Source organism: Heteronotia binoei, chromosome 15 (assembly GCF_032191835.1).
Source record: "Heteronotia binoei isolate CCM8104 ecotype False Entrance Well chromosome 15, APGP_CSIRO_Hbin_v1, whole genome shotgun sequence".
In the NCBI taxonomy this organism is placed as follows: domain Eukaryota; kingdom Metazoa; phylum Chordata; class Lepidosauria; order Squamata; family Gekkonidae; genus Heteronotia; species Heteronotia binoei.
Window position 1 is genome coordinate 15353545 of NC_083237.1, and position 144179 is coordinate 15497723.

General features: G+C 44.0%; 4 protein-coding genes across 4 annotated transcripts in view; all 4 read right to left on the reverse strand.

The window, feature by feature from the left end:
• Positions 1–5647: 5647 nt before the first annotated feature.
• LOC132583141 (vomeronasal type-2 receptor 26-like) lies at positions 5648–23089 on the reverse strand. The gene is made up of 7 exons (XM_060254814.1): positions 23004–23089; positions 19223–19514; positions 17251–17369; positions 16509–16560; positions 10188–10415; positions 8258–8384; positions 5648–6549 (listed from the first exon to the last, which is right to left on the reverse strand). Exons 1-7 carry the CDS (start codon positions 23087–23089, stop codon positions 5648–5650), a joined length of 1806 nt encoding a protein of 601 aa, XP_060110797.1.
• A 19036-nt stretch (positions 23090–42125) lies between these two features.
• On the reverse strand, positions 42126–64768 carry LOC132583142 (vomeronasal type-2 receptor 26-like). Its single transcript, XM_060254815.1, has 6 exons — positions 64665–64768; positions 57667–57958; positions 55503–56363; positions 50733–50960; positions 44955–45081; positions 42126–43030 (listed from the first exon to the last, which is right to left on the reverse strand). Exons 1-6 carry the CDS (start codon positions 64766–64768, stop codon positions 42126–42128), a joined length of 2517 nt encoding a protein of 838 aa, XP_060110798.1.
• Positions 64769–92759: 27991 nt separating this feature from the next.
• LOC132583143 (vomeronasal type-2 receptor 26-like) lies at positions 92760–111899 on the reverse strand. The gene is made up of 6 exons (XM_060254816.1): positions 111871–111899; positions 110473–110617; positions 106608–107468; positions 106221–106315; positions 100167–100270; positions 92760–93664 (listed from the first exon to the last, which is right to left on the reverse strand). Exons 1-6 carry the CDS (start codon positions 111897–111899, stop codon positions 92760–92762), a joined length of 2139 nt encoding a protein of 712 aa, XP_060110799.1.
• Positions 111900–129124: 17225 nt separating this feature from the next.
• Positions 129125–144179, reverse strand: part of LOC132583144 (vomeronasal type-2 receptor 26-like) — an 18661-nt gene continuing 3606 nt past the window's right edge. Inside the window, exons 4-6 of the mRNA XM_060254817.1 lie at positions 139633–139860; positions 131382–131508; positions 129125–130029 (exon numbers count right to left, since the gene is read on the reverse strand). Coding sequence (XP_060110800.1) covers positions 129125–130029; positions 131382–131508; positions 139633–139860 — 1260 coding nt within the window. The remainder of the gene's footprint in view (positions 130030–131381; positions 131509–139632; positions 139861–144179) is intronic.

Below are 144179 nucleotides of genomic sequence, written 5' to 3' on the forward strand. Positions count from 1 at the left end.
AACGTTGACTGCGGGGTGACATGATAGAGTTTTACAAGATAATGCATGGAATGGAGAAAGTAGAGAAAGAAGTACTTTTCTCCCTTTCTCACAATACAAGAACTCTTGGGCATTCGATGAAATTGCTGAGCAGACAGGTTAAAACAGATAAAAGGCAGTACTTCTTCACCCAAAGGGTGATTAACATGTGGAATTCACTGCCACAGGAGGTGGTGGCTGCCACAAGTATAGCCACCTTCAAGAGGGGTTTAGATAAAAATATGGAGCAGAGGTCCATCAGTGGCTATTAGCCACAGTGTGAGTGTATATATAAAAATTTTTGCCACTGTGTGACACAGAGTGTTGGACTGGATGGGCCGTTGGCCTGATCCAACATGGCTTCTCTTATGTTCTTATGAGAATCCAGTTGGCTATTATTGTCTGTTGTAGATTCTGGAACTCCCTTCCCCAAGCCTTTGGCTTTATGTAAGATTTTGTTATTATATTTCTACATTGTCACGAAATGGCTTGGCCAAACTCTTTATGAAAAGGCAGCAAACAAAAACTCAAGGGTAACTAAAACTAGAAATCATGGGCAGAGATTTTGAAGAATATTTTGAATACTGGCATTGCTAAATTTTCATGTAAATAAATATTTTTAAAAGGCATATATCATGAAGTTTTAGATAATTTAGAAGATATGTTTTTCTTCACTTGCCCATGAATAGATTAAAAACACTGTTTTATAACATTGACAACACTTTCGTTAGAGTCCTTTCATATTCTTAATACTCAGCCTACCTGAGGAATGTTGTAGATGGATAGCACAGTTGCTATGTAGAGAGAAGTTTTTGCATCAGCTCCTCCAACGACTGCTATCAGATTGTTCTGGAAGTCACATTTGTAGTTGGGAATAAATCTGTTCTTTGCAGAGAGAAGCTGTATTGTAGCACGATAGGTCTCTCGTTCATTCATGAAACTGTCACGGATATGGAAGCCCAAAGTGACATTGGGCAAGAGATGGAGGTTTTCATTGATTTCCTTCACAGCAAATGCCATGGCCAAGACATGTTGGTAATGACTAGTCCGTACACTGTGACAAGAAACATGAAGTAGCTGAGCACCATTTGTATACTGTCATTGTACTTCAAGCTTTATTACTCATAACTGATTTGAAATATTAATAATGGTATCAGTACATTGATATTGATAATGGTACCAGTACATTGAATTTATTTGATCCACAGTTAGATTCCAGCCCATTTAGATTTCCACACCTCTCTAATTCCAGATATTATTTCTGAGCATTTTAGATGATTCTTTCATTTATTAATATCCCACTAGTTAGCCAGTGCTTTGATGTTATTAGACTTTAATGTTCACAGAAACTGGATGAAAAATGTTTAAAAAGTGTGGTTTTATGACTACCACACTTGAAGTGCTAACTGGAAATACCAAGGATTTCTATTCAATTCAACCCAGATTAATCCACTGTACACAACGTGCTAAAATTCCATGAGCATCTCTTCTGCTAAGCAATAAGTTTTTATTACAAAACTGCTTCTTCCATAGCTGAAAACTATTCAGTTCGTGTTTTTTATTATGGTGTCAGAGAAGATAATAGAATCTGTCATTTCCAAGGAACCATGGAATGGAATGAGGGGTTGCAAATTAATATAAAGGTTATAAATTAATCTTTACATTCCTAGAATTCAATGCCATCTGAAGAGCATGTCAGTTATTAACATGATAGGCACACGTGCACAGATATTAACAGATAAGCACAAGAAATGTCCTTACAAAGGTGTATCATATGCCAAAGAACTGGGTAGCTTTTTAAAATCCAGGTCATCTGATGTAGTAGACATAAGAGAGCTAATTCCCCCAATGATGAGATCTCCTTCTTGAAAGTGTTTATGAAGACTTGAGAGGGGTTCACTGACTATGCATTTAGCATCATGAACCCTGCACATGGATGGGTAGAGCAGCACCAAAATGGACACCACAGCTGATACCATTTTGCCATCAGTTCATTGCAATCCTGATTTCAGTGTTTTCACGTGACTGTTGAAGTCATTCCAGTTTGAAACCATCTGACTTGCACAATCACTAGAATAACATTTAATATTGTATAGCTATCGTAATTCTACCTGTCTCTAGCCTTACCATCGATTGTGAATGACAACAGCTGTATTTCTAGTATCATCCAGGGATGATGTTTTTGTCTAAGGATGACTTGAAATTCCTTTGGGATTCTGACAAGCAGTGGTCACAAGAAACTTGCTAATTACAGAGGAGATGATCACACAAGTTTTCAGCATAACAGTTGAAAAAAAATCTTTGGCAAAATTTTTCTTCTCTCTTAAGTGGGGCAGCTAGGCAAAGGTGGTCTTGCTGCCTGAGGGGGGGGAGCGAACACTGGAGTGTGGGAATTATACTGTCTGTACATACTTGGGATAGAAGTAGTTATCACTTCTCGGCCTTTTGGCCGGGTAAGCATTCTCTGTCTAACCCTCCTTGGTGCCTCATGCTCCGCTTCCTATACCTATTCAGTCGCTAATTTTGAAGGCAGTACAGTACAAAACAAATCCCTGTTTTCCTGTTCCTGCCATGGTGGTTAAAAATACACAGTACCAATAGCTTAATATGTATAAATGCATGCAGAACATGTCAGGGGTTTTATATTGATCCCCTTGGTAGAAAAAATGTGAAGGCCAGAATAAAAGATGAGCCAACATGAGAAGATTGACTCAATGAAGGCAGCCATACCTTCAGCTTGCAACACTTTGGGGAGGAATTTATTCATGGGGTCAGCATAAATTGAAAACAACTTTATGGTGTGTAACACACACATTGATATTAGTGAACCTGACAGTGGCTTTAGATGAGGATTCCTGCCAAATCCAGTTTCTTTACAGAGTAGCTGAAAACTACAGCTGGTCTCTCCAGTAAAAAGGTAAAGGTAGTCTCCTGTGCAAGCAGCAGTAATTTCCGACTCTGGGGTGATGTTGCTTTCACAATGTTTTCACAGCAGACTTGTACGGGGTGGTTTGCCATTGCCTCCCCAAGTCATCTACAGTTTCCCCTCACGAAGCTGGATCCCCATTTAACGGCCTTAGAAGGATGGAAGGCTGAGTTAACCTGGAGCTGGCTACCTGAACCCAGCTTCCTCCAGGATTGAACTCAGGTTATCAGCAGACTTTAGGGCTGCAGTACTGCAGCTTTAACACACTGCACCATGGGCTCTGTTATTATGTCATTTTTTTGGATGACAAGAAGTCATATATGGATACTTGTCAAACGAGACAGAAATCTGAGCAACGTGTGCATGGCTTCACATATGTTCAAAATTCATCCCCCTATGTCATATATATGTTAAGTCTCAGTTTATATTGGCAAACTATTGGGGGGTGGGGGGGAGAGAGAAATCCCTGGCAAATATGGTTCCTATTATCCTATATTTGCTACTACAGTGAAATGTGCAGCCTCAAGCCAAGACCCCATTGGGATTCCCATCTTATTTTGGACTTAGGTGTTTCAAGAAGCACTCCCTCCCCTTTAAAGTCTAAGTAGAGCTACAACCTAAAGAGTCTAATAAAGGTACCTGGGTTTACCCATGAAAATTCAGGAAAGAGCTTGGGCGTATCGACATTACAAACTGATTAAATGCAATCTCCCCCAGTTCAGGGTTCTCAATAATAAGATTTAATTTCATTCTCAGTAATGAAAGACTTCTCAGCATTGGAATATCCTGGTACAGGGGTGGAATTCTAGCAGGAGCTCCTTTGTGTATTAGGCCACAACCCCTGATGTAGCCAATCCTCCAAGGGTTTACAAGGCTCTTTTTTTGTAAGCTCTTGGAGGATTGGCTACATCAGGGGTGTGTGGCCTAATATGCAAAGGAGCTCATGCTAGAATTCCATCCCTGTCCTGGTATATCCTAGAGGTGACTGCCCAGCCCAAGGAAGTTGCTTTTTCACTAACCAAAACTTCATTCACCTTTTCTTCTCTTTTTCTGCTCAATCAAGAAGGGCACTAAAGTCATTGATTAAGGCTCCATCCTTTTTCAGGTGCAATCATGACTCACCCAAACTGTTGTGTCAATGCAGATTTGGCTCCCCTCAACTTAATCAAAATATATTAATCATGTTGCCACACTTGGGCTTTTTGTGCACATGCAGATTTGGCTCACAATAGCTTCATCAAGGTATTTTCCCCAGTTCTTTCCCACCCATGTTTGACAGCAGCTAACTTTAAACCAGCCCATGAGATTGAAACTTCACATCTTGGGCCAATCAGGCTCCTGGGGAAGTGGGTTGCCATGTTCAGCTGTGTGACTCTTCCCCCTAAAAAGACCATCCCAGATTAGTGAAAAGAGGGCCAGCTTTTCCCACCACCTGAATACACCTGCAACTCTGTTGCAGACTCCCTCTTCAATTATTTTTGTTTCAACACAAAACACATAGCTATGTGAAATGTGTCCTGTGTCATAATTGGGATGGAGTGGTAGGTCTCTTCACGGTTGAGCAGGAATTCTCTGGACTTCTTTTAAGTTTCAAGCAGCAATCTTCTGGGTTCATCTCACAGTGCCTGGGAGATACTCCCCTCTTTTTTTCAACCTGCTTGTGTATAGATTTAAAAAATAAGTTTAAGACAGGCCTTATGTTGGAAAGCAGCTTGAGACATCAATGAATGGGAGAAGCTATCCAAATAACCGTATAAACAGGGCTTTTTTTTTTTTTAGCAGGAACACACAGGAAAGCAGTTTCAACTGTCTTGGCATCATGGGATGTGGCCTAGTTTCTGTTGTGCTTTTTCTGCAAAAAAAGTCCTGTGTGAAACAATGATGATGTCAGGGTTGTGGTATTACATGCAAATGAGTTCCTGCTGGCTTTCTCTACAAAAAAAGACCCTGCATGTAAGGTTGGTATGATTGAGAGGTTGTGATTGACCCAAAGTCTGCCAGGATCCTTTTGTGACATGGGTGGTAGTGATGGGGTGAGGCCTAGATCTTCATAATCCCAGAATGACATTCCAAACATTATGCTACAACAGACCTCATAGAACAGTGAAGTTGTTTGAGTCCTATTGTTTCTTCACAGAGGAAATAATTTCCTGCCCCTTGTTTGTGCTGTCTGCACTGTCCTGTCCTGTTGGGATCAAAGTTTTCATTTTTTTGCAAATTGCAGAGAAATTCTGCAAATATTTTGTGTCAGGATGGACGTTCCTCTTTAATTTTTTGCACTGTAAATCCCACCAGCATTCTGAAGCTGATTGCTACTTGTGTAATCCCGAAATTTTGTTTCTGATGGGTAATACATGCCACAGACAACCTCAGATTCCATTCTGGTGGTGGTGGGAGGGTTTGCAGGTAGCCTGAGGAAAGATATTCCAACTCAATTTCTGGCTATCATCCTGAAATGTGTGGCCAGTCTAGCTTTCTTTTTGAATGAGCTATGTCTCCCACAGAAAGCCTTATCTTCAAATGGAATGGTGAGGAGGAATCTGACTATTATATAGGTTGGAACATAAATTTTCCCGTTCTTTTGGTCACTAATCCACCTCAGGTGAAGCTCTAGACATTATTCAACAACTGATGATCAAGTTTAAGGTTGCTAGCTTTATATTACACCTTCCAAAGCAGTTGTAACTATAGTAATTAACATTATTATTCTTTTCTTCTTCTCAGATGTTCTCTGTTGTTCAACTCAGGCCGCAGCAAAATAATGTAACATTTGGGGGCAAAGATGCAACCCAGAAGGCCAGCGCTTGAGGCTAAGATGGAGAAGATCTCCATAGCTACCATGGATTTCCCCTTGATGCTCAAGTAGGTGGGAACAAAAGATATCCAAACGCTACAAAAGACCAACAGACTGAACGTGATAAATTTGGCTTCGTTAAAACTGTCAGGTAACTTCCTGGCAAAAAAAGCTACCACAAAGCTCACAATGGCCAGGAAGCCCATGTAGCCCAGAACACAGTAAAACATGGTGACAGACCCTACATTGCATTCCAGGACAATTGCTTCAGCCTCTGAGTGCATGTCAACATCTGGAAATGGTGGAGAAATGGCCAGCCACGCAAAACAAAGGACTGCTTGGAAAAAGGAACAGAAAGTCATAATAGAATTTCCCATTCTTTTCCCCACCCAGTTCTTCAGACTGCTTCCTGGTTGGATGCTTAGGAAAGCCAGAACCACCATGGCAGTTTTTGCCAGCACGCAAGAAATGGCAACTGAGAAGGCCATGGCAAAAATGACTTGTTGGAGGAGACAGGACACCAGTTGTGGTTGACCAATAAAAAGCAAAGCACAAAGGAAGCAAAGGAGGAGGCAGATCAGAAGGCAATAGGTGAGGTTCCTATTATTGGCTTTGGCAATGGGGGTGCTGTGGTGCTTTATAAAGATTCCTAGCACCAAAAGAGTGATGAAAGAAAAGGAAAAGACAAAAGTCACCAAAGTGATCCCCAGTGGCTCTTCATAAGACAAAAAAGCTACATCTTTGGGAATGCATTGGTTTTGTCCCACATTTGGATAATGATCTTGTCTGCATTGGGTACAGTCATCCAAATCTGTAAAACAGAGACAGAAGGAGGGACAGTTTCAGTGTTCTCTAAATCCCTTATCTATTTCCATATCTCATACTTCAAGAGGATATTTTGGTGTGTATCACAGCATCTGTATTTCACTCCACAACTTATTCTAATATATATGACCTGTGAGGGCTAGGTTGAAGAAGTTGGGCACATACAAGAAGATTTATTTGTTTTACTCTCCTATTGAAATACTTCACTACTGTAGCAAAAAGATGTATTCAGTTGTGGGATTTTCTTTATTTAAAATGTGCCCATCTGTCAGAATGTCAAATATCACGTAGCAGGTCCAGTAGAGAGATGATTAAACTGTGAAAGAACAACTGGCCAAAGGCCATGCAGTAATATAGACGTGTACTGGTCTACCAGCATCCTACTGCACCAAACTTATAATAGTGGGTAAGGACCTGTTTAATAAAAGCTATCAATACTTCTGATGCTGGCAATTTCCCCCTAGAACTCAGTTTCTGAGGGGAGAACGTTCTGCTCATGGTGCTTCAGTGGCATCTACACCACCTTGTGACTTCCTCTGGAAATGCTGTGTCACTTAGTACGTAGAGCACTGTAGTAAGGTTTGCAAGACCCATTCTGCCATGGAAGCTCACTAGCTGACCTTAAGCTCTCTCTCTCCCAGTCTAACCAAGACACAGGTTTGTAGTGAAATAAAGGAGGGGAGAATGATGTTAATCAGCAATCTTACTTCCATTGGGAAGATCAGTGGAGTATATATAGTTCTGTCCATAATACCAATATTGTCTATGCATACTTATATTAAGTCACAACACACATGCATGATTTCCCTGGGTTCTAAGATCCTTGCCTGACTGCTTTGGTCATTATCCATGGTAAAAGACATCCATTCCTCTCTTCAGTCTCTTTGAAGTTACCATTAATATCCATGTTTGAAGTTACTACTCTGAACTCTCTTAGCCATCTTTCCTCCTTACTAGAAGCTATCTTGCACTAGAACTCTGTCTCAGTGGCAGCCAAGACAATGTGGTAGTGAACCAAGGGGAGAAACTCCACAGTGAGAGCGTAAGATATGAGATCATTTCTTAAACTTTCAACTCCTAGAATTATAGAGGGCAGACAGCTGTTCCTGTTGGTGATAGGGAATGGGGTTGGAGGATAGGAGAGGTTGGTGTTTTGTAAGTGTTATCACTTCAGTTGATGCACTGATGTAACCGGCAGGACAGAGGGAGAATCAGTCAAATGCTCAGTCAAAGCCATATTTTGAAAAGTATATGGGACATTACAAAACACAGATTTTTGTGTGTGTGTGTGTGTGTGTTATCACCAGCAATTCATACACCATCAGTGTATATTGCCAATTAGGATTTGTCCCCCTTAGCTATGTTACGATATCTCAAAGCACAGGAAATAAAATCATCCTTTTAATTAATTTTGCAGTTTCTTATTAATTTATATATTTTGATTTTAACTTTGCTTTCTCTCCAATGGGTACCCAAAGCAATTTACATTAAGTTGCTCATTTCCATTTTATTCCCATGCAAAGCAGTGGTGGTTTGGAATGTGTGACTAGTCCAACAGACTGCCATGGGAGAATGAGGATTTGAACCTGGATCATACAAATCCTACTACAAAACTCAACCTGCCACATCAATGAGATCCTTTCTACTCTTGAAAAAGTACAACTTTGCTCTGGATTGGACTACAAATGCCTTACTTTTCTGATTAGAAATCTTCCCTTCTGGACATTGTTTGCAGTCATAGCAGCAAAATTGCTCCCCTTCAATCATTTGCTTCCTAGAACCTGGATGGCAACTTTCACTGCAGACAGAAAGGGGCTGTGTCTAATGTATAAATGAAGCAGGGAAAAAAACTTACAGAAAATATTGAATCAAAAATAACATTTTGTTTGTTCCTCCAAGTTATTAATGGTGAATCCCCCAGGACGTTTGCTTCTCCTCTGAAGCGTTTTTGTGTGCGTTTGCTTCATGTGCTTGCTTCGTTCACCAACAAATTCCTTATGTTCAATCATTTCTGCTGGGTTGTTATACATAATGGAATTCATCCCTACTTGCCAGCAGCCTTGCTGTGAGGCCGGGGATGTATTTGCCACCTGGAGGCAGAGAGAAATACCTTCCTAGCCCATTCGGGCGTGCTTCTGTGGGGTTGGGGTTTGCTGCAACCTTAGCAGCACCTTCCACGCCCCCTTTCGATCTTCGCCTGACAATCGGCCTTCTTTCCCACCCTGATTGTTATGTAGGCATTTGCTGGTTGTCTTCTGGGTTGAGGGGCTGGGTAGGAATTTTTTGCTCCCCAGCTGATTGGCAGGACTGTTGGGGTGTTTTTTTCACCTACCCTACATAGCATGTCAGAGGACTGAGGATTTGGCTACAGCGAGGTGCTATTAAATAGATTGGTCACTTTAGTTTGGGCAGGTTTTTCTGTGTTTGAGATTCATATGCGGCTAGGGGAGAACCAAAAAACATCCCCTCTTGTGGGTTAGGAGACTGGCAGGATCATCCTTGAGATTGGACGACCCATGGTGGGAGACTGCAGACCGTGCTTTGGGGCTTACCTGGAGGGTTCCTTCCATCGAGACGTGCATCTGGTGGATGGCCCTACCTTCTGTGCTTGCCTGTTTGCTGTGCTGGCCTGGCAGGAGCTGTGGTATACAGCTCCAGCCTGGGGGCTGGGTTGCTCACCCATGGAATGGCAGGGGAGGTGTCTGTTGAGACCCCTGGCCCTGACCTTGCTGCAGTTCAGGTTAGACCTTGCCGTTTTATTATAAAAGATTTAAATAAAGTGGCCCATATTTATTCCAATAACTTATGTCTGACTCTTTTTCCCCGCTCTGGGGGCAAAATGATGGAGTACATCCTCCACCCTTGAAATGGTCCCAACTTGGGTGAGCAGGGTTGACAGCTTTTGGTTTTAAAATTCCTAGAGAACTGAAGGGTTGGTGCCTAGGGAGGATGAAGTGCGGGAGAGAACATGGGTTACACGATGCTATAGATCTACCCTCAGAAGCTTCCATGTTCTCCAGGGGAACTGATCCCTGCAAACTGGAGATTGGTTGAAATCTCAGGAGAACCCTATTTAAAGAGTTGACATGTCTGACTGCTGTTCTGTTTTGTTTTGTTTTTAAGTTCACATGGGAAAGTCTGAGAGACATTGCAGTCATTCTTCTGTTCCATTCACAACTTGTTTGCTTAATATGACAGGTACTCATGTTGAAAGAAAGAAAGAAAGAAAGAAAGAAAGAAAGAAAGAAAGAAAGAAAGAAAGAAAGAAAGAAAGAAAGAAAGAAAGAAGGAAAGAAGGAAGGAAAGAAGGAAGGAAGGAAAGAAGGAAGGAAAGAAGGAAAGAAAGAAAGAAAGAAAGAAAGAAAGAAAGAAAGAAAGAAAGAAAGAAAGAAAGAAAGAAAGAAAGAAAGAAAGAAAGAAAGAAAGAAAGAAAGAAAGAAAGAAAGAAGGAAGGAAAGAAAGAAACAAGGAAAGAAAGAAAGAAGGAAAGAAGGAAAAAAAGAAACAAGGAAAGAAAGAAAGAAACAAGGAAAGAAACCAATAAAACTTTTGGGTTGTCTGAAGCTAGCTTCCCCCCCCCCCCATCTCACTCTAATGTTTTAAATGATAGCTTTCTCAAATTACCTTGTTAAACCAGCTGTTCCAGGTGATCCTCTCTTCATTAATGGTAAGCATTTGGTCTGCAGGAGCTTCTAGATGAACCTCTCCAATTTTCACTTTAAAAAAGGATCGATTTGGGAAAGCAAGCCAGTTCATAATATCAAACCCTGTTGTGACTTCTCCACTGGTATCAAATGAAATTGTCACCCCAGCACTGTTATTAAATGAGATGCTTCTCAGAAAGCCATGAAGCTAGATTGAAAAAGGAAACACAAATGAGGATCAGCTGTTCATTGACAAGCATTGTGCATGCTAGTGTTTTGTTTATTTATTTATTTGATTTATATCCCACACTCCCTGCCAAAGGCAGGCTCAGGGCGGCTCACATATTAAAGGTCACACAGTCACATTAGTGTGACCAAATAAATCAAAATAACAATAAAATCATAAAACATAAAAATAATTTCCATAACATCTACGTGTGCCAGTATCATGGTTTCAGACAGCAATCAAGTTCTAATGGTGGTTAACCATTCTAAGAGGTCCTAGGATCACCATGGCGTGATGAGGTAAACCATTAGTAATGTTTTTATGGCCCAATCCCGTTGCTGCAGGTGTTGTTATCATGAAAATGCATGGCGGAAGAGTGCCGTTTTGCAGGCCCTGTGGAACTGTGGAAGCTCTTGCAGGGCCCTGACCTCCTCCGGCAACTCATTCCACCAGCTAGGGGCAGCAATGGAAAAGACCCTGCCTCTCATTGATTTGAGCCTCAATTCTCTGAGTAACTGCTTAACTTCTTTTAGTAACTACTTAATAATACAACATATTTTTAAAAGACTATTAAATGTCTTGTGTCCGTGCCTGACATTTTTATGATTTTCCATTTTATTTTTTTATACATGATGTTATTATTAGAGTTATTAAACACATCCAGATTTTCTCCTTTTTTGTATGTCTCACTTTCAAGAGGAAATGGCTTTCCCAGATGTAGCTTTTTGTTGCCACCACAATGGGAGGACATTGGCAAGAATTCTACCCACAACATTGTTTTACCCCCTTTAGAGCAAAGATTTTTTTTTATCTGGGGGGAGCTCAGAAATTAGATGAGAAGCAGGGTGATATGCAAACCCCATATTCAATACCATGAGATAATAATCCCAAATAATAATGCTAGAGAAATGCCTTACATCTCAGGATTTACATCAAAGTTGGGTCTCCACGAACTTAGAGGCTAAAAAGCAAAAGGTAAACAACAGGACAACTGGATGGGCAGGACTCATCTCCTAGAACCAGAAAGAGCAGATCTTTCTTATGGGTCAGGAAAAGAAAGATGACCCCAAGGGGTGGACAGTGCAAAAATTACAAAACCTATGCACAATGAGGAAAAAGCTCTGTCCCCATTCTCAACTCTCTTAGCCACTTTTGCTCTTTACTAGAAGCTAATTCACACTAGAACTTTGTCTCAATGGCAGCCAAGACCATGTGTTAGTGAACCAAAGGGAGAAACTCCACAGTGGGAAACTAAGATACTGGAACATTTATATGGCCAGCCCTAGACTGCCTGCCACCCTAACGTCTTCTGCTCCCCCCCCACAGATAACATTACTGTCACATGGGGGAGGTACTCAATTCAGCATCCCCAGAAGGCCAGTGCCCCTGGCAATCACCTAGTTTGCCTAGTGGCAGGGATGGCCCTGATCATTTCTTAAACTTGCAACTCCAAGAGTTGTGGAGGGCAGACAGTTGTTCCTGTTGGTGATAAAGGACAAAGATGGAGGACAGGAGAGGTTGTGGTTTTGTAAGTGTTATCATTTCAGTCATGAGAGGGTTAAGCTAACGGTACTGTATATTAATCTTAGCTAGGTGGTTTACAACCAATCAGATGTTGAATCTACAATGCAAACTAGCCAAGATGCTGAAGAAGTATCTTTTGCTCATATGGCCAGGTGTCTACCTGACAGTACTGCAACCAACAGGAAGGGCTACAAGCGACTCCATGATCAAAAGTGAAGGCAGGAGAAGCTTGGCCAGAGAAGACAGCTGTGAGACAGTCACAAAGAAACAGTAAGTTTTTCTTTTGTTCAAATGTTCAACCTATGAGCGAACATTTTACCTGCAAAGAAAAGTCTGAAACTTTTGCACCCATTGTCAAGCACACCATTATTTATATCAGCATCAAGAAGAATGCATGTTGAACACTTGGACAAGCATTCCTTAATGGAGACTTATCTGTAAAGATCTACATGGAACAACCAAATGGTTTTCAAGAAAAAGGGGTTTCAGATTTGCATTAGAGCATGGACAAAATGCCAAATAGAATTGCACTAATCTTGATCATTTGCACTCTCCTGCCTTAACAAAGTATTATATATGTGTTCAAAGTATCATCAGCATCAAAAAGGTGAAAGAATTCTGATCAGAATTAAATAAAAGGCACAGCCAAAACTTAAAGGTCAAAAGCCAGGCGCGAGTTTCCAGCAGCAACAGTCCAGTTTCCATGCAAATTGCAGCATAAGGAACACAGTTGGGTAGTCCCAGAATTTTCCTCAAAAAAAAAAAAAGGATTGTAGGCCTTCAGTGGTGTGATCAAAGGCACTGATCCGTATAGGGGCACCATATAAAAGTTGGGGGCTAGATTTCGCATTAAAAGCTCTTAGGGCCAAAGGGACATATCGGTTCCCTTTCAAATAAAAGAAACGGGCAATAGCCAAGGCACTAGTTCTTGCCACTGTTAGAGCACACTTGTGATGGGTTGCCCAGCTCCCATTATAGGAAAAATTAATCCCCAGATATTTGGTAGTTTTGACCTGTTCAATAGGGTTTCCCTGGACTGACCATAATAATTGCTTCCAAGATTTAGAGAAAACTAAAATCTTTATTTTCCCATAATTCAGGGTTAACTTGTTGTTATTGAGATAGGTCATAACTTGGTATAATAGACGCCTCAATCCAATTTGGGAACATGACAATAAGAAGGCATCATCCGCATATAAAAGGATGGGAACGTGACAGTAAGCAATTTTAGTAGCATGCCCATCGATTGCATATAAAACAGGGGCTAGATCATTTAAAAAAAGATTAAAAAGTGCTGGGGCAAGGATACAGCCTTACAAATTGGAATTTCCGAAGTTAGATTTCCCTGGAGGTTGTACTTAACTTGACAGCTGGTGTGTGTATACAGTTTTTTAATCAAGGTAAGCAATCTGGGATCCATGTTCATCCTGGCCAATTTAACCCAGAGCAACTCTCTAGGAACTGAGTCAAACGCCACCTTGAGGTCTAAAAAGGCAGCGAAGAGCTTGTTGCTGGATTTCCCACTGTATTTGAAAACTAGGTGTGATAAAACAACACAGTGGTCAAGGGTGGATTTACCACCATTCTGGGTGGAACTTCAATAGCTCTGGAATGACTGCGTCAGGGCCGGGGGCCTTTTTGGACTTAAGTTGCGAAATCAGGGTAATGATTGATGCGGGCATCTTTAGAAATCCTGACAGACCTAAAAAAACAAGGGAGGGAAACATTGGGGTCTAAGTTCAGGAGAGCCAAGAGGTCCCGGTCATCTTTACCAATTCTAGCATTAAAATCTCCAAGTAAAATAATATATGTCGTGGGAAAGAGGTGCTCAAGTTGTTCGAGATATGTGGTCATACGATCCCAAAGGGAGCATAGCGAAGCTTTGTCAGGAGAGGGGGGAAGGTAGACATTAACAACAATAAACACAAAGCTATGACAGCTAAAACGAAAAGCATGGGCAAGGGGGTTGCAAGCAGGTAGTTCCAGCACTTTAAATTTAGATTGCTGAGAGACTAGTAAACACAAGCCTGCTTGGAGATGACCACGTGAATTACTTTTAAACCCAGGTAAGGAGTATGCTAGAAAACCCTCGAGGCAAATCAAAGAGTCTGTCCAAGTTTCCTGGAGAAAGATGATCTCAAATTGTTTGAGGTAGGAACAAAAATCAGAGTCCCATTTCTTGCTTCCCCAGCCAGCTATATTCCAGGATAACAGTTTCACTGGTGAGGGCTGGGGCATTGTTAGACATCAGTCAGTTTCAATCAGCTGATCAAGCGAGTTATTCAAATCAAAGTTGATACAGCCATTGTTGAAACTGGAACCAGGAAGTGCTTCAGGAGGAGGGTGCATAAGATTGACCACACTGGGCTGCATGGGGCTGGCCATCCCAGAGTCCAGGAGAGGGTGAATCTCTGCTTCCACCTCGATCAGGCACTTAGAAGGTCCGGCTGAACTTTGGGTGGACATGGGACATGTAGGCATAGTAGTAGAGTCTTGCAGGAGGGGAGGAGTCAGACACTTCTCCTTCTTATTTTGGTAGGACAATACTGAGAGGCAATAGGCAAGCTTCTCTATCTGAGTACAGTGTCTAGATCTGACATTTCTGCAGCTTTTGGAAACCTGTGCAGAAAAGCTGGTTTATCAAATCACTATAATTGGAATGCTGTAACGAGGCTGGCTACATAACTCATAAGAAAAGCTGCCTGAAACTAAAGCTCTCAGCTTGTGACATCCCAAGACTTGTTGGATAAATGGACTCTAAATGGAGTGAAGACAAAACTGACTACAAGTCAATCAGTGGCTGCATGTGTTTCTATGGAGATAGCCTGATGAGCTGGACTAGTCAAAAGCAAACACAATTTGCCAGGTCAACTACTGAGGCTCTCTTTCTCTTTTTTTCTTTAAAGACGTATAATTACAATATAGAGAGAGATTTCCTTAAGTTTTTCCCATAATCTGAGGAACGGCTGAAATGTGTTTTGAGTATTATTCTATGTTATGTATAAAATAAAGTCATGCCATGTTTCCAAAAATCTGAAGTTTTGGCTCTATCTTTAATTTTTCTAATTTGGTTTGTTAATTTTCCAGTCAAAGCTATCTACTATAACTCAGTATTAAAGAAAAACAACACACACACTCTGTGTAGAAAATAATTCTCAATGTAATCCACAAAATGCTAGTTCTTGTAAACAATTCAGTGGTACAGATAGATAACCATCCTATGCACGACACAGCTAATGTCCCAAAAAAACCATAATATAATTACTGTAGTCCCACGGATGAATAAAGAACCAGTCAACTTTCAATTCAGAAGTGTCCTTCTTCAAGGGGCCGTCTTCAAGGGACTCATAGGTTCAGTAGAGCTGAAGTGCCATAACATTGGAAACATTGGATCGGCTAGAAGTGTGCTGACATGTATTAAAGAAATTAATTATGGCTCTTCAGCTCTACTGAACCTATGAGTATTAAAAAACGATCCCTTGAAGAAGGATACTTCCAAAATGAAATTGGGCCAGTTCTTTATTCATTTGTTAAACTACAGTAATGATATTATATAGTTTTTTGGACAGTAGCTGTGTCATGCATAGGATGGTTATCTATCTGTACCACTGGTTTGTTTACAAGCACTAGCATTTTATGGATTACACTGAGCATTATTTTCTACACAGAGTGTGTATGTTGTTTTTCTTCAGTTTCTTTCACCTCCACGATCTCAATCTCCACTGACATTACTCAGTATTAAGACTGAAATGCTAATAATTCTATGGATTTCCAACATTCAGCTATTGTCCTACAGGTTGCCATTAACATAAACACTATCAACCCTTTAGATGTCACATTTCCCTCCTTGCCGCAGCCCTTCTCCAACATGATTCAAGAACCATTCAGATTAAGTGTTCTCAAGGAGAACAGGATAAAGGTTTAAATTATAACACAGGAGATTTGCATTCCAGAATTGCATTTTGCACAGGCTGCAGTCTGTAACAGATTGTGATTAAAATTTGCATTTAATACAGACTGAAGTTTGCACTAGATTGTACTGGCAATTAAAAAGAGATAACTTAAACATTGGGCTTGACTTGGACTTACCTGGTGTGAATGGTTCTTGAGAGAGATTTACTTAAATTTACCTGGTGGGGGGCGATTCTTAAAAAAGACTGACTGAAACGGAAGGACAACTGGCTATCTGTAGGCTTGTGATGCAAAGGAATTACTACTAGAGTCTTTTTGCAAAGGGTTGTAGGACAAAAAGAAAAAGGACAACATTCCAAGAGAACATAAGTCCTGCTGCATATCAATATTTATTACTCATGGTGGTTAGAACCGAACAGTATTTATATGTGTCTGTAAGGATTTCTTAGACTTGCATATGTATGTTTATAATAAATGGTGGAGCAAATGGTGGAGAAAAAGGCTGTAGCTTGAAAAATTGTGACATTCTAAGGTGGAAGGGAGAGGGAAAATAAGTCATGAAAATGAATCAAGAAATCCTAAGCAGTTCAAACTATATCTGTTTCTGTTGTCAGAGACATGATTTTCTAAGATAGTTACCTGCCATAACGGTTGATGGAAGAGGTTATATTTCTTCCTCTTCAGCATTCTTCTGTGTCCATAAGGAGATGAATACAGGTCATGTAAAGCATGTGCTACAGCATAGACAGCATTATAGATACTGTAGCTAGTACCGGTCATACTCATTTCAAAAGCATCGCCTGGAAGTCTCTCCATTTTCTCCTCCCCAGTGCAGTTTTTATGAAAATTAAGTTGCCTCAGTGAATCACAGAATTCACAGAGAAATGCCTGTTCCCAAAAGTCTCTGATGAAGCCATCTCCTTTAGTCCTAAGAGGTTTCCTGCTCTGAAGAAACTGACGGAATCCTGGTAGTTCATTTGTGTGAACCGTGAAGGACATTGCACCATGAAAGATAGTGTTGTCCCAATTTCTTTGATAATAGTAAGATGTAAAATCCATCTGAATGGCCATAATGTAAACTTTCCCTTTAGGTTCTGCTGTTGTGTATTCTTGCTCTGAAAATTTTACTGCCCATCTAAAAAATGAGATTGAACCAGTGTCTCCAAAAAAAACAACTGCATTAGCCTTACTCTCCATTAAAACATCAATTTTTTTCCATGCTTCTTTCATCATGTCAAAATAATAACTTATCATAGAGACCTGGTGGATTTTTGCTATGAAGGCCAAGCAGATGCCATTCTGAGAAAAAAAAGGAAGTAGGGCTTGCTGAAATCTTTCTCCACGTTCATCATCTGCAACAATGAGCCCAATCCATGTCCACCTGAAATGCAGAATTAACTGCAGGATCCCCTTGTACTGCTGGGCTTCATTTGGGACCATTCGATAAATGGAAAGTCCTGAGAAGGTTTCATTCATTAATGATGTGGAACTGTAGGCGAGCTAAAGGAAGCCAAAATTGGGAAGGAAATGAAAAGAGTGAGAGTGAAAAGTTTTCAAAATGCTAATTGGTGTAAGTGCATTTATCATTTTCAAAAAATGCATACTTTTCAGTTGCATCATTGGTTAAAAAAATAGACTATGTTTCCCTTTTTTATTTATGGAGAAGAAATTAAAATGGTGTCAGTTGCTGGGAATCTGAAAGGCATGAAGAACTAAATGCATACATCTGATAACATGAGGTCAATTATTCACGAAAGCATATGCTGTAATAAAGGTTATTCTGTAGCTAAAATTTATTCTGCTATTCTAAACTAAACTAAACTTAAATAAGTAAACTAAACTAAACTTAATAACTAAACCTTATTCTGCTATTCAGTTTGTCAATTCATTCTATGTTCAGGGCATTATTGTGCATGGCAGACTGTTCAATTACATGAGTATACCTAATGTAATCTTCCAAAGAGTCCTTTCAAATATAGAATATACTACCATATTGGGTTCATCATCATGCATTTGAGAATCAAATATTGATATTGAATCTAAAATAATTCCATTGGATAGTAATAGCTGTTGCATGGGGAAGCATGTACAAACAGTGCTCTTGATCAGCATGTTGCCACATGTGCCCATTCCTGGAGAAGGTATACATGACCAGAGTCAGAAAGGCTTGACAACATCCATACCGGACATCCTATGAGCTCTGACCTGGATAGCCCAGGCTAGCCTGATCTCATCAGATCTCAGAAACTTAGCTGAGTCAACCTTGGCTTGTATTTGGAAGGATGACCTCCAAGGAATACTGCGGTTTTGTGCAGAGGAAGTCACTTCTGTAACATCTCTTGTCTTAAAAACAAGCCTAGCTTACCACCTGGTGATGCATCATGCTAGAAAAGCAAGAACTTCTGGCTGCCAGACACACTTAGGAACTCCTGGCTATACTACACACAATGCCAGAAGAAGAAGAAGATGATGATGATGATGAAAGGCATCATGCCATACATGGCTGCATTTGTTCAGAACGTTAACTGGTGTTCACTATGGTGAACAGGAGTTACATTGAATCCAGTAGCACCTTCAAGATTAAGAAGATTTTCAGGGTATACTCTTTCAAGTGTAAAAGCTCCCTTCATCAACAAAAGAACAGATTAAGCTGCCTTGTATCAGCTATGAGATCTTCCAAATTATTTACAGCCTAATTTTAATCATGTAAGACCCCAAACTAATTTGATGAAAGTTAAGGACATATCCCTCCAGGACCCTCTCAAATGATAATCCGGTTGGCTATTATTGTCTGTTGTAGATTCTGGAACTCCCTCCCCATGCTTTTGGCTATATGTAATATTATGTTACTATATTTCTACATTGTCACGGAATGCCTTGGCCAAACTCTCTATGGAAAGGCAGCAAACAAATACTCAAGAGTAACTAAAACTATAAATCATGGGCAGAGACATTAAAGAATATTTTGAATGCTGGCATCGCTATATTCTCATGTAAATAAATAACTTTAAAAGGCATATATCATGAAGTTATAGATATTAGGGTTTGTAGAATCTTTCGGGCTCAAGTGCCGTGTTCTACTGGGAAAGTTTTTCTTCCAGGATGTTCTCCGCAGCTGAAAACGAAACGTCTGGAAGTAAAACTTTCTCCAGTAGAACACGGCACTTGAGCCCGAAAGATCCTACAAACCCTAATGATGTTACCAGCCGTGAAAACCTGAAATCTTTGATGTTATAGATAGTTTAGAAGATATGTTTTTCTTCACTTGGCCATGAATAGATTAAATAACACTGTTTTATAACACTGACAACACTTTCGTTAGAGTCCTTTCATATTCTGAATACTCAGCCTACCTGAGGAATGTGGTAGATGGATAGCACAGTTGCTATGTAGAGAGAAGTTTTTGCATCAGCTCCTCCAACGACTGCTATCAGATTGTTCTGGAAGTCACACTTGTAGTTGGGAATAAATCTGTTCTTTGCAGAGAGAAGCTGTATTGTAGCACGATAGGTCTCTCGTTCATTCATGAAACTGTCACGGATATGGAAGCCCAAAGTGACATTGGGCAAGAGATGGAGGTTTTCATTGATTTCCTTCACAGCAAATGCCATGGCCAAGACATGTTGGTAATGACTAGTCCGTACACTGTGACAAGAAACATGAAGTAACTGAGCAACATTTTTATACTGTCATTGAGCCTCAAGCTTTATTACTCATAACTGATTTGAAATATTAATAATGGTATCAGTGCATTGATATTGATAATGGTACCAGTACATTGAATTTATTTGATCCACAGTTAGATTCCAGCCCATTTAGATTTCCACTCCTCTCTAATTCCAGATATTATTTCTGAGCATTTTAGATCATCCTTTCATTTATTAATATCCCACTAGATAGCCAGTGCTTTGATGTTATTAGACTTCAATGTTCACAGAAACTGGAGGAAAAATGTTTAAAATGTGTGGTTTTATGACTACCACACTTGAAGTGCTAACTGGAAATACCAAGGATTTCTATTCAATTCAATCCAGATTCATCACTGTACACAACATGGTAAGATTCCATGAGCATCTCTTCTGCTAAACAATAAGTTTTTATTACAAAACTGCTTGTTCCATAGCTGACAACTATTCAGTTTGTGTTTTTCATTATGGGGTCAGAGAAGATAATAAAATCTGTCATTTCCAAGGAACCATGAAATGGAAATGAGGGGTTGCAAATTAATAGAAAAGTTAGAAATTAATCTTTACATTCCTAGAATTCAATGACATCTGAAGAGCATGTCAGTTATTAACATGATAGGCACACATGCACAGATATTAACAGATAAGCACAAGAGGAAATGTCCTTACAAAGGTGTATCATATGCCAAAGAACTGGGTAGCTTTTTAAAGTCCAGGTCATCTGATGTAGTAGACGTAAGAGAGCTAATTCCCCCAATGATGAGATCTCCTTCTTGAAAGTGTTTATGAAGACTTGAGAGGGGTTCACTGACTATGCATTTAGCATCTTGAACCCTGCACATGGATGGGTAGAACAGCACCAAAACGGACACCACAGCTGATACCATTTTGCCATCAGTTGATTGCAACCCTGATTTCAGTGTTTTCACATGACTGTTGAAATCATTCCAGTTTGAAACCATCTGACTTGCACAATCGCTAGAATAAAATTTAACATAGTATAGCTATCGTAACTCTACCTGTCTCTAGGCTTACCACAACTCTGAATGCCAACAGTGTATTTCTAGTATAATACAGGAATGATGTTATTTTCTAATGACTGCTGAAATGCCTTTGGGACTCTGACAAGGAGTAGTCACAAGAAAGTTGATTCATTACAGAGAAGATAGCCACACCTTAAACAACTTGTTAATACAACAGTTGGGAAAAACATCTAGGAAAAGCTAGGCCCACGTGGACTTGCTGCCGGAGCAAGAAAAAACACTTGCTTGGTGGGAATTGTTTTGTCCATACATACTTGGGATAGAAGTATTTATTACTTCTTGGCCTTTTGGTTGGGAAAGCATTCATTCAGTCAGTTTATTGTTGCAGTCAATGACCAGAATATGTACAGTCATTGACCAGAACATGTAAGAATAACCTTAAATGTACCTTATAAAAAGTCCCACAAAGAGTCTACATATTAAGATTTGATGATTTGAGTGTTATAACAGTAAAAAAAGAATACAAAAGATTATTATTATTTAACCCTTTAAACCTTTTAAAAAGTCACTTTAAAACTTGTTAGCAAGGGTTGTTTGCCCCCCCAGTTGGAAGAAACGAGACAACACGGTATGATGGGTAATAAAACAGGGCAACTTTATTGAACAAAAACAGCATGGGGCAAACTAAACTCCCGGACAGGTGAAGGAAAACACACCAGACCCTTCCCCATCTGGATAGGGTGAGCCACCCAGTCCCCAGCAGCAGCCAGTTTAAACCGGCTGCCTCCAAGCCGGCAAAGGCTGGGTATACCCCCCCAGTGGCAATGCCGCCCACCCAGGAACAGCCCGTCAAAGGAGGGAACCCTGTAGCGGGCAACACAGCAGAGAGCCGTGCAGCCCAGCTGCTGTCCCATCCCGCTACTTCCCTTGAAACGGGAAAGCCAAGGGTGGTCACCAGATACCTAAAACCTAATTAAACTCCAGCTAAATAAAGTTACCAAAAACCAAAACCCAGCCTCAAGGCAAACACATCCCAGCCATAGCCAATCAATTGAGATGAAAAAATTCCTACCTGGCCTCGTAAAACATGGCAACCGGAGAAGCCTGTACTATTGCAGGGTGGGAGAGTGGGCCGAAAGCCACAAATGAAGTGCGTGGCTGCAGGCATAGCTGGGCTTATAAAGCCCAGACCACGCCCACGCACATCCCCAGATGACTGGGCCCATTTGCCTCGGCTCCATCCGGGGAAGCAAATGCGGCCCCCGCCCTATGCCGCCGAAACGTCGGCGTGGGTGGGAAGGGGCCGGATTGCCCCCCCAGTCAGAAGAAATGAGACAACACGGTATGATGGGTGATAAAACAGGGCAACTTTATTGAACAAAAACAGCATGGGGCAAACTAAACTCCCGGACAGGCGAAGAAAAACACACCAGACCCTTCCCCATCCGGATAGGGCGAGCCACCCAGCCCCCAGCAGCAGCCAGTTTAAATCGGCTGCCGCCAGGCCGGCAAAGGCCAGGTATACCCCCCCCAGTGGCAATGCCACCCACCCAGGAATGGCCCGCCAAAGGAGGGAACCCTGTAGCGGGCAACACAGCAGAGAGCCGTGCAGCCCAGCTGCTGTCCCATCCCGCTACTTCCCTTGAAACGGGAAAGCCAAGGGTGGTCACCAGATACCTAAAACCTAATTAAACTCCAGCTAAATAAAGTTACCAAAAACCAAAACCCAGCCTCAAGGCAAACACATCCCAGCCATAGCCAATCAATTGAGATGAAAAAATTCCTACCTGGCCTCGTAAAACATGGCAACTGGAGAAGCCTGTACTATTGCAGGGTGGGAGAGTGGGCCGAAAGCCACAAATGAAGTGCGTGGCTGCAGGCATAGCTGGGCTTATAAAGCCCAGACCACGCCCACGCACATCCCCAGATGACTGGGCCCATTTGCCTCGGCTCCATCCGGGGAGGCAAATGCGGCCCCCGCCCTATGCCGCCGAAACGTCGGCGTGGGTGGGAAGGGGCCGGATTGCTCCCCCAGTCAGAAGAAATGAGACAACACGGTATGATGGGTAATAAAACAGGGCAACTTTATTGAACAAAAACAGCATGGGGCAAACTAAACTCCCGGACAGGCGAAGAAAAACACACCAGACCCTTCCCCATCCGGATAGGGTGAGCCACCCAGCCCCCAGCAGTAGCCAGTTTAAATCGGCTGCCGCCAGGCCGGCAAAGGCCAGGTATACCCCCCCCAGTGGCAATGCCGCCCACCCAAGAATGGCCCGCCAAAGGAGGGAACCCTGTAGCGGGCAACACAGCAGAGAGCCGTGCAGCCCAACTGCCATCCCATCCCACTACTTCCCTTGAAACGGGAAAGCCGAGGGTGGTCACCAGATACCTAAAACCTAATTAAACTCCAGCCACCACAATGCCAAGCCTCAGCTTAGGCACTTGGGCCCACTAAAGCCAACCGAAGCCCCAGCTGTAGTTCAAACAAGAAAGCCCTGTTGCCAACGACGGACAGGTGGACACCATACCGCCGATACAGGTTTGCCATATCCGACCTTATGGCAGGGTGAGGCAAATATACACCAAGGCCACCACCGAGCGCCTTCTTAATCGCTCTGTTGGCCTTGCGTCGAGCCCTCTCGATCCCCGCGGGATCCCAAGCCGCTCTCCAAACCCAGCGAGGAAGGATGGCGGACCACAATATGAGCACCCCGGGCCACCTGCTCCATATCACCCTGAGGTCTTCGATCACCTGCAGTGAAGGGGCCCTCCCCATCAACAGGCCAAGATCGTTACCACCAAGGTGAATAACCAAAATTTGAGGCAGAGGACCATTCCTCCTTTGAAAAAGGAGTGGCAGGAGCCCGTCCCAGCAAAGTCCTCGACGCCCCTGCCACTCCACGACTGCTCACTCACTAAGGCCCAACTGCGATCCAATTGGTGAGTGCCGAGCCTGGTGGGCAGCCCAAAAAACCATGCTGTGGCCGGCGATCAGAATCCTCTGTCTTTCACACTGCCCCACAGCACCTAAAATAAAAGAAAAGAGTAACCAACACTGATTCTATCTCTCTCTCTTGGCTTGACTTCGCGAATGAAGATTTAAGAAGGGTGCAGTAGTTCACATCTGCTGCAGGCTCGCTGGTGTCTGATAAGACCAATGCAGGACAGGCAGATCCAGCCACAGTGGCTGCAGGGAAAAGTCTGATTTGGGGTTGGTGCTGTAGCAGTGCGATTCTTCCTCAATCTCCTTTTGTCCTCAAGACCAGCTATGCGTACGTTATCAAAGGAAGAGATAGCCTGGTGGATGGTGTGCCTCCATGCTTTGCGATCTGAGGCTAGGTCAGACCACTGGTGATGGTTGATGCGACAGGTACCAAGGGATTTCTTCAAGGAGTCCTTGTACCTCTTCTTTGGTGCCCCTCTATTTCGATGGCCGGTGGAAAGTTCGCCATACAGAGCAATCTTGGGAATGCGGTGGTTTTCCATCCTAGAAATATGCCCTGCCCAGCGCAGCTGTGTCTTCAACAGCAGTGCATCGATGCTTGTAACCTCCGCCCGCTTGAGGACTTCAGTGTTGGTCACAAAGTCACTCCAGTGGATGTTAAGGATGGTGCGAAGGCAGCGCTGATGAAAGTGCTCAAGGAGTCGCAGGTGATGACGGTATAAAACCCACGATTCGGAGCCGTAGATGAGGGTTGTCATCACAACCGCTTTGTAAACATTGATCTTTGTGCCTTTTTTCAGATGCATGTTGCTCCACACTCTTTTGTGCAGTCGGCCAATTGCCAGCCTGTTGTCAATCTCCTTGTCGATCTTGGCATCTGAGGAGATGATGCACCCCAGGTAGCTGAACTGCTGCACTGTCTTCAGAACTGATTCACCCACAGTGATGCAGGGAGGGTGATAATCTTCCTAGGGTGCAGGCTGGTGGAGAACTTCTGTCTTCTTCAGACTAACTTCTAGGCCGAATAGCTTGGCAGCCTCTGCAAAGCAGGACGTCATATGCTGCAGAGCTGATACCGAGTGGGAGACGAGTGCATCATCATCAGCAAATAGTAGCTCTCGGATAAGTTTTTCCATTGTCTTGGAGTGAGTCTTTAGTCACCTCAGGTTGAACAGGCTGCCATCGGTGCGATAGCGCATGTAGACACCATCGTCATCATCTAGATCTACTGCAGCTCTTTGAAGCATCATGCTAAAGAAGATCGTAAAGAGAGTTGGCGCAAGAACGCAGCCTTGCTTTACACCTGTGCCTATTGGGAAGGGCTCCGAGAGGTCGTTGCAGTGTCTGACTTGGCCTCGCTGGTCTTCATGTAGCTGGATGATCATGCTGAGGAACCTTGGGGGACATCCTAAACGTTCCAAGATTTGCCACAGGTTTTTCCTGCTAACGGTATCGAAAGCTTTGGTAAGGTCGACAAAAGTCACATATAGACCCTTGTTCTGTTCCCTGCATTTCTCTTGGAGCTGCCTGAGAACAAATACCATGTCGGTGGTGCTCCTGTTAGCTCTGAAGCCGCACTAGCTCTCGGGGAGGAGTTCTTCTGCAATGGTGGGCACCAGTCTGTTCAGGAGTATTCTGGCAAGGATTTTGCCTGCGATGGAGAGCATGGTTATCCCCTGGTAGTTGGAGCAGTCTGACTTTTCCCCTTTGTTCTTGTGTAGAGTGATGATGATTGCATCGCGAAAGTCCTGTGGTAGTTTGCCTTGTTCCCAGCAGGTGACAAGTACTTTGTGAAGTGTGCTATGTAGTACTGTGCCCCCATGCTTCCAGATCTCTGGTGGGATTCCATCAACTCCCGCTGCCTTGCCACTTTTCAGTTGCTTGATGGCTTTAACAGTCTCTTCTAGGGTGGGGATCTCATCAAACTCTGTTTTCACTGGTTGCAGTGGGGTGAGGTGGATTGCTGAATCTTGTACTACGCGGTTGGCACTGAAGAGAACCTGAAAATACTCCGACCACCGGTTCAGTGTGGATGCCTTGTCTGTGAGGAGCACTTGGCCGTCTGCACTATGCAAGGGACTCTGAGCCTGATATGATGGACCATATACTGCCTTCAGGGCTTCGTAGAACCCTCTTAAATCACCAGTGTCTGCACACAGCTGGGTTCTCTCTGCAAGCTTGATCCACCACTCATTCTGAATGTCTCGAAGCTTGCGCTGGAGGTTGCTACATGCAGCGCAAAAGATTGCTTTTTTGACCCTGAGTGCTCCGAAAAAAGCCGTCATAGCGGCCGCCTGAAACAATAAAGTTTCAGACTTTTAAAAACAAACTGTAGTCCACACAGCCTGTAATCCCTTTAAAACGGAGGGAGAAAAGGGTTGGCGGGTATCGGGCTGCGGACCCTGCTTCCAAGCCCAACCTTCCAGCATCTTACGGAGTCTAAAATCGTCCGAAGCATCAGAAAAAACCCGTATTTTACTGGTGAATGCTAGGGCTGCCAACTTAGCCCTAATAGACTTAACTACAAGCCCCTTACCTTTCAATTGCACACAGAACTGCATAAGGTGGGACGCCGGAACCGGCCACAGATCGGCCAACCCTACCTGTTCCCTAAACGCATGGAACTGCTCGACCGATCAATTATATGCCTTCCTGGTAGAAGGTGCCAGAGCTAACATCATTGCCCGTTCAGCCTCAACTCTCCAAGCCGCCACATCTCTGGGGGCATCCAAGCCGGCAGGAGGTCGGCTTCCGGTGCAAGCTGTCGAATTCGCTCCATCTGTCGGTGAGACAGAGCATCCGCAACTCCGTTGCACACACCAGGCACATGCTTAGCTAGGAATACAACATTCAAACGTAAACACCATAACGTAAATGCCCTAACCAAGCGCATAACTGGAACAGACTTGGATGTCAAGGTATTGATCACCTGAACTACAGCCATATTGTCGCACCAAAAATGTATGACACAATTGACTAACCTCTCACCCCATAAATAAACTGCCACAACAATTGGGAAGAACTCTAAAAAGGTCAAATTGCGACACAGGTCGCTGGCCAGCCATTCAGAGGGCCAAACCTCAGCACACCAGTGCCCACGAAAATAGACCCCAAAACCAATGGAGCCCACGGCGTCCGATGTAATTTGAAGATCAGCCTCAATCCTCATATCGTCACGCCAAAATGACACCCCGTTGAAATCCGACAAAAACCACTCCCAGACCTCAAAATCTTGTCGCATTCCTTGACTTATCCTTACCCGATGATGGGGCATCCATAATGACCCCATAGCATCACACAGACGCTGCAAAAATGCCGTCCCAGGGGCCACCACTTTGCAGGCAAAGTTAAGGTGGCCCACAATCTGCTGCAATTTGAGAAGTGAAATCTTACGCTTTCCTTTCACAGATGCCAGCTTTTGCCGCAAAGTAATCATTTTTTCCACCGGCAGCCGCGAAGTCTGCTGCTCGGTGTCTAATTCTATGCCCAAGAATGTCAAAATAAAAGCCGGGCCCTTGGTCTTTTCATGGGCAAGTGGGACACCCAGGTCCCCAGCCAACCGCAAAAAGGTATGAAGCAGCCGGGCACCGTGTCCCGACCCCCTGAGGCCAATGAACAAAAAATCATCCAGGTAATGAACCGTTTTAGCGGACCCCACCTGTTTGCGCAGGGCCCATTCCAGAAAAGTGCTAAAATGTTCAAAAGCTGAACAAGAAATGGAGCACCCCATCGGCAGGGCCCTATTCATATAGAACTTCCTGTCAAACATAAAACCCAGGAGCTCAAAGTCTTCGGGATGCACCGGCAACAGGTGAAATGCAGACTTAATGTGGCATTTTGCCATTTCCGCGCCAATTCCATAACTCCGGACCACTTTGACCGCCTGGTCAAAGGAGGTATACCGGACTGTACACAAGACGTCGGGAATGGCATCGTTCACCGACCCCCCTTTTGGGTAGGACAGGCGGTGAATCAACCGAAACTCCCCTGGTGCCTTTTTGGGTACTACCCCCAAAGGAGATACGCGCAAATTGGGGACTGGGGGTGAATCAAAAGGGCCTAAGACCTGGCCCTCTTTACACTCCTTGCTGATCTTATCCCTGACCACATGCTCCATCCCCCGAATAGACTGCAAATTCTTCGCCATACAGGGACCTCTGGGTCCCTGAAATGGGATACGAAAACCAAAAAGAAAACCCTCCAACAAATAATCCCTATCCCAAATCCTAAGGTAAGTGACCAGAAGGTTCCTAAGAACCCTCACCCTGATGGGGCTGGTACCCTTTGTTAGCAGCTTGGGTATTCCCGCCCCCCCCCCGAGTGCTTACCCCCAGTTCGGGGCTTAGACTTGTTGCATGCCGACAATGCATGCGAACCTCTGCACAATGGACACTCATGCTTGTATTTGCATGTTTTCCTGTTGCACACGCCCTGGGGGTGAAGCGGGGGTTGAACCTACTGCCCCGCTGATGCGCAGGGACCAGACGTGCTCACCTGTTTACTCATGAGGTGACCACTATCGGACCTGTCTCCTGAATTGGGCTTAGCTGGGGACATAAACTGTAACCACAACTGCTGGTTAATCTGACCCCAGGGAATAGAAGGAGTCAATGCGGCCCTCATTCGGAATTCCTCGTCGTACTGCAGCCACGCTGTGCCAGAGAAGTCCGTATATGCCTTGTAGATGATATCGCAATACTGGAATAGCGGAGCCGCCCGTAAAGGATGTGCCCGCACTATTACACCAGCGTAAATAAAAAATCCTGGTAACCAGTTAGCCCAATTCCGTTCAACCTTTCTGTGCTTAAGTTTTTCCTTATCCTTTTCCTCTAATTTGTCCTTATCCTTCTTTTCAAGTTCCCTATAAAGAAGACTAAAGACATCAATGTATTCCCCACGCAGAATCTTTTCCCTCGTGGCCACCATTAAGTGGTCACCCAAAGGCATGGCAGTGTCGCCAAAAGGACGACATTGAAAAGGAACTGACCCAAAGGGTGCTGGAGACATGCCCAAACCACCCCACTGAGCAACAGGCCATCCCGAGGCCCATTGGCCACCCAAATGATGGCCCCATGGCAAAGACCCACCAGCAGACTGAAGAGTCGACACCCCCTGGGATGAGGAAAGGGTAGCGGCAGTTGCCGACACCTGAGGAGAGCCCCAGGGCAGGATCCACCCCTGGCCCACAGGACCCAATCCAGTAGCCACCTCTGTCCAGCCAAAAGGTCCCCCGAACCCCCCCTGGCCCAACACAGCCTGAGAAACAGCCAATCCAGATGGATAAAGAGGGCCCGGACCACCCCAAGGCCAGCCAGTAGTGCCACACCTCAACTGCTTACCTTCAGAATCGTCAATGCCAACCACAACCACGATAGGCGCCTCTCCGCCTCCATGACCCGAACGAACCATCTCCTCCGCGGGGTTACCCTCATCCTCCGAGTCAGGGGTGGTGCCTGGAGGTTCCTGGCTAGGCTCACCAGAAGGACCCGGCAGTGCAGCCAGATCCTGCAAAGTAGAAAGGCGCGCCAGGACCTCCTGCTCGAAGGCCCTGATGGAAGTGCGCATAGCCTTCTGTCCCCGTACAAGGCCAGACGCCCTGGGGACCAACCCCTGCTGGCGTTCCAGAGCCGCCAGCCTATCAACAATAGCCTGCCTAGTGAAGGCTTCCTCTTCCTCCCCCGGGCGTTCAGGAGGGCTGGGCCTTTTGGGTGTAGCCTTAAGAGGTTGCTTACCCTTAGACTTGCCCTGTCCCTTCTTGGGTGCCATGGCGAGGTCCCCCTAAAAAACACACCCTCCTTAAAGAACTGCCTGATGGCCAAAGCAGCTGCACTCTGACCACAGCTAAACCCCCAGACCAACCAGCTGGGAGAAAACCACTACAAGATAGGAGGGGTGAGGAGGGGGTGGGACACACATGCCTAGGCTAGGGGGTAGCAAAAAGCCACCCTAAGACCAGTCACCCCCTCCGCTGCCAAGTAGCCCCAAAGCAAACCCCTACAATGGCCCAGAGCCGCTTGGAGCGCCGCCGGCCGTGCCCACCGGCCAGGAGCAAAAGGCGTGACACCGGGACAACCTCAGCAGCAGCTCCCGCCAAGTCGCCGATGCTGAAAGCAATGTCCCCCCGCCCGCGAAGCGAAGCCACATCACCAGCTGCTCCCCGACGACCTCCGCAGCCGATCAGCCAAAGGAGCCGCCGCTTGAAAGCCGCGCCACACAGGCCTGGGACAGGAGCGACGCAACGTGCTCCTCCCAGCACCGAAAGCCACAAACGAAGACTGGGCACGTTTGCCTCAGCTCCATCCGGGGAGGCAAACGCGGCCCCCGCCCTATGCCGCCGAAACGTCGGCGCGGGTGGGAAGGGGCCGGATTTTGTAGAAAAATAGGTGGTGGAGCTCATCCAGGGATTGTTATGCAGCTACACATACTATTCAATGGACAAGGAGGTGGAACTCTCAGAAGGAGGAGGGGGTGGAACTCTCAGAAAGGTTCATGAGCTGTGCTCCTGTGAGCTCCCACTGAATCTGAGGCTGAATACATATCTTCTTCAAATGCATGAAATAAACCTAAGTAGATCTTCTGTCTGATGAAAGACTTTGGTGTGGATGAAATCTCTGAACCAAAGCTAGAGCTGTCCCAGGATCTCTCATTTGCACAACAGAACTATAGAGCTAAGCTTCTCCATTGGCTGCAGGTCCTCCTCTTCTGGGGAAGAAGGAGGGGGAAGTGGGAAAAAGTGAGGAGAGGCTGCTTTTCTTGATTGCCTCAATAGCAGGGGAGAAATACAAAAAAACACCTTTAAGACCAGCAGTTTTATTGCCTTAATCAACAAACTGCTTGTATTTCAGCTCACAATACCTAATCCCCTCGTCTGATGAAGTGTGCTTAAGAGAGCACACGAAAGCTTAAGTTCTGAATAAAAATTGGTTTGTCTTAAAGGTGCCACTTGACTCCTGCTTTGTTCTACTGCTTCAGACCAAAATGGTTGCCCACTTAGTTTTATTCAAAGTAAAAGCTTTTTGCCTTGCTACTCTGCATGTGTGTGTGTGTTTGTGTGTTTATTTATTAACCCCATTTTGCCAGGGCTGTCCTGGGTGCAACTGTGTTTCTTCCCCCTTTTCACTGTATTCATGTCTTCATGACCCAATCTTTCTCAGTAGGAAAGCAATGTGAACTATTTAGACAAGGAGTAATGGCAAAAGATGAGATGGCTGGACAGCGATACTGATGCAACAAACAATTTGAGCAGACTTTGGAGGATGGTTGAAGACAGGAGGGCCTGATGTGACTTTGTCCATGGAGTCCCAAAGAGTTGGACTTGACTGTGCGACTGAACAACAACAAAATGGCAAACTATTTTGATGAGGAATAACAACAAGAATTAGGCTACCAATGTATGTCCAACACATATCCTTGCAGACTGGGAAGAAGAAGAAGATATTGGATTTATATCCCGCCCTCCACTCTGAAGAGTCTCAGAGTGGCTCTCAATCTCCTTTACCTTCCTCCCCCACAACTAACACCCTGTGAGGTGGGTGGGGCTGGAGAGGGCTCTCACAACAGCTGCCCTTTCAAGGACAACCTCTGCCAGAGCTATGGCTGACCCAAGGCCATGCTAGCAGGTGCAAGTGGAGGAGTGGGGAATCAAACCTGGTTCTCCCAGATAAGAGTCCGCACACTTAACCACTACACCAAACTTGCTCTTAACCACTACACCAAGCTTGGGGATTCTGAACCTAGATTTCCCAGATAGTAGGCTGATACTGACCAATATACATTACTGTCTCTCTATTCTTGCACTGCCTCATAGGAGTTGCAGTTGTTTTTCTGGGGAAGAATATAGTTTTATAGACAAACACATTACCCTCAGTCTGCGTCATGGTGTGTTTGCATTATCTTGACGACCACACATAGTAACTTATGTACAAAAGCTTGCAATGCACAGTTATTTTATCTTTTTCCCTGGGTGCTTGGGTACAGAGCATTGGCCATGAGATTTCTTTAATGATGTCAATAAATCAAAAGTAGGTTTGCGACTAGGTTGTTAAATTTTAAAGGATTTCCTAATATGACTTGTCCTATTTGTTTGGACTGTACTGGTCATTGACTGTAATAATAAAGTATGTATGTATGTGGTTTGCAACTTTCAGATACACACCTGATCAGCATACTCGGGATTGCTACAGCACAGACTTCAGATTTTGATGCAATAATTCAGAGCAAGAAGTGTTAGTTATCAAAGATTGTTAATATTGTAAGTGTGCTAATGCTTTAAGCACATTTTATTTTAATGTTTTTTTAAAAAAATCTTTTGTTGTGTTTGTGCTCTATAAAGTTTATATCTCCGTTTCCGGTCATTACATTTTATGACACACATGTCCCGCCCTGACAAGGTCTCATTTATGTTGGATCTGCCCCTCATAACAAATGAGTTTAGCAGCTGTGAGGCAGACTGTTATTGATTTTTTCCCCATCTAATCCTTTCTTAATTCTTTTAGTACACTTCTAATTGGAAGCTAAACAAAAATTTGCTGTGGCTGCTTTATTTCCTCTGTGCTCTAATGCACTCTGCTAAGTATCCTACAACAACAGAAGGAGACTGGATAACCATTTGTCAGGGATGTTTTAGGCTATCATGCATTGTGCAGTGAGTTGGACTGAATGGTCTGCAAGTCCTTGCTTACAATTCTAAAATTATACATATATACATACATACATACATATACCATACCTTACCATAGACCTTTATTGGCATTAATACAAGAATACAGTATACTTTAAAACCAACAGTGACACTATAGAATATAATAAAACCTTAAAAAACCAGCAAAAGTTAAATGACATAAAATAGCAGTAGGCTATGCATGAGTAAAAGCCTCTCTGATTTGGATCGCAACCTGTAAAAAACAAGCAACGTGAGTAGTGACAAAGTTGTGTTTCCTGTGGAGTAAAAAATGAACCTTGGCATTGTCAGAAAGGTCTTGATGGTCAGAAAGCAGTGCATCTCGATATCTTTCACATGGACTGCTATAAAAAGTCAGTGCAAAAGAACAAGAGGGACCGTTTCAATGACTCCTTGACTACAAGGCCAGGATGTGCTGGTAATTCTTAGTCACAACGCTAGAATGAAACATACATTTGAGATGAAAAATACATGATCTTCCAGTCTGCCACATTAATACCATTAATGACACATCATACGCATGTTACGTTTTATGGTAGAAGAGCCCCGTGGCAAAGAGTGTTAAAGCTGCAGTACTGCAGTCCTAAGCTCTTCTCACGACCTGAATTCGATCCCCAGGAGATGCTGGGTTTTCAGGTAGCTGTCTCGAGGTTGACTCAGACTTCCATCCTTCTGAGGTCAGTAAAATGAGTACCGAGCTTGCTGGGGCGAAATTGTAGATGACTTTGGAAGGCAATGGCAAACCACCCCGTAAAAAGTCTGCAGTGAAAACATTGTGAAAGCAACATCACCCCAGAGTTGGAAACGACTGGTGCTTGCACAGGGGAACTTTCCTTTCTTATGTTTTATGGTCAGAATGTTTCCTGCTGAAAGCCTGGATAAGAGTGCTGATCCTTCTACATAAAGGCTAGGCTGGTGTGCCCTCTGAGTCAGATGGATCCAAATTGGATTCTCAGTTCCTCAGCGGACTTCAAGATACCAAAGGTGATTAGGCTGAGTGGCCGATAGAATCCCAGAATACTGTTCTGGAAGCTGCTGTTGACAGGATCACTCTTGACTGACCTCTGTCTTTGAGATCCCCAAGTCCCTAATGCACCAGAGAGGTAGGACACCAGCAGCCAGTGGGCAGATGCCTAGAATGCTGATGGCAGAATCTGGGAGAATAGTTGCATTATCAGGCCTATGTCATGACAGTGATAGAAAAGATCCCAGGTTGATATCGAAGCTATGGAAGCTCCTAAATGCGTTGCTGTGGTTGCTGTGCTATTCAAAGTAACATGGAATGAGGAAAACCACAAGAAACCCCTAACACTCAATTTCTTACATGAAATCCTTAAGCAGTTCCTGAGAAGGTTGTTCATTGAAAGCCTTTGGACTGGAAATGAAGAAAGTCTGAGAAGCAATGCCTCCCAAGATGAGATCTCCTGGCTTATAATACTTGTGAACAGTAGCTGGAGGATCCTGGACCCTACATTTATTTACCTGAGCCCTGCATAGTGGCACAAATTGCAACAAGACCGTAATGGCTGCCATGCTAAGTGTCAGCATTGTCTCAGTCCGCAGGTTCCTTGCAGATTCCCTCGTATGCAGCACCGTTGTGATAGTCTTTGTTATGATAATGACCTTTCATGAATGGACAATGCCCTGACTAACAGTTTGATTCCTATAGAAATTGACATATTGGAAATGACTGCTATATTTATAACCATCCACCACATTGTTTGCTAGTGGCCAGCAGAGCTCCGCATGGCATTTTGGAAGCAGAAGTTTTAATTACAGTTCTTTTGCTAATTGCAGGGCAGATGGAATGATGGTGTCTGTTCTCTGAGGCATTTTTAAAGGATGTGCAATTTTCTTGGCTGAGTATTGGATTGGATCTAGCCATCTTTTCTGCAGGTGGAAAAGAAAGGAAGGGGTTCCTTTTGACTACCCCAATCTATGCTCAAGGTTATGGGGTATGCATGGACAAAAACATTGTTGGACACGGGCTGTAACAGTGAGGGTTACTGGGCCAGGCTGAGTGAGAATCTGGTTGGATCCAATCCTGTATCTCTCTATTAATTTAGTAGAAATAACCCTTAGCAAAAAATCATGTATTGCACTGTTGCTCTATTGCAATATATTGCAGTCTGTTGCTGCCTTTTCTGCATTCCACAGGTCAAGCACTTGTAATTAATTATGGGAAGACAATCCTCAGAGAAGGATTACTTGGGTGAATGTACCCTTAGATTGTATTGATGGAAAGACTGGGTTTGTGAAATTTAGGTTATTTATAGTCTGCCTTTTTTTGCTGAAGCTCAAGGTAGATTACATAGTGTAAATCAAGTACAGGATGAGACACTTGATGAAGAGTGCTGTAAGGTTTGGACAACAGAAATCTGCAAACAAACAACAAGCTAAAACAGAGCTGAAACAAACCTGAGACAAAGTATACGTATTTACCCTTGACCCTTAAATGGTGTAGAAACTACCTGTCTTGAGCATAAATGCAATGATAGGAATAGAGCTGCATAGGCAAAAGTCCCTATCCCTTTACAATGCAACTTTCTGAACCAATTCATTCACTACATTCCCATTTGCCTGTGCAAGAAAGCCCTTTGAATTATTCCGTTTTGCATAGTTTGCAGAAAACAAGGACAGTGGAAGCCTCCCTATGACTTAGGAATTGTGTTGTAAGTTAATCATGGAGAACCATGTGTGTCAATCTGGATGCCTCGGGGAAGGTTGGCATGGAAGTATGATAGACAGACAGATGATGAAAAATGATAGGCAGATGATATAGGTGATAGAAGAAAGAAAGAAAGAAAGAAAGAAAGAAAGAAAGAAAGAAAGAAAGAAAGAAAGAAAGAAAGAAAGAAAGAAAGAAAGAAAGAAAGAAAGAAAGAAAGAAAGAAAGAAAGAAAGAAAGAAAGAAAACAGAGAAAAAAGAGATCAGAGGATGATGACAGCTGATAGATAGACGATAGATGATAGATGATAGATGACAGATAGATGGTAGAGATTAGATAGATGATGATGAAGATGATGATGACGATGTTGACGATGACGGACAGATAATAGATCGATAGATAGATGATAGATAGATAGATGGATGGATAGATAGATAGATAGATAGATAGATAGATAGATAGATAGATAGATAGATAGATAGATAGATAGATAGATAGATAGATAGATAGACAGACAGACCCTCAAGTTCTAATATTTTGGGCGGAGAAAAAAATATTCTCTGTCAACTCTCTCTACTATAATTTTATAAACTTCCATCACGTCCACCTCCTTAGTTGTCTCTTTTCTAATCTGAAAATTCCCAGCCTCTTCAACCTTTCCTGATAGGGAAGGTGCTCCAACCCCCTAATCATCTTGGTTGCCATCCTGTGTACTTTTTCCAGCCCTGCAATGTCCTTTTTGAGATACAGTGACCAAAATCATGTGCCTGCAGCCTGCTGCGCAGCGGCTGGGCTGCAGAGGCACCAGTTTGCCTTCCCAGACGGGGAGAGACAGAGGGCGCCCATTTAGGCGCGCAGGCTGGAGGGCGAGGTCTGGCTGATTGGCTTGGGCGTCGTTCATTATCTGGATGACTACCTCTTTGTGGGTCCTTTAGGATCGGGGCGTTGTGCTCAGCTGCTGTATGGCTTTGTTGAGCTGGCTGAGAAGCTGGGGGTTCCACTAGCACCTGAGAAGACTGAGGGACCAACCCAGAGGTTGACCTTTTTGGGGATTGAGATCGACACGGTTGCGCAGTTGTCGAGGGTGCCCCTTCAGAAAATAGTGGAGCTAACGGCTAGGATATCTACCTTTCTTCTTAAGAAGAAAGTTACGTTGTTGGAACTGCAGCAGCTAGTTGGGCACCTTAACTTTGCTTGCAAGGTGGTTGCTCCTGGTAAGGCTTTTCTTAGAAGGTTGTGCGATGCTATGGCAGGCTTACGCTTGCCTCAGCATAGAACTAGGGTCACATGCAGCATGAGGGATGATTTGGAGGTTTGACAGCCAGACCTGCGCTCCTCTCAGTCTGCATTGGGCAAGGCTTCAGCCCCTCCCACCCACCCTGTATGTTATGTAGGCTTTTGCTGGTTGCCTCTTTGAGGAGCCGGGTAGGAATTTTTTTGCACCCTGGCCGATTGGCGCTTCCCAGGTTGTGTTTTTCGCCTACCCTACATAGCATTGCAGTGGATTGTGGATTTGGCTATTGGGAGGTGCTGTTAAATAGGCGGTCACTTTAGTGGCAGGTTTTTGGGGTTTAGGGCACTATGCGGCCAGGGGAGGACTGTGAGGCATCCCCCTTTTGGGGATTTTGGGGTCTGGCATGATCAACCCTGGGGTTTGAAGACCTGGGTGGAGATTGCAGAGTGCCGGGAGACTCGGCTAGAAGGTGCTTTCTGGCGAGACGTGCGTCTGGGTTTGGGCCCTCTGGTATGGGCCTCCCTGCTGGGCCTGCCCAGAGGGAGCTGAGGCACTCAGCTCTGGTGGGGGGCTGGGTCTCTCGCCCGTTATGGCAGGGGAGCGGTTGCGGTGACCCCTAGCCCTGAACAGGCCGCTGGTGGGGTACCCTTGCTGCTTGTGAGGTTAATTGATAAAGTGGCCCAATTTTATTCCAATCACTTGGTGTCTGTCTCGTTATTTCGTCCTTGGGGGGCAAATGTATACAAGTATTCCAAATTATCTAGCTTTATACAGAGCCACTACAGTATCTGCCATTTTATTTTCTTTCCTAATAATCCCAAATATAGAGTTTGCCCTTTTCACTGCTACAGCACACTGGTTTGACGGTTGCATTGAGCTATCCACTAAAACCCAAAAATCTTTTCTGCTCTCTGTCTCAGCAACTTCAGACTCCATTGGCCTATACTTGATGTTGGATTTTTTTTTTGCCCCAGTGTGCATCACCTTACTGAACTATGAAAGAAAACAACAACTGAACTATTCGAAGTCATTTGTAGATCACTTGTAAAAACAAGCAAGCAAACAAACAAAACAAAAAAGGAGTTTTGAGTACATTTGGAGTCAGCAGACAACAACAACAACAACATATTTTAGGACTGCTGCAATGGAAGTTGCTATGTCTTGCATCCAAGTCTGCATGTACAACATAGCGAACGCTACAGAGGCGACCAGTGGAGACCCACTGGTTCCCGGATGTAGCTCGCTAACACGTTCCGCCATTCAAGATCTGTGACGGGAAGCTTAACTGGCCAGGATTGGACCTGGCCAGACGGAGGGTTGTTCCGGGGCATGTATATAATCGGGATCTGGCCCACATTTCGTCCTCTTGTGATGTACTCGCCAATAAAGTATGTTGCCTTCAACACGTCTCATCACTCAGTACATTACAGAAGTGGTTTGGAGTTAGAAAGTGATCAAGGGCCTTCCCTCAGGAGGCAGCAAAACCTGCATTCCTTCACCCACTTTTATGTACTTAAGTGCCATCAAGTCACAACCAAACTTATGGTGACCCAAGCAAGGGGCCTTCAAGGCAAGTGAGAAGCATACTTGGTTTGCCATTGTCTTCCTCTGCAGAACTCTTTGCTGGTCTTCCATCAAAGTACGTTTCCTGCTTAGCTTTCAAGATCTGATAAAATCCAGTTGAATCATGCTACCTTCCCTCCCACCTTTCACTCTCATCCTTATTAAGCTGGGATAACATCTGTATTGTAACCACTGCCGAGAACGTTGCTGTTAACTTGTATGAGGGGGGAAAACAAGAGTGGAAAGGAAAGGGGCATGACAGCTATGGTGATGGAATTTTAACTGTACATGCTGTCAGCTACAAAGGGAGCCACTTTATCACCATACCTCTGTAGAGAACTTCTGTGCCTCCCCCCCACACACACACACACACTTTCCAGTGCCTACAGCCCAATGTGGATTTGTAGGCATTCTCTAATTGGTAGTCTTACTGCCGCTTAAAACATGCATATCACCAATCAACCCCAACAATATACCAGAGAGCGTTAAAATCACTTATTGATGGAACTTGTACTCTTCTTGAGAGAGATAAAAGTATACTGTGCTTGAATAAATTTATTTTTATTCATTATTTATTCCTATGTTGGTAAAACTGTCTGGTTGCCCATACCCCAAGAACCCAGGCAGCCCTGGTGCCTCTGCTAGCGAGCAAGGCTCCCCAGGAAACTGAAGACGGCTTGCAATGACACCACCACAGCCACTGCAGGGACATGATGTAGGAACTAAAAGGATGGGAAACCCACCAAGGTCTCACAGCTGAAAGATCCAAGGGAGCTCTCCCCAAACCCTTCCACAGAGACCTCAGAACCTTGTCTGACTTGCTCCACTACCACGTGGGACCCTTTGAGGGCAAGTTGCACAGCTCCTGTCCACCCCAGAACTCATGCTGGACCAGAATGGTCAGGGATGGCAGCAGCTACCAGTCCTAGCCAGCCAGTCACCCCACCCCCAATTGGTCAGCTCTCCCATGCTGAGCTTGTATAGGCTCTCCCCACCCACATGGTTTCATCCAAGTGAATAGGAGGTGAGCAATTGTTGGCAGCTGCATAATGGCCACCACCAATTTTTAATTTATCATTTATTTTACAGAAGGTATACCCTGCCTTTCTGCCCTTTGAAGGGCCAAAAAGGTGCCTAACGAATTAAGATGTACATAACAATATCTCATCTTAAAATTACAACAACAACATTAAAACAATGAAAACTGAGCTAAAATACAGTTTTAAAAATGACACTGGGTCAGTTCCAGCCATGTTTCATTGTTCCGGTGCGTCAAATATGAAATCCTTCATCATTTTCATAATCCATTGTAAACATTGTGTGGCCTTATCTGAACTTTTAAGTATAGGTTTCATAGAAAGGTGTGGTGAATCTCATGGTGAACATGTTTGGAAGATGAACATACTGTTTTCAACAGCTGCAATCAATTGTAAGCACAAACTCAGATCTCGCCACACAGCAGGTGAAATCTTGAAGGTTCCTTTCCCTACTAGGCAAGTGGACGTGACCCAGCAGCTGACTCCACACGACTGAGCCTTAGTTCTCCTAAGTAGAGTCTGCTGGAGGGAGGGAAGGGAAAGCTGAAGGCAGGGATGCAGAAAAGGTAATCTGGTGATTGGGTGGGCAGGAGAGAACGAAACAGGAAAACAGGAGAGGCTACTGGGGTTTTTTTTACAAAAGGGAAAGAGGAATATGGGTGATGGGAGAAATTAGAGGCTCCCTACAAATCCTTCTGGGTTCTCGCTTGTTGTTTATATAATGGGATTAATTGATTCTGCCCAATTGGAATCAGTGAGGATCCCTTCTGTGAGGTATTCTGGAAATTTCATACTCATTTGGAAAGGAAACAAAACTTTTTTAAAAAAATGTATTTTCTATTGAAATCTTTTAATATCCAAAACTTTTTGGTTGTTTTAAAGAAAAAGATGCCTGTGCTCATATATATATATATGGATATGTGTATGTATAGAGATAGAGATAGATAGATAGATAGATAGATAGATAGATAGATAGATAGATAGATAGATAGATAGATAGATAGATAGATAGATAGATAGATAGATAGATATAAAAATAAAGGTAGTTCCCTGTGCAAGCACCATGTCACTACCGACCCATGGGGTGACGTCACATCACGATGTTTCATTGGCAGACTTTTAACTAGGTCATTTACTATTGCCTTCACCAGTCATCTACACTCCCCCCCACCTGCGCACGCTGGGTATACAAGGTTGCACCAAATTCCAAACACCCCCTGCAGGATTCAGAAGAGTGTTGGAAGAAAGTGCTGACACTCAGTACCAGAGTGTTACACACATACACAAAACCACAAACACATACAAGACCTACTACTATCTAATATGAACACCACCTGTGAGGTATTTATCTGTATTAAGCAGTGTAATAGATAACTAGATGTCTGCCCATTGTTTTTCAGAAGCAATCATGCCCTGCACAAACTTTTGTATCAGTGCAGATTTGACTCCCTTCAACTTATGTAAAGTACATCAATCATGTTGCCTCATCTGGGCTTCTTTGTGCACATGTAGATTTGGCTCTCAATAGCTTAATCAAGGTATTTTCACTGTTTTTTCCCCACCCAAGTTTGACAGCAGTTAACTTTAAACCAGCCTGTGAGATTCAAACGTCACATCTTGGACCAATCAGGTCCCTGGGAAAGTGTGATTCTCTGTCCAGCTATGGGACTTGTCCACATAAAAAGACCATCACAGGTCAGTGAAAAGTGTGCCAGGTTGCCCACTACCTGAATACACTCACATCTGTGTTGCAGGCTCCCCCCTCAATTCTTTTCATTTCAATATGAAACACACAGTTGTGTGCAATGTGCCCTTTGCTGCAATTGGGATGAAGAGCCAGGTCTCTTTTGGGTCGAGCAGCAATTTTCTGGGTTCCTTTTTGGATTCAAGAAACAATTTTATAAGTCCATCCCCCCCCCCCCCCGGTCTCTCTCTCTCTCTTAACCTGCTCATGTATACCAGCCTTAAACTGGAAAGCAGCTTGAGACATCAAGGAATGGGAGGAGCTATCCAAATAACCCTCTACCATTGGTATGGTTGAGAGGTTGTGTTTGATCCAATGTCAGCCAGGATGCTTTTGTGACAATGCTGGTGGTGGTGGTGGGGTGAGACTTAGATCTTCTTAATCCTAGCCTAACATTCAAAACACTATGCTACAAAAGTCCTCATAGAACAATGAGGTTGTTCAAGTCCCATTGTTTCTTTGCAAAGGCCATAATTCCCTGCCCTTTGTTTGTGCTGTCTGCATTTTCCTGCCCTCTTTGGAAATAGCAGAGAGATTCTGCAGAGATATTTTTTGTTTCAGGATGGCCCACTCCTCGTTGTTTGCATTGCAAGTCCCACCAGCATCCTGAAGCTGATTGCTACTTGTGTAATCCCAAGCTTTTTTTTCTGATGGGTGATGCATGCCACAGACAACCTCAGCTTTCATTCGGGGAGGGGGGGGGTAGGAGCTGCAGATAATTTGTCTCAGGATGTAAGTAAAGTAAAGTAAGTAAAGTAAAATTTTATTTATATCCCGCCCTCCCCCGCCGAAGCAGGCTCAGGATGTTCCAATTCCCTGCATTTCTGATCATCATCCTGAAATTTGTAGCCATTTTTAAAAGTCTAGCTTTTTTTTCGTATCTCCCACACAAACCCTTTCAATGGAGTGGAGTATTGTGGGAATCTGACTATTACATAGGCTGGGATGTTACTTTTCCATTTCTTTTGGGCACCAATCTACCCCAAGTGAAGCTCTAGTCATTATTCTAAAACTGATGATCAGATTTGAGGTTTCTCGCTTTACACCATGGTTACCGAAGCAGAAAGGAGCCGAGAGTAGTGTTTAGGGAGATTACATGAGCCAAGATGTTTCAATGACCTTTGTGGTTGCTATTGCATCTCCTTTAGCCATTCTGAATCTGTTGGCCAAATTTCAGGTCCTAGTCTTTTCTGAATGATCTATGTGTGCCTAGCTAGTCATAGCTTCCAAAGGAAAAAGAACCAGAGTGTAGATTTCTAGGCACTTCATGGACCAGAATGTTCTTATTTTCTTCATGTCAGAGACTAGAATTTCCAACGCTATCCTCAATGTGACCACCAGTTTTGAGACTTCAAGATGCATAATTTGGTGACTTATGTGTGCTGAAGATGGACAGATGGACTGACCACAGATAAAACCTATGAAAGAAGAAGGGATAATTTATAACCCGCCCTCACTGTGAGAGTGGTTTATAATTTCCTCACCTTCTTCTCCACACAACAGACACTCTGTGAGGTAGTTGGGGCTGTGGGAGGTCTTCAAGAAGTGGCCTTGAGAGAATAGCTCCATGAGAACTGTGGTTTGCCAAGGTCACCCAGCAGCTGCATGTTGAGGAGTGGGGAATCAAACCTGGTTCTCCTAGAAAAGAGTCTGCACTCTTAACCACTACATCAAAATGATGTAGAGTTACAGTTGTAACTCTAGCAATTTACATTATTGTCCTTTTGTTCTTATCAGATGATCCCTGTTATTCAACTCAGGCCGCAGCAAAATAATGTAACATTTGGGAGCGAAGATGCAACCCAGAAGGGCAGCACTGGAGGCTAAGATGCAGAAGATCTCCACGGCCGCCATAAATTTTCCCTTGGTGCTCAGGTAGGTGGGAACAAAAGAGATCCAAACGCTGCAAAAGACCAATAGACTGAAAGTGATGAATTTGGCTTCGTTAAAACTGTCAGGTAGCTTCCTGGCCAAGAAAGCCACCACAAAGCTCACAATGGCCAGGAAGCCCATGTAGCCCAGAACACAGTAAAACATGGTAACAGACCCCACATTGCATTCCAGTACAACTGCTTCAGTCTCTGTCTGCATGTCAGCATCTGGAAATGGGGGAGAAGTGGCCAGCCACACAAAACAAAGGACTGCTTGGATAAAGGAACAGGAAATCACAATTGAAATGCCCACTCCTTTCCCCACCCACTTCCTCAGGCTGCTTCCTGGTTGGATGCTTAGGAAAGCCAGAACCACCATGAGAGTTTTTGCCAACACGCAAGAAATGGAAACTGAGAAGACCATGCCAAAAATGACTTGTTGGAGGAGACAGGACACCAGTTGTGGTTGACCAATGAAGAGCAAAGCACAAAGGAAGCAAAGGAGGAAGCAGATCAGGAGAGAATAGGTAAGGTTCCTGTTGTTGGCTTTGACAATGGGGGTGCTGTCGTGCTTGATAAAGATTCCTAGTACGAAAAGAGTGATGAAAGTAAAGGAAAAGACAATAGTCACCAAAGTGATCCCCAGTGGCTCTTCATAAGACAAAAACGTGATGTATTTGGGAATGCATTGGTTTTGTCCCCCATTTGGATAATGATCTTGTCCGCATTGGGTACAGTCATCCAAGTCTGTAAAACAGAGAGAGAGGATTGAGAGAAGGAGGGACAGCTTCAGTGTTCTCCAAATCCCATATCTGTTCCCATATCTCAGACTTTAAGAGGATCCTTTGGTGGGTCTCACAGCATCTGAATTTCACTCCACAACTTTTTCTATAGGTGCGACCTGTGAGGGCTCGGTTGAACAAACTGGAGATGTGCAAGAGGAATATTTATTTGTTTTACTCTCCTATGGAATAGCTTCAAAAATTGTTGCCAAAAGTGTATTCAGTTGTGGGATTTTCCTTCTTTAAATGTGCCAGTTTCTCAGAGTTTCAAATAGAGGCCCGGAATGTCTACAAGGCAGACAGAGGTGGCTGCCTAGGGGTGTGGGCCTGAAGGAGGGCAAGGGATATATACTAGCATGGTGGCCCGTGCCTGAGAACTGGCCAACTACCATCGCTCTGCCTCCCATCTGTTCTTTCAGTACAGATTTGGGAGGTGGAGCCATGGTGGCAATACAGTGCGTATGCTCTGAGGCATGGGCGCTGGGCTGCAGCGCTTGTCCGGCTGGAGGCAATGGGGGTGGTGTCTTGCCTGGAGTGCTGGTGGTGGTAGATGCCATCCTAGTGCTGCCGCTTGTCAAATATAAGGTAACAGGACCAATAGAGAGATTTTAAACTATGAAAGAACAACTGGTCAAAGGTCATGAGGTAAAGCAGAGTTGTAATTGTCTACCAGTGTCCTATCACACCAAAGCTACAGTTTGGGGTTAGGGGCCTTGCTTATGGAAAGCTATCAAGACTTCTGATGCTGGCAATAGCCTCCTAGGACTCCATTTCTAAGGTGCGAAAGTTCTGTTCATGGTGTTTCATTGGCATCTACCACCACCTTGTGACTTCCTCCAGAGATGCAGTGTCACTTAGTACACAGAGCACTGGAGTAAGGTTTGCAAGAACCATTCTGTCAGGAAAGCTCGCTAGCTGACCTTAAGGTCTTTCTCCTAGTCTAACCAAAAAACAGGTTGGTTGTGAGCATGAAATAGAGGGGAGAATGATGTTGATTGGCTTATTGGGGTATTAGTGGGGTATACATAGTTCATTCAATAGTGCAAATATTGTCTATGCTTACTTGTACTAAGCAACAACAAAATTGCAAAATTTCCCCATCTTCTATGATCCTTGCATGAGTGCTTTTGCCATTTTCCATGGTAAAAGACTTCCTTTCCTCTCTTTGGTCTCTTCCAAGTTACCATGGACATTGGGGAGGGGGGGGGGCGGCATTGATGTTCAGTTCAAGCCATATTTTGGAAAGTATATGTGGCACTACAAAACACCGATTTCTTTTTGTGTTATCACCAGCAGTCAATAACACCATCAGTGTATACTCCCAGTTAGCATTTGTCCCCCTAGTGATATCACAATAGCTCAAGGCATAGAAATTAAAATCATTCTACATTTATTTTATAGTAACTAATAATTTATATATATCAAATATAACCTGGCTTTCTCTACAATGGGCACCAAAAGCAACTAACATTAACAAGAAAAGGTAGCACAGTACATATTGATGTGAGTTTTATGTATTTTTATGTATTTATTGTATAATTATTAATGTATTTTAAACTGATCTTTGTTAATTTTTTATGTTGTAAGCCGCCCTGAGCCACCTCATTGGGGTAAGGCGGGATATAAATAGAATAAAATAAATAAATAAATAAATAAATAAATAAATAAATAAATAATTTCCTCTGTTCCATTTTATTCCCAGGTAAAGCACTGTGGGTTTGAAATGTGTGACTAGCCCATAGTCACCCAACAAGCTGTCATAGGAGAGTGGGATTTGGACCAGATTCTTCCAAATCCTACTTACAAGACTCAAAACACCACGTTAATGAGATCCCTCCTATGCTTCGAAAGGTGTAACTTTGCTCAGGATTGGACTACAAATGCCTTACCCTTCTGATTAGAAATCTTCCCTTTTGGACATGGTATACAATCATAGCAGCAAAATGGCTCCCCCTCCTTCATTTGCTTCCTAGAACCTGGATGGCAACTTTCACTGCAGACAGAAAGGGGCTGTGTCTAATGCATAAGTGAGGCAGAAAAAAAAACTTACTGTAAATAGCAGATGTAAAATAACATTTTCTTTGTTCCTCCAAATTATTAAAGGTCAATACCCCCTCTGGAGTGTGTGTGTGTGTTTGCTTCATTCATCACCAAATTCCTTATGTTCCCCTCTGAATGTTGGAATTTCCCCAGCCATTGGTCATTTGCCTTCTTATTTATCAACTCTCCATGTTCCAAAATTGTAATAATAATAATAATAATAACAACAACAGTAACAACATTTTATTTGTATCCTGCCCTCACCCGCCGAAGCAGGCTCAGGGCGGCTAACAACATAATCAGTCTGTACTATGAGTTATGCAATAAATTTTAAAATCAACATTCAACTTCAAACATTCCAATTTAAAATTAACATTTCTGGTGCTTTATTATTAGATGCAAGTAAGTATGATGGCAGAATCACTTAAGACGAGTCCATCAGTCATTCAGTCAGGTAAAGGACATCCTAAAGAGGAAGGTTTTGCAGGCCCTGTGGAACTGCTCAAGGCTCTGCAGGGCCCCAAACTTCTTATGGGAGCTGGTTCCATAGGTGTGGAGCTGCAATGGAGAAGGCCCGTGTATGAGTATTCTTTAATTTTGCCTCCTTCGGCCCGGGGATAGTCAGTTGGTTCTTCTCCACTGACCTCAGTGCTCCTTGGGGTTCATATGGGGAGAGACAGTCCTTCAGGAAGGCAGGTCCTCGACCATATAGGGCTTTAAAGGTAATAACCAGCACTTTGTAGCGAACCCAGTATACAACTGGCAGCCAGTGCAGTCCGCGTAGCCCTGGCTGTATGTGCTCCCATTTTAGGAGCCCTAATAACAGCCTAGCCGCCGCGTTCTGCACCAGCTGTAGCTTCCGGGTTCGGCACAGAGGCAGCCCCCGTGTAGAGGGCATTACAGTAATCCAACCTTGAGGTGACCGTTGCATGGATCACTGTTGCTAGGTCCCGACGCTCTAGGAAGGGGGCCAACTGCCTTGCCCGCCTTCAGATGAAAAAATGCCGATTGGCAATGGCTGCTATCTGGGCCTCCATTGATAATGAAGGCTCCAGTAGAACTCCCAAGCTCCTGCATAGAGAATTTAGCCTTGCCAGATGCAATACAATCCCATCAGCAGTTACCGATGGTAGATATAAAAAAATCCCACTTTCATTAAGATTTTGTATATATAATTTTAAAACAAGTTGACTCATTGTCCCATATTCTTCTTTATTGTCCCCTATACGATACTATAAGCCTTAGGTTTCTCGGTCCAATTTTGTTCAAAATGACAGCCTGCTCAGATGCTGTAAAGGTTTGCTGTCTTCTGAATTGCTTGTCATCTGAAATAACTGAAAAGGTTGCTTCATTCTTGAGTATGGTAATCACGGATGGACTGTTCAATGTATAGCTGCGTATGACTGCTTTTGTTATTTCTGTAGCTGTTTATTTGTTTGTTTATAATCTGATATATGCCCAATAAAGGCTTTTGAGATTGATTGAAATTCCTTATGTTCAATTACTTCAGCTGGGCTGTTATATTTTATGGAAATGATGAAGGATTTCATTCCCAGTCTTTGACATGGTCCCAGCTTGGGTGAGCAGGATTGCCAGCTCTTGTCCTAGAGGAACTGAAGGGGGTGGTACTTTGGGAGGACAAAGTGAGAGAGAGAACTTGGGGTGCATAATGTTTTAGATCTTTGGGTGCATGGTGCTATAGATCTGCCCCTCAGAAGCTGCCATTTTCTCCAGGAGAACCAATCCCTGTAAATTGGAGATTAGTTGTAATCTTAGGAGAACGCTAGGCCTCATCTTGAAGTTGACTAACCCCTATTTAAAGAGTTGACATTTTGGACTCTTGTTCTGTTTGAAGAAAGTGCACGTGGGAAAGTGCACGTGGGACATTTCAATCATTCTTCTGTTCAACACACAACTTGTTTCCTTAATATAGCACTCATGGAGAAAGAAAGAAAGAAAGAAAGAAAGAAGAAAGAAAGAAAGAAAGAAAGAAAGAAAGAAAGAAAGAAAGAAAGAAAGAAAGAAAAGAAAGAAAGAAAGAAAGAAAGAAAGAAAGAAAGAAGGAAAGAAAGAAAGAAAGAAGGAAGGAAAGGAAGGAAGGAAGGAAGGAAGGAAAGGAAGGAAGGAAGGAAGGAAAGGAAGGAAAGGAAGGAAGGAAGGAAGGAAGGAAGGAAGGAAGGAAGGAAAGAAAGATACAAGCGACTACTTTCAATCATAGAATAACCATATCCTGATAAGAATTAAAAGGAAACTTACTGCTGATCGGCGGAGACGTCGGTGCAGAGGAGTGTTGGTGAGACGGTCGGAGAGAGCGGAAGGAATGGCGGAGAGGAAGGGGAGGAAGGAGTCGAGATGCATGGCGGTGTGGAATTTACTGTGCGAGTTGGAGTGACGAGAGGTTAAAACGGAAGGTTTGCTTGATGGCGCTAAAGAGACGGCTGAGAAGGTGGAAGACTGCGTGAGATGGAGAGACATTAAGAAAGAAGAGATTGGAAAGTGGCTGAAGAAACGCAAAGGAAGTGTTTGGAGGTTTGGAGGCGGGGGAAGAAGAAAAATTGGAAGGAGGGGGAGAGCTATTTACTGACTGAGTTTGAAAGAATAAGAACTGAACTGAACTGTTTATAAAGAGGGGGAAGTGAGACAGGCGAAAGGAGAAGGAGAGTGAAGAAAAGGGGTGGAGGAGAGGAAAGTGCAAGACGGCGGTGTCAGAAGAGCGAATGGAGTGAAGTTAAGTTATTGGCAGGGTTTCCTTTTTTCTCTTTCTGTATTGCTGCGGCTGTCTCCTCCTTGAAGAAGGGCTTGGAAACATCACTTTAGGAAGAAACTTTGTGTGAAAAGGTTTGGTCTATTGAATATATGACTTAAGACATTTAAATCTAGATGGGCTATTTCTCAAGAGAAAATGGAGGTGGCTCTAATTGTATAATATGTGTGTGAGCTTGGTGGGAAGAAGAAGGAGGGGCCTGGTGAAGTAAGAACTGTGAGTCTTAAAGGGGCGAATTACTATTTGTGACAATTGTTAATGCACTGCTGTTCCAACTAAAGGTTAGAGATGTAAAGCTGACTGTTACTGATATATGTATCTACTTCCTATTGATCTGCTTTTGATTGTTGATTGCTGAAATATTCCAGTAGGGGGATTTTGGAGGTATTTAGAGGTATAACCTGAATTACAATAATAGAAATATTTTGTAAGCATTGTGGTGAGAAGTCTAAAGTACAGAGGAAACAAAATTGAGTTTTAATATAGAGTTTAGGGCTAGAAGTAAGCTCCCCTAACCTCCTTAGAAGATGGATGCTAAAGCTAAAAAGATAGCCCAGGGCACATCCCCAGGTTTAGGGAAATCTGTTATTGCATCTATAAACCAAGATGCAATAGACAAGCTACAAAATATTATGGTTGCTGGCTTTAAACAAAACCAAGAAGCACTGGAGGAATTAAAGATGGAGTTGAAAGAAGAAATAAGAAAAACAAATGACAAAGTGGAATATTTCCAACAACAGCTATTGGCCAATACTCAACAAATACATAAATTAGCTGCAAAAGTGGAAGTAGTGGAAGAACAAGGGAAAGTGGCTGCTTCCAATATGAGAGAATCCAAAATGCAAACCTCACAACTAGAAGATAGATTAACTAGGATAGAATGGGACAAAGCACTATACATTTTTAGATTGCAAAATATACCGGAAGAAAAAGGGGAAGATATTTATAAAAAAGTTATAGAAATATTAACTTTAGATGAGGAACAAACAGCGAAAGAAATGGTAGCTGAAATAGATTGGGTCAAAAGAGTGACATCTACTTATACGAAAAAAGTACATATTAAATTTATGAGAGTAGCAATGAGCGAGAGAATTCTGAAGATTACGAGAGAGGAGGAACTAATATGGAAAGGACATAAAATAAAAGTGCTGAAGGAGGTCCCTTGGAGTGTTAGGTGCAGGAGAACTGGATACAAGAAGCTAAAGGCTTGGCTAATGGAGCAATCTATTTTATTCAAATGGCTAGTCCCGGAGGGGATCTTTTTTACTTATCAAAGAAAAAGATATAACCTAACATCACTTGACAAAAGTGCAAGACTTTTGGAGTAGGCATGTACAACAAGAGAGTCAGGAATCTGGACTGGAAGACAACAATGAAGAAGAAAATTTGATAAGAATAGGATAAGAGGAAGCTACAAGAGAAAAGGAAGATAGAGTAAGGACTAGATCTCAAGTTTCCAAGGGGAAAAAAAGAATACCAGATAGTTAAAGAGTAAAGGAAAATGAGTAGATCAGGTTTAAAAATTACCTCGATAAACATTAATGGACTTAATGAACCAAAGAAAAGAAGAAGAACCTTTCTCCAACTCAAGAAAACACAATCGGACATCATCTGCATTCAGGAAACTCATATTAAGAACAACGATTCGAAATATTTGCAAAATAAAAATTTGGGGCAACTATAATTACCTCCAATTGCAAGAAGAAAGGAAACGGCTAGAAGCTTTGGAAACACACGGAATTAAGCGCAACCTATTATTCACTAAGCAGGCTTATTGTTATAGAGGCCCTAAATTCCAAAGGCTCTTGGCTTGGAAAGCCAAGCGTCAAGCTGCTAACTTAAATGTGAAGGGTATTAGAGACCGTAATGGTACTTTATGCACTTCCTCTAAATCCATTTTGAAAGTCTTTAAGCAATTTTACTCCTCCTTATACCAATCTCAAAACCCATCCTCAGATTTGATCTCAACCTTCTTTCAATCTATTGACTCCCTCCCCACGATACTAGAACCTCATAGAGCTTTCTTGACCATCCCATAGATGAAATGGAACTGGCCGAAGCCATTAAATCTTTACGTACAAACAAATCCCCGGGCCTTGATGGCTTTACCTCCGAATTTTACAAAGCCCATGGCCTCTCACTTTCTCCATATTTATTGCCTCTTTTTAATCATATCCTAGATACTGGTCTTACTCCCCAGTCATGGAGCCTCACCAAGATCATTGTTTTGCACAAAAAGGGAAGGAATGAACTGGACCCTAGATCTTATCGACCGATATCCCTCCTAAATACAGACTACAAGCTTTTTGCTAGTATTCAACTAAAAGGTTGAATAGCTTCATAGCAAGTTATATTGCTCCAGATCAGTCAGGTTTAATCCCTAGTCGTGACCTAACTGACGTCACCCAAAAAACGTTGAACTTAATTCATCGCTGCAAATCTAAGGCCATCCATGATGCTTGCACATTATCTATAGACATAGAGAAAGCCTTCGACTCGGTTGAGCCTAGATATCTCCACTCTCTACTCGAAAGAATGAACTTTGGTCCCAAATTTTGCAGTCTTATAGATTCTCTTTACCTCTCCCCTTCTGCCCTGTTACGAATTAATAACCTTAACTCAGATTCCTTTAAATTGTCTAGGGGTACTCGTCAAGGGTGCCCTCTTTCACCTCTCTTATTCGCTCTTGCAATTGAGCCCCTTGCCATTAAAATTAGGGATGACTCTCGAATTTATGGTGTCCTGGTAATGTCTAGAGCTTTTAAGCTAAGCCTTTTTGCGGACGATATAACTCTATACCTCACCAACCCTACCTCATCGCTCCCAGCAATCCACTCTCACCTGTCTGAATTTCCCAGATTACCTTGTTAAACCAGCTGTTCCATGTGATCCTCTCTTCATTAATGGTAAGCATTTGGTCTGGAGGAGCTTCTGGATGAATCTCTCCAATTTTCACTTTGAAAAAAGATCCATTTGGGAAAGCAAGCCAATTGATAATATCATACCCTGTTGTGACTTCTCCACTGGCATCAAATGAAATTGTCTCCCCAGCACTGTTATTAAATGAGATGCTTTTCAGATAGCGATGAAGCTAGATTAAAAAGAGAAACACAAATGAGGATCAGCTGTTAGTTGAATACAGTTTTTTAAAAGGAGACCATTAAATGCCGTATGTCTGTGTTTGAAAGTTTTATGATTTTCCATTTTATTTTTGGATATATAATTTTATTATCCTTATTGGACACATCCAGATTTACTTCTGTTCTTTTTTGTATTTCATGCTATGAAGAGGAAAGGCCTTTCCCAGCTGTAGCTTTTTGTTGCCACCAGAATGGGAGGAAATTCTACCCTCAACATTGGGTTTTTTCCCACTTAAGAGCAAAGATGTTTGGTTTAGAGGGGCACTTGGCAATTAGATGAGATACCATGAAAGAATAATACTGAATAATAATTTTAGAGAAATGCCTTACATCTCAGCATTTACATCAAAGTTGACAACAATTGGGTCTGCACAAGCTCAGAAGCTACAAAGCAGCACAACTCATTTGCTAGTAACAGAAAGAGCAGATCTTCCTCATGGGACAGGAAAAGATAGATGACTCCAAGGAGTGGACAATGCAAAATAGAAGCTATCTCACCACTCTTAGCTACTCTTAACTCTCTTAGCTACCTTTCCTCTTTACTAGAAGCTATTTCACACTAGAACTCTGTCTCAATGGCAGCCAAGACCATGTGATAGTGAACCAAGGGGAGAAACTCTACAGTGAGAAACTAAGACATTGGATCATTTCTTAAACTTGCAACTCCAAGAGTTATGGAGGGCAGATAGATGTTCCCATTCGGATAGGATAGGATGGACGATTGGAGAGGTTGGGGTTTTGCAAGTGTTATCACTTCAGTCGTGAAAAGGTTAAACTGAATGTACTGTATATTAATCTTAGTTAGTTTAGAAGCAATCAGATGTTGAGTAGAGTAGAATCCACAATGGAAACCAGGCAAGATGCTGAAGAAATTTCTTTTATTGATATGGCCAGATGGCTACCTTCCAGGACTGCCAAGCTACAGGAAGGGCAACAAGAGACACCACGATCAAAAGGGGAGGCAGGCGATGATAGGCTAGAGAATACAGAGACTAATGTGAGACAGTCACAAAGAAGCAATTAAGGGGTACCACCACATAAGTTTTTCTTTTGTGCAAATATGCAACCTAAGAGTGAATGCTCTAGCTGGAAATAAATGTCTGAAACTTTTGCATGTTGTCAAGCACACCACAGATTATATCAGCATCAAGAAGAATGCATGTTGAACACCTGGACATTAAAACAGCATTCCTCAGTGGAGGTTTATCTGAAAAGATCTACATGGAATGACCATATAGCTTTCAAGAAAATGGAAAAAAAGAATCTCAAATGCCAATTTTAAAAGAAGCATTTATGGACCTGAAGAAACTGTCAGAACATGGAATGGAAAATTAACTGTGGTGCTACAAAGTCAAAACTTTCGATATCGAAAGGCAGAGACCTGCCTATTTACAAAACTGAAAGAAGGACGGTATCAACATAGACTGGTATGCTTGGATTATTTGACATTGTGCTATCAAAGCAAAGAGGATGCACAAGAAATTGCTAAGAACCTGAACAATGAGAGGCAATAGGCAAGCTTCTTGATCTGAGTACAGCGTCTAGACCTGACATTTCTGCAGCTATTGGAATCTTGTGCAGAAAAGCTGATTCATCAAATTACTATGATTGGAATGCCGATGAGGTTGGCTACAAGCCTCATAAGAACAGCAGACCTGAAACTAAGGATCTCAGCTTGTGACATTCACAAGATTGGCTGGATACATGGACTGGAGTGAAGACAAAATTGACTACAACTCAGCCAATGGCTGCATGTGTTTCTATGGAAACAGCCTCATCCGTTGGATTAGCCAAAAGCAAGCACAATTTTTCAAGTCAGCTACTGAGGCTGAATACATATCTTCTTCAAATGCATGAAGTAAACTTGAGTAGATCTTCTGTCTGATGAAAGACTTTGGTGTGGATGAGCTCTCTGAAGCAAAGCTAGAGCTGTCCCAGGATCTCTCAATTGCACAATAGAACTATAGAGCTAAGCTTCTCCATTGGCTGAGGGTCCTCCCCTTCTGGGGAAGAAGGAGGGGGAAGTGGGAAAAAGTGAGGAGAGGTTTCTTTTCTTGGCTGCCTCAATAGCAGGGGAGAAATACAAAAATCAGCTTTAGGACCAACAGTTTTATTGCCCTCTTAATCAACAAACTGCTTGTATTTCAGCTCACAATACCTGATCCCTTCGTCTGATGAAGTGTGCTTAAGAGAGCACACGAAAGCTTACGTTCTGAATAAAAATTGGTTGGTCTTAAAGGTGCCACTTGACTCCTGATTTGTTCTACAGCTTCAGAGCAACATGGCTGCCCACTTAGTTTTATTCAATGTAAAAGCTTTTTGCCTTGCTACTCTGCATGCGTAGTGTGTTTTTGTGTTTATTTATTAACCCCATTTTGCCAGGGCTGCCCTAGGTGCAACTATGTTTCCTCCCCCTTTTCACGTATTCATGTCCTCATGACCCAATCTTTCTCAGTAGGAAAGCAATGTGAACTATTTAGACAAGGAGTAATGGCAAAAGATGAGATGGCTGGACAGCGATACTGATGCAACAAAAACAAATTTGAGCAGACTTTGGAGGATGGTGGAAGACAGGAGGGCCATGTGACTTTGTCCATGGAGTCCCAAAGAGTTGGACTTGACTGTGCGACTGAACAACAACAAAATGGCAAACTATTTAGATGAGGAATAACAACAAGTACTAGGCTGCCGGTGTATGTCCAACACATAACATTTGCAGACTGGGGATTCTGAACCTAGGTTTCCCAGATAGTAGGCTGATACTGACCAGTATACATTACTGTCTCTCTATTCTTGCACTGCCTCATAGGAGTTGCAGTTGTTTTTCTGGGGAAGAGTATAGTTTTGTAGATAAACACATTGCCCTCAGTCTGCGTCATGGTGTGTTTGCATTATCCTGACGACCACAAAAAGTAAGTTATGTACAAAAGCTTGCAATGCCCAGTGATTTCATCTTTTTCCTGAGTGCTTGGGTACAGAGCATTGGCCATGAGATTTCTTTAATGATGTCAATAAATCAGAAGTTTGCGACTCGGTTGTTAAATTTTAAATTTTAAAGGATTTCCTAATATGATTTGTCCTGTTTGTTTGGACTGTAGTGGTCATTGACTGTAATAATAACGTATGTATGTATGTGGTTTGCAACTTACAGATACACACCAGAACAGCATACTCGGGATTGTTACAGCACAGACTTCAGATTTTGATGCAATAATTCAGAGCAAGAAGTGTCAGTTATCAAAGATTGTTAATATTGCAAGTGTGCTAATGCTTTAAGGACATTTTATTTTAATGTTTTTTTAAAAAAATCTTTTGTTGTGTTTGTGCTCTATAAAGTTTATATCTCCGTTACAGGGCATTACATTTTATGACACACATGGCCCGCCTTGACAAGGTCTCATTTATGTTGGATCTGCCCCTCATAACAAATGAGTTTTGCAGCTGTGAGGTAGACTGTTATTGATTTTCTTCCCATCTAATCCTTTATTAATTTTTTCAGTACACTTCTAATTGGAAGCTAAACAAATATGTGCTGTGGCTGCTTTATTTCCACTGCGCTCTAATGCACTCTGCTAAGTATCCTACAAGAACAGGAGGACACTGGATAACCATTTGTCAGGGTTGTTTTAGGCTATCATGCATTATGCAGTGAGTTGGACTAAATGGTCTGTAAGTCCTTTCTAGCTTACAATTCTAAAATTATACATACATACATCTATATATAGTAAAAAAAATTGATTAAAAAAAGATACAGACATCAGCACCAAAGCATAAAAAGGATACAAACACCAACACCAAAAATTCACCCCTCCCCCAAGGAAAAACCCCCTACAATGAACATATAACAACAAAGGAAACAATTAACAAATTGAAGTATCGATAGAGAACTCAGCATTCAGCATGTATACAGAAAAAAAGATTTCTTTCTCAATCTCTTCTTAAAACAGGTAAAATTAAAATATAGAGAGAAATTTGCTTAAGTTTTCCTCATAAATTGAATAAGGGTTTAATCATGCTTTGAATATTATTTTGTGTTATGTATAAAATAAAGTCATGCCATGTTGCCAAAAATCTGAAGTTTTGGCTCTATTTTAAATTAGTTTGCTAATCTTCCAGTCATAGCTATCTGTCCTAACTCAGTATTAAGACTGAAATGTTAATAATTCTACAGATTTCCAACTTTTGCCTAGTGTCCTACAGGCTGCCATTAACTATCAGTTCCTTAGATGTCACATTTCCCCCTTTGCCACACCCCTTCTCTAACATGATTCAAGAACCATTTGGATTAACTGTTCTCAAGAAGAACAAGATAAAGGTTTAAATTATAACAAGAGATATTTGCATTCCAAGATTACATTTTACACAGGCTGCAGTCTGTGATAGATTGTGATTAAAACTTGCATTTAGTACAGGCTGTACTCTGCAATAGATGGTGCTGACAATTAAAAAGCGATAACCTAAACACTGGACTAGACTTGAACTAAGATAGTTACCTGCCATAACAGTTGACGGAACAGGCTGTATTTCTTCCTCTTCAGCATTCTTCTGTGTCCATAAGGAGATGAATACAGGTCATGTAAAGCATGTGCTACAGCATAGACAGCATTATAGATAGTGTAGCTAGTACCGGTCATACTCATTTCAAAAGCATCACCTGGAAGGCTCTCCAGTTTCTCCTCCCCAGTGCAATTTTTATCAAAGTCCTTCTTTTGCTGTGACTCAGAGAATTCACAGAGGAATGCCTGTTTCCAGAAATCTCTGATGAAGCCATCTCCTTTGGTCCTAAGATGCTTTCTGCTCTGAAGAAACTGATGGAATCCTGGAGGTTCATTTGTGTGAACCGTGAAGGACATTGCACCATGAAGGATCATGTTGCCCCAATCTCTTTGATAATAATAAGATGTAAAATCCATCTGAATAGTCGTAATGTAAACTTTACCTTTAGTCTTTGCTGTTGTGAACCCATCCTCTGAAAGTCTTATGACCCATCTAATAAATGAAACAGTAACAGTGTCTCCAAAAAGAACAACCGTATCAGCCTTACTCTCCATTACAATGCCATAATGTTTCAATGCATATTCCATCATGCCAAAATAAGAACTTATCATAAAGTTCTGGCGGAGTTCTGATATGAAGGCCACGCAGATGCCATTCTGATAAAACAGAGGAACTATGGCATGCTGAAATCTTTCCCCACATTCATCATCCGTAGTAATAAACCCAATCCATGTCCACCTGAAATGCAGAATTAACTGCAGGATCCCCTTGTACTGCTGGGCTTCATTTGGCACCATCTGATAAGTGGAAAGTCCGGACAAGGTTTCATTCATTAATGACGTAGAACTGTAGGTGAGCTAAAAGAAGTCAACATTGGGAAGAAAATGAAAAAAGTGAGAGTGAAAAGGTTTCAATATACTAATTGGTGTGAATGAATCCATGCTCTTAAAAATGTGCATACTTTCCAGTTAAGAAAATAACCTATGCTTCTGTTTTTTGGTCATTTATGGAGAAGAAATGAAAATGGTTTCATTTGCTGGGAATGTGAAAGGCCTGAGGAAGAACTAGATGCATACATCTGATGAAATTAGATCAATTCTCATGAAAGCATCTGCCGTAATAAAGGTTATTAGTCAGTAGCTGCAAACTAAAACAGGAGTCCAATGTGGTACTTTTAAAATACTAACAGCTTTCAAATTTCAAGGAAAAAATAGTAACAGCTACACATCTGGATGAATTCAAATGATCTTTTTGGAATGGGAGGTGTGTGTTTAGCACCAATGATTCTTTTTAAAAAAGATTTTTGGATGTTTCACCCTATTCTGCTATTCATTTTTTGAGTTAATTTTATGTTCAAAACACCATTTTGTATGGAAGAGCTTTCAGTCACAAAATGTAATGTGCCAAATAGCCCTTTCAGACATGGAATATATCACCGTACTTGGATTTGTCATCATCCATTTGTGAATCAGACATTGCTATTGAATCTAAAACAATTACATTGCATAGTAATGATAAGCTAGATGCCATACATGGGACTGCATTTGTTCAGAATGTTAGCTGGGGATCACTATAGTGAAGAAGAGCTAAGTTGAATCCAGTAGCACCTTCAAGATTAAGAAGTTTTTCAGGGTATACTCTGTCAAGTGGAACAGCTCCCTTCATCAGATAAAAGAACAGATTCAGCTGCCTTGTATCATCTATAAGATCTCCCAGTTCACTTACAGTCTATTTTTAATCATCTAAAGTCCCAAACTAATTGGATGCAAGTTAAGGTCATACTCCTTCCGTGCACTCTTTAATGAAAATCTGGTTGGCTATCACTGTCTGTCATGGATTCTGGAACTCCCTTCCCTTTGCTTTTTGTTGTAGGTAATATTCTGTTACTATGTTTCCACATTGTTCCAGACATTTTATAGAAAGGCAGCAAATACTCAAGTATAACTAAAAGTATAAGGCATGGACAGAGACAATGAAATATGTTTTAAATTTTGGAATCACTATATTCTCATGTGGATAAATATTTTTAAAAGGCTTATATCATGAAGGTATGAATAATTTAGAAGATCTGTTTTTCTTGGCCATGAAAAATGAGATAAGAAAGTTCTATAACATTGACAATACGTTGGAGTCCATTCAAATTCTGAATACCTGGCCTACCTGTGGAATGTTGTAGATAGATAACACATTTGCTATGTAGAGAGAAGTTTTCGCTTCAGCTCCTCCAACAACTGCTATCAGATTGTTCTGGAGGTCACACTTGTAGTTGGGAATAAATCTGTTCTTTATAGAGAGAAGTTGCATTGCAGCATGATAAGTCTCTCGTGCATTAAGGTAGGTGTCACGTATGTGGAAGCCCAAGGTGACATTGGGCAAGAGCTGGAGGTTTTCATTGAGTTCTTTCACAGTAAATGCCAAAGCCAAGGCATGTTGATAATAACTAGTCCGTACACTGTAACAAAAAAAAAGCAAACCCCAGAGTAAATAAGCAACATTTTTGTAATATCATTGTACCTCAGGCTTGATTATTCATATCTGACATGAAATATAAGTTATGCTATCAGGACATTGGACTTATTTGAGGCATGGTCAGATTGCAGCTAATATAAATTTCCACCCCTCTCTAATTCGAAGGATATTTCTGTGTATTTTGGGTGATTATTTATATTTTAATATCCCACTAGGGAGTAAGTGCTGTGGCTTTATTATGCTCTTATGTCCGCAGAAACTGCGGAGAAATGTTTAAAATGTGTGGTTTCACAACCCCTAGCCTTGAAGTGCTAACAGGAAATAACAAGGATTTATATTCAATTCCATGAATAATCTTGGAGTGTGTAGTTTGGAATAAAATAGATTCAACCACTATACCCAATCTGTTAAGATTCCTTGAGCATCTCTTCTGATAAGCAGAAGGCTACAAAACAACTTGTTCCATTACTGAAGACAGTGCAGTTAGCACTTTCCATATGGGGGTCAGAGTAAATAACAGGATTTGTCATTTTGTCTTGTTTTATCTTGAGTTTAAGACCATTGGTGAAAGAAGCTAATAAATAAAATGAAAGGAATCTGTCATTTCCAGGGAACCATGAAAAGACAATGAGGGGCTGCAAATTAAAATAATAGTTAAACAGATTTACATTGCGAGAATTCAATGCAATCTTAAGAGCTTGTCCATTATTAACACATGCTCCTATGCACAGATATTAACAGATATGCACAAGGAGCAATGTCCTTACAAAGCCACATCGTATAGCATATAATTGGATAGTTCCTTAAATGTCAAATCATCTGATGTAGCCGACATAAAGGAAGTAATTCCCCCAATGATGAGATCTCCTCCTTGAAAAAGTTTAGGAAGACTTGAGAGGGGTTCACTGATTGTGCATTTAGCATCATGATCCTTGCACATGGATGAGTATAAAAGCACCAAAATGAACACCACAATGGATAACATTTTGCAATCAGTTTATCACAATTAGGACTTTTTTTGTAGCAGGAATTCCATTGTATATCAAACCACACACCTTATGTATCCAATCCTCCAAGAACTTACAGTAGGCCCTGTAATTATATCCCTGTATGCTCTTGGAGGATTGATTACTTCAGGAGTATGTAGCCCAATATGCAAAGGTGTTCCTGCTACAAAAAAAGAAGAAGCCCTGATCAAAATAATGACTTCAGTCTCCTCACATGACTGTTGAAGTAATTCCAGTTTGAAACCATCTGTCTTGCGGCATCGCCTAAATACAATTTCACATATTATAGCTATCATAACCTTACCTCCCCCTAATCCAGCTGCAAATGCCAACTGCTGTATTTCTAGTATAATCCAGAGATGCTAATTTTGTCTAATGATCTTTGAAATTCCTTGGAGACTCTCACAAGCAGTAGTCTTTTTGGTAATTACAGGGGCAATAATCACACTTTGAAAGAGCTGTCAATAGAACAGTTGGGGGAAAAAATCTGTGTTGAATTTCAATAAAACTTTCCTCTTTTCTTTAGTAGGGCAGCTAGACACAGGTAGTCTTGCTGCCTGAACAAGAAAAAAAAAACCACTGGGGGTGGTGGTGGAATCATGCTGTCTGTACATTCTTTGTATAGAAATAATTATCCCTTCTGCATTTCCTATAACTATTCAGTCCCTAATTGTTTGTTGGCAAAAGAATACTAACTGATGCCTGTTCCTGCCACAAAAGTTGAAAGTGCACAGCATTAAGAGTTTGATAACTATTGATATATGCAGAACAGAGCATGATAACAATGGAAGCTGAGGTTTTATGTTGATCACCTTCAGGGCTTTTTTTTGTAGCAGGAACTCCTTTCCGTATTGAGCGACACCCCTTGATGTAGACAATGCTCCAAGACCTTACAGTAAGCCCTGTAATAAAAGCCTTGTAAACTATTGTAGGATTGGCCAAGCTCTTGGAGGATTGGCTATATAAGGGGCATGTGTCTTAATATGCGAAGGAGTTCCTGCTACAAAAAAAAGCCCTGATCACCGTGTTAGGAGAAGCTGAAAGGAGGAATAAAGAAGTATGAGCCAAGATGTGAACTGTGACTTAATGAAGGCACTCATATGTTCTGTTTGAAACATCTGAGAGAGGTTGTTATGAATCAGACTTTAAGGAGGTATGAATTCATGGAGCTGAATTGATATTGAAAGCAACTTTACAGTGCATAACACACACACACCTATTGACATTTGTGACCCTGACAGTGGCTTCAGACCAGGGTTCCTGCCAAATCTGCAGGACCACCCTCCTAAGTTCCTCCTTGACCCCTTTAATACAGATATAGCGTTCTGCTAGCACCTCTCCCAACATCATTTTATAGCAATCTTATAACATATATTCCACTACATGCTACCTACCTTGTTCCATTTGTCTCTCTCCCAATGTTCTTGTCAGTCCATTCCCCCGCTAGTCCTTTCTCATCTTCTGCTCAGTCAGTTTCCCTTTACCACAACAGCCCTGTCTTTTCTTCTCGGTCCTTTCATTTCCTAATTTGTTTGTCTGCTGGCCTTTCCCACATAAAGTTAGGAAACTCCCAAGCTTCCCTGTGGGCCTTCTCGTGACACCTATGGTGAGCTCCACAGCTGCACTCTCTGTGTCACTCCTGCACACTTCTCTACAGCAAGCTCTTCATCCAAATCTCATTCTCCAAACACAGAAGCCTCTCCTTTGCTACCCCCTCAACCAGTTTTTAAACTTCCTAGCTGGTCAGCTGGCCTCAGTATTTCCCACAGTAATAGCATGTCACTTTTGGTGCCCCATCTTACTCCCTAATCATGCTGTACACTACTCTAACTGCTGCCCTGCCTTTGCAGAGCCTACTGATGTGTCACAATCCCTCCCCCACCACTAATTTGAATATTCTTTAATAACTTTATGGCTATCACGGCACATAGTCAGGCTAGTTTCACACAGAAACATATTTCTACTTATAATTCCCTTTCCCAGAGGCCAAATGGTACAAAATTCTGGGGATCTGAGGCACCCCAAACTAAGTTCCTTCATTTCAGCATCTCTCTTTCAGCCCATGTCTACCTTAACTGATTTCTTGGTATGCATCAAAACCCTGGTCAGCTTCCTTGGGGGGGTGGGCAGGAATGAATGCTTCATATCCCTGAGCAGAGTGAGCTGGGAAGATTTTGAATATCCCTGTTTTATTCACTTGAAACTGTGATTGGCGCAGGTCAGTGTCCTGACTTAACCTGATGTTTTTCTTTATTTGTTTATTTAACTGATATTCCATCTTCCCTTCCAAAGTTTGCATAGGGCAGCTTACAGGTCAACCAGAATAATTAAAGCAATAAAACCAATAAATGCTACCACATCAACATTAAAAGCCTAAACCCCCCAATATGATACAGTGCACCCTCCTTTCTTCATACCACTTAATCAGTCCTCCAGATAAAATAGGAGGTCCCAGCTTCATGGTGACTCCATTCAATCCAGTCAAGGCAATGGTCTCTGATTTATGAGTCAAAGGCTCAGTGGAAGAGCTCTGTCTTACAAGCCCTGCAGAATTGTAATAGGTCTCACAGGGCTGTAATGTCCTTAGGGAGTTCATTCCACCAGCTCAGGGCTGTGACCAAAAAGACCCTTGGCCTTATAGCAATCAGCCTGGCCTTTCTAGGGCCTGGGATTGACAGAAACATAGTATTTGAGTAAATACTAAGGACAAAATGTATTGGGAAAATCAAATTATTAGTATAGCTGCTAATAGAATATAATAGTGTTACTAACTTATCCAATATAGCTATTTATTTCAATAGACTAACACTGTGTTAGTACCTATAACAGATAAATTGTGTTTAATTCAAAAACAAATAATAAAATATAAATATACATGGGCAGATATTGGTAAAAATAATTGAAAGATTGCATAGTAAACAATTTAAGTTGAATTTAAGAATATATAACTTTGATTTTGGTCCTAATATTAACTAATGTAAACATAAGTACTCTTAAGCTACATATATAAGCACTTTAAAATACTAATTGTCAATAAACATTTATGTATATTTTAGAAAATACATATATCAAAATCTCTCAAATTATATTCAGTTCCAGACCACAGGAAATTCAAAAGCTAGAGGAGTGGCAATCTTAATTTCCAACATAATTTTTTTTATTCAGATAAAATCCATGGCTGATCCCCTGGGCAAGAATCTTTTTATTAATGATTGCATAGACAGTACATTGGTAACACTTGTGACATTGTATACACCGAATTCTGATCAATTCACACTTATAACAGAAGTTCTGGCAAAATTATCCACTTCCTATGAAGGAAACATAAAACAAGGAAGAGATTAAAACTACATAACAGACGATAACCTAGACAAATCTTCATTTGCTAAAACACACAATAATCTTAAAATGAATAATAGGAGTACAACTCCACTAGCGAAAATTTTAGAGGCTTTTCTACTCTCATTCATTCATTCATTCATTCATTCATTCATTCATCCATCTATTTATTTATATTTGTGAAAACAGTTACATCCAGAGGAAAAGGATTACTCTTATTATTCCACATGCTATGGCACTTACATCAGCATTGATTACATTTTAATTTCTACTTTACTTAATGATAAGTTCAAGCCAAAATGGTCAAAAACAATGGTCTGCCCACCACTGAATTGATTGTGAAATAATCTGGAACAAAGAAACCACTCAACACACAAGTTGGAAATTAAATACTTCTTTATTCATGAACACAGAAATAGTAGTAGAAATAGATCTCCATATTAGAAACTATTTTCAAGATAATATAGCAGAGGTCACAAAGCCAACAATAATATGGAATGCAGGGTATTTTAATCTCCAAACCAGCATATCTGAAAAGACAAATTTTATATTAAATTATCTTGTGTTGTGATTTAGACTTCACATTTTTATTTCCAATACTTCGAGATCATTCTCAACAGGGATACATTTCTTTATTTGGTATCTATATCTTTATTGGTACTTCAAATACCAATGATAACCATCTTCAGAAATTATATTTTCCAATGCTGTTTGTTTCACTCAAAGGCTTTGTTAAAGCCCCTCACACTCCCAATGCATATTTAATTGTAAAGTGGTAAATGTGAGAATAGACTGCAGATTTCCTGAGGGAAACACACCTTCTTCAATGGTTCCTCTTCATAAGCTGCTTCCGTTGTTCAGTTGAGGCTTCAACACAATAATGTAACATTTGGGAGAAAAGATGCAAAGCAGCAGCCCTGCACTGGAAGCCAAGATAGAGAAGACCTCCACAGCCACCATATATTTCCCCTTTGTGCTCAGGTAGGCTGGAATGAAGGATAACCAAACACTGCAAAAGACCAGCATGCTGAAAGTGATAAACTTTGTTTCATTGAAACTGTCTGGAAGCTTCCTGGAATGGAAAGCCAAGCTGAAGCTGGCAACGGCAAGGAAACCCATATAGCCCAAGAAACAATAGAACATAGCTGGAGAAGCCTCATTGCATTCCAGTATGATTTCGTCTGTAATTGAGAGTGTGTCAACATCTGGGAATGGGGGAGAGGTGCCAGCCACACAGTACAAATGCCTGCTTGAATAAGAGAGCAGGAAAGGACAATGGAAGTTGCCAGTCTTTTCTTTACCCATTTTCTCATCTTGATTCCTGGTTTGGTGGCCATGAAAGCCAGAACGACAAACAGTGGTTTTTGCTAACACAGAAGAAGGTTCGGCCCCTTCCCAGCCGAGCCTGCTTGCAGGCCATAGGCTGGGGGCCGTCTTTGCTCCTCCGGAAGGAGGGAGGGGCAGAAGCATCACCCGACATACGGGTGTTTCGCTGGCGCGGAGGCGGGGCTATATAAGCCCCGGCTCCCGCCTAGCACGCAGTTGGATTCGGCTCTCTGTGGGAGAGCCACGTTGCTTGTGCTGCTGCAGGGCTAGGCCTGGGCAGCGTTGGGGGAGCTCACGCGCTTGCGGCGGCTGGCTGGAGCGGCGCAGCGAGCTTCTACAGCGATCAGCTGTTCGGCGGGTCTTGGGCGGCGAGGCGCGCTTGCGGCGGCGATCGGAGAGGAGCCTTAGGGATCAGCTGTTTGGCGGGGAGGCGTTGCCGGCGAGACGCGCTTGCGGCGGCTGAGTAGCGCGCGAGCGGCCTGTATTTTTCCTCGAAGTTTGGGGGTGGCCAGGGAGGCGGCGCGAAGCGGCTCCTGTTAAAGGGGCTGGGGCTGTTGGCCGCGCATTTGGCGGTCCCCTTTCCCGGGGGGTTTTTCCTTTGGGGGTGGGCCTGCTTGCCTGTTGTTTTAAACCCCCCCCCCTGGCTCCCTTTAACGGAGGACCCGGGGCCCGGGGCTTGCGCCTTCAGGAGCCTTCCCCTCTTGTCATCCTTTCATTACCCGTGGGTTGTAAGGTCTAAGGGGCAGTGGAAAAGGCTCTGCCTTGTGTGCAGAAGACCACTGGTTATTCCTGCCATAGCTATTCAAAGTTTTAGTGCCTGTCTGGTGCTGGGGTTTGGTAGTTGGGCTACCCCATTTGTAGAGGCTGCATTTCCTCCTACTGTGGGGAGGGGGTTGTGTGGAAGGGGCCTCTGATTGGCTGGTTAGCTTCAGCCTTGTTTCATTGCTGGTCACCCGTGTGGTATGGCTCCTAAAAAGGGACAGGGTACGTCCAAGGGCAAGCAGCCCGCTCACCCACCCCGTGGGCGGGGTCAACAAGGAGCCCCAGTTGAAGATCAGGGCCAGAGTGAGCGGGTTCGTCTTGCCATCATCAATCAGTTGGAGGCCCTTGAACAGGACCATGTCGCCAGGGGTGCACCCATCTGGGAGGGCCGTCGCCGTGCCACCGGCAGGTCGGCGCGGCTGACTTTTGAAACTGAATTACTTGCAAGGCTGTCTGCTTTACAGGGTGGGCAGTCGGAGCCCGAAGCGCCGCTGGAACCTGACCAGGAGGAGGACCCAGGTGAAGGCCCATCAGGCGTGCCATCGGGTGAAGGGGCATCTGGAAGCGGTGTGCCGCTGCCTCCTGGAGGCTCGGGCGTCTTTCTTGGTGATGGTGGTAAGCCCATTACTCTGCCAGTTCCGGGTTGGCCTTGGGGCCCCGCCCAGCCGACCCCTCATTTGCCGGGTCCGAGTGGGTTGGGGTGGGGGCCTGGGTGGTTAGGTGCTAGTGAGCAGGTGGGCCCCGCTCAGCCATGGGCTTGGGGTTTTCATACCCCCGGTTTGCTGTCCAACGCAGTTCCTGCCCCTATTTGTCAACAGGGGGGTGCTGGGGTGCCGCTCGCGGCCCCACCCTCGCTGCCCACACCTGGCTTTTTGCCTTGGGGTGGTCAGCAGGGGGCACAGTTGCCGGGAACATGGCCTGCGACTCAAGGGGGAGGGTGGTTCTACCCCCCGAACCCCTATGCCAGCATCCCCTTTCACGCTTTTCCTTACGGCGACACCTCCTTGCCGTTGGGGGATCATCTGACGTCGACCACGCGGGAGAGAATCCTCCGCGGGGAGTACGTGGACGTTTTTGGTCTCCTGTTTAGAGAGCTCGAGAAGAAAAGTAAGGACGAGCTTGACGACAGGGACAAGGAAAAGCTAAAGCGTAGGAAGATTGACAGGTCCTGGGCAAATTGGTTGCCCGGCTTTCTGATTTATGCCGGGGTTATTGCAAGAGCGCAGCCGGCTAGGGCGGCCGCCCTCTTTCAATATGTAGACATAATCTATAGGGCTTATACGGACTTCGTCGGTGCAGCCTGGCTGCAGTACGACGAAGCCTTCCGGATGCGGGCTGCCGTCAATCCGGGAATGCCGTGGGACCAAATAAACCAGCAGCTGTGGTTGCAGCTGATGGCTCCGGCAAAACCAAACGCTGGAGATAGGTCCGACAGCGGCCACCTGGTGCAGAGATCTCAGCAACAGCAGTCCACCCCAGCGGCCCGCGTTCCCGCGGGCCAGCCGGTTCAAACCCGGTTGTTGTGCTGGGAGTTCGCTTCCAAGGGGGCCTGTCCCAGGAAGCCCTGTAAATTCCGTCACGAATGTCCCCTGTGCAGTGGGCCCCACGCATTGTCGGCCTGCAGTAGATCTAAGCCTGGAACGGGCGGTAAGCGTCCCGGAGGCGGCGGCGGCGGTTCACAGCCACCTGGAAAAGGGGCCCAGCCCCATCTGCCTGCCGGCTCTCAATAGGCTACTGGCCGCATATCCATGCAGGGCTGATGCTAGCTATTTGCAGGATGGTTTCACGCTGGGGTTTCGGATTCCGTACAGGGGGCGTAGGGCCCCCTTTGTAGCTCCCAACCTTAAATCGGTGGTTGGACTCGAACATGTTGTTCGGGAAAAAATAGCTAAAGAATGCCAGGAAGGCAGGGTCCTAGGACCCTTTGATGTACCGCCTGTGCCAGCATTGAGGGTGTCCCCGCTGGGGGTGGTACCCAAGAAGGCAGCTGGTGAGTATAGGATTATACATCATTTGTCTTATCCCAGGGGAGCTTCGTTGAACGATCCTATCCCGGAGGAACTTTGCTCCGTGCGTTATACTTCCTTTGACCAGGCGGTCAAAGTAGTTCGCGGATGCGGGGTGGGGGCGGAGTTGGCGAAATGCGACATTAAGTCTGCATTTCGACTCTTGCCTGTCCACCCTGATGATTTTGAGTTATTGGGTTTTTCCTTTGAAGGGAAATTCTACATGGACCGGGCTTTGCCAATGGGATGCTCCATTTCGTGTGCAGCGTTCGAGCGATTCAGTTCCTTTTTGGAATGGGCGCTCAGGGTTAGAACGGGGGTTAACGACACTGCGCATTACCTTGATGACTACCTTTTGGTAGGCCCAGCAGGATCTGGTCAATGCGGCAGGTTGTTACGCTCCTTTCAGGAGTTAGCCCTCGAGCTTGGTGTGCCACTGGCACACGAAAAGACCGAGGGCCCCAGCACGGTCCTTACTTTTTTAGGCATCGAGCTGGATACTATCCAGCAGACATCCCGTTTACCGGAGAATAAGGTCTTTGACCTTAGGAGTCGGTTGGCCGCCTTGAAGGGGCAGCATAAAGTTTCCCTTTTAGAATTACAGCAGGTGGTGGGCCACCTTAACTTTGCCTGCAAAGTGGTGGCCCCAGGTAGGGCCTTTTTGCGACGCTTTTGCGACGCCATGGGCCGGCTGCGCCTCCCCCACCATAGGGTCCGTGTTAATGCTGGAATGAGAGCGGACTTGGAGGTGTGGGAGGAGTTCCTTGAGTCCTTCAATGGAGTTTCCTTTTGGAGGGAGGACCTGAAGATTGAGGCGGAGCTTCAGATTTCCTCGGATGCTTCCGGCGCTAGCGGTTTTGGGGTATATTTTAGGGGCCATTGGTGTGCCGAGCAATGGCCGGCTGATTGGTTGGATAGCGGGCTCTGTAGAGATCTCACGTTTCTGGAATTTTTCCCCATCTTGGTGGCTGTTTGCCTGTGGGGGGAGCAGCTTGCCAACCATTCAGTCCTGTTTTGGTGCGATAACATGGCCGTAGTACATGTTATCAATTCCTTAACTTCAAAATCGGCGGCGGTCATGAATCTGGTTAGGTTTTTTACCCTGCGTTGCCTCCGGTTGAATGTTTTATTCCTGGCTAGGCACGTACCGGGGGTATGCAATGGTGTGGCGGATGCTCTGTCTCGCCAACAGATGGAGCGTTTCCGGCAGTTGGCCCCAGAGGCAGATTCATGTCCGGCGGAAATGCCCGCGGAGCTCTGGAGGCTTGGGAACAGGAAGCCGGTAGGGCCATTCAGTTGGCGCTAGCACCTAGTACAAGGAGGGCATATGCCAGAGCGACCGCTCAGTTTGGTGAGTTTAGGGGGGCTGTTGCACTCCCGGATTCCTGGCCGATCCCTGTGGAGCACATCATGCAATTTTGCGTGCACCAGAGGGAAAGAGGCCTGGGGCTAAAAACTATAAGGGGTCAATTGGCAGCGTTGGCCTTTGAAAGCAAGGCCCGCGGCCTCACGGAGCCCACCGGAGACTTTAGGGTTAAGAAGATGCTAGAGGGCTGGGCTCGTGAGCGGGTACGGCAGGTAGATGACAGACAGCCCATATCCCCGTCTGTCCTCCGCGGATTGTTCGGGGGTTGGTCTAGGGTCTGCTCTTCCCCATTTGAGGCGGCGTTATTCCACGCTGCCTCGCTGTTGGCCTTCTTTGGGGCCCTGCGCGTAAGCGAGCTAGTAGTGCAGTCAAAGGCCGACACTTCTGAGAGGGCGCTCCAATCCGGAGATGTAAAAATCACCAATAGTCAGCTGGTTCTGACGATTCGCAGGTCCAAGACTGATCAGAGGCAGAGGGGAACCGTCATCAAGATCGGCATGTGTGCTTCGCAGGAATTATGTCCGGTCAGGGCCGTTCGCCGTTACGCCCAGCTCAGGGGCGAGGCCCAAGGTCCTTTTCTTAGGCATGACGACGGTTCTCCTCTTACCAAATATCAGTTTTGGTCGGTCACAAGCAAGGCCCTGGTTCGATTGGGTCTTACTGGCGTCAAATTTGGGACGCATTCCTTTCGGATTGGGGCGGCTTCTACAGCTGCTGCTATGGGCTATACGCCCTCTGCCATTCAGCATATTGGCCGATGGCGCTCGGCGGCTTATAAGTCTTATGTACGCCCCCTGGTCACCTAGCCGGTAGGTGGGGGGGTTGGTTAATTGTTGGGCACGTTGCTGACTGTTGTTTGTTTTTTCAGGTGCTGTGGCTCGGGGTGAGAGAAGGCGGGTTCTCATCTGCGGGCACAGCATGGTTTTTTGGGCTGCCCATTTCTCCAGGCGGTCTCCTGTGGGCACCCAGCTGGGTCTCAGTGAATGGGCCACGGTCGAATGGCTGGGTCGTCGGGGGCTGCGCTGGCCCGGCATCATGCCACTCTTGTTCAGGGAGCGGCAGGCATTACCTCCACACATTCTGGTCGTTCACTTGGGAGGGAACGACTTGGGGCTGCTGCGGGGGAAGGCTCTTTCCCAGCAGGCGTTGGCTGACCTCCGCGAAATTCGTCGCAGGTGGCCTGGGGTCATATTGGTATGGTCGGCAATTTTGCCGCGCAGGGTGTGGAGGTACGCCATTTCGCCGGGTGGAATCGAGCGGGCCAGACGCAAGGCCAATAGGGCCATTCAGAAGGCCATGGAGGGGGGACTGGGAATATACCTCCCTCATCCGGCCATACAGGTCGATCAAGTCGACCTGTATCGGCCGGACGGTGTTCATTTATCTAATTTGGGCAACCGGGCCTTTTTAGACGAACTTCGGCAGGGGGTGCGGTTGGCTCTGGGCCACCCGGTGGGGCGCTAATGCCTAAGCAGAGGCTTGGCATTGGCGGTGGCTGGATTAGGTTTGGCCACAGGGTTTTTCCAGGGGAGCACCTGTGGCCTAGCACCTTTGGTGCGGTGGTCTGCAGGAACCGTAGATGGGCTAAACGGCTCAGTACGGTGATGCAGAACACAGGGAGCCTCACCTGGGTGGATCTTTCCATGGGGATCGTTCCAGCCCGGTTGGTGATGGCTGGAGGCCTGGCCGCTCAGTTACAACCCGATTACGGTGGGTTTGTGCTGGGGGCAGGGTGGCTCGCCCTTTGGACAAGGCGGGGTCCAGGTGTTGACCCCAGGGCTTGTCTGGTCTGTTTTCTCTCCCCCTGCCAGTTATATTTGTTAATTATAATAAAGCGGCCCGGTTTTAAACCCAACAACTGTGTCTGCCTCTTCTTTCCGACTGGGGGGGCAAGGTTCGGCCGCTTCCCAGCCGAGCCTGCTTGCAGGCCATAGGCTGGGGGCCGTCTTTGCTCCTCCGGAAGGAGGGAGGGGCAGAAGCATCACCCGACATACGGGTGTTTCGCTGGGCGCAGAGGCGGGGCTATATAAGCCCTGGCTCCCGCCTAGCACGCAGTTGGATTCGGCTCTCTGCCCGCCCACCCTTCCCATTGGCAGTACAGGTGTATACCGGTCGCCTTTTTGGGGCCAGGTAGGAATTTTTTCACTCCCGCACAATTGGCCCATGCTGGGGTGTTTTTCGCCTACCTTGTACTGCCTAGTAGGTTAGGTTTTGTTGAGTTCTAGTTTGGTCGCTGGCTGGATTAGGTTTGGCCACAGGGTTTTTCCAGGGGAGCACCTATGGCCTAGCACCTTTGGTGCGGTGGTCTGCAGGAACCGTAGATGGGCTAAATGGCTCAGTACGGTGATGCAGAACACAGGGAGCCTCACCTGGGTGGATCTTTCCATGGGGATCGTTCCAGCCCGGTTGGTGATGGCTGGAGGCCTGGCCGCTCAGTTACAACCCGATTACGGCGGGTTTGTGCTGGGGGCAGGGTGGCTCGCCCTTTGGACAAGGCGGGGTCCAGGTGTTGACCCCAGGGCTTGTCTGGTCTGTTTTCTCTCCCCCTGCCAGTTATATTTGTTAATTATAATAAAGCGGCCCGGTTTTAGACCCAACAACTGTGTCTGCCTCTTCTTTCCGACTGGGGGGGCAAACAGCCACTGAAAAGGTGATGCTGAAAACCATTTCGTGGAGGAGACACATCACCTTTTTTGGCCTGCCAATGAATAGCAAAGCACAAAGAAAGCAAAGCAGGAGAGATCCAAGAAGAGTGTAACTGAGGTTCAGTTTGTTGGCTTTGACTATGGGAGTGTTGTGGTGCTTCATGAATGTTCTGAGCACCAGAACTGTAGTTAAGAAAACAAAAGAGCACCAGCAGCTAAACTGATCCCTAAAGGTTCTTCATATGATAAGTAGGTTGCAACCTTGGGAATGCATAGAGTTTTATATTTGTTGGGATAATGATCTTCTGAACATGCAAAACAGTGAGTCAAGTCTGGAAGAAAAATGTGGTGATATCAGTCACATAAAATCACAGAACTTTCTAGCTCTTGAAAATCTGATTTAATGGGAAAACAAGCACTGCAATTCATAAATCTCACAAGCACACAAAATTACGAACCTACATGGAGGCTCCTTTTCATCTTAATAATACCTAGTGCAATGTCTCAATATCTGCATATTCTGGGTTGCCTTTCCACTACCAGCAACAATAAATGATATGAAGCAGATACCCAGAAATGTACATTCCGATGTCCTGAAGGACTTATAAGATTTGCTGTACATTTTATACAAGAAGAAGTTATACAGAGAGCCCATGTTTTTGTTCATCTTGGTATTTCTTTCAATATACAGATTTGTCTCTCATTTTCTGTTCAGTAGTTTAGAGCTTTTTATGTTAAAGGTAAGTGTTTCCTTTTATTTCTTTCACGAGGATATGGAAAGCCAATGGAATACACAGAGTCTTATTACTATCTTCAATATACTACCTTCATGAATGAGTGAATCACTAAATTCTGTACCCATTGAATCCTGGGTCTTCAAGACCAAACTCAAACAAAGTAAATAGTGATGATCAGCTCTTAATCCTACCAACTGCCACATGACAGGAAAGCTAATTAAAGAACAAAACGTTTATAACTTATTTAGTATGCCATTACAATATTTTACCAATACAATATATTAAGTATGTTGTGATATCCTGAGACTATAAACTATAAATGTGAACTGAATGTTTAGTCAGTGTAAACTTAATATATAAAAATTTGACTTAGCTAAGTTTTTGTATTAAAATTAGGAACAAATTGTGTGTGTGTGTGTATATGCATGTGTTAAATGCCATCAAGTCATTTCCAACTAATGGTAACCCTATGAATTAATGTCCTACAAATATCCTATTGTTCAGCCATGCTCAGGTCTTGCATACCAAAGTCTGCACATTTGTACATATACAGAACAGTAATCCATAATTCATATATGACACAATAGGGTAGATAGATCCTGGTGGGTAGCCATGTTGAAGCAATACAACAAACCTTTAAGACCAACAAATGTAGATTGATCTTACATGTACATTCCTTAGTATCTCCGTAGATTATTACTGCTCACCTTTTTTGTCAGATATTTCCCCTTCTGGACATGAAATACAATCATAGCAGCAAAATGGCTTCCCTGCTTTCATTTTCTTGCTCTGACCAGGATAGCAATTGTCATTACATGCAGAAAGTGGCTGAGTCTAAAGCATCAAAGAAAGAAGAATATTAATTGTTTGAATTTATAACATTCTAAACAAAACACATTGTTTTGTCCTAGGCTCAAATGGGAGAACTGTTACTTTTGGAGGGAACTGATACTTTTGGAGGGAAGCTGAACAAGCCAAAGCTTGTACTCCACACCAGGGTTCCAGAGAAGGCCTAAGCGTGCCCAATCAGGGAAAGGATTGAAACATAAGTAGCCAATCAACATCTAGGCTCATACTGTACCCTGATAGGCCCTTAGGCCCCTGTAAATAGCCAATCCATGTACATAGTTAAGGACCAATCAGAAGGGGGCAAGAATTGTATAAAGGAGCGGGAGGTTTGAATAGAGCTCAGTCTGTGTTTGTGTTCCTGAAGTAAAGCTTGCTGAAATCACTCTCCAACTCTGGTCTCTTACTGCGCCAACCCCAGTACTTTACACTGGCGACGAGGGTGGGATGCCAGTAAGAACCAGCAACAGAACCAGGAACATGGAAAGGTGGCTAAATCCAAGCCATCTGGGTCCGCACCTCCGCTCTGCGCACACCCCAGCTCGCAAGCCGCCCAGACATGCTGCCAAGAATGGAGGCTCCAGCCAACCTCCTACAGCCCTTTAGCATCGATCACCCCGAGCTGTGGGACTCGTGGGTCGAAGGCTTCCAGTCATACCTGACCTTCCAGAAGATTACAGAGACTACCATGCAGAGAGCTCTGCTTATCAGTACGTGTGGCACGGAGACCGTGGACTTAGCCAGGGCTCTTCTCCAACCCAGGAAGCTCTCAGAGACGCCGGTGGACGACATCATCAGCGCTCTGGAGAAGTATTTCCAGCCCCAGCCAACCAAGCTCACCCGGCACTGGGACTTCCGACAAAGGACACAGAAGGCAGGTGAAACCACGATGGTGTTCTTGACAAGCCTGCGTCGGGTGGCAAGCCGATGCAGTTTCGCAGACCTCAACGAAGCCCTTCTCGACCAGTTTGTATGGGGCTTGAGGGACGAAAAACTAGTACAGAAACTCCTGTCCCTCTCCGAGTGCGACCTAACAAAGGCAATCGATGTGGCCACCAGCTGGGAGAAGGGCAGATCAGCAGAGCCACGGCTGACAAGACAGGCTGTGGTACACCAGATCAACCCTGAACCATCTACAGAGGACTCAGACGAGGACAAAGCTCTACAAACCGGCTATCGTTCAGCAGGAAGGAAGACCACCCACGTCCCACAGGGCATGAGACACAAGACACTACCTGCATGTGCAAGTTGCGGGGGCCAGCACGAGCGGAAGACCTGCCAATTCCGGAATGCCACCTGTCGACTCTGCAACAAGGAAGGCCACATCGCCTGCGCCTGCAGATCCAAATCCCGAGCACGCGTCGCGAAAGATCTGCGCACTCCGAAGGCCAGCCAGACTTCGAGACCGACGCTCTCCACGCCCACCCATACCCGGTACAGTACCTACCCTTGCCAGTCAGGCCCTCCAAAATCCGGGTCAATGTAGGGATCGGGGAGGTGCCCTGCCAAATGGAGGTGGACTCTGGGTCAGCATCATCTATTATAGTGGCAGAGACATTTTTTAAAATTCCCACCAGGCTGAGGCCTCATCTCAGGGACCCGGGGTTTACCTCAGTGGACTTCCAGAAGAATAAGGTGACTATCTTGGGAGTGGGCCCGGTCCCAGTCCAATACAAGGGGTTCAAGGGCCAGCTACAAGTGCTAGTGGTCAAGAACCACCTTACAAACCTTTTGGGTCTCGACTGGTTCAAGCCCCTGGGAATAGAGATCAGGGGGGTCAATAAGACTGTCGGAGTGGACTTTAACAAGGTTTGCGAAGAGTTTTCGATGGCATCTTGGGCTGCTACACGGGTCCCCCGGTTACACTACACCTCGACCCCACAGTGCGGCCTATTAGGCTTAAAGCGCGGCGAGTTCCATTCGCGCTCAAGCCTAAAATTGAGGAGGAACTGGATAAACTGATTGCACAGGGAATACTAGAGCCTGTCACCCACGCAACCTGGGAAACTCCCATCGTGACTCCAGTCAAGCCCAGTGGGGAGGTGCGGATTTGTGCAGACTATAAGTGCACCCTCAACAAGGCTCTTCAGGCCCACGCATACCCTGTGCCCATCGTCAGCCACGTTTTAGCCACCCTAGCCGGCGCAAAAAATTTTGGCAAGTTGGACTTGGCCCAAGCTTACCAACAGCTGCCGGTGGATGAGGCCACAGCCAACGCCCAAACAATTGTGACCCACCGGGCGGCCTTTAGAGTAAAGCGGTTGCAATTTGGCGTGAGTGTGGCTCCGGGGTTGTTCCAGGAACTCATGGACTCTCTTTTAAAAGGACTTCCTGGAGTCACTCCATTTTTCGATGATGTGCTGATCGCGGCAGCCTCGCCTGAAGAATTCGCCGCCCGCCTTAGAGGAGTCCTACAATGTTTTGAAACAGCCGGCCTCAAGGTCAAATGGGAGAAGCGCCTCCTGGGCGTGGATCGGGTGGAATTCCTGGGGTTCTCCATCGATGCCCAGGGGGTCCACCCCTCCGACGCCAAGCTGCGTGCCATCAGAGATGCTCCAGCGCCCACCAACAAGCAAGAACTCCAGGCCCTCCTCGGCCTCCTAAACTTTTATCATGCTTTTCTCCTCCACAAGGCAGCGGTGGCCGAACCCCTGCACCGACTTCTAGACAAGAACCGACCCTGGGCATGGGGCCGCCAGCACGCTAAAGCCTTCCAGGATATCAAGGGCCTCCTGATGTCTAACTCCGTCCTTGCCCATTTCGACGAGACCCTGCCCTTGGTCCTTGCATGCGACGCATCCCCTTATGGCGTGGGGGCAGTTCTGGGCCACCGACTCCCTGATGGGACTGAAGTCCCTATCGCGTACTACTCGCGGACCCTCTCGTCGGCGGAGCGGAACTACGCCCAAATCGACAAAGAAGGGTTGCCAGTTGTGGCCGGCGTCAAAAAATTTCATGATTACATCTACGGCCGGCCCTTTACCCTCTATACGGACCACAAACCCCTCTTGGGCCTCTTTGCATCAGACCGGCAGACCCCTCAGGTGTTGTCCCCATGGGTCCTCCGTTGGTCCATTTTTCTAGCCGGCTACACTTACACCCTAGTGCATCGCCCGGGCAAGGCAATGGGCCATGTTGACGCCCTGAGCCGCTTGCCCTTGCCTGACGTGGATCCCGATCCAGCCCCGGCTCATCAGATCCTACTGATGGACATGCTTCCGGACAGGCCATTGCTCGCCCGCGACGTTGCTGCCCGCTCTGCTCGTGATCCAGTCCTCTCCCGTGTCTTGGACTGGGTGGGGAGGGGGTGGCCCAAGGGCTCAACTGGGCCGGAATTTACTCCGTTTGCAGCCTGGAAAGACAAACTATCCACCCACAAAGGCTGCCTACTATGGGGCAACAGAGTCATCATCCCCAAACCCTTGCAAGACCAAGTGCTTAGAGGCCTGCACGAGGCACACCCGGGCATAGTCCGCATGAAGGCTCTCGCACGGAGCTATGTCTGGTGGCCCGGCCTCGATGCAGAAATTGAGGCTTGGGTTAAAAGGTGCCCGACATGCCAGGTGTCAAGGCCTGACCCCCCACGTGGCCCAGTGCAACCATGGGAATCCACCAAAACCCCCTGGTCAAGACTGCATATGGACTTTGCTGGCCCCTTCCATGGGCGGACTCTACTCATACTAGTGGATTCATACTCCAAGTGGTTGGAGGTGGTCCAGGTGCCCTCGCCATCATCGCAGGCGACCATCACGGCTCTGAGGGCCATCTTTGCAACCCACGGGTTGCCGGAGACCATCGTCACCAACAACGGCACAGCATTCATGTCCGCAGTGTTCCAGGACTTCTTAGCCAGGAACCTCATCAGGCACATTCGCTCTGCCCCGTTTCATCCAGCCACCAACGGCCAGGCAGAGCGGATGGTGCGCACGGCAAAGGAGGCCTTGAACCGTCTGGGCCCCTCAGACTGGCCAAAAGACTTGGCGTGTTTCCTAATGGCCTACCGGACCACACCCACCGCCTCCACAGGTCGCAGTCCAGCTGAACTCCTCATGGGCCGCCGCATCACCACCCTGCTGGACAAGCTACACCCTGACCGAGCCCCAGACAGGCAACCGGCGCCGGAACACCTTAAAGCCCCCAGAGGGTTCTACCCAGGTGAGACAGTGTGGGCACGGAACTATGCCACCACTGGCCCCACCTGGCTCCCTGGAAAGGTGGACCACGTCACCGGACCGTTCTCCTATGCAGTGACCTTGGAGGGTGGACATCTCCTGAGGCGACACATCGACCAACTCCGTGGTCGCCTGCCTGCCGGGGAGCCAAGGTCAGAGGCTCCAGATCCGGACAACGTAAGTCCCCGTGAGCCTGACACAGAACAGGGTTCCGTAGAGCCCGCTTCGGCCCAGCAGGAGGAGACCCCCGACCGCGAAGCTGAACCCAGGTCTCCCGGGGCCGCCGTCCCAGATGTCTCCAGCTCTGCAGCCGCGGAACCACCAACCAAGTCGGAACGCCCAGTCCCCTCAGAGCTCCGACGCTCGACACGAGACCGCCGCCCTCCGGCATATCTCCAGGACTATGTCACCTGATAGCTGGAACTATGGGGGGAGGGGTGTTGTGTCCTAGGTTCAAATAGAGAACTGTTACTTTTGGAGGGAACTGTTACTTTTGGAGGGAAGCTGAACAAGCCAAGCTTGTACTCCACACCAGGGTTCCAGAGAAGGCCTTGTAAACTGGCAACCCAGACCGCACAAGAAGCCTTAAAAAAAGCTCAAGAGACGACTTCAGATGCATGGACGAGGGAGCGAGTTTTAACAATGGACTTTCGTAGCCGGGAGCTGTGCTTAAAATTTAGAGGTTTTAAATCGGATGTGGAAGCTGAAATGGACATATATATTCATGGCAAATTGGCTTGCTGAAGTAACCCACCTGGAAGTCGAAATTCTCCCACTCATTCAGAAAGCATATCGTGTTGGCAAGGTATGTGAAGACAATTCATCTTATACCAGAGATATTGTGGTGCAGTTCAAGGATTATAGAATGAGGCAAAGAGTCTTTGCAGAGGCTAGGGAGAGGGGAGGCTTCGACTACCAGGGGTTAAAGATTCAGGCCTTTCCGGATCTTCCTCCTGAATTTTTAAGAATCAGAAAAGACCTTAAGGACACAACTGCCAAATTGCGGGACTTAAAAATTAAATATAAATGGCTACAATCAGGCAAACTATGTGTCCAAAAAGGCTCCACTTCGTTTACAGCTTATGACGCAGCCTCGGGTGAGATACTACTCTCTAAATTAATTCCCTCCTCCCCTACATCAAGAGTTAATAAGAGAAAGGAATCCTCTCCACTCGTTCCTCCAAGGACAACCCGTGCGTGTACTGAGGAAGTTCATGTCAATCTGGAAGAAAATATGGACTCTATTTAAAAGGCACTGAAGCAACAAGAAAAGGGAAAAGCTGAAGAAACTTATAATTTATATTTATTGTTTTTTCTTTCAGAATTAAAGGCTGGGTGGGGTCAGCTGGTGAGAGCACCTGGGTAACATCCCTCCTTGTTTAATTCAGCCCAGGTGAAGAAAGAAGGACTTTCTTTTTTTTTTTTCTTCTTGACCTTAATTTTAAGGTCTCCAGGGACTGAGATATATAGTTAGAATTTATTCTTTATGGATTTTTTTTGAGAGTAAAAGGAATAATCAAGATATAGAAGAAGAAGGAAAATAAGAAGTTATATTGAATGCTTGTGGTATTAAGTTTTAAAAAATCTGTTAGGGAAAGCAGCATTGTTAAGCTTAATTATTCCTCTGCTATAAAAAAACAGAAAATATAAATAGACACATATATATATTAAGTGGTGTGGAATGGTAACATATGAGATATTTTTAAGTTGCGTTGTTTTTGATTTGTTATTATGGTACACCTACCTGTTGGAACAGGTAGTAATTGTAATGAGTCTATAATAAAAAATTTGAGTATGAAAAAAAAATAAAAGTACAGGAGTTTAAAATATTACACATGAGACTGAATAGATCCACCAAAGTACACATAACATTGTGGTGCTATCTCAGTGATGCTAGTGAGGAACTAACAAAACTTCTAGCTTCACCCACAGCAGTGTTTAAAAAATTAGAAAAACTGTAATAACACCCAAATCACTAATAGTAATGAATTAATGAGTGTCCCAAATAGAGGACAGATTTCAGCCCAAATACCTCCCATGTCTGCTGATTGCAATGCTTCCTTCTGTCTCCCACCATCATTACTCCCTGATGGCATTTGGATGAATACATGACTTGTACTGCATGGGCCACGGCATACATAGCATTGTAGATGTTATAGCTGTAGCCCGTCATGCTCATTTCAAACAAAGGTCCTGGAAGCTTCTCCAGCCTTTCTTCTCCATTGCAGGTATCTTCCTTCTTGTCCAGAACAGAATTAGGGAGCGTACAGTAGAATGCCTGCTGCCAGAAATCCCAAATGAAGCCATCTTCTTTTGTATTGAAAGGGTTTCTGCCGCGAAGAAACTGTTTGAATCCTTTTAGTTCACTGGAGTGAATTGCAAAGGACAATGCACCATGCACAACCTGTATGTCCCAATTTTGGTAGACAGTAAGTGACTGGAAATCCATCTGGGCAGTCAAAATCCATACTTTGTATATGGACATTTCTTTTGTTCCTGGTAAAGATAGCAGTAACCTCAAATTTATCATGGAATTAACTTCTCCAAAAAAGATAACTACATTTACTGTGCTACTCATGAGTTTATTGCATATTTCTATTAATAATTCAAACGTATCCTCAATGTTATCCTGAAAACTAAAGCGGTAGTTTCTTTCAACAAAGGCAAAACAGATGCCTTTCTGGGAAAATACTGGAAGCATCATCTCTGCCATCTTGTCTCCATGTTCATTATCAACAATTAATCCAACCCACACCCACTTGAAATAGATAAGTAATTGGATAATCCCCATATATTGAATGGCTTCATTTGGGACCATTTGATAAAAGGAAAGGACCTGGGTTTTTTCTGTTATCCCTGGAGCAAAACCATATAGAACCTAAAGTTGGGGTGAAGTTGGAGTTGGGGTGGAGATATTGGAGTTGGGGTGTAGAAGAAAGAAAGAATAATTAGTTGTGAGTGTAAAAGAACATATATTGGAGTATGCATTTTCTAAACTATAATGATAGTTTCTAAATATTAAATACTCATATTAACTATTAAATCTTTGACTGAGGTCTCTAGGTTCTATAATACATTAAGTACTATGATGGGCTGTAACATTCATTTCTGAAATGTTTAGTATAACAATTTTCATCTGCAAAGTATTTCTTGTATAAACTTTTCTAACAGAGACTTTCTTTGACTTCTAGATAATAATATGAGTAAACCAAAAGTTATATCCAGAGATTCCATTTTATTAACATTGGAAACTTCCATTAAAGGTGCCATTCATAAAACCATACATTATAACTACAACACAGAGCCAGGGAATATATATGTAATTATTATGAACTTCTTAGCTTTTTATTAAACACAGCCATCTCTTTTTCAAAACTACAGAATCATATCTGGAAAAAAATAAATGCTATATTAGTGGCTTGCAAATTTTTATACCCATTCACACATTCTACCTGTGGAATCTTGTAGATGCCCAAAATATTTGCTATCTGATGAGAGGTTTCAGAAGCAAATCCTCCAATTACTGCCATTAAACTGTCTTGCAGAGCACAAGGGTAGCTGGGAACAAATCTATTTCTCATGGAAATCAGCTGCAGTGTGGCATGATTGGTTCACGTGGCGTCCAGATAACTGTCATAGGTATGGAATCCTAGGGTGATGTTGGGCAAAATCTGGGGATTTTCATAGATCTCTTTTATAGCAAACTCCAAGGCCAGGATGTGCTGGTAATTCTTAGTCACAACGCTAGAATGAAACATACATTTGAGATGAGAAATACATGATCTTCCAGTTTGCCACGTTAATACCATTAATGACATATCGTACGCATGTTATGTTTTATGGTAGAAGAGCCCCGTGGCACAGAATGTTAAAGCTGCAGTACTGCAGTCCTAAGCTCTTCTAACGACCTGAATTCGATCCCCAGGAGACGCTGGGTTTCCTCCTGAAAGCCTGGATAAGATTGCTGATCCTTCCACAAAGGCTAGGCTGGTGTGCCCTCTAAGTCAGATGGATCCAAGTTAGATCCTCAGATCCTTAGGGGACTTCAAGATACCAAAGGTGATTAGACTGAGTCCCAGAATACTGTTCTGGAAGCTGCTATTGACATGATCACTCTTGACTGACCTCTGTCTTTGCGATCTCCAAGTCCCTAATGCACCAGAGAGGTAGGACACCAGCAGCCAGTGGGCAGATGCCTAGAATGCTGATGGCAGAATCTGGGAGAATAGTTGCATTATCAGCCCTATGTCATGACAGTGATAGAAAAGATCCCAGGTTGATATCGAAGCTATGGAAGCTACTAAATGCATTGCTGCAGTTGCTGTGCTATTCAAAGTAACGTGGAATGAGGAAAACCACAAGAAACCCCTAACACTCAATTTCTTACATGAAATCCTTAAGGAGTTCCTGAGAAGGTTGTTCATTGAAAGTCTTTGGACTGGAGATGAAGAAAGTCTGAGAAGCAATGCCTCCCAAGATTGATTGATTGATTGATTGATTGATTGATTGATTTATGAGATCTCCTGGCTTATAATACTTGTGAACAGTAGCTGGAGGATCCTGGACCCTACATTTATTTACCTGAGCCCTGCATAGTGGCACAAATAGCAACAAGACCGTAATGGCCGCCATGCTAAGTGTCAGCATTGTCTCAGTCCGCAGGTTCCTTGCAGATTCTCTCGTGTGCAGCACCGTTGTGATAGTCTTTGTTATGATAATGACCTTTTATTAATGGACAATGCCCTGACTAACAGTTTGATTCCTATAGAAATTGACATATTGGAAATGTCTGCTATATTTATAACCATCCACCACATTGTTTGCTAGTGGCCAGCAGAGCTCCACATGGCATTTTGCAAGCAGAAGTTTTAATTACAGTTCTTTTGCTAATTGCAGGGGAGATGGAATGATGGTGTTTGTTCTCTGAGGCATTTTTAAAGTATGTGCAATTTTCTTGGCTGAGTATTGGATTGGATCTAGCCATCTTTTCTGCAGGTGGAAAAGAAAGGAAGGGGTTCCTTTTGACTACCCCAATCTATGCTGGAGGTTATGGGATATGCATGAACAAAAACATTGTTGGACATGGGCTGTAACAGTGAGGGTTACTGGGCCAGGCTGAGTGAGAATCTGGTGGATCCAATCCTGTATCTTTCCATTAATTTAGTAGAAATAACCCTTAGCAACAATTCATGTATTGCACTGTTGCTCTATTGCAATATATTGCAGTCTGTTGCTGCCTTTCTGCATTCCACAGGTCAAGCACTTTCCATTAATTATGGGAAGACAATCCTCAGAGAAGGATTACTTGGGTGATTCTATTGATGGACAGACTGGGTTTATTTTATATTTTATATTTTAAAGGCGTTCTTTATATGTGCCTTTTTTTGCTGAAGCTCAAGGCAGATTGCATAGTGTAAATCAAGTACAGGATGAGAAAAAGGCTAAAGGTTTATGCTATCTGAAGAGAGACTAGAAATCTGCAAACAAACCACAAGCTAAACAAACCTGAGACAAAGTATACGTATTTACCCTTGACCCTTAAATGGAGTAGAAACTACCTGTCTTGAGCATAAATGCAATGATAGGAATAGAGCTGCATAGGCAAAAGTCCCTATCCCTTTACAATGCAACTTTCTGAACCAATTCATTCACTACATTCCCATTTGCCTGTGCGAGAAAGCCCTTTGAATTATTCCGTTTTGCATAGTTTGCAGAAAACAAGGACAGTGGAAGCCTCCCTATCTTAGGAATTTTGTTGTAGATGAAAGTGTATCATGGAGAACCATGTGTGTCAATCTGGATGCCTCGGGGAAGGTTGGCATGCAAGTATGATAAACAGATGATGAAAGATGATAGGCAGATGATATGGGTGATGAGAAGAAAGAAAGAAAGAAAGAAAGAAAGAAAGAAAGAAAGAAAGAAAGAAAGAAAGAAAGAAAGAAAGAAAGAAAGAAAGAAAGAAAGAAAGAAAGAAAGAAAGAAAGAAAGAAAGAAAGAAAGAAAGAAAGAGATTAGAGGATGATGACAGATGATTGATAGATGACAGATAGATGGCAGACAGACAGACAGAGATTAGACAGATGATGATGAAGATGATTACGGATAGATAGATAGATGATAGATAGATGATAGATAGATGATAGATAGATAGATAGATAGATAGATAGATAGATAGATAGATAGATAGATAGATAGATAGATAGATAGATAGATAGATAGATAGATAGATAGCCCTCATGTTCTAACATTTTGGGCAGAGAAAAAAAAATCTCTGTCAACTCTCTCTACTATAATTTTATAAACTTCCATCATGCCCACCTCCTTAGTTGTCTCTTTTCTAATCTGAAAATTCCCAGCCTCTTCAGCCTTTCCTGATAGGGAAAGTGCTCCAGCCCCCTAATCATCTTGGTTGCTCTCCTCTGTACTTTTTCCAGCTCTGCAATATCCTTTTTGGGATACAGTGACCAGAAATGTATACAAGTATTCCAAATGATCTAGCTTTATACAGAGCCACTACAGTATCTGCCATTTTATTTTTGATCCCTTTTCTAATAATCCCTAATATAGAGTTTGCCCTTTTCACTGCTACAGCACACTGGTTTGATGGTTGCATTGAGCTATCCACTAAAACCCAATTATCTTTTCTGCTTTCTGTCTCAGCAACTTCAGACTCCATTAGCCTATACTTGAAGTTGGATTTTTTTTTTTTGCCCCAATGTGCATGAACTATGAAAAACAACAACTGAACTATTCTAAGTCATTTGTAGATCACTTGTAAAAGCAAGCAAGCAAACAAACACAGCAAAAGGTCCGGCCCCTTTCCAGCCAAGCCGGCATCGCCGGCATTTAGGCTGGGGGCCGTCTTTGCCCACTCGAAAAGAGGGAGCGGATGAGTGACAGCCCCGGTGCATCCGGGTGCTGTCAGGGCTATATAAGCCCCAACCGTGCCCAGAAGTACGCAGTTTGTTTCGTGCTCTCTGCCCGCCCTCCCCTTTTGGCAGTACAGGTTTTCACCGGTCGCCTTATTAGGGGCCAGGTAGGAATTTTTTCATCTTCACAGAATTGGCCCATGTGGAGTTGTTTTTTGCCTTACAGTGTTAGGGTTTTTAGTTTGAGTTTTGTTCGGTCGCAGGCTGGAGGATGTATTTGTCAAGTCTGTATAAAACTCTGGTCAAGTCTGTATCTAACTCTGGCTCAGGGGAAAGGCATCCTGGGTAAAGCCAACCTGCATTCCATTGCTGCTAGCTTGGACTCTCCTCTCCCCCCTCCTTTTCTTTGTTATGTAGTCATGCTTTGAAATGGGAATATGTGAAAGTTTTATCTGAGCCTTCTCAGGCCTAACTCAGGGGGAGGCTGGAGCCGGCGACGCTCAAGGCCAAAGTGGGCCTGAGAACGAAATGGTAACAATGTGTGAATGTGCCTTGCATAGTCCCCCTCCCTAAAGAATCCCTTTGAAGTGTACCTTATATGATTGCATTCTACTGTATGATCTTTAGTCTTTCAATACTAACCTAGCCGAGAACAACAGTATCAATAAACTAGTTATTTTGTTTCAACAAATGACTTGTTATTGAATCTGCCGACTTGACATTTTGAAAGACTCCCTTTTGAAGATCAACCGTCCCGGCAACTTTGTAACCAGATGGCCAAAAAGATTCTGGGCAATGGGGAGTTTCCCAGCGAAGAAGGAGAGCCCGAGGTGCCCTGGCACGTCCTAGACTCCAGGAGAGCGGCGGCATCCCCTCTGCAATTCCAGCTGGTGATCACCCCCCGGCAGTATCAACCGAGGACCTCAACCATTACCATGGACGAGGCACCGATCCGCTGGGAGGCCATCATGACCCGTCACATGAGAAGGGTCTGGATGACCGAACCAGAGGCTACCAACCCAGGCACCATCGAGCCGGGGGAGGTAGATAGCATTATCGTCGTCCAGGTGCCGGAGGACGAGGTGGAATGCACTGAGTGTGCCGGAGGGAGCGAGGGGGAGCCACTGCCGAAGCACAGTAGGTAAAAAACAGATTGACAGGTCAGTAGGTACAAACAGATTGACCACCCCTGGGCCAAAAGAAGTTAAACTTTGGACTACCTATGCACGGGCCTTCTCTACCGCGGCCCCATGTTTGTGGAATCAACTCCCAGAGGAGGTGCGGGCCCTGTGGAACCTTGATCAGTTCTGCAGGGCCTGCAAGACCACCCTTTTCAAACAGGCATTCATGAACGGCTGACCAACTCCACAAAGAAACATCAAAATGGTCCAGTCTGGAGATCCGCCATCATTACACAAATTGACAGGCATAACGTCGATTAATAACGGTACTGTCAGACTTAACTTAATGTTTTTAGACTTAGTAACTGTTTTAACTAATGTATTAATCGGTTTGGGGTTAATTTAATGTTTTGTTAAATGTATTGTTATTTTGCTGTTGTTAGCCGCCCTGAGCCTGCTTGGTGGGGGAGGGCGGGATATAAATAAAATTTTACTTACTTACTTACTTACATGCACAAGGAAGATGCCCACATGTTCCAGGCCATGGTGCGCAGGGAGGTCGATGGGGCGGTCAAGGGGCTGAAGGATGAAGTATGCGCACTGACCATCCAGCTCACCCGCGTGCTCAGGGTGCTGGGGCACAGAAGACCGCAGCCAGTTCTGCAGGCTCAGGCCCCTCCAGCCCGTCGCTACTGGTCGCCCCACCCGTGAGGGGACCCGAACCTGCCATCCCGCCTGCCCAGAGGGATGGGGGGAGAGGACGAAAGCTAGAGGCCACCTTCGACGGGGACCCCGAGGAGGTGGACTACTTCACCATCCAAGCAAACAGCTACATGTATTATTGGGGGAACACTTTCCCTGATGAGTTTAGCAGGGTGGACTACTTGGGTTCGAAGCTGAAGGGGGCTGCCAAGAGATGATACGTGAGTTTGTGCGAGGCCATGAGCCCTGAACTGGACTATGTGCAGACCTTTCTCCAAGCCCTGCTGACCCAATACGAGGATCCGCTGCAGGAGACTCTCGCGCTAGCGGCCCTCTGTGATATGCAACAGGGAGCCCGATCCATCTGCAAGTATGCCGCCGAGTTCCGGGCTAACGCAGCCAAGGTCCGAGGGTGGAGCGAGCTGATGAAGATCGAACACTTCACCCGGGGCTTGAATGCCAGCATCCTGGATCGGGCTCTCACTCAAGCCTGACCCGATACCTTGGTGGGCTGGATCCAGTTGGTGGGGGAAGTGGAGACAAATCTGAAACGAGTTGCGATGCAGTGCCAACACCAATCAGGGAAGAGCCAGCACAAGCCGACCCCCGTGAAGGCCGAGGCCAAGAAACCGGCGGGGGGGACAGCGACAGAGCCCCGCAAATGCTTCAGATGCGGGGACCCGAACCACCTGGCTTCCAGCTGCTCGAATCCCCTGGCTGCCAAACCTCCCCAAGGGGGGCCAAACCCAGTACCCCGGGTCCCAAGAAGCAGACCAGCCGCCTTAAGGAAGCGGTGAAGAGCAGCGTGGTGGTGTCCGAGGACCTGCTGGACGAGGAGGTGCTGCTGTCGGCGGAACTCGCTGACCTAGCCTGGGTGAACAAGCCGGCGGGAAATGAGACCAGCTTGCTTTGAATGGTGCCAGCCAGCGGGTCGAGCCGGAAGAGGCACCAGTGGTGGTGAGAGTAACGGGACGCTTGTATTTTGTTACGGTGAAACTCCTGAACACCAAATTGAAAAGGTTCATGCAGATCCGGGCCTTAGTAGACTCGGGGTGCAACCGAGAACTAATTTCCCCCAAGGTAGTGGAGGCACTAGGACTAGAGAGCTCACAGCTACCGCACCCTATGCTGTTTGAGCAGATGGACGGGTCAGTGATGCGTGGAGAGCCGTGCACCCTAGTGACCCAACCACTCCCGCTGGGAATTGAGGAGCATTGGGACCAGGAGACTTTTGTTATTGCCCCGTTGTGCTCCTATCCTGCGGTGTTGGGAGTGGGCTGGCTGGAGAGACATGAGCCCTGCATCTGGTGGGGGGCTCAGACAATCCGATTCATAGACCCCCTCTGCAGGAACCACTTGTGGGACCCGGCCTGGGGCCCACGCGCTCCCGTGGCCAAGGAGCGGGCATGCATGTCAGTGGAGGAAGTGCACCCCGTCCCGAGCACTTACCGGGATTTGATGGGGGTGTTTAGTGAACAAGGGGCCAACCAGCTACCCCCCCCCACAGGAATACAGAATGTGCCATAGAGTTGATTCCGGGGGAGAACCTGCCCAAGGCGAAACTGTACCCGATGGGGTGGGCGGAGAAAAAGGAACTCCGCAAATTCATAGACGTAAACTTGGAGCGAGGTTTCATTAGACCGGCCATAGCCCCCCATGCCACCCTGGTTTTGTTCAGGAAGAAGAAGGATGGCTCGCTTAGACTTTGCACAGACTTTTGCGGGATAAACGCAAATTCCATGTCCAACGCCTACTCCATCCCCCTCATTCGGGACTTGCTGAACTGGACTTGAGAGATGCGTACCTCCGGGTGTGCATCAAGGAGGGGGATGAATGGAAACCGGTATTCAATACACCCATGGGACAATTTGAATACCTGGTTATGCCCTTTGGGTTACAGGGGTCCCCGGGAGTATTCATGAACTTTATCAATGATGTACTTAGAAAGTTTCTGTACAATGGGGTGGTGGTGTACCTGGATGACATCATTATTTATTCACAAGATGAGCAATCGCATGTGAAACTGGTGAGGGACGTGCTCAGTACCCTGCTAGAGCACCAACTGTACGCTAAACTGTCTAAGTGCAAATTCCATCAGACAGAGCTAGATTACTTAGGGTTCCGCGTATCGGAAAAGGGGTTGGTGATGGACCCAGCCAAGGTGCAGGCGGTGTAGACAGCTCCAATCCTTTCTCGGATTCGCAAATTTCTACAGAACCTTCATAGAGGGGTTCGCCCAAATTGCCCTGCTCTTGACAGAGCTCCTAAAGACGAAGGGAAAAGGGCCAGAGGCTAAACGGCCGGGAGCCCGGTTAAATTGGACCCCGAAGTGCGAAGCGGCCTTTGATAAACTGAAATACCTGTTCACAAGTGAGCCGGACCTAAGCCACCCCGACGAGCAGTGAGCCTTCGTGGTGCAATGCGACGCCTCTGACGTCGCTGTTGGAGCCATTCTCATGCAGAGAGACGGGGAGGGAAAATTAAGGCCCTGCGCTTACATCTCCCGGAAATTCTCAGGGGAGCAAAGAAACTGGTCGGTGTGGGACAAGGAAGCTTTCGCTGTTATGTTTGCCCTAAAAACCTGGCGGTCCTGGTTAGAAGGGGCAAAAGTGCCCTTCGAGATTCGGACAGACCATAAAAATCTTGAAGCCCTCACTGGGAAGAGAAAGCTGAGTGAGAAACAGGTCCAGTGGGCGGGGTCCTTTTCCAAATTCGACTTCACCCTGCGGCACATCCCAGGGACGAGAAATTTTCTAGCGGATGCCCTCTCACGGCTCCCCCAACATGAAAACCAGAGGGAAGAGGTAGTAGACTCCGTGATCCCACCTTCCCAAGTAGCGGCCATGGTCACCACCCGATCGCAGAAGAGGAGGGAGCTGGAAGGACTTAGCAAGGAAACACGACAAGACAAGAAACACAAGAATCTGCCGACTTGACATTATTGGCCACAGTGTTTTCACTATGGCTTAGCACCAGGTGTGCGGGTGGTCTGTATGAACCGCAGGTGGGCTGTACGGCTCAGTGCAGGGAATGCAGATCACTGAAAAGCCTCACCTGGGTGGATCTTTCTATGGGGGATTGATGCTAGCCCAGGTGGAGAATGGCTTCGGGCCTGGCCGCTCAGCAACAGCCCGAATACGGTGGGCTTCTGCTGGGGGCAAAGTGGCTTGCCCTCTTAGGACAAGGCTGGGTCAGGGGGTGACCCCAGGGCTTGTCCTTCTAGGCCTTATCCCTTCCAGCTATAGGTTTGACAAGTTCTTTCAATAAAGTGGCCCGGTTTTATACCCAACATACTGTGACTGCCTCTTCATTCCGACTGGGGGGGGGGGGGGCAAAAGAAGCTTTGAGTACATATGGAGCCAGGAGACAACAACAACATTATTTAGGACCGCTGCAATGGAAGTGGTTTGGAGTTAGAAACTGATCAAGGGCCTTCACTCAGGAGGCAGCCAGACCTGCATTCCTTCACCCACTTTTATGTACTTGAAGTGCCATCAAGTCACAACCAAACTTATGGTGACCCGAACAAGGGGCTTTCAAGGCAAGTGAGAAGCATACTTGGTTTGATATTGTCTTCCTCTGCAGAACTCTTTGGTAGTCTTCTATCAAAGTACGTATCCTTTTTAACTTCCAAGATCTGATAAAATCCAGTTGAATCATGCTACCTTCCCTCCCAACTTTCACTCTCTTCCTTATTAACCTGGGATAACTTCTGTATGGTAACCACTGCCGAGAACGTTGCTGTTAACTTGTATGAGGGGGGAAAAAACAACAGTGGAAAGGAAAGGGGCATGACAGCTATGGTGATGGAATTTTAACTGTTCATGCTGTCTGCTACACAGGGGCCCACTTTATCACCATACCTCTGTAGAGAACTTCTGTGCCTCCCCCCCCCCCCCGCCCACTTTCCATTGCCTACAGCCCAATGTGGATTTGTAGGCATTCTCTAAATGGTAGTCTTACTGCCACTTAAGCCATCCATATTACCAATCAACCCCAATAATATACCAGAGAGCCTTAAAATATTGATGGAACTTGTACTCTTCTTGAGAAAGATGAAAGTATACTGTGCTTGAATAAATTTATTTTTATTCATTATTTATTCCTATGTTGGTAAAACTGTCTGGTTGCCCATACCCCAAGAACCCAGGCAGCCCTGGTGCCTCTGCTAGCGAGCAAGGCTCCCCAGGAAACTGAAGACACCTTGCAATGGCACCACCACAGCCACTGCAGGGACATGACGTAGGAATTAAAAGGGTGGGAAACCCGCCACCCACCAAGGTCCCATAGCTGATGGATCCAAGGGAGTTCTCCTCAAACCCCTCACAGAGACCTCAGAACCTTGTCCGACTTGCTCCACTACCACGTGGGACCCTTTGAGGGCAAGTTGCACAACTCCTGTCCACCCCAGAACTCATGCTGGACCAGAATGGTCAGAGATGGCAGCAGCTACCAGTCCTAGCCAGCCAGTCACCCCACCCCCAATTGGTCAGCTCTCCCATGCTTAGCTTGCATAGGCTCCCCCCACCCTCAGGGTTCCATCCAAGTGAATGGGAGGTGAGCAACTGTTGGCAGCTGCATAATGGCCACCACCAATTTTTAATTTTTAATTTATTTTACAGAAGGTATACCCTGCCTTTCTGCCCTTGGAAGGGCCAAAAAGGTGCCTAACGAATTAAGATGTACATAACAATATCTCATCTTAAAGTTACAACAACAACATTAAAACAAGCTAAAATACAGTTTTAAAAATGACACTGGGTCAGTTCCAGCCATGTTTCATTGTTCCAATGTGTCAAATATGAAATCCTTCATCATTTTCATAATCCATTGTAAACATTGTGTGTCCTTATCTGAACTTTTAAGTATAGGTTTCCTAGAAAGGTGTGGTGAATTTCATGGTGAACATGTTTGGAAGATGAGCAAACTGTTTTCAACAGCTGCAATCACTTGTAAGCACAAACTCAGATCTCGCCACACAGCAGGTGAAATCTTGAGGGTTCCTTTCCCTACTAGGCAAGTGGACATGACCCAGCAGCTGACTCCACACGACTGAGCCTTAGTTCTCCTAAGTAGAGTCTGCTGGAGGGAGGGAAGGGAAAGCTGAAGGCAGGGATGCAGAAAAGGTAATCTGGTGATTGGGTGGGCAGGAGAGAACGAAACAGGAAAACAGGAGAGGCTACTGGGTTTTTTTTTTACAAAAGGGAAAGAGGAATATGGGTGATGGGAGAAATTAGAGGCTCCCTACAAATCCTTTTCGGTTCCCACTTGTTGTTTATATAATGGGATTAATTGATTCTGCCCAATTGGAATCAGAGAGGATCCCTTCTGTGAGGTATTCTAGAAATTTCATACTCATTTGGAAAGGAAACAAATTTTTTTTTTTTGGAAATGTATTTTCTATTGAAATCATTTAATATCCAAAACTTTTTGGTTGTTTTAAAGAAAAAGATGCCAGTGCTCATACATACATACATACATACATACATACATACATATATATATATATATATATATATATTATATATTATATATATAATATATATATATAAAGGTAAAGGTAGTTCCCTGTGCAAGCACCATGTCATTACCGACCCATGGGGTGACGTCACATCATGATGTTTCCTTGGCAGACTTTTAACCGAGTCATTTACCATTGCCTTCACCAGTCATCTACATGCCCCCCACCCCTGCACGCTGGGTATACAAGGTTGCACCAAATTCCAAACACCCCCTGCAGGATTCAGATGAGTGTTTGAAGAAAGTGCTGGCACTCTGTACCAGAGTGTTACACACACACACAAAACCACAAACACATACAAGACCTACTGCTATCTTATATGAATACCATCTGTGAGGTATTTATCTGTATAAAGCAGTGTAATAGATAACTAGACACCATTGTGTTTCAGAAGCAATCATGCCCTGCACAAACTTTTGTATCAGTGCAGATTTGACTCCCTTCAAATTACGTAAAATACATCAATCATGTTGCCTCATCTGGGCTTCTTTGTGCACATGTAGATTTGGCTCTCAATAGCTTAATCAAGATATTTTCACTGTTTTTTCCCACCCAAGTTTGACAGCAGTTAACTTTAAACCAGCCTGTGAGATTCAAACGTCACATCTTGGACCAATCAGGTCCCTGGGAAAGTGTGATCCTGTGTCCAGCTATGGGACTTGTCCCCATAAAAAGACCATCCCAGGTCAGTGAAAAGTGTGCAGGTTGCCCACTACCTGAATACACTCACAACTGTGTTGCAGGCTCCCCCCTCAATTCTTTTCATTTCAACATGAAACACACAGTTGTGTACAATGTGCCCTTTGCTGCAATTGGGATGAACAGCCAGGTCTCTTTTAGGTCGAGCAGCAATTTTCTGGGTTCCTTTTTGGATTCAAGAAGTAATTTTATATGTCCATCCCCCCCCCCCCCCCGGTCTCTCTCTTAACCTGCTCATGTATACCAGCCTTAAACTGGAAAGCAGCTTGAGACATCAATGAATGGGAGGAGCTATCCAAATAACCCTCTAACGTTGGTATGGTTGAGTGGTTGTGATTGATCCAATGTCAGCCAGGATGCTTTTGTGACAATGGTGGTGGTGGTGGGGTGAGACTGAGATCTTCTTAATCCTAGCCTTACATTCAAAACACTATGCTACAAAAGTCCTCATAGAACAATGAGGTTGTTCAAGTCCCATTGTTTTTTTGCAGAGGAAATAATTCCCTGCCCTTTGTTTGTGCTGTCTGCATTTTCCTGCCCTCTTTGGAAATAGCAGAGAGATTCTGCAGAGATATTTTTTGTTTGAGGTTGGCCCACTCCTGTTGGTTTGCACTGCAAGTCCCACCAGATCCTGAAGCTGATTGCTACTTGTGTAATGCGAAGCTTTTGTTTCTGATGGGTGATGCATGCCACAGACAACCTCAGCTTTCATTCGGAGGGGGGGGCAGGAGCTGCAGATAATTTGTCTCAGGATGTTCCAATTCCCTGCATTTCTGATCATCATCCTGAAATTTGTAGCCATTTTTAAAAGTCTAGCTTTTTTTTCATATCTCCCACACAAACCCTTCCAATGGAGTGGAGTATTGTGGGAATCTGACTATTACATAGGCTGGGATGTTACTTTTACATTTCTTCTGGGCACTAATCTACCCCAAGTGAAGCTCTAGTCATTATTCTAAAACTGATGATCAGATTTGAGGTTTCTCGCTTTACACCATGGTTACCGAAGCAGAAAGGAGACAAGAGTAGTGTTTAGGGAGATTACATGAGCCAAGATGTTTCAATGACCTTTGTGGTTGCTATTACATCTCCTTTTAGCCATTCTGAATCTATTGGCCAAATTTCAGGTCCTAGTCTTTTCTGAATGATCTATGTGTGCCTAGCTAGTCATAGCTTCCAAAGGAAAAAGAACCAGAGTGCAGCTTTCTAGGCACTTCATGGACCAGAATGTTCTTATTTGCTTCATGTCAGAGACTAAAATTTCCAATGCTATCCTGAATGTGACCACCAGTTTTAAGACTTCAAGATGCATAATTTGATGACTTATGTGTGCTAAAGATAGACAGATGGACTGACCACAGATAAAAACTTTGAAAGAAGAAGTGATCAAATTTGCAACCCGCCCTCACTGTGAGAGTGGTTTATAATTTCCTCACCTTCTTCTCCCCACAACAGACACTCTGTGAGGTAGTTGGGGCTGTGGGAGGTCTTCAAGAAGTGGCCTTGGGAGAATAGCTCCATGAGAACTGTGGCTTCCCCAAGGTCACCCAGCAGCTGCATGTAGAGGAGTGGGGAATCAAACCTGGTTCTCCTAGAAAAGAGTCTGCACTCTTAACCACTACATCAAAATGACATAGAGTTACAGTTGCAACTCTAGCAATTTACATTATTGTCCTTTTGTTTTTATCAGATGATCCCTGTTATTCAACTCAGGCCGCAGCAGAATAATGTAACATTTTGGGGCGAAGATGCAACCCAGAAGGGCAGCACTGGAGGCTAAGATGGAGAAGATCTCCACAGCAACCATAAATTTTCCCTTGGTGCTCAGGTAGGTGGGAACAAAAGAGATCCAAACGCTGCAAAAGACCAATAGACTGAAAGTGATGAATTTGGCTTCGTTAAAACTGTCAGGAAGCTTCCTGGCCAAGAAAGCCGCCATAAAGCTCACAATGGCCAGGAAGCCCATGTAGCCCAGAACACAGTAAAACATGGTAACAGACCCCACATTGCATTCCAGTACAACTGCTTCAGTCTCTGTCTGCATATCAGCATCTGGAAATGGGGGAGAAGTGGCCAGCCACACAAAACAAAGGACTGCTTGGATAAAGGAACAGGAAATCACAATTGAATTGCCCACTCCTTTCCCCACCCACTTCCTCAGGCTGCTTCCTGGTTGGATGCTTAGGAAAGCCAGAACCACCGTGAGAGTTTTTGCCAACATGCAAGAAATGGCAACTGAGAAGACCATGCCAAAAAAGACTTGTTGGAGGAGACAGGACACCAGTTGTGGTTGACCAATGAAGAGCAAAGCACAAAGGAAGCAAAGGAGGAAGCAGATCAGGAGAGAATAGGTAAGGTTCCTGTTGTTGGCTTTGACAATGGGGGTGCTGTGGTGCTTGATGAAGATTCCTAGCACGAAAAGAGTGATGAAAGAAAAGGAAAAGACAATAGTCACCAAAGTGATCCCCAGTGGCTCTTCATAAGACAAAAACGTGATGTATTTGGGAATGCATTGGTTTTGTCCCACATTTGGATAATGATCTTGTCCGCATTGGGTACAGTCATCCAAGTCTGTAAAACAGAGAGAGAGGATTGAGGAAAGGATGGACAGCTTCAGTGTTCTCCAAATCCCATACCTGTTCCCATATCTCAGACTTTAAGAGGATCCTTTGGTGGGTCTCACAGCATCTGAATTTCACTCCACAACTTTTTCTATAGGTGCGACCTGTGAGGGCTCGGTTGAACAAACTGGAGATGTGCAAGAGGAATATTTATTTGTTTTACTCTCCTATGGAATTACTTCAAAAATTGTTGCAAAAAAAGTGTATTCAGTTGTGGGGTTTTCCTTCTTTAAAATGTGCCAGTTTCTCAGACTTTCAAATAGAGGCCCGGAATGTCTACAAGGCAGACAGAGGTGGCTGCCTAGGGGAGTGGGCCTGAAGGAGGGCAAGGGATATATACTAGCATGGTGGCCCGTGCCTGAGAACTGGCCAACTACCATCGCTCTGCCTCCCATCTGTTCTTTCAGTACAGATTTGGGAGGTGGAGCCATGGTGGCAATACAGTGCGTATGCTCTGAGGCATGGGCGCTGGGCTGCAGCGTTTGTCTGGCTGGAGGCAACAGGGGTGGTGTCTTGCCTGGAGTGCTGGTGGTGGTAGGTGCCATCCTAGTGCTGCCACTTGTCCAATATAAGGTAACAGGACCAATAGAGAGATTTTAAGAACATAAGAACATAAGAGAAGCCATGTTAGATCAGGCCAATGGCCCATCCAGTCCAACATTCTGTGTCACACAGCGGCCAAATATATATATATATATGTGTGTGTATATATAGCAGGAACTCCCTTGCATATATATATATACACATATACACACACACACACACACACACACACTGTGGCTAATAGCCACTGATGGACCTCTGCTCCATATTTTTATCTAACCCCTTCTTGAAGGTGGCTATGCTTGTGGACGCCACCACCTCCTGTGGCAGTGAATTCCACATGTTAATCACCCTTTGGGTGAAGAAGTACTTCCTTTTATCCGTTTTAACCTGTCTGCTCAGCAATTTCATCGAATGCCCACGAGTTCTTGTATTGTGAGAAAGGGAGAAAAGTACTTCTTTCTCTACTTTCTCCATCCCATGCATTATCTTGTAAACTTCTATCATGTCACCCCTCAGTCGACGTTTCTCCAAGCTAAAGAGCCCTAAGCGTTTCAACCTTTCTTCATAGGGAAGGTGTTCCAGCCCTTTAATCATTTTAGTTGCCCTTTTCTGAACTTTCTCCAATGCTATAATATCCTTTTTGAGGTGCGGCGACCAGAACTGCACACAGTACTCCAAATGAGACCGCACCATCGATTTATACAGAGGCATTATGATACTGGCTGATTTGTTTTCAATTCCCTTCCTAATAATTCCCAGCATGGCGTTGGCCTTTTTCATTGCAAACGCACACTGTCTTGACATTTTCAGTGAATTATCTACCATGACCCCAAGATCTCTCTCTTGGTCTGTCTCTGCCAGTTCACACCCCATCAACTTGTATTTGTAGCTGGGATTCTTGGCCCCAATGTGCATTACTTTGCACTTGGCCACATTGAACCGCATCTGCCACGTTGACGCCCACTCACCCAGCCTCAACAGATTCCTTTGGAGCTCCTCACAATCCTCTCTGGTTCTCACCACCCTGAACAATTTAGTGTCATCCGCAAATTTGGCCACTTCACTGCTCACTCCCAACTCTAAATCATTTATGAACAAGTTAAAGAGGATGGGACCCAGTACCGAGCCCTGCGGCACCCCACTGCTTACCGTCCTCCACTGCGAAGACTGCCCATTTATACTCACTCTCTGCTTCCTATTACTCAGCCAGTTTTTGATCCACAAGAGGACCTGTCCTTTTACTCCATGACTCTCAAGCTTTCTAAGGAGCCTTTGATGAGGAACTTTATCAAAAGCTTTCTGGAAGTCAAGGTAAACAACATCTATCGGGTCTCCTTTGTCCACATGTTTGTTCACCCCCTCAAAGAAATGTAACAGGTTAGTGAGGCAAGATCTTCCCTTGCAGAACCCATGCTGAGTCTTCCTCAATAACCCGTGTTCATCAATGTGCCTACTCATTCTGTCTTTGATAATGGTTTCTACCAACTTTCCCGGTATTGAAGTCAGACTGACTGGCCTGTAATTTCCCGGATTTCCTCTGGAACCCTTTTTAAAGATGGGGGTGACATTTGCTACCTTCCAGTCCTCAGGAACGGAGGCAGATTTCAATGAAAGTTTACAGATTTTTGTTAGAAGATCCACAAGTTCAACTTTGAGTTCTTTCAGAACTCTCGGATGTATGCCATCCGGACCCGGTGACTTATTGGTTTTTAATTTGTCTATTAGTTGTAGGACCTCCTCTTTTGTCACCTCAATCTGACTCAGGTCTTTCAACACCCCTTCCAATATTAGTGGTTCTGGGGCGGGCAAACACTTCTCATCTTCCACGGTGAAGACGGAGGCAAAAAATGCATTCAGCTTCTCAGCCATTTCCCCATCCTCCTTCAGTAATCCTTTTACCCCATGGTCATCCAAGGGCCCCACTGCTTCCCTGGCTGGTTTCCTACTTCTAATATATTTGAAGAAATTTTTATTGTTGGTCTTTATGTTTTTTGCAATATGCTCCTCATAGTCCCTTTTTGCCTGCCTGATCACAGTCTTGCATTTGATTTGCCACTGCCTGTGTTTCCTTTTATTAATCTCACTTGGACTGGTTTTCCACCGCTTAAAGGAGTCCTTCTTACCTTTTACAGCTTCCATTACTTTGTTTGTTAACCATGCTGGCCTCTTCTTATACCTGTTTGTGCCTTTCCTAACTTGTGGTATGTATTTTATCTGAGATTCTAGTATTATAGTTTTAAATAGTCTCCAAGCTTCCCCAAGGGTTTTGACCGTATTTACCTTTCCTTTCAGTTTCCTCCTCACATGCCTCCTCATCTCAGAGAATTTACCCCTTTTAAAGTTAAATGTGGTTGTGGCCGTCTTTTTGGGCAACTCCCTATTTATACAAATGGTGAAATCAATAACATTATGGTCACTGTTCCCAAGTGGCGCAATCACTTTTACGTCTCTCACCAAGTCTTGGGCATTACTTAGGACCAGATCCAGGATCGCCCCACCCCTGGTAGGTTCTGAGACCATCTGCTCCATAGCACAGTCATTGAGAGCATCAAGAAACTCAATTTCTTTCTCTCGACCAGAACACATATTGACCCAATCAATCTGCGGGTAGTTAAAATCACCTATTACGACACAGTTTTTACGTTTAGCCGCTATCTTTAATCCCTCCATCATATTTTAATCGTCCTCTCTCTTTTGATTTGGTGGGCGATAACAAACTCCCATCGTTAAATTTCCTTTTGGGCCCTCTATTTCAACCCAAAGCATTTCTAAAAGGGAATCTAATTCTCTGACCTCAGTCTTACTGGACCGTATATCCTCTCTGACATACAGAGCCACCCCACCTCCAACCCTTCCCTCCCTATCCTTCCGATATAACTTATATCCAGGAATCACCGTGTCCCACTGATTCTCCTCATTCCACCAAGTTTCTGAAATTCCCACAATGTCTATGTTTTCTCCCAACACTAAACATTCCAATTCACCAATTTTACTTCGGACACTTCTAGCATTTGCATACAAACATTTATAATTTCCCAAGCAAGCTAGGCCCGCCACCTCTCTCCTGCCGCCTCGAGACTCTAGCAGACAGTCCATACTGTTTGTCACCATCACAGTGGACAACTCTGATCCGTTACTCGGTAGAAAAATAGAAGCCAACCCTTCATCTCTTTGAGACGAGTCCTCCCGAACCAGAGACATTCCATCTCCTGTCGGCTTTCCCCCAAGATTTAGTTTAAAAACTGCTCTGCCACCTTTTTGATTTTAAGCGCCAGCAGCCTGGTTCCATCCGGAGACAAGTGGAGACCGTCTCTTTTGTACAGCTCCGGCTTGTTCCAGAAAGCATCCCAGTGCCTAACAAACTTAAACCCTTCCTCCTTACACCATCGTCTCATCCACACATTGAGACTTCTAATTTGCGCCTGTCTCTCCTGCCCTGCACGTGGAACAGGTAGCACTTCCGAGAAGGCCACCTTGGAGGTCCTGGCCTTAAGTCTCCCACCTAGCAGCCTAAATTTCTCCTCCAGGACCTCACGACTGCATTTCCCCACATCGTTGGTGCCAACATGCACCATGACCACAGGCTCCTCCCCAGCACTGTCTATCAGCCTATCTACTACACGCGTAATGTCCGCTACCTTCGCACCAGGCAGGCAAGTCACCATACGGTCAATACGCGGTTTCGCCACCCAGCTGTCTACTTGCCTAAGGATCGAATCACCAACTACCAAGACCCCCCCTCTCCCCCTGCCCAGGGATGGTTCCTTGGCGCGAAAGGATTCCCGCTCACCAACCGAAGAAGAGGTCCCTTCTGAGGGCGCATTCCCCTTATCCTCAGCAAGGTGCCCTGTTCCCTCTAGACCCTCACGCTCTCTGGCAGCAACGGGGCTGCCACATTCAGAGTGGGGCTCATCTAATACGCCCCCAAGAGTCTTCCCCAATTGCCTAACTGACCGTCTCTGCTTCTCCAGGGCAGTCACCTCGGCCTCAAGGGTACGAACTCGTTCCCTGAGGACCAGGAGCTCCTTGCATCGAGCACACACCCAAGACTTCTGTCCTGTGGGCAGATAGTCATACATGTGACACTCAGTGCAAAACACTGGAAAGCCCCCACCTCCCTGCTGGCATTCTACCTTCATGATATATATATTAAATATACAGTCCTCTTTAAATGCTGTTGTTTACGTGGCTCCCCTTCTGGAAGGTCAACTTACCTTATTGGGAGAACAAGGAAATCAGGGATCTGGGTTCCTGGTCCTTAGAGAGCCCCCAGGCAAAGAGCCACAGGCCAAGAGCCCTTTAGCTCTCGCCCTTCGGCTCGCGCCAAAGGCTTGCGCCTTTGGCAAGGTGCAGCTTAAAATGCAAAGAGGGTGGAGCAGACCACTCCTAAGCAATCATCAACAATTACTCTCAATCAATCAATCAATCACTATCACCTTTAGCCCACTCACCCAAACGTACAGCAGTTCCCCAGCTATCACAACTCAGCCTTTTCAGCAGTCACCCAAGCCTCAGAATGAAGTCTTTCAAAACGCAGAAATTCTTAGCAACTTCTCCAGCTGTCTCAGCTTATCAGAGCTGCTCTGCTCTGTTCTGTTCCTCTCAGGCCTCTCTAAAACTATGAAAGAACAACTGGTCAAAGGTCATGAGGTATAGCAGAGTTGTAATTGTCTACCAGTGTCCTACCACACCAAAGCTGCAGTATGGGGGTAGGGGCCTTGCTTATGGAAAGCTATCTAGACTTCTGATGCTGGCAATATCCTCCTAGGACTCCATTTCTAAGGGGAGAAAGTTCTGTTCCTGGTGTTTCATTGGCATCTACCACCACCTTGTGACTTCCTCCAGAGATGCAGTGTCACTTAGTACACAGAGCACTGGAGTAAGGTTTGCAAGACCCATTCTGTCAGGGAAGCTCGCTAGCTGACCTTAAGGTCTTTCTTCTAGTCTAACCGAGACACAGGTTGGTTGTGAGCATGAAATAGAGGGAAGAATGATATTGATTGGCTTATTGGGGAGATTAGTGGGTTATACATAGTCCAGTCAATAGTGCAAATATTGTCTATGCTTGCTTGTACTAAGCAACAACAAAAATGCAAAATCTCCCCATCTTCTAAGATCCTTGCATGAGTGCTTTTGTCATTATCCATGGTAAAAGTCTTCCTTTCCTCTCTTCGGTCTCTTCCAAGTTACCGTGGACATTGGGGAGGGGGGGCGGCATTGATGTTCACTTCAAGCCATATTTTGGAAAGTATACGTGGCACTACAAAACACCGATTTCTTTTTGTGTTATCTCTCTCTCTCTCTCGGCTTGGCTTCGCGAACGAAGATTTAAGAAGGGTGCAAAGAGTCCACGTCTGCTGCAGGCTCGTGGTGGCTGACAAGACCAATGCGGGACAGGCAGGTCCGGCCACAGCGGCTGCAGGGAAAAGTCTGGTTTAGGGTTGGTGCTGTAGCAGTGCGATTCTTCCTCAATCTCCTTTTGTCCTCAAGACCAGCTATGCGTGCGCACCAGCAGTCAATAACACCATCTGTGTATAGTCCCAATTAGCATTTGTCCCCTTAGTGATATCACAATAGCTCAAGGCATAGAAAATAAAATCATTCTACATTTATTTATAGTAACTAATTAATTTATATATATCAATTATAGCCTGGCTTTCTCTCCAATGGGCACCCAAAGCAACTAACATTAATTTCCTCTGTTCCATTTTCTTCCCGGGTAAAGCACTGTGGGTTTGAAATGTGTGACTAGCCGATGGTCACCCAACAAACTCTCATAGGAGAGTGGGATTTGGACCATATTCTTCCAAATCCTACTTACAAGACTCAAAACACCATGTTAATGAGATCCCTCCTATGCTTTGAAACGTGTAACTTTGCTCAGGATTGGACTACAAATGCCTTACCCTTCTGATTAGAAATCTTCCCTTTTGGACATGGTTTACAATCATAGCAGCAAAATGGCTCCGCATCCTTCCTTTGCTTCATCGAACCAGGATGGCAGCTTTCACTGCAGACAGAAAGGGGCTGTGTCTAATGCATATGTGAGGCAGGAAAAAAAACTTACTGTAAATAGCAGATGTAAAATAACATTTTGTTTGTTCCTCCAAATTATTAATGGTCAATACCCCTCTGCAGTGTGTGTGTGTGTTTGCTTCATTCATCACCAAATTCCTTATGTTCCCCTCTGAATGTTGGAATTTCCCCAGCCATTGGTCATTTGCCTTCTTATTTATCAACTCTCCACTTCTGTCTTCTGAATTATTTGTCATCTGAAATAACTGAAAAGGTTGCTTCATTCTTGAGTCTGGTAATCAAGGATCGACTGTTCAATGTATAGCTGCGTATGACTGCTTTTGTTATTTCTGTAGCTGTTTATTTGTTTGTTTATAATCTGATATAGGCCAATAAAGGCTTTTGAGATTGATTGAAATTCCTTACATTCAATTACTTCAGCTGGGCTGTTATATTTTATGGAAATGATGAAGGATTACATTCCCAATCTTTGACATGGTCCCAGCTTGGGTGAGCAGGATTGCCAGCTCTTGTCCTAGAGAACTGAAGGGGTGGTACTTAGGGAGGACAAAGTGAGAGAGAGAACTTGGGGTGCATAATGTCTTAGATCTTTGGGCGCATGGTGCTATAGATGTGCCCTCAGAAGCTGCCATTTTCTCCAGGAGAACCAATCCCTGTAAATTGGAGATTGGTTGTAATCTCAGGAGAACGCTAGGCCTCATCTTGAAGTTGACTAAACCTATTTAAAGAGTTGACATTTTGAACTCTTGTTCTGTTTGAAGAAAGTGCACATGGGAAAGCATTAAGCCACAGAGACATTTCAATCATTCTTCTGTTCAACACACAACTTGTTTCCTTAATATGACACTCATGGTGAAAGAAAGAAAGAAAGAAAGAAAGAAAGAAAGAAAGAAAGAAAGAAAGAAAGAAAGAAAGAAAGAAAGAAAGAAAGAAAGAAAGAAAGAAAGAAAGAAAGAAAGAAAGAAAGAAAGAAAGAAAGAAAGACTTTTGGGTTGACTGAAGCTAGTTTTTTTCTCTATCTCACTCAGGTTTTAAGTGATAGCTTTCCCAGATTACCTTGTTAAACCAGCTGTTCCATGTGATCCTCTCTTCATTAATGGTAAGCATTTGGTCTGGAGGAGCTTCTGGATTAATCTCTCCAATTTTCACTTTGAAAAAAGATCCATTTGGGAAAGCAAGCCAATTGATAATATCATACCCTGTTGTGACTTTTCCACTGGCATCAAATGAAATTGTCTCCCCAGCACTGTTATTAAATGAGATGCTTTTCAGATAGTGATGAAGCTAGATTAAAAAAAGAGAAACACAAATGAGGATCAGCTGTTAGTTGAATACAGCTTTTTAAAAGGAGACTATAAAATGCCTTATATCTGTGCCTGACAGTTTTATGATTTTCCATTTTATTTTTGGATATATAATTTTATTATTCTTATTGGACACATCCAGATTTTCCTCTGTTCTTTTTTGTATTTCATGCTTTGAAGAGGAAAGGCCTTTTCCAGCTGTAGCTTCTTGTTGCCACCAGAATGGGAAGAAATTGGCAGGAATTCTTCCCTCAACATTGGGTTTTTTCCCACTTAAGAGCAAAGATGTTTGGTTTAGAGGGGCACTTGGCAATTAGATGAGATACCATGAAAGAATAATACTGAATAATAATTTTAGAGAAATGCCTTACATCTCAGCATTTACATCAAAGTTGACAACAATTGGGTCTGCACAAGCTCAGAAGCTACAAAGCAGCACAACTCATTTGCTAGTAACAGAAAGAGCAGATCTTCCTCATGGGACAGGAAAAGATAGATGACTCCAAGGAGTGGACAATGCAAAATAGAAGCTATCTCACCACTCTTAGCTACTCTTAACTCTCTTAGCTACCTTTCCTCTTTACTAGAAGCTATTTCACACTAGAACTCTGTCTCAATGGCAGCAAAGACCATGTGATAGTGAACCAAGGGGAGAAACTCTACAGTGAGAAACTAAGACATTGGATCATTTCTTAAACTTGCAACTCCAAGAGTTATGGAGGGCAGATAGCTGTTCCCATTCGGATAGGATAGGATGGAGGATTGGAGAGGTTGGGGTTTTGCAAGTGTTATCACTTCAGTCGTGAAAAGGTTAAACTGAAGGTACTGTATATTAATCTTAGTTAGTTTAGAAACAATCAGATGTTGAGTAGAGTAGAATCCACAGTGGAAACCAGTCAAGATGCTGAAGAAATTTCTTTTATTGATATGGCCAGATGGCTACCTTCCAGGACTGCCAAGCAACAGGAAGGGCAACAAGAGACACCACGATCAAAAGGGGAGGCAGGCGATGATAGGCTGGAGAATAAATAGACTACTGTGAGACAGTAACAAAGAAGCAATTAAGGGTTACCATCACATATGTTTTCCTTTTGTGCAAATATGCAACCTAAGAGTGAACCCTCTAGCTGGAAATAAATGTCTGAAACTTTTGCATGTTGTCAAGCACACCACAGATTATATCAGCATCAAGAAGAATGCATGTTGAACACCTGGACATTAAAACAGCATTCCTCAATGGAGGTTTATCTGAAAAGATCTACATGGAATGACCATGTAGTTTTCAAGAAAATGGAAAAAAGAATCTCAAATGCAAATTTTAAAAGAAGCATTTATGGACCTGAAGAAACTGTCAGAACATGGAATAGAAAATTAACCATGGTGCTACAAAGTCAAAACTTCTGATATGGAAAGGCAGAGACCTGCTTATTTACAAGACTGAAAGAAGGACGGTATCAACATAGACTGGCATACTTGGATTATTTGACATTGTGCTGTCAATGTAAAGAGGATGCACAAGAAATTGCTAAGAACCTGAACAATGAGAGGCAATAGGCAAGCTTCTCGATCTGAGTACAGTGTCTAGACCTGACATTTCTGCAGCTATTGGAATCTTGTGCAGAAAAGCTGATTCATCAAATTACCATGATTGGAATGCCGATGAGGTTGGCTACAAGCCTCATAAGAACAGCAGACCTGAAACTAAGGATCTCAGTTTGTGACATTCACAAGACTGGCTGGATACGTGGACTGGAGTGAAGACAAAATTGACTACAACTCAGCCAATGGCTACAAGTGTTTCTATGGAAACAGCCTCATCTATTGGATTAGCCAAAAGCAAGCACAATTTGTCAAGTCAGCTACTGAGGCTGAATACATATCTTCTTCAAATGCATGAAGTAAACTTGAGTAGATCTTCTGTCTGATGAAAGACTTTGGTGTGGATGAGCTCTCTGAAGCAAAGCTAGAGCTGTCCCAGGATCTCTCAATTGCACAACAGAACTATAGAGCTAATCTCCATTGGCTGAGGGTCCTCCTCTTCTGGGGAAGAATGAGGGGGAAGTGGGAAAAAGTGAGGAGAGGTTGCTTTTCTTGGCTGCCTCAAAAGCAGGAGAGAAACACAAAAAACAACTTTAAGACCAACAGTTTTATTGCCCTCTTAATCAACAAACTGCTTGTATTTCAGCTCACAATACCTGATCCCCTCATCTGATGAAGTGTGCTTAAGAGAGCACACGGAAGTTTAAGTTCTGAATAAAAATCGGTTGTTCTTAAAGGTGCCACTTGACTCCCGATTTGTTCTACTGCTTCAGAGCAACATGGCTGCCCACTTAGTTTTATTCAATGTAAAAGCTTTTTGCCTTGCTACTCTGCATGCGAGTGTGTGAGTGTGTTTTTGTGTTTATTTATGAACTCCATTTTGCCAGTGCTGTCCTAGGTGCAACTATGTTTCCTCCCCCTTTTCACATATTCATGTCCTCATGACCCAATCTTTCTCAGTAGGAAAGCAATTTGAACTATTTAGACAAGAAGTAATGGCAAAAGATGAGATGGCTGGACAGCGATACTGATGAAACAAACACGAATTTGAGCAGACTTTGGAGGATGGTGGAAGACAGGAGGGCCATGTGACTTTGTCCATGGAGTCCCAAAGAGTTGGACTTGACTGTGCGACTGAACAACAACAAAATGGCAAACTATTTAGATGAGGAATAACAACAAGTATTAGGCTGCCGGTGTATGTCCAACACATAACTTTTGCAGATTGGGGATTCTGAACCTAGTTTTCCCAGATAGTAGGCTGATGCTGACCAGTATACATTATTGTCTCTCTATTCTTGCACTGCCTCATAGGAGTTTCAGTTGTTTTTCTGGGGAAGAATATAGTTTTGTAGATAAACACGTTGCATTCATTCTGCATCATGGTGTGTTTGCATTATCCTGATGACCACACAAAGTAAGTTACGTACAAAAGCTTGCAATGCCCAGTGATTTTATCTTTTTCCCTGGGTGCTTGGGTACAGAGCATTGGCCATGAGATTTCTTTAATGATGTCAATAAATCAAAAGTAGGTTTGCGACTAGGTTGTTAAATTTTAAATTTTAAAGGATTTCCTAATATGATTTGTCCTGTTTGTTTGGACTGTAGTGGTCATTGACTGTAATAATAAAGTATGTATGTATGTGGTTTGCAACTTACAGATACACACCAGAACAGCATACTCAGGATTGTTACAGCACAGACTTCAGATTTTGATGCAATAATTCAGAGCAAGAAGTGTCAGTTATCAAAGATTGTTAATATTGCAAGTGTGCTAATGCTTTAAGGACATTTTATTTTAATGTTTTTTTTAAAAAAATCTTTTGTTGAGTTTGTGCTCTATAAAGTTTATATCGCCGTTACCGGGCATTACATTGTATGACACACAGGGCCCACCTTGACAAGGTCTCATTTATGTTGGATCTGCCCCTTATAACAAAAGAGTTTGGCAGCTGTGAGGTTGACCGTTATTGATTTTCTTCCCATCTAATCTTTTCTTAATTCTTTCAGTACACTTCTAATTGGAAGCTAAACAAATATGTGCTGTGGCTGCTTTATTTCCACTGCGCTCTATTGCACTCTGCTAAGTATCCTACAACAACAGAAGGACACTGGATAACCATTTGTCAGGGATGTCAGTGAGTTGGACTAAATGGTCCGTAAGCCCTTTCTAGCTTACAATTCTAAAATTATACATATATACATACACACACACACACACATATATATAACACACACACACACACACACACACACACACATATATATATATATATATATATATATATATATATATATATATATATATATATATATATATATAGTAAAATTTTATTATTAAAAAAAGATACAAACATCAGCACCAAAGCATAAAAAGGATACAAACCAACACCAAAAATTCACCCCTCCCCCAAGGAAAAAAACCCTACAATGAACATATAACAACTAAGGAAAGAATTAACAAATTGAAGTATCGATAGAGAGCTCAGCATTCAGCATGTATACAGAAAAAAAAGATTACTTTCTCAATCTCTTCTTAAAACAGGTAAAATTAAAATATAGAGAAATTTGCTTAAGTTTTCCCCATAAATTGAATAAGGGTTTTATCATCCTTTGAATATTATTTTGTGTTATATATAAAATAAAGTCATGCCATGTCGCCAAAAATCTGAAGTTTTGGCTCTATTTTAATTTAGTTTGCTAATCTTCCAGTCATAGCTATCTGCCCTAACTCAGTATTAAGACTGAAATGTTAATAATTCTACAAATTTCCAACTTTTGCCTAGTGTCCTACAGGCTGCCATTAACTATCAGTCCCTTAGATGTCACATTTCCCCCCTTGCCACAGCCCTTCTCCAACATGATTCAAGAACCATTTGGATTAAGTGTTCTCAAGAAGAACAAAATAAAAGTTTAAATTATAACAAGAGATATTTGCATTCCAAGATTACATTTTGCGCAGGCTGTAGTCTGTGATAGATTGTGATTAAAACTTGCATTTAGTACAGGCTGTATTCTGCAATAGATGTTGCTGACAATTAAAAAGCGATAACCTAAACATTGGACTAGACTTAAACTTACCTGCTGTGAATGGTTCTTGACAGAGATCTGCTTAAATTAACTGGTGGGGGCGATTCTTGAAAAAGACTGACTGCAACGGAAGGACTACTGGCTATCTGTAGGATCATGACACAAAGGAGTAACTACAAGGGATTCCTTTTGCAAAAGATTGTAGTACAAGAAGGGGAGAAAGGACAACATTGCAACAAAAGGATATCTTAGATTTACATATGTATGATTATAGTAAATGATGGAGCAAATGGTGAACAAGGCTGAAGCTTGGAGAATTGTGACATTCTAGAGTGGACAGGAGAGGAAACAAATTGATGAAGATGAATCCAGAAATCCTAAGTAGTACAAACTGTACCTTTTTTTGTTGCCAGAGAAATGATTTTCTAAGATAGTTACCTGCCATAACGGTTGATGGAACAGGCTGTATTTCTTCCTCTTCAGCATTCTTCTGTGTCCATAAGGAGATGAATACAGGTCATGTAAAGCATGTGCTACAGCATAGACAGCATTGTAGATAATGTAGCTAGTACCGGTCATACACATTTCAAAAGCATCACCTGGAAGGCTCTCCAGTTTCTCCTCCCCAGTGCAATTTTTATCAAAGTCCTTCTTTACCTGTGACTCAGAGAATTCACAGAGGAATGCCTGTTTCCAGAAGTCTCTGATGAAGCCATCTCCTTTGGTCCTAAGATGCTTTCTGCTCTGAAGAAACTGATGGAATCCTGGAGGTTCATTTGTGTGAACCGTGAAGGATATTGCACCATGAAGGATCATGTTGCCCCAGTCTCTTTGATAATAATAAGATATAAAATCCATCTGAATATTCGTAATGTAAACTTTACCTTTAGTCTTTGCTGTTGTGAACCCATCCTCTGAAAGTTTTATGACCAATCTTATAAATGAAAGAGTACTAGTGTCTCCAAAAAGAACAATCGTATCAGCCTTACTCTCCATTACAATGCCATAATGTTTCAATGCATATTCCATCATGCCAAAATAAGAACTTATCATAAAGTTCTCGCGGAGTTCTGATATGAAGGCCACGCAGATGCCATTCTGATAAAACAGAGGAAACATGGCATGCTGAAATCTTTCCCCACGTTCATCATCCGCAGTAATAAACCCAATCCATGTCCACCTGAAATGCAGAATTAACTGCAAGATGCCCTTGTACTGCTGGGCTTCATTTGGCACCATCTGATAAGTGGAAAGTCCTGACAAGGTTTCATGCATTAATGACGTAGAACTGTAGGTGAGCTAAAAGAAGTCAACATTGGGAAGACAATGAAAAAAAGTGAGAGTGAAAAGGTTTCAATATACTAATTGGTGTTAGTGAATCCATACTCTTAAAAAATGTGCATACTTTCCAGTTAAAAAAATAACCTATGCTTCTGTTTTTTGGTCATTAATGGAGAAAAAATGAAAATGGTTTCATTTGCTGGGAATGTGAAAGGCCTGAAGAAGAACTAGATGCATACATCTGATGACATTAGATCAGAGTAAATAACAGGATCTGTCATTTTGTCTTGTTTTATCTTGAGCTTAAGACCATTGGTGAAAGAAGCTAATAAATAAAATGAAAGGAAGCTGTCATTTCCAGTGAACCATGAAAAGACAATGAGGGGCTGCAAATTAAAATAATAGTTATACAAATGTACATTCCAAGAATTCAATGCAGTCTTAAGAGCTTGTCCATTATTAACACATGCACCTATGCACAGATATTAACAGAAATGCACAAGGAGCAATGTCCTTACAAAGCCATATCGTATAACATATAATTGGATAGTTCCTTAAATGTCAAATCATCTGATGTAGCAGACATAAAGGAAGTAATTCCCCCAATGATGACATCTCCTCCTTGAAAAAGTTTAGAAAGACTTGAGAGGGGTTCACTGACTGTGCATTTAGCATCATGATCCTTGCACATGGATGAGTATAACAGCACCAAAATGAATACCACAATGGATAACATTTTGCAATCAGTTCATCACAATCAGGGCTTTTTTTGTAGCAGGAATTCCATTGTATATCAGGCCACGCACCCTGATGTATCCAATCCTCCAAGAGCTCACACTAGGCCCTGTAATTAGAGCCTGGTAGGCTCTTGGGGGATTGTTTACTTCAGGAGTATGTAGCCCAATATGCAAAGGAGTTCCTTCTACAAAAAAAAAAGAAGAAGCCCTGATCACAATAATGACTTCAGTCTCCTCACATGACTGTTGGAATAATTCCAGTTTGAAACCATCTGTCTTGCGCCTTTGCCTGAATACAATTTCACATATTATAGCTATCATAACCCTACCTCCCCCTAACCCAGCTGCAAATACCAACCACTGTATTTCTAGTATAATCCAGAGATGCTAATTTTGTCTAATGACCATTGAAATTCCTTTGAGACTCTCACAAGCAGTAGTCTTTTTGGTAATTACAGGGGCAATAACCACTCTTTGAACAAGCTGTCAAAAGAACAGTTGGGGGAAAAAAAACATCTGTGTTGAATTTCAGTAAAACTTTTCTCTTTTCTTTAGTAGGGCAGCTAGACACAGGTAGCCTTGCTGCCTGAGCAAGAAAAAAAAACTACTGGGGGTGGTGGTGGAATCATACTGTCCGTACATTCTTGGGATAGAAATAATTATCCCTTCTGCATTTCCTATAACTATTCAGTCCCCAATTGTTTGTGGGCAAAAGATTACGAACTGATGCCTGTTCCTGCCACCGAAGTTGAAAGTGCACAGCATTAAGAGTTTGATAACTATTGATAGTAGCAGAACAGAGCATGATAACAATGGATGCTGAGGTTTTCTATTGATCACCTTCAGGGCTTTTTTTTTTCGTAGCAGGAACTCCTTTCCATATTGAGCGACACCCCTTGATGTAGACAATCCTCCAAGACCTTACAGTACGCCCTGTAATAAAAGTCTTGTAAACTCTTGTAGGATTGGCCAAGTTCTTGGAGGATTGGCTATATCAGGGGCATGTGTCTTAATATGCAAAGGAGGTCCTGCTACAAAAAAAAGCCCTGATCACCGTGTCAGGAAAAGCTGAAAGGAGGAATAAAGAAGTATAATCCAAGATGTGAAATCTGACATAATGAAAGCACTCATATGTTCTGTTTGAAACATCTGAGAGAGGTTGTTATGAATCAGACTTTAAGGAGGTATATTATAGATACTTCATGGAGCTGAATTGACATTGAAAGCAATTTTACAGTGCATAACGCACACACACCTTATTAACATTTGTGACCCTGACAGTGGCTTCAGACCAGGGTTCCTGCCAAATCTTCAGGACCACCCTCCTAAGTTTCTCCTTGACCCCTTTAATACAGATATAGCATTCTGCTAGCCCCTCCCTCACCATCATTTACAGCAATCTTATAACATATATTCCACTACATGCTACCTCCCGTGTTCCATTTGTCTCTCTCCCAATGTTCTTGTCAGTCCATTCCCCACTAGTCCTATCTCATCTTCTACTCATTCAGTTTCCCTTTACCACAACAGCCCTGTCTTTTCTTCTCGGTCCTTTCATTGCCTGATTTGTTTTTCTGCTGGCCTTTCTCACATAAAGTTAGGCAACTCCCAAGCTTCCCTGTGGGCCATCTCGTGACACCTATGGTGAGCTCTCCACAGCTGCACTCTCTGTGTCACTCCTGCACACTTCTCTACAGCCAGCTCTTTGTCCAAATTTCCTTCTCCAAACACAAAAACCTCCCCCTTGCTACCCCCTCAGCCGGTCTTTAAACTTTTCAGTTCCAGACCACAGGAAACTCAAAAGCTAGAGGAGTGGCAATCTTAATTTCCAACATAATTTGTTTTATTCAGATAAAATCCATGGCTGATCCCCTGGGCTAGTATCTTTTTATTAATGATTGCATAGACAGTACATTGGTAACACTTGTGACATTGTATGCACTGAATTCTGATCAATTCACACTTATAACAGAAGTTCTGGAAAAATTAGCCACTTCCTATGAAGGAAACATAAAACAAGGAAGAGATTAAAACTGCATAACAGACAATAACCTAGACAAATCTTCATTTGCTAAAACACACAATAATCTTAAAATGAATAATAGGAGTACACCTCCACTAGTGAAAATTTTTAAGGCTTTTTCGGCCCCTTCCCAGCCGAGCAGTCCATTGACTGCTGAGGCTGGTTGCCGCCCATTGCCTCCCCGCGTGGATCTGAGGCAATGGATTATCCCAGGAGGGAGGGGGCGAAGGGCAGCCTTAATAGGCTGCCCACGCTCCCTAACACGCAGTTGAAAATCGCTCTTGGCCGGATCAGTCACCTGCAGGCTGACTGAGGGCCGTTGTGAGCGAGCGAGGCCGTTGTCGGCATGCTCTGCACGCTTTGGAGCAGCGGCGCGGTCTGAAGAGCGGCGGAAGAGCGGCTGTAGCCTGTTTGGGCGACGGGAGCCGGTTTGTCGACGGGAGCCTGCCTGGACGGAGGAGAGCGGCGTGGTCTGTTTGTGGCGCCGACGGCTTCCGCGGGGCGGTGGGAGTCCCCGGCGAGGCCTTCCTTCGGGCTCCGCCCTTTCTTCCCCCGTTCCTCCTTATAGTCGAGCCAGCAGTCCCCGTTCGGGCGGCTTTGGCGGTGGAGAGGCGCTCTGCGCCCAGGCCTCCCAATCAGCTATTTGGCGCGGCGGCGCGGCGCCTTAAGGGGCCAGTCGTTGTAGTGTCCACCCCCCCCCCTCGCCATTCTTTCTTGACGGCCTTTGCAGGCCTGATAAGGGTGGATAGTTAGCCTGGGAATCTAGGCCTGTACTGGGGCCTGGTGCTGGCTCCCTCCCCTCCTTTTTGGACGGTATAGCCGTTGGTGTGCGGTTGTGGGGCCACCTCCCTCCCCCTTATACCCCCCCTGTGCCTGGTTAGCCAGGAAGGCTTGTGCAGGGTAGTTAAAAAAAAACATGGGTCCCAAGAAGGGACAGGGTAATAAAAAAGGAAAACAACCGGCTAAGCGACCTCCCAAGAGACCACCCCCAGAATTGCCCCCGCAGGAGAAAGGGGACGAGGCTCAAACACGGCAGGCCATTATGGCTCAATTGGCAGCCCTGGAGGAAGCTAGGGGTTTGGCGGGCCATTCTAGGAGGGCCACTGGTTGTTAGGGTCTGGTCGAGCTGCCACCATCTCTTTCCAGAAGGAGGTGCTGGCTCGCCTTTCTGTGTTGCAGGGAGCCGAAGGAAGTGGTGGTGCGTCAAAGGAAGGAGTGCCCCAGGAAGAGAAGCAGATTGAAGAGCCCGAGGCGGTGGTGGTGGTGCCGCCTGCCGGGGATGGTAAGTTTCCCGTGCCACAGCAGGGAATGGTATGGCCTTGGGGCCCGTGGGGGCCCAATGTATCTTCTGCTCCCAGGCCTGGGGGAGGAGCCCAAGGTGTAGGGGCCAATTATTTGGGGGCCGGGTCACTTCTGGGGAGACATGCGGTCCCCAGTGCTCTGCCGCAGGCGAGCACTTCTACGGCAGCGCCCACGCCTGATGGTTCTAGTTTTCCATGGGGCATAGCGTTTGGGAGCGATGGTTATGGTGGTAGTCCCGGGTCAGGCGGCCAAGGTCCGGCAGTGTGTGTGCCCCCATGGGGATGGCAGCAAGCCGTGTCCGTGTCTCTACCGTGGTCCGGGCAGCATGGTACAATCTGGGGTTTCCCACCTCACCCACCTGTTCCGTACGGTTCTTTGGACTTCCATGCTGTTCCTTTTGGGGACCCTGCCATGCCCCTGGGTGACCATCTCACAGCAGCAACTAGGGAAAAAATTCTGAAAGGTGAATACGTGGATGTATTCAGCCTATTATATAGAGAACTGGAGAAAAAATCAAAGGACGAGCTTGACGAGAAGGATAAGGAGAAGCTCAAGCGTTGTAAAGTTGACCGAACGTGGGCGAATTGGCTCCCCGCTTTTCTTATTTATGCGGGCGTCATTGCTAGGGCCCAGCCATGGAGAGCCGCCCCATTGTTCCAGTATTGTGATATAATATACCGGGCGTATAATGACTTTGCTGGTGGGGCATGGCTCCAGTATGATGAGCAGTTCCGCATGCATGCGGCAGTTAATCCTTTCCTTCAGTGGAATCAGATTAACCAGCAGCTTTGGCTGCAGCTCATGGCGCCCGCAAAACCAAATGTTGGTGAGCGATCTGACAGTGGTCATTTAGTGCAAAAGACAACTGGAACGACCTTCTCTGGTGCCCGCGCTTCCGCGGGGCAGTCGGTTCAGCCACGGCTGCTTTGCTGGGAGTTCACCTCCCAAGGTTCGTGCTCCAGGAAGGCCTGTAGATATAAACACGAGTGCCCGATTTGTGCCGGCCCTCATGCCTTCACGGCATGCACCAGATCAAAACAGAGGTGGCCTACCAAGCGGACAGGCGGTGGCCCCGGTCAACACCCTCCAAAAGGGCCCCAGCCCCATACGTCTGAGAGTTCTTAAGCAGTGGTTGGAATTTTACCCTCGCAGGGATGTCGCGGGTTATTTGGCGGAGGGGTTCTCAGTTGGATTTAGAATCCCTTATGAAGGCCCCCGTACTCCATTTTTCTCCTCCAATTTGCGTTCGGTTAGGGGTTTAGAAAGCATTGTTAGGCAAAAGATCGGTAAAGAATGTGCTGAAGGTCGGGTGTTAGGCCCGTTTAAATCTCCTCCCCTGCCGAACTTGCGGGTGTCCCCCCTGGGAGTGGTGCCTAAGAAAGCAGCAGGTGAATACCGGTTGATTCACCATCTTTCTTACCCTAGGGGTCGATCAGTAAATGATGCCATCCCATCTGAGCTGTGTTCGGTAAAATATACTTCTTTTGACCGAGCGGTCCAGATAGTTCGGTGGTGTGGGTTAGGTGCTGAGTTGGCAAAGTGTGATATAAAATCAGCCATTCGCCTCCTCCCAGTTCACCCTAGTGACTTTGAATTACTAGGTTTTGCGTTTGAAGGAAGTTACTACGTTGATAGGGCACTTCCTATGGGGTGTTCTGTTTCTTGTTCAGCGTTCGAGCATTTCAGCTCATTTTTGGAATGGGCCTTACGGTTTAGGACGGGAATTCAGGACACTGTTCATTATCTGGACGATTTTCTTTTTGTGGGCCCCGCGGGTTCTGGACAGTGCTTGTTCCTGTTAACGGCTTTTATTGATTTAGCTAAGGAACTAGGGGTACCGTTGGCTCCTGAAAAGACCGAAGGCCCGGCCACGGTTCTTACCTTTCTGGGCATCGAGCTTGATACGGTGCACCAGTTTTCCAGGCTGCCCGAGGACAAGCGAGTTAGCCTTTTGGTTAGGATCCGAGCAGTTTTGGTTAAGCACAAGGTCACCTTATTAGAGTTGCAGCAGCTCGTGGGCCACTTGAATTTTGCCTGAAAGGTCGTGGCCCTGGGCAGGGCCTTTTTGCGACAATTCTGTGACGGCATGGTCAATCTGCGCCTGCCACATCATTTCACTCGTGTCACTTCAGAGATGCGGGAGGACCTTACGGTCTGGGAGACATTTTTGCGGGATTTCAATGGAATTTCCTTCTGGGGCAGAGACATGCAGCTTGAAGGAGAGTTGCAGATTGTATCCGATGCCTCTGGTTCTATTGGTTTTGGTGTTTACTTTAGGGGGCACTGGTGTGCTGAGCAATGGCCGCAAGATTGGTTGGGCACCGAGTTGTGTCGGAACTTAACGTTCTTGGAGTTTTTTCCGATTGTTGTGGCTGTGTTTCTTTGGGGTGAGGCCCTTGCCGATTCTTTTTTTTTTTTTTTTTTTTTTTTAGAATTTTACATTTTATTGAGATAGAAAAGAACAATACATAGACAAGAGAAAGAAAAAGAACAAATATACACCAACGAGCAACACATACAAATAGTACATAGCCTAATGAAAAGCTAGGCCATAGACAAAATACAAGCATCCATTCCCCCTTACCCAACCAAGCACACTGGGGGGGAGGAGAGGTTTCGATAAAATAAGAACAAGTTTTCTAATTATAATTTCACAATTATTTCAGCTGTACTTTACATAAGGTAGTTTAAAACTAAACATTAACCTTTTCCTTAGATAGTATTTATGGCATGTTTTAATATAGTTACTCCGTGTCAAATCCTTTACTTTTAGCCCATTTGTACACAGGATTCGACGGTTCACTTTTGGTGCGACAATATGGCCGTCGTCCATGTCGTCAATAGGTTAACCTCTAAGTCTCCCGCAGTTATGCGGCTAGTTAGGGCATTTACTTTGCATTGTTTGAAATTGAATATATTGTTTTTAGCTAAGCACGTTCCTGGCATTTGTAACGGGGTGGCGGACGCTCTGTCTCGCCAACAGATGGACCGTTTCCGTCTATTAGCCCCGGAAGCCGACCTGTTGCCCGAGCGCATCCCGCCGGAGTTATGGCTGATTGGAGGAAAGAAGTGAGCCGGGCGATACACCTGGCCATAGTGCCCAGCACTAAAAGGTCGTATGACCGGGCGGACAGCCAGTTTTTGTCTTTCAGAAAGGGGGCTGGATTACAGGAGGTGTGGCCCGTTCCTGTGGAACAGTTGTTGCAATATTGTGTGCACCAGAAACTGCGGGGTTTGTCTGTTAAGTCTATTAAAGGCCAGATGGCAGCCCTGTCTTTTATGAGTAAGGCCGGGGGGCACAACAATGCCACTAAGGACTTTTGGATTCGAAAAATGTTTGAGGGATGGTCTCGTGAAGCTGGACCTAGGTCCGATGGGAGGCAGCCTATTTCTCCATCTATCCTACGGGGGCTTCGAGCTTCCTGGGCCCTTGTTTGTGGGTCTGCTTATGAGGAGGCACTTTTCCATTGCGCCTCACTGACGGCCTTTTTTGGGGCCTTTAGAGTGTCGGAGCTGGTTTCACTTTCCCGCAATGATGTTTCCGCCAGGGCCCTGAAGTTTAGGGATGTTATTTTATTTAGCGACCGGGTGGAGTTTAGGGTCTGCCTTTCAAAGACGGATCAGAAGCAGCACGGCTGCACTGTTAGGATTGGAACTTGCACTGAGAGTGAGTTATGCCCCGTTATGGCAGTTAGAAATTATCTGGAATGGCGTGGCGCATCTGACGGCCCTCTTTTCCGCCACGCTGATGAAGCCCCCTTGACAAAGTACCAATTTTGGGCCATCACTAGCCATGCCCTGCAACATTTGGGCCTTGGCGGTCAAAAATTTGGTACTCATTCCTTTAGAATCGGGGCGGCTTCCACAGCCGCAGCGCTTGGGTATGGTGGAGAGGATATCCGTCAGGTCGGGCGGTGGAAATCTGGGGCCTATCGAGCTTATATTAGGCCTTTGAGGTCTTAAGGCTGGTTTTGTTTACTTCCTTAGTCTTAAGGAACCTGTGTCAGTGCCATTTGTTATTGCTTTTTCCAGTTCTAATAGTTTTCTCTTTTAGGGGCTGTGGCTGGTGATGAGAGGAGGAGGATCCTTATATGCGGCCACAGCATTGTCTTTTGGGCGGCACACCAGGCCCGTCAGACACCGATCGGTTCGCAACTGGGCCTGAGCGACAGAGCGGTGATCACCTGGCACGGCCGCCATGGATTGAGGTGGCCTGGGCTCCTGCCGATGTTGTTCAGGGAGCTAGTTGGCCCCCCACCGCAGATTCTTGTAATTCATCTGGGTGAGAACGATTTGGGTCTGATCAAGGGCAAGGCCCTTTCGATTCAGGCCCAGTCGGATCTGGTCTTGATCAAGAAAAGGTGGCCGGGCGTCGTTATCCTGTGGTCGGCCATGTTGCTGCGCCGTGTTTGGTGGACTGCATGGGACCCTGAAGGTTTGGAGCGCGCCAGAATAAAGGCCAACCATGCATTGCGTAAGGCCCTGTGTGGGGGACTTGGGGATTATGTCCCCTATCCTTCGATTCTATCCAGTATGCCAGAATTATATCGTGAAGACGGGGTGCATTTGTGAGAAAAGGGCAACGAGTTGTTCTTAGCCGACTTGCGGCAAGGGCTGGTTCGGGTCTTATAGTTTGGGGGTACAGCGGCCTAAGCAGAGGCTTGGCGCTGTCCTTGGCAGTTTGTGGTTGGCATTATGTTTTGGGGATTGGTGAGCTCCCGTAGCATCGCGCCATTTGGTGCATGACTTCCTGGGGAACCGCAAGCTGTACGGCCCAAGGTTGGCTCCAGGGAGTCTGTTGGATCCCGGCACGCGGTGAGCGTCCGCATCCCAGGCTGCTGCCTGTGGGGATGGCGGAGCTCCGGTGAGCGGTGATCAAGTTGCCGGGCCGGCCGGGTCTGAGCCGTTTGGTTGGCTCACACCCGGGGCTTAGGGGGCTCGCCCAGTTTCAGGTCAAGGAGGTGGTCGGGATGACCCCTGGCTTCTCCTGTCCCCATGTTCTGCCCTTGTCGTTAAGTTAATAAAGTGGCCCCTTTTAACCCAACTTGTTGTCTGCCTCGTTATTCCGCCTGGGGGGGCAATCTACTCTTATTCATTCATTCATCTATTTATTTATATTTGTGAAAACAGTTACATCCAGAGGAAAAGGATTACTCTTATTATTCCACATGCTATGGCACTCACATCAGCATTGATTACATTTTAATTTCTTCTTTACTTAATAAGATACGTTCAACCCAACATGGTCAAGAACAATGGTCTGCCCACCACTGAATTGATTGTGAAATAATCTGGAACAGAAAAACCACTCAACACACAAGTTGGAAATTAAATACTTCTTTCTTCACGTACACAGAAATAGTAGTAGAAATAGATTTCCATATTAGAAACTATTTTCAAGATAATATAGCAGAGGTCACAAAGCCAACAATAATATGGGATGCAGGGTATCTTAATCTACAAACCAGCATATCTGAAAAGACAAATTTTCTATTAAATGATCTTGTGTTGTGTTTTAGACTTCACATTTTTCTTTGCAGTTCTCCGAGATCATTCTCAACAGGGATACATTTCTTTATTTGGTAGATGTATCTATATCTTTATTGGTACTTCAAATACCAATGGCAACTATCTTCAGCAATTACATCTTCCAATGGTGTTTGTTTCACTTAAAGGCTTTGTTAAAGCCCCTCACATTCCCAATGCATATTTAACTGTACAGTGGTAAATGTGAGACTAGACTGCAGATTTCCTGAGGGAAACACACCTTCTTCAATGGTTCCTCTTCATAAGCTGCTTCCTGTTGTTCAGCTGAGGCTTCAACACAATAATGTAACATTTGGGAGAAAAGATGCAAAGCAGCAGCCCTGCACTGGAAGCCAAGATAGAGAAGACCTCCACAGCCACCATATATTTCCCTTTTGTGCTCAGGTAGGCTGGAATGAAGGATAACCAAACACTGCAAAAGACCAGCATGCTGAAAGTGATAAACTTTGTTTCATTGAAACTGTCTGGAAGCTTCCTGGAATGGAAAGCCAAGCTGAAGCTGGCAACGGCAAGGAAACCCATATAGCCCAAGAAACAATAGAACATGGCTGGAGAAGCCTCATTGCATTCCAGTATGATTTCGTCTGTAATTGAGAGTGTGTCAACATCTGGGAATGGGGGAGAGGTGCCAGCCACACAGTACAAATGCCTGCTTGAATAAGAGTGCAGGAAAGGACAATGGAAGTTGCCAGTCTTTTCTTTACCCATTTTCTCACCTTGATTCCTGGTTTGGTGGCCATGAAAGCCAGAACGACAACAGTGGTTTTTGCTAACACAGAAGAAACAGCCACTGAAAAGGTGATGCTGAAAACCATTTCATGGAGGAGACACATCACCTTTTTTGGTGGATCTATTCAGTTTCATGTGTAATGTTTTAAACTCCTGTACTTTTATAGAGTGGTAAACTTCAGTACTGTAATCCAAACTCTGCTGACAACCTGAGTTCAATCCCAGTGGAAGCTGGGTTCAGGTACCCAGCTCAAGGTTGATTCAGCCTTCCATCCTTCTATGGTCGGTAAGATGAGTACCCAGCTTGCTGGAGGTAAAGTGTAAATGATTGAGGAAGGCAATGGCAAACTACCGCGTAAAAATTCTGCCATGAAAACTGTGATGCAATGTCACCCCAGAGCCGGAAACAACTGGTGCTTGCACAGGGGATTACTTTTACTGTACTTCTTACCTTTTTGCATTTATATTTTCTTGCATACTATCTCTGCTTTTCTTTTGTTCCAGCTTCACCAATTTTTGAAACATGTCTCATTTAACAACAGTGTTGGGGACAAGGTTTCTTTTAATCAACATGGGCAATTAATAGCAGGATTTGATGTTATCAACTGGGTCACATTCCCAAACCAATCTTTTATTAGAGTGAAAGTTGGGAGGATGGATCCCCAAGGCCCTCCAGACCAAACACTCACCATTCATGAGGATGCCATTGAGTGGCACAGCTGGTTTAACCAGGTAGATTTGAAGAAGGACATTTTGTGAAGTGTCCCACAGTTGAGTGATGGCTAAATGATTGCAGAATGAGGGACCACATTGTGATGTAGATCTATGGAAAGGGAGGACAGCACACTTGACTAAGCTGGATGTAGGTTGGGTAAGATCTTCCTTGCTATCTGAAACTCAGGAATAACTTAGACATATCTTTGAGTGCCTTACTCTGCCATAGACATTGCTATGTTTTGAACATCATGTAGTATCCTAGCTTAGCCTGCAGTAAATTTTCCCAGTTAAAGGAATATCCTCCAACTTGTGGCTTTAATGTTTCTTAAGTGGAGTTGAAAGATAGAGGCATCACCTCTAAGACTGCAGTCCTGTGCATGCCATCTGGGAATGTCTCATTGAATTACATAGGATTGACCTCTTACTAAGCAACCAAATAAGAAGGGCCATGTGAAATCTAATCAATGTATGACTGGGGGAAACTACTGTTTGTTCCATGATGTGTTTTGTTTAGAATGTTATAAATTAAAACAATTAATATTCTTCTTTCTTTGATGCTTTAGACTCAGCCACTTTCTGCATGTAATGACAATTGCTATCCTGGTCAGAGCAGGAAAATCAAAGCGGGGAAGCCATTTTGCTGCTATGATTGTGTTTCATGTCCAGAAGGGCAAATATCTGACAAAAAAGGTGGGCAGTATTAATCTATGGAGATGCTAAGGAACATACATGTAAGATGAATCTACATTTGTTGGTCTTAAAGGTCTGTTGTATTGCTTCAACATGGCTACCCACCAGGATCTATCTACATTATTGTGTCATATATGAATTATGGATTACTGTTCTGTATATGTACAAATTTGCAAATTTGGTATGCAAGACCTGAACATGGCTGAAAAATAGGATGTTTTGTAGGACATTAATTCATAGGGTTACCATAAATTGGAAATGACTTGATAGCATTTAACACATGCACACACACACAATTTGTTCCTAATTTTAATACAAAAACTTAGCTAAGTCAAATTATTACATATTAAGTTTACACTGACTAAAAAGTTATACATTCAGTTCACATTTATAGTTTATAGTCCTAGGATATCACAACATACTTAATGTATTGTATTGGCATACTAAATATTGGCATACTAAATCTTGTAATGGCATACTAAATAAGTTATAAATCTTTTGTTCTGTAATTAGCTTTCCTGTCATGTGGCAGTTTGTAGGATTAAGAACTGATCATCGCTATTTACTTTGTTTGAGTTTGTTCTTGAAGACTGAGAATTCAATGGGTACAGAATTTAAGTGACTCATTCATTCATGACAGTAGTATATAAGACTCTGTGTATTCCATTGGTTTTCCATATCCTTGTGAAAGGAATAAAAGGAAACACTTTTATTTAACATAAATGTCTCTATACTACTGAACAGAAAATGCGAGACAAATCTGTATATTGAAAGGAATACCAAGATGAACAAAAGCATGGGCTCTCTATATAACTTCTTCTTGTATAAAATGTACAGCAGATTTTATCGTAAGTCCTTCAGGACATCGGAATGTACATTTCTGGGTATCTGCTTCATATCATTTATTGTTGCTGGTAGTGGAAAGGTAACCCAGAATGTGCAGATATTGAGACATTGCACTAGGTTTTATGAAGATGAAAAGGAGCCTCCATGTACGTTCTTAATTTTGTGTGCTGGTGAGATTTATGAATTGCAGTGCTTGTTTTCCCATTAAATCAGATTTTCTAGAGCTTGACAGTTCTGTGATTTTATGCGACTGATATCACAGCATTTCTCTTCCAGACTTGACTCACTGTTTTGCATGTTCAGAAGATCATTATCCAAACAAATATAAAACTCTATGCATTCCCAAGGTTGCAACCTACTTATCATATGAAGAACCTTTAGGGATTAGTTTAGCTGCTGGTGCTCTTTTGTTTTCCTTAATTACAATTTTGGTGCTCAGAACATTCGTGAAGCACCACAACACTTCCATAGTCAAAGCCAACAACCGGAACCTCAGTTACACTCTTCTGGGATCCCTCCTGCTCTGCTATCTTTGTGCTTTGCTATTCATTGGCAGGCCAGAAAAGGTGATGTGTCTCCTCCGCCAAATGTTTTTCGGCATCACCTTCTCTGTGGCTGTTTCTTCTGTGTTAGCAAAAACCACTGTTGTCGTTCTGGCTTTCATGAAATACTACAGCAAAAGCTTTTCGCAAAAGAGGAGCTCACTCTACAGAGTGCGTTCAACGAAGCCATCGCATTTGAGATAGCCACCAAAACTACAACAACCCGCGAGCAGAAGCCATCCACCAGGAAGAAATGGCACTGGGCAACCCAGAGTAGGAGGAGGTAAACCAGCTCCGTCGCCAACTAGGAACGGGCCCAAGAGCACCCACGAGACCACAAGCGATGGAGAGACCAGCCAACACCAAGTGCGCCAGCTTTGGGGATCCACACGAGAGACGGGACTGCCCCTATCGGACATGGACTGCAGGAACTGTGGGAGAGTGGGCCACATAGCGCGGGCTTGCTGGGCCAAGGTTATCCGCAGGCACGAGTCCACCAACCACGACTCGACGGAGGCATACTCGACCGCATCAATGAGCCTGCAGGTAATGAACTTGCCCCTCATCAACCCTGACAAGGTCAGGGTGTCGGTCTCAATCGAGGGCGCTCAATGCCTAATGGAGCTGGACTCGGGCTCCTCCATCTCCATAATCTCGGAGGAGTCGCTTAGAAAACTTTGCCCCAGGGGCCGTCTCAGGCTGTGGCCGGCTGATTTCATATTGCGGGACTTCCAAAAATCCCCATACAGGTTTTGGGTTGGGCCACGGTAAGGGTAGAGTATAAGTGTTTCAAGGGCAAGCTGGAAATACTAGTTGTCAAACATCAGCTCACCACTTTACTTGGCCTGGTTTCGACCGTTGGGCATTCAAATAGTGGGGGTGCAGTAAATGCAAATGCAGAATTTCGAGCATGTTTGCCGGGATTCCCGGAATTGTTTGATGGGTCCCTGGGGTGTTACAAGGGGCCTCCCATCACCTTACCCCTCGATCCCCACATGAGACCAATAAGGCTCAAGGCCGGGCGGGTTACGTTCACTCTTAAACCTAAAATAGAAGCGGAGCTGGACCACCTCATGCCCCAGGGGGTGCTGGAACCGGTGTCCTATGCAGCATGGGAAACACCTAGAGGCACCCCAGTGAAGCCGAATGGGGATGTGCCCATATGCGCCAATTACAAGTGCACCATAAACAAGGCACTGCAAGACAACCCATACCCCGTTCCGGTACTCAGCCTCGTACTGGCAGCCCTAGCAGGCGCAAAGGTTTTGGGAAACTGGACTTGGCACAGGCATACCAGCAACTCCCGGTGGGTGCCGAGACGGCTGAAGCCCAAACCATTGTGACTCACAGGGGAGATTTTTGGGTGCTGCAGTTACAATTTTTGGTCAGTGTGGCCCCGGGAATTTTTCAGAACATAATGGATTCTCTCCTACAAGGCATCCCCGGAGTGCAACCATTTTTTGACGATGTTCTGATCGCCACCCTGGATGCTGAGGAGTTCAGCAGCCATCTGCATGAGGTACTCCACCGTTTCCAGGCAGCAGGACTTACAGTCAAGCAAGAAAAGTGTTCCCTTGGAGTGTCGAGGGCTGAGTTCTTGGGGTTTTCAGTAGACACCGCGGGAATCCACCCGACGGCCGACAAAACAAAGGCAATTGTCCACACCCTGGCCCCCAAGTGCCAGGCGGAGCTACAAAGTTTCTTAGGATTATTGAACTTTTCCCACTCATTTTTGCCCCACAGAGCAGCCATTGTGGAACCTCTTCATAGGCTCCTGGATAAAAAATGCCCCGTGGGTCTGGAGAAAGCAGCAGGCCGCCGGTTTGGTGTAGTGGTTAAGTGTGCGGACTTTTATCTGGGAGAACCAGGTTCGATTCCCCACTCCTCCACTTGCACCTGCTAGCATGGCCTTGGGTCAGCCATAGATCTGGCAGAGGTTGTCCTTGAAAGGGCAGCTGCTGTGAGAGCCCTCTCCAGCCCCACCCATCTCACAGGGTGACTGTTGTGGGGGAGGAAGGTAAAGGCGATTGTGAGCCGCTCTGAGACTCTTCGGAGTGGAGGGCGGGATATAAATCCAATATCATCATCATCTTCTTCTTCTTCTTCTTTTCAGGCAGTCAAGGGCCTCCTAGTTTCTAACGATGTGTTCCACCACTTTGACGAATCCCTCCCAGTGATTCTGGTGTGCGATGCCTACCCATACGGGGTGGGCGCCGTCCTGGAGCACCAACTCCCGGATGGGAGGGAGGTTCCTATGGCCTATTATTCGAGGACCCTGACCCCCACCAAGCACAACTATGCCCAGATTGACAAAGAGGCCTTAGCAATAGTGGCGGGGGTGCATAAATTTAACGACTACCTGTACGGTAGGCGTTTCACGATCGCCATGGACCATAAGCCGCTCTTGGGACTCTTCGCCCCAGACCGCCAGACGTCGCAAATTCTGTCGCAGTGCGTCCTGCAGTGGAATCAGTTGCTAAATTCATACACGTATGCCCTGGGACACACTGACACCCTTAGCCGCCTGCCAATGCCCTCTATGGACTTGGACCCAGCCCCAGTCCACCATGTGATGCTTATAGAGACGCTACCGGAGAGGCTCCTCCACATTGCCGAGGTAGCAAAGGTGACGGGTAGAGACCGCATCCTTGCCCGTGTTTAAGACCGGGTGGGAAGGGAATGGCCCGAGGGCAAACAGGCTGCAGAATTCAGGGCCTTCGTATCATGCAGGGAAGAACTGTCCATGCACAAGGGGTGCGTTCTCTGGGGAAGCAGGGTGGTGGTCCTCCCCACATTGCGGAAACAAGTGCTGGAAGCCCTACACAAAACACATCCGGGAATAGTGCGGATGAAGGCCCTGGCACGCAGCTATGTATGGTGGCTGGAAATGGACGAAGAGATTGAGGGGTGGGTTCGAAGGTGCCAACCCTGCCAAGAGTCCCGGCCTGATCCGCCCTGTGCACCTGTCCACTACTGGGAGTCCAATAGGAGGCCGTGGTCCCGGTTACACCTAGACTTTGTGGGGCAATACCAGGGCCAAATATTCTTTATTCTTGTAGATGCCTACACCAAGTGGTTGGAAGTTACTCCTGTAGCTTCAACCTCCACAGCGGCGGCGGTCAGAGCCTTGCATAGGGTCTTTTGCATGCATGGGATTCCCGATACCCTCGTCACGGACAACGGGATTGCTTTCACCTCCCGGGAATTCTGAGAGTACTTGAATAGATACTTAATACAGCACATCCGGTCCGCCCCCTTCCATCCGGCCACCAACAGCGAAGCAGAGCGCATGGTGCCCACCATGAAAGAGGCCCTGGGGCACATTGTACAGGGGATTGGGACCACCACCTGGCAGCATTCCTATTTGATAACCAAATCACCCCCAACCCCGTCACCGGCCGAGTTGCTAATGGGGAGGAAGCTGATCACAAGGCTAGACTGGTTACACCCCGACCGGGCCACAGACCTCCGCAGTTCCACCGAAACCAGGGAAGCCACTAGGTGTTCTTTCCACGGGATCCGTTGTACGCTAAGAACTTTGCAAGCGGCCCGGAGTGGTTAGGCGCCCATGTGCTGCGGGTGACCGGGTCCCACTCCTAAAAGATCAGGACGGAGGGGGGCAAATCCTTAGGAGGCATATCGATCAGCTGCACCGCTGCACTTTGCCAGAGGAACCGACAGCAATTGGGGGTGGGGGGAGCGGGGAAGAGCTGACAGCAACACCCCCGGAAGCAACCCCGCCCATGACGGCAGCACTGACTGGACGGGTGGAAGAGCACCACAGCAGCGGGAGCGACCCCCCCAGAGAAGGGTCTCTGGAAGAGCAACAAGTGGCGGACAGTCCTCTTCCAGCGTCACCCCAACACGGGGAAACCGCCGTCCGACCAGCCATGGCGGCAGCTTCACAAATAACCCTGAGGAGGTCGACCAGGGAATGCAGGGCACCAGCCTACTTGAAAGACTTTGTGTCCTGAACTAGGGGGGGAGGAGTGTTATGTCTTGCATCCAAGTCTGCATGTACAACACAGCGAACGCTACAGAGGCGACCAGTGGAAACCCACTGGTCCCCGGATGTAGCTCACTAAAACGCTCCGCCAATCAAGATCTGTGGCCGTAAGCTTAATTGGCCAGGATTGGACCTGGCCAGACGGAGGGTTGTTCTGGGGCATGTATATAATCGGGACCCGGCCCATGTTTTGTCCTCTTGTGATGTACTTGCCAATAAAGTATGTTGCCTTCAACACGTCTCGTCACTCAGTACATTACAGAAGTGGTTTGGAGTTAGAAACTGATCAAGGGCCTTCCCTCAGGGGGAAGCCAGACCTGCATTCCTTCACCCATTTTTATGTACTTAAGTGCCATCAAGTCACAACCAAACTTATGGTGACCCGAACAAGGGGCTTTCAAGGCAAGTGAGAACCGTACTTGATTTGATATTGTCTTCCTCTGCAGAACTCTTTTGTGGTCTTCCATCAAAGTACGTTTCCTGCTTAGCTTTCAAGATCTGATAAAATCCAGTTGAATCATGCTACCTTCCCTCCCACTTTTCAATCTCATCCTTATTAACCAGGGATAACTTCTGTATGGTATCCACTGCCGAGAACGTTGCTGTTAACTTGTATGAGGGGGGAAAAAACAACAGTGGAAAGGAAAGGGGCATGACAGCTATGGTGATGGAATTTTAACTGTACATGCTGTCAGCTACAAAGGGACCCACTTTATCACCATACCTCTGTAGAGAACTTCTGTGCCTCCCCCCCCCCCCCCACACACACACATTTCCCAGTGCCTACAGTCCAATGTGGATTTGTAGGCATTCTCTAATTGGTAGTCTTACTGCCGCTTAAGCCATGCATATCACCAATCAACCCCAACAATATACCAGAGAGCGTTAAAATCATTTGATAGAACTTGTACTCTTCTTGAGAGAGATGATAGTATACTGTGCTTGAATAAATTTATTTTTATTCATTATTTATTCCTATGCTGGTAAAACTGTCTGGTTGCCCATACCCCAAGAACCCAGGCAGCCCTGTTGCCTCTGCTAGTGAGCAAGGCTCCCCAAGAAACTGAAGATGGCTTGCAACGGCACTACCACAGCCACTGCAGGGACATGACGTAGGAGCTAAAAGGATGGGAAACTCGCCACCCAACAAGGTCCCACAGCTGAAAGATCCAGGGGAGCTCTCCCCAAACCCTTCCACAGAGACCTCAGAACCTTGTCTGACTTGCTCCACTACCACGTGGGACCCTTTGAGGGCAAGTTGCACAGCTCCTGTCCACCCCAGATGTCCTGCTGGACCAGAATGGTCAGGGATGGCAGCAGCTACCAGTCCTAGCCAGCCAGTCACCCCACCCCCACTTGGTCAGCTCTCACATGCTGAGCTCGTATAGGCTCTCCGCACCCTCATGGTTTCATCCAAGTGAATAGGAGGTGAGCAATTGTTGGCAGCTGCATAATGGCCACCACCAATTTTTAATTTATCATTTATTTTACAGAAGGTATACCCTGCCTTTCTGCCCTTGGAAGGGCCAAAAAGGTGCCTAACGAATTAAGATGTACATAACAATATCTCATCTTAAAATTACAACAACATTAAAACAATGAAAACTGAGCTAAAATACAGTTTTAAAAATGACACTGGGTCAGTTCCAGCCATGTTTCATTGTTCCGGTGTGTCAAATATGAAATCCTTCACCATTTTCAAAATCCATTGTAAACATTGTGTGTTCTTATCTGAACTTTTAAGTATAGGTTTCATAGAAAGGTGTGGTGAATTCTCATAGTAAACATGTTTGGAAGATGAACATACTGTTTTCGACAGCTGCAATCACTCGTGAGCACAAACTCAGATCTCTCCACACAGCAGGTGAAATCTTGAAGGTTCCTTTCCCTACTAGGCAAGTGGACATGACCCAGCAGCTGACTCCACACGACTGAGCCTTAGTTCTCCTAAGTAGAGTCTGCTGGAGGGAGGGAAGGGAAAGCTGAAGGCAGGGATGCAGAAAAGGTAATCTGGTGATTGGGTGGGCAGGAGAGAACGAAACAGGAAAACAGGAGAGGCTATTGGGGTTTTTTTTACAAAAGGGTAAGAGGAATATGGGTGATGGGAGAAATTAGAGGCTCCCTACAAATCCTTGTGGGTTCCCACTTGTTTATATAATGGGATTAATTGATTCTGCCCAACTGGAATCAGTGAGGATCCCATCTATGAGGTATTCTAGAAATGTCATACTCATTTGGAAAGGAAACAAAACTTTTTTTTTTTTTTGGAAATGTATTTTCTATTGAAATCATTTAATATCCAAAACTTTTTGGTTGTTTTAAAGAAAAAATTGCCAGTGCTCGTGTGTGTGTATATATATATATATATATGGATATATATAAAAGATAAAGGTAGTTCCCTGTGCAAGCACCAAGTCATTACCAACCCATGGGGTGACGTCACATCACGATGTTTCCTTGGCAGACTTTTAACCGGATCATTTACCATTGCCTTCACCAGTCAACTACACTCCCCCCACCCCCGCACGCTGGGTATACAAGCTTGCACCAAATTCTAAACGCCCCCTGCAGGATTCAGAAGAGTGTTGGAAGAAAGTGCTGGCACTCAGTACTAGAGTGTCACACACACACACACACACAAAACCACAAAAACATACAAGACCTACTGCTATCTAATATGAATACCATCTGTGAGGTATTTATCTGTATAAAGCAGTGTAATAGATAACTAGATGTCTGCCCATTGTGTTTCAGAAGCAATCATGCCCTGCACAAACTTTTGTATCAGTGCAGATACAACTCCCTTCAACTTATGTAAAGTACATCAATCATGTTGCCTCATCTGGGCTTTTTTGTGCACATGTAGATTTGGCTCTCAATAGCTTAATCAACATTTTTTCACTGTTTTTTCCCCACCCAAGTTTGACAGCAGTTAACTTTAAACCAGCCTGTGAGATTCAAACGTCACATCTTGGACCAATCAGGTCCCTGGGAAAGTGTGATCCTCTGTCTAGCTGTGGGACTTGTCCCCATAAAAAGACCATCCCAGGTCAGTGAAAAGTGTGCCAGGTTGCCCACTACCTGAATACACTCACATCTGTGTTGCAGGCTCCCCCTCAATTCTTTTCATTTCAATATGAAACACACAGTTGTGTACAATGTGCCCTATACAGCAATTGGGATGAAGAGCCAGGTCTCTTTTGGTTCGAGCAGGAATTTTCTGGGATCCTTTTTGGATTCAAGAAGCAATTTTATAAGTCCATCCCCCCCCCCCCCCGGTCTCTCTCTCTCTCTCTCTTAACCTGCTCATGTATACCAGCCTTAAACTGGAAAGCAGCTTGCGACATCAATGAATGGGAGGAGCTATCCAAATAACCCTCTACCGTTGGTATGGTTGAGAGGTTGTGATTGATTCAATGTCAGCCAGGATGCTTATGTGACAATGGTGGTGATGGTGGTGGGGTGAGACTGAGATCTTCTTAATCCTAGCCTAACATTCAAAACACTATGCTACAAAAGTCCTCATAGAACATTGTTTCTGATGGGTGATGCATGCCACAGACAACCTCAGCTTTCATTCGGGGGGGGGGGGGGGTAGGAGCTGCAGATAATTTGTCTCAGGATGTTCCAATTCCCTGCATTTCTGACCATCATCCTGAAATTTGTAGCCATTTTTAAAAGTCTAGCTTTTTTTTCATATCTCCCACACAAACCCTTCCAATGGAGTGGAGTATTGTGGGAATCTGACTATTACATAGGCTGGGATGTTACTTTTCCATTTCATTTGGGCACTAATCTACCCCAAGTGAAGCTCTAGTCATTATTCTAAAACTGATGATCAGATTTGAGGTTTCTCGCTTTACACCATGGTTACCGAAGCAGAAAGGAGCCAAGAGTAGTGTTTAGGGAGATTACATGAGCCAAGATGTTTCAATGACCTTTGCGGTTGCTATTGCATTTCCTTTAGCCATTCTGAATCTATTGGCCAAATTTCATGTCCTAGTCTTTTCTGAATGATCTATGTGTGCCTAGCTAGTCATAGCTTCCAAAGGAAAAAGAACCAGAGTGCAGCTTTCTAGGCACTTCATGGACCAGAATGTTCTTATTTTTTTCATGTCAGAGATTAAAATTTCCAACGCTATCCTCAATGTGACCACCAGTTTTGAGAGTTCAAGATGCATAATTTGGTGACTTATGTGTGCTAAAGATGGACAGATGGACTGACCACAGATAAAACCTTTGAAAGAAGAAGGGATCAAATTTATAACCCACCCTCATTGTGAGAGTGGTTTATAATTTCCTCACCTTCTTCTCCCCACAACAGACACTCTGTGAGGTAGCTGGGGCTGTGGGAGGTCTTCAAGAAGTGGCCTTGAGAGCATAACTCCATGAGAACTGTGGCTTGCACAAGGTCACCCAGCAGCTGCATGTAGAGGAGTGGGGAATCAAACCTGGTTCTCCTAGAAAAGAGTCTGCACTCTTAACCACTACATCAAAATGATGTAGAGTTACAGTTGTAACTCTAGAAATTTACATTATTGTCCTTTTGTTCTTATCAGATGATCCCTGTTATTCAACTCAGGCCGCAGCAAAATAATGTAACATTTGGGGGTGAAGATGCAACCCAGAAGGGAAGCACTGGAGGCTAAGATGGAGAAGATCTCCACAGCCGCCATAAATTTTCCCTTGGTGCTCAGGTAGGTGGGAACAAAAGAGATCCAAACGCTGCAAAAGACCAATAGACTGAAAGTGATGAATTTGGCTTCGTTAAAACTGTCAGGTAGCTTCCTTGCCAAGAAAGCCACCACAAAGCTCACAATGGCCAGGAAGCCCATGTAGCCCAGAACACAGTAAAACATGGTAACAGACCCCACATTGCATTCCAGTAGAACTGCTTCAGTCTCTGTCTGCATGTCAGCATCTGGAAATGGGGGAGAAGTGGCCAGCCACACAAAACAAAGGACTGCTTGGATAAAGCAACAGGAAATCACAATTGAATTGCCCACTCCTTTCCCCACCCACTTCCTCAGGCTGCTTCCTGGTTGGATGCTTAGGAAAGCCAGAACCACCGTGAGAGTTTTTGCCAACACGCAAGAAATGGCAACTGAGAAGACCATGCCAAAAATGACTTGTTGGAGGAGACAGGACACCCGTTGTGGTTGACCAATGAAGAGTAAAGCACAAAGGAAGCAAAGGAGGAAGCAGATCAGGAGAGAATAGGTAAGGTTCCTGTTGTTGGCTTTGACAATGGGGGTGCTGTGGTGCTTGATAAAGATTCCTAGCACGAAAAGAGTGATGAAAGAAAAGGAAAAGACAAGAGTCACCAAAGTGATCCCCAGTGGCTCTTCATAAGACAAAAACGTGATGTATTTGGGAATGCATTGGTTTTGTCCCACATTTGGATAATGATCTTGTCCGCATTGGGTACAGTCATCCAAGTCTGTAAAACAGAGAGAGAGGATTGAGAGGAGGGACAGTTTCAGTGTTCTCCAAATCCCATATCTGTTCCCATATCTCAGACTTTAAGAGGAACCTTTGGTGGGTCTCACAGCATCTGTATTTCACTCCACAACTTTTTCTATAGGTGTGACCTGTGAGGGCTCGGTTGAACAAACTGGAGATGTGCAAGAGGAATATTTATTTGTTTTACTCTCCTATGGAATTACTTCAAAAATTGTTGCAAAAATGTATTCAGTTGTGGGATTTTCCTTCTTTAAAATGTGCCAGTTTTTCAGTCTTTCAAATAGAGGCCCGGAATGTATACAAGGCAGACAGAGGTGGCTGCCTAGGGGAGTGGGCCTGAAGGAGAGCAAGGGATATATACTAGCATGGTGGCCCGTGCCTGAGAACTGGCCAACTACCATCGCTCTTCCTCCCATCTGTTCTTTCAGTACAGATTTGGGAGGTGGAGCCATGGTGGCAATACAGTGTGTATGCTCTGAGGCATAGTTCAGTCAATAGTGCAAATATTGTCTATGCTTACTTGTACTAAGCAACAACAAAATTGCAAAATTTCCCCATCTTCTAAGATCCTTGCATGAGGGCTTTTGTCATTATCCATGGTAAAAGACTTCCTTTCCTCTCTTCAGTCTCTTCCAAGTTACCGTGGGCATTGGGGAGGGGGGGGCGGAATTGATTTTCAGTGCAAGCCATATTTTGGAAAGTATATGTGGCACTACAAAACACCTATTTCTTTTTGTGTTATCACCAGCAGTCAATAACACCATCAGTGTATACTCCCAATTAGCATTTGTCCCCCTTAGTGATATCACAATAGCTCAAGGCATAGAAAATAAAATCATTCTACATTTATTTTATAGTAACTAATTAATTTATATATATATCAATTATAACCTGGCTTTCTCTCCAATGGGCACCCAACGCAACTAACATTAACAAGAAAAGGTAGCATAGTACATATTGATGTGAGTTTTATGTATTTTTATGTATTTAATGTATAATTATTAATGTATTTAAAACTGATCTTTGTTAGCTTTTTATGTTGTAAGCCGCCCTGAGCCCACCTCGGTGGGGTAGGGCGGGATATAAATCGAATAAAATAAATAAATAAATAAATAATTTCCTCTGTTCCATTTTATTCCCAGGTAAAGCACTGTGGGTTTGAAATGTGTGACTAGCCCATGGTCACCCAACAAGCTGTCATAGGAGAGTGGGATTTGGACCAGATTCTTCCAAATCCTACTTACAAGACTCAAAACACCACGTTAATGAGATCCCTCCTATGCTTCAAAAGATGTAACTTTGCTCAGGATTGGACTACAAATGCCTTACCCCTCTGATTAGAAATCTTCCCTTTTGGACATGGTTTACACTCATAACAGCAAAATGGCTCCCCCTCCTTCATTTGCTTCCTAGAACCTGGATGGCAACTTTCACTGCAGACAGAAAGGGGCTGTGTCTAATGCATAAGTGAGGCAGAAAAAAAACTTACTGTAGATAGCAGATGTAAAATAACATTTTCTTTGTTCCTCCAAATTATTAATGGTCAATACCCCTCTGGAGTGTGTGTGTGTGTTTGCTTCATTCATCACCAAATTCCTTATGTTCCCCTCTGAATGTTGGAATTTCCCCAGCCATTGGTCATTTGCCTTCTTATTTATCAACTCTCCATGTTCCAAAATTGTAATAATAATAATAATAATAATAATAATAATAATAATAATAATAATAATAACAACAACAACAACAACAACAGCAACAGCAACAGCAACAACATTTTATTTATATCCCGCCCTCCCAGCCGAAGCAGGCTCAGGGTGGCTAACAACATAATCAGTCTGTACTATGAGTTATGCAATAAATTTTAAAATCAACATTCAACTTCAAACATTCCAATTTAAAATTAACATTTCTGGTGCTTTTTTATTAGATGCAAGTAAGTATGATGGCAGAATCAATTAAGACGAGTCCATCAGTCATTCAGTCAGGTAAAGGACATCCTAAAGAGGAAGGTCTTGCAGGCTCTGCGGAACTGCTCAAGGCTCTGCAGGGCCCAAACTTCTTACGGGAGCTGGTTCCATAGGTGTGGAGCTTCAATGGAGAAGGCCTGTGTATGAATATTCTTTAATTTTGCCTCCTTCGGCCCGGTGATAGTCAGTTGGTTCTTCCCCACTGACCTCAGTGCTCTCTGGGGTTCATATGGGGAGAGACAGTCCTTCAGGAAGGCAGGTCCTCGACCATATAGGGCTTTAATGGTAATAACCAGCACTTTGTAGCGAAGCCGGTATACAACTGGCACCCAGTGCAGTCCGCGTAGCCCCGGCTGTATGTGCTCCCATTTTGGGAGCCCTAATAACAGCCTAGCCACCGTGTTCTGCACCAGCTGCAGCTTCCGGTTTCGGCACAGAGGCAGCCCCGTGTAGAGGGCATTACAGTAATCCAACCTTGAGGTGACTGTTGCATGGATCACTGTTGCTAGGTCCTGACGCTCTAGGAAGGGGGCCAACTGCCTTGCCCGCTTCAGATGAAAAAACGCCGATTGGCAGTGGCTGCTATCTGGGCCTCCATTGATAATGAAGGCTCCAGTAGAACTCCCAAGCTCCTGCGTAGAGAATTTAGCCTTGCCAGATGCAATACAATCCCATCAGCAGTTACCGATGGTAGATATAAACAAATCCCACTTTCATTAAGACTTTGTATATATAATTTAAAACAAGTTGACTCATTGTCCCATATTCTTCTTTATTGTCCACTATACGATACTATAAGCCTTAGGTTTCTCGGTCCAATTTTGTTCAATATGACAGGCTGCTCAGATGCTGTAAAGGTTTGCTGTCTTCTGAATTGTTTGTCATCTGAAATAACTGAAAAGGTTGCTTCATTCTTGAGTCTGGTAATCAAGGATTGACTGTTCAATGTATAGCTGCGTATGACTGCTTTTGTTATTTCTGTAGCTGTTTATTTGTTTATTATCTGATATATGCCAATAAAGGCTTTTGAGATTGATTGAAATTCTTTATGTTCAATCACTTCAGCTGGGCTGTTATATTTTATGGAAATGATGAAGGATTTCATTCCCAATCTTTGACATGGTCCCAGCTTGGGTGAGCAGGATTGCCAGCTCTTGTCCTAGAGAACTGAAGGGGTGGTACTTAGGAAAGACAAAGTGAGAGAGAGAACTTGGGGTGCCTAATGTTTTAGATCTTTGGGCGCATGGTGCTGTAGATCTGCCCTCAGAAGCTGCCATTTTCTCCAGGAGAACCAATCCCTGTAAATTGGAGATTAGTTCTAATCTTAGGAGAACGCTAGACATCATCTTGAAGTTGACTAACCCTATTTAAAGAGTTGACATTTTTGACTCTTGTTCTGTTTGAAGAAAGTGCACATGGGAAAGTATTAAGCCAGAGAGACATTTCAATCATTCTTCTGTTCAACACACAACTTGTTTTCTTAATATGACACTCATGGTGAAAGAAAGAAAAAAAAAAAGAAAGAAAGAAAGAAAGAAAGAAAGAAAGAAAGAAAGAAAGAAAGGAAGGAAGGAAGGAAGGAAGGAAGGAAGGAAGGAAGGAAGGAAGGAAGGATACAAACGACTACTATCAATCATAGAATAACCATATCCTGATAAGAATTAAAAGGAAACTTACTGCTGATCGGCGGAGACGTCGGTGCAGAGGAGTGTTGGTGAGACGGTTGGGGTGAACGGAAAGAACAGCGGTGAGACGGTCGGAGAGAGCGGAAGGAATGGCGGAGAGGAAGGGGAGGAAGGAGTCGAGATGCATGGCAGTGTGGAATTTACTGTGCGAGTTGGAGTGACGAGAGGTTAAAACAGAAGGTTTGCTTGTTGGCGCTGAAGAGACGGCTGAGAAGGTGGAAGATGGCGTGAGATGGAGAGACATTAAGAAAGAAGAGATTGGAAAGTGGGTGAAGGAAGGCAAAGGAAGTGTTTGGAGGTTTGGAGGCGGGGGAAAAAGAAGAATTGGAAGGAGGGGGAGAGCTATTTACTGACTGAGTTTGAAAGAATAAGAACTGAACTGAACTGTTTATAAAGATGGGGAAGTGAGACAGGAGAAAGGAGAAGGAGAGTGAAGAAAAGGGGTGGAGGAGAGGAAAGTGCAAGATGGCGGTGTCAGAAGAGCGAATGGAGTGAAGTTACAGAGGAGGAGGAGATAGTTTTTAGTGGCAGGGTTTCCTTTTTTCTCTTTCTGTATTGCTGCGGCTGTCTCCTCCTTGAAGAAGGGCTTGGAAACATCACTTTAGGAAGAAACTTTGTTTGTGTGAAAAGGTTTGGTCTATTGAATATATGACTTAAGACATTTAAATCTAGATGGGCTATTTCTCAAGAGAAAATGGAGGTGGCTCTAATTGTATAATATGTGTGTGAGCTTGGTGGGAAGAAGAAGGAGGGGCCTTGTGAAGTAAGAACTGTGAGTTTTAAAGGGGCGAATTACTATTTGTGACAGTTGTTAATGCACTGCTGTTCCAACTAATGGTTAGAGATGTAAAGCTGACTGTTAGTGATATAAGTATCTACTTCCTATTGATCTCCTTTTGATTGTTGATTGCTGAAATATTCCAGTAGGGGGATTTTGGAGGTATTTAGAGGTATAACCTGAATTGCAATAATAGAAATATTTTGTAAGCATTGTGGTGAGAAGTCTAAATTACAGAGGAAACAAAATTGAGTTTTAATTTAGAGTTTAGGGCTAGAAGTAAGCTCCCCTAAAATCCTTAGAAGATGGATGCTAAAGCTAAAAAGATAGCCCAGGGCACATCCCTAGGTTTAGGGAAATCTGTTTTTGCATCTATAAACCAAGATGCAATAGACAAGCTACAAAATATTATGGTTGTTGGCTTTAAACAAAACCAAGAAGCACTGGAGGAATTAAAGATGGAGTTGAAAGAAGAAATAAGAAAAACAAATGACAAAGTGGAAAATTTCCAACAACAGCTATTGGCCAATACTCAACAAATACATAAATTAGCTGCAAAAGTGGAAGTAGCGGAAGAACAAGGGAAAGTGGCTGCTTCCAATATGAGAGAATCCAAAATGCAAACCTCGCAACTAGAAGATTAATTAACTAGGATAGAATGGGACAAAGCACTATACATTTTTAGATTGCAAAATATACCGGAAGAAAAAGGGGAAGATATTTATAAAAAAGTTATAGAAATATTAACTTTAGATGAGGAACAAACAGCGAAAGAAATGGTAGCTGAAATAGATTGGGTCAAAAGAGTGACATCTACTTATACGAAAAAATTCAATTTGCCTCGGGAAGTACATATTAAATTTATGAGAGTATCAATGAGCGAGAGAATTCTGAAGATTACGAGAGAGGAGGAACTAATATGGAAAGGACATAAAATAAAAGTGCTGAAGGAGGTCCCTTGGAGTGTTAGGCGCAGGAGAACTGGATACAAGAAGCTAACGGCTTGGCTAATGGAGCAATCTATTTTATTCAAATGGCTAGTCCCGGAGGGGATCTTTTTTACTTATCAAAGTAAAAGATATAACCTAACATCACTTGACAAAGTGCAAGACTTTTGGAGTAGGCATGTACAACAAGAGAGTCAGGAATCTGGACCGGAAGACAACAATGAAGAAGATTTGATTAGAATAGGAGAAGAGGAAGCTACAAGAGAAAAGGAAGAGGAAGCTACAAGAGAAAAGAACAACGATTCAAAATATTTGCAAAATAAAAATTTGGGGCAACTATATTTTTCCTCAGACTTGAAGAAAGAGAGAGGAGTCGCTATCTACATTAAGGAGCATATTAAATCAAAATTACTCTATAGTGAGGGCTGCTGCAGGCTTGTTTTGGTAGAAATAGAGATTGACGGTAGAAAGACATTAATAGGAAATGTATATGGTCCTAACAACGCTCAAGAAATTTTTTTTGACATGTTGCATAAGAAATTGTTGGAATTCGAAACGGCAAACTACTGTATTTTGGGGGACTTCAATGCAGTTTATGATGCACATGAAGACAGGAAATCGGTGAAAAAGAAGGTTAAAAAAACAAGAGGTGTCTTACCGAAATCCTTTTTTAGGATGATAGAAGAGTTAAGTCTGGTGGACGCATGGAGAACAAAAAACCCTACAACGACGGATTTTACCTATTTTTCACATGTACATAACTCCTGGTCCAGGCTAGACATGTGTTGGTTGTCAATGCCCTTTGCCACATTATTGAAACAAGCTGATATTTTACCAAGAACTTACTCAGATCATAGCCCATTACAGATTATTCTACATAAAGCGGCAACTAGGCTACGTTGGACATTGAATACTCAAATTTTGAAAGAGCAAGAGTTTTTAAAAGAGGCGAAAGAGAAGATAAAGATGTTTTTTGACCTCAATCGGAAAGAAGATTCATCAGTACAAGTAATATGGGACGCTTTTAAAGCATTTTTAGAGGAGTTGCTATTAGTTATTCTGCCAGAAGGAAAAAAGAAAGATTGTATAAGTATAATGAATTATTGCAGAAATTAGATAAACAAGAAAAAATCCAGAAGGAAAGAAACTCAGAAGAAATTAAAATGAAGATTCGGAAGATACAACATCAAATTAACTTGCTATTATCAGAAGAATTGGAAAAGAAATTTAAGTGGTCTAAACAAAATTACTTCGAAAATGCAAACAAGACGAGTAGATGATTAGCGTACAAATTGAGAAAACAAAGAGAGAAGAAAATAATTGGATCGCTGAAAGATGAAAATCAGATGGTAGTGACACAGAAGGAAAAAATGGAAGGAATAGTTAAGAATTTCTTTCAAAGGCTCTATAAAGGAAAAGAACTATCAGAACATCTGCAAAGAGAATATTTAGAACAAAGTAAAATGAAACAGATGTCAGAAGAGCAGAAGAAATCACTAGAAGAACCAATTTCCATGTTCGAGATAGTTGAGGCAATGAAGAAGCAGAAAAAGAATAAAGCTCAGGGGCTTGATGGACTGCCTATGGAAGTTTATAATTGCTTCGACGAATGATTGATGGAACCATATAAAAGAGTATTGGATGAAATATCAGAAAAATCCAGGATCCCTGTGTCATGGGAAGAAGCATTAATATCGTTAATCCACAAGGAAGGATCAGATTAATCAGAAATAAGAAATTATAGACCAATTTCCTTATTAAATATAGACTATAAAATTTATGCTAACATTCTGTCCAATAGATTGAAAAAAATAATACCAGATATTATAGAAGACCAAACAGGTTTTATTCCTGGAAGAACAATGAGACAAAATTTAAGAATGATTTTGAATGTATTAGAATTCTATGAAGAACACACAGAAAAACAATTTGCTGCGTTTACTTTGGATGCTGAAAAAGCATTTGATAATGTGAATTGGAAATTTATCTTCAAGACTTTAAAAGCAATTGGATGTGGAGAAGGATTTGTGAGAGTGATAGAGACCATATATACTAATCAAAAAGCCAAGATTAATATTAATGGATCGATATCGAGTCAGATAAGAATTGAGCAAGGTACAAGGCAAGGCTGACCACTTTCTCCCTTACTTTTCGTTTTATCATTAGAACCTTTTTTAAACATGATAAGGGAAGATCAGGAGATTAAGGGAGTAAAAGTGAAAAAAGAAACTTATAAAACACAAGCCTTCGCAGATGATGTATTGCTTACATTAGAAGTCCCCAATAATTCGATTGTTAATTTTAAAAGAAGATTAAAACAATACAGAGAAGTGGCGGGTTTCAAAGTAAATTATCAGAAAACTAAATTTATCACCAAAAATATGACGAAAGACCAGATTGACGAATTGGTAATGAAATCAGGATTCTCCTATGAAAAGAAGGTCAGATATCTTGGTATTTTCTTAACCGCAGATCTAAAAACTTTATTAAGAGATAAATATGAAAATTTTTTAAAAGAGATAAAAGATGACTTAACAAGGTGGTGTGATATGCAAATTTCACTATTAGGAAGAATTGCCTCGGTAAAAATGAACATCCTACCTGGGGTTTTATTTTTGTTTCAAATGATCCCAATCTCAGTCCCCCAGACCTTCTTCCAACAATTAAATAAATTAGTGACAAAATTCATCTGGCAGAATAAACAACCAAGAATCAAATTAAAAGTACTGCAAGATGCTAAACTAAGAGGTGGATTTGTGCTTCCAAACTGGCAGATGTATCACAAGGCATGCGCCTTGACTTGGGTGAAAGAGTGGATACTATTAAGAAATATAAAAGTGTTGACTTTGGAAGGCGCGGATTTATCAAGAGGGTGGCATTCTTACGCTTGGTATAGCCCTCCAGCTAAGGATAGTAAATTTCTCAGACATGAGATAAGGAGATCACTTTTTAAAAGCTGGTGGGAGATAAAAACGCTGATATATAGATACACACCCAAGTGGCTATCACCGGTAGAAGCGGCGGTACACCAGAATCTTTATTCTTGGGAGGGTAATTATACATATGATTGTTTATTAAATTCGAAAGGTGAACTAAAAACTGAGGAATACTCAAAGCTAGATTGGTAGTTAAAGGTACAAATAAGATCCAGGTATAAGTCGGACAAGGAAAAAGGCTTCTCAAATAAGCTAAATGAATTTGACGCAATTATTTTCAAATCAGACCGGAAATTGGTTTACAGAATTTATAACTGGTTACTAGAATACAAAATGCAGGATGAAGTGGTAAAAGAAGCCTGGGTACGTTGGATGGAAGATTTTGGTTATAGTATTGAAATTATTGAGTGGGATAAAATTTGGAAAGAAAATTTGAAATTGACGAAATTGGCTTTATTTAAAGAAAACTTATACAAGTTGATTTATCGCTGGTATTATACTACAGATAAACTCTCTAGAGCTTACCCTCTGGCTTCTAACAAATGCTGGAAGTGTAACAAAACAAAAGGTTCTTTGTTCCACATGTGGTGGCTCTGTAATAGGGCAAAAAATACTGGACTCAAGTATCCATATGGATAAAAAAGATATTTAAAAAGCAAATTCCCCACCTACCCGAATTGTTTTTACTAAATGTTTGTAAAATCGATGTGTCTAAATCAGAGAAAAAAATATTACTCCATGTGTTAAGTATAGCCAGAATACTATATGCCAGATATTGGAAGACTTATAACATCCCAAAGCGAAATGAATTTATAGTCAAATTATTGGAGACCGTAGAAATGGATTTTCTAACCACGAGGTTGAAAGATATGAAGCAATGCAAGGATACATGGAAACCGGTGTATGACTGGGTGGAAAACTTAAGATTTGAATAGATAGAATAAGAAATAATTGTTAGCTATTTATCTTTATGTCCCTTTAAATGTGGTGGTGGTGGGTGCGTCTATTGGTTGGTAATGTTTGTTATATGTGGTTTATAGAATATAATACTAAAGAAAATTTTCTATCAAGAAAGAAAGAAAGAAAGAAAGAAAGAAAGAAAGAAAGAAAGAAAGAAAGAAAGAAAGAAAGAAAGAAAGAAAGAAAGAAAGAAAGAAAGAAAGAAAGAAAGAAAGAAAGAAAAAGACAGAAAGACTTTTGGGTTGACTGAAGCTAGTTTTTTTTCTCTACCTCACTCAGGTTTTAAGTGATAGCTTTCCCAGATTACCTTGTTAAACCAGCTGTTCCATGTGATCCTCTCTTCATTAATGGTAAGCATTTGGTCTGGAGGAGCATCTGGATGAATCTCTCCAATTTTCACTTTGAAAAAAGATCCATTTGGGAAAGCAAGCCAATTGATAATATCATACCCTGTTGTGACTTCTCCACTGGCATCAAATGAAATTGTCTCCCCAGCACTGTTATTAAATGAGATGCTTTTCAGATAGCGATGAAGCTAGATTAAAAAGAGAAACACAAATGAGGATCAGCTGTTAGTTGAATACAGTTTTTTAAAAGGAGACTATTAAATGCCTTATGTCTGTGTTTGACAGTTTTATGATTTTCCATTTTATTTTTGGATATATAATTTTATTATCCTTATTGGACACATCCAGGTTTTCTTCTGTTCTTTTTTGTATTTCATCCTTTGAAGAGGAAAGGCCTTTCCTAGCTGTAGCTTTTTGTTGCCACCAGAATGGGAGGAAATTCTTCCCTCAACATTGGGTTTTTTCCCACTTAAAAGCAAAGATGTTTGGTTTAGAGGGGCACTTGGCAATTAGATGAGATACCATGAAAGAATAATACTGAATAATAATTTTAGAGAAATGCCTTACATCTCAGCATTTACATCAAAGTTGACAACAATTGGGTCTGCACAAGCTCAGAAGCTACAAAGCAGCACAACTCATTTGCTAGTAACAGAAAGAGCAGATCTTCCTCATGGGACAGGAAAAGATAGATGACTCCAAGGAGTGGACAATGCAAAATAGAAGCTATCTCACCACTCTTAGCTGCTCTTAACTCTCTTACCTACCTTTCCTCTTTACTAGAAGCTATTTCACACTAGAACTCTGTCTCAATGGCAGCCAAGACCACGTGATAGTGAACCAAGGGGAGAAACTCTACAGTGAGAAACTAAGACATTGGATCACTTCTTAAACTTGCAACTCCAAGAGTTATGGAGGACAGATAGCTGTTCCCATTCGGATAGGATAGGATGGAGGATTGGAGAGGTTGGGGTTTTGCAAGTGTTATCACTTCAGTTGTGAAAAGGTTAAGCAGATGGTACTGTATATTAATCTTAGATAGTTTAGAAGCAATCAGATGTTGAGTAGAGTAGTATCCACAGTGGAAACCAGTCAAGATGCTGAAGAAATTTCTTTTATTGATATGGCCAGATGGCTACCTTCCAGGACTGCCAAGCAACAGGAAGGGCAACAAGAGACACCACGATCAAAAGGGGAGGCAGGCGATGATAGGCTAGAGAATACAGAGACTACTGTGAGACAGTCACAAAGAAGCAAGTAAGGGGTACCACCACATAAGTTTTCCTTTTGTGCAAATATGCAACCTAAGAGTGAACCCTCTAGCTGGAAATAAATGTCTGAAACTTTTGCATGTTGTCAAGCACACCACAGATTATATCAGCATCAAGAAGAATGCATGTTGAACACCTGAACATTAAAACAGCATTCCTCAATGGAGGTTTATCTGAAAAGATCTATATGGAATGACCATGTAGTTTTCAAGAAAATGGAAAAAAGAATCTCAAATGCAAATTTTAAAAGAAGCATTTATGGACCTGAAGAAACTGTCAGAACATGGAATGGAAAATTAACTGTGGTGCTACAAAGTCAAAACTTTCGATATGGAAAGGCAGAGACCTGCCTATTTACAAGATTGAAAGAAGGACGGTATCAACATAGACTGGAATGCTTGGATTATTTGACATTGTGCTGTCAAAGCAAAGAGGTTGCACAAGAAATTGCTAAGAACCTGAACAATGAGAGGCAATAGGCAAGCTTCTCGATCTGAGTACAGCGTCTAGACCTGACATTCTGCAGCTATTGGAATCTTGTGCAAAAAAGCTGATTCATCAAATTACTATGATTGGAATGCCGATGAGGTTGGCTACAAGCCTCATAAGAACAGCAGACCTGAAACTAAGGATCTCAGCTTGTGACATTCACAAGACTGGCTGGATACATGGACTGGAGTGAAGACAAAATTGACTGCAAGTCAGCCAATGGCTACATGTGTTTCTATGGAAACAGCCTCATCCGTTGGATTAGCCAAAAGCAAGCACAATTTTTCAACTCAGCTACTGAGGCTGAATACATATCTTCTTCAAATGCATGAAGTAAACTTGAGTAGATCTTCTGTCTGATGAAAGACTTTGGTGTGGATGAGCTCTCTGAACCAAAGCTAGAGCTGTCCCAGGATCTCTCAATTGCACAATAGAACTATAGAGCTAAGCTTCTCCATTGGCTGAGGGTCCTCCCCTTCTGGGGAAGAAGGAGGGGGAAGTGGGAAAAAGTGAGGAGAGGTTGCTTTTCTTGGCTGCCTCAATAGCAGGGGAGAAATACAAAAATCAGCTTTAGGACCAACAGTTTTATTGCCCTCTTAATCAATAAACTGCTTGTATTTCAGCTCACAATACCTGATCCCCTCGTCTGATGAAGTGTGCTTAAGAGACCACACGAAAGCTTACGTTTTGAATAAAAATTGGTTGGTCTTAAAGGTGCCACTTGACTCCTGATTTGTTCTACTGTTTCAGAGCAACATGGCTGCCCACTTAGTTTTATTCAATGTAAAAGCTTTTTGCCTTGCTACTCTGCATGCGTAGTGTGTTTTTGTGTTTATTTATTAACCCCATTTTGCCAGGGCTGCCCTAGGTGCAACTATATTTCCTCCCCCTTTTCACGTATTCTTGTCCCCGTGACCCAATCTTTCTCAGTAGGAAAGCAATGTGAACTATTTAGACAAGGAGTAATGGATAAGATGAGATGGCTGGACAGCGATACTGATGCAACAAACACGAATTTGAGCAGACTTTGGAGGATGGTGGAAGACAGGAGGGCCTGATGTGACTTTGTCCATGGAGTCCCAAAGAGTTGGACTTGACTGTGCGACTGAACAACAACAAAATGGCAAACTATTTAGATGAGGAATAACAACAAGTATTAGGCTGCCGGTGTATGTCAACACATAACTTTTGCAGACTGTTGATTCTGAACCTAGGTTTCCCAGATAGTAGGCTGATACTGACCACTATACATTACTGTCTCTCTATTCTTGCACTGCCTCATAGGAGTTGCAGTTGTTTTTCTGGGGAAGAGTATAGTTTTGTAGATAAACACATTGCCCTCAGTCTGCGTCATGGTGTGTTTGCATTATCCTGACGAACACACAAAGTAAGTTACGTACAAAAGCTTGCAATGCCCAGTGATTTTATCTTTTTCCCTGAGTGCTTGGGTACAGAGCATTGGCCATGAGATTTCTTTAATGATGTCAATAAATCAGAAGTTTGCAACTCGGTTGTTAAATTTTAAAGGATTTCCTAATATGATTTGTCCTGTTTGTTTGGACTGTAGTGGTCATTGACTATAATAATAAAGTATGTATGTATGTGGTTTGCAACTTACAGATACACACCAGAACAGCATATTCGGGATTGTTACAACACAGACTTCAGATTTTGATGCAATAATTCAGAGCAAGAAGTGTCAGTTGTCAAAGATTGTTAATATTGCAAGTGTGCTAATGCTTTAAGGACATTTTATTTTAATGTTTTTTTAAAAAATATTTTGTTGTGTTTGTGCTCTATAAAGTTTATATCTCCGTTACCGGGCATTACATTTTATGACACACATGGCCCACCTTGACAAGGTCTCATTTATGTTGGATCTGCCCCTCATAACAAATGAGTTTGGCAGCTGTGAGGTAGACCGTTATTGATTTTCTTCCCATCTAATCCTTTCTTAATTCTTTCAGTACACTTCTAATTGGAAGCTAAACAAATATGTGCTGTGGCTGCTTTATTTCCACTGCGCTCTAATGCAATCTGCTAAGTATCCTACAACAACAGAAGGACACTGGATAACCATTTGTAACGGTTGTTTTAGGCTATCATGCATTATGCAGTGAGTTGGACTAAATGGTCCGTAAGTCCTTTCTAGCTTACAATTCTAAAATTATACATACATACATCTATATCTATATCTATCTATCTATCTATATCTATCTATCTATCTATCTATCTATCTATCTATCTATCTATCTATCTATCTATCTATCTATCTATCTATATAAATTTTATTATTAAAAAAAGATACAGACATCAGCACCAAAGCATAAAAAGGATAGAAACACCAACACCAAAAATTCACCCCTCCCCCAAGGAAAGAAACCCTACAATGAACATATAACAACAAAGGAAAGAATTAACAAATTGAAGTATCGATAGAGAGCTCAGTATTCAGCATGTATACAGAAAAAAAAGATTTCTTTCTCAATCTCTTCTTAAAACAGGCAAAATTAAAATATAGAGAGAAATTTGCTTAAGTTTCCCCCATAATTTGAATAAGGGTTTAATCATGCTTTGAATATTATTTTGTGTTATGTATAAAATAAAGTCATGCCATGTTGCCAAAAATCTGAAGTTTTGGCTCTATTTTAAATTAGTTTGCTAATCTTCCAGTCATAGCTATCTGCCCTAACTCAGTATTAAGACTGAAATGTTAATAATTCTACAGATTTCCAACTTTTGCCTAG

Coding starts and splice junctions, on each gene's coding strand:
- LOC132583142 (XM_060254815.1), bottom strand. CDS start 64,768: ATGGTCCTGTTCAAGGGCCTCCAACTGATTGATGATGGCAAGACGAAC. Junction 45,082..50,732: donor GGAACAGCTGGTTTAACAAG/GTAATCTGGGAA, acceptor CTTATGCATTAG/ACACAGCCCCTTTCTGTCTG. Junction 43,031..44,954: donor GAAGATTTCTAATCAGAAGG/GTAAGGCATTTG, acceptor TCTGTTTTACAG/ACTTGGATGACTGTACCCAA.
- LOC132583141 (XM_060254814.1), bottom strand. CDS start 23,089: ATGGCAAACCTGTATCGGCGGTATGGTGTCCACCTGTCCGTCGTTGGC. Junction 19,515..23,003: donor GAACTACAGCTGGGGCTTCG/GTTGGCTTTAGT, acceptor TTCTTGTCACAG/TGTACGGACTAGTCATTACC. Junction 8,385..10,187: donor GGAACAGCTGGTTTAACAAG/GTAATTTGAGAA, acceptor TTTATACATTAG/ACACAGCCCCTTTCTGTCTG.
- LOC132583143 (XM_060254816.1), bottom strand. CDS start 111,899: ATGGAAGTCCAAAGAACCGTACGGAACAG. Junction 110,618..111,870: donor CAAAGAACCGTACGGAACAG/GTGGGTGAGGTG, acceptor TCGCCCAAACAG/GCTACAGCCGCTCTTCCGCC. Junction 106,316..106,607: donor TCCATCAACCGTTATGGCAG/GTAACTATCTTA, acceptor ATGATCCTACAG/ATAGCCAGTAGTCCTTCCGT.